The following is a 144,179-nucleotide window of genomic DNA, read 5'->3' as shown; positions in this document are numbered from 1 at the left end:
TTAGCACAGCCTAGGGTAAGTAACATTCTGTATCAATTAATGAAATTCCTATGGAATTTATGGTTCCTCCCATTGCTTCTTTCACCTGTCAGTATCTAGCTTTATCTACCAGCAGGCCCACAATGTGTTTGTAAAGACATTTCCCTCTTGTTCCTTTCAGTCTGTTTCTCTGCTCTTTTTGCAACTCTATCCTTCCACCTTCTCCCTCTTCTTTTTCTCACCAGAAGTACCTACTCTCTGACTGTAAAAAAGTATGACTGTATGAAAGAAAGTCCATCGAAAGTCCATTAAGACCATGACTGCCTTTATCCTTCCTCTTATTTTATCTCCTTTATTCTTAGAAGATCAGTTCTTATCAGCACAGTAAGGCCAACGTGGGATCTCCATAACTGCTCACAAAACTAATTTCTTATTTCAGTTTAAATTCCCCTTTAAAACCCTCCTTTGCATTGATGCCTACATCTCCACTCATTTGTCAGTGCTGATCTCACATCTTTATTCTTCTGTTTATGGGCATTGCCTTCAGAAGTTGCCAGTATTTTTTCTGTATTTATACAGAATTTAAACAGTCAGTACAGCTCTGTCAGTAGTGTTCATCAGCCACATGCTATTAAAGTAATCAGCATTAACTTTGTTAGTTTAGTTCCAGAGGTTTGGAGACAGGATTTGAGGAGATAAATGGTGTCCAGCTGAACATGATATTCTATAATATCTAATGAAAGGAATGGCAAACATGGCTGAAGAAGTTGGCGACAATCAGAAATTGCTACAAGAATGCTATTTCATTCTAGACTTTTATCTCTGTAATTTTTGAGTCTGATTACCTAAGGTAGTAAGGGTCAAACCCTATCAAGATTTATACCCTAAAGTCAAGTTGCATTAGTCCCATCAACATCAAATATCTTAGTTACTTATAGTTCAAATGTACCAAAAAAGGAAAGCAAATATGTTCATGTGATCAAAATATCCCTTTCCTATGCACTTAGAAATGTTTTATTCCTCAATTATTAGAAAACAAAAGTAAATAGAAAGAAATGACAGCAACTTATTTACAGATTAATTTATGATCTAATGATTGCCGGGAACATTGTCATGTTTTGCTTCAGATGGGTTTTGTCTTAAGTCAGGGCTCAGAAGTTAAACACAGATAAATACACTTAACACAAAAAGTATTTAGCTGTGGCTCCATATATGACCCACAGCATTTGCCATTTCAGGTAGTGAAATGTCATGGATCAGATCCTCATAGAACTTTTGACTGTACCTTGTTCTCTGGTTATAAGAATCAGTTTATTCTTTCAAATACAAATTCTTGATATAAGAATTTAAAACGTGGCTTTAATAAAATACTGATTTTTTTTTTCTCACCACAGCTTAAATTAGCTTGGACAGAACCCACACTGATGTGTCCAAGTTTTGAACTTCATCTCACTGCTGTGGAACATCTGTTTGCACTTGACCACACCAGGTTGCCAGAATTATGATCGAATTAACTGTGGAACCAGGGCCAGACCCTCTAAGATGCTGTAAGCAGCTATTTTTTTCTAATTGCTAAGAAATGTAGAATACTTATGGTAGTAATAACCAAGCTTACACCTTTTGCTGAGGTTCATATTTATTTGAAAAGCTGAAAACAAGCACAGTTTAATACCATCTTCATTTGACTTTTCTTTTGGGCTCAGCAATTTTACATATCTTCCAAATGTTATTTGACTGTGGTCAGGTTAACCCAGCACTAAAAGAGGGGGTTTTTTCCTAACTAATTCCTTTCCTATTGAAAAAAGTCCTTCCTCTAGGCTTGAAATCACTAGCACAGGTGATACCTGTGGGAAGGTGGTTGGGCACTGGAACAGCTCCCCAGAGAAGTGGTCACAGCACCAAGCCTGGCAGAGTTCAAGAAGCACTTGAACAATAGCCTCAGGCACATGATGTGAATCCTGGGGTGTCCTGTGCAAGGCCAGGAGCTGGGCTTTGATGATCTTTGTGGGTCTCTTCCTACTCAGGATATTCTATGATTCTGTGATATATTGCCCACTTCTGTCCCAGACAGAACATGAACACATCCTGACAGATGAACAATTTTAGGCAAGGAAAAAGAAACAGCAAAACTGTTCTTCCTAGGAGAAGGAGATACTCAAATAGCAAATTGACTATTTGTCATTTAACTTTTTACCATTTTTCTGAAAATTATTCCTTTTCATTTGTCAAATAATGCAGATATAATTAAGTTCAACAATCCAAATCTATCTATGTTTTTGTATAAAAACTTTCTACATGACTAGCAAGTAATGAGGTTATGTTCAAAACTAGAAACAACTGTTTAAACTCTGTCTCTCAGTACAACAATTACTTTTGCTGTATTATAAAAATTTTCTGGCCAGAATATCTAAGCTGACAACTAACAGTAACTAAGCAATTAGAGACATCTGTTCTGTGCTCCTGAAATCTGTTATATAAATAGATTTCCAATAAGTTCTCTTTCTTTCAATAGAGTAGGGGTGCTGTAAATCTTATTTCATATCTAATTTTTAAGAATCGAATCCTGACAATATAAAACATGAGTTTAACCCTTTCAATGTATTCTCGCTTTGATAGGGAAGTTTCAAGTTTTAAAATGTTGTCTTTACATATAAATACAGATCTATTTTATTGAATAGCTCCCATTAGTTGAACCCTGCATTGACATATTCTTTCTTTTTACAAAAAAGAAGTAAGGATTATCTTTTTGCATTTATAATTTTGAGTACAGGGTAAAAATGAAAATGTGAACCTAAGAGGGAGACTCTACTGAGCAGCTCACTAGGGTAATTTACAGTTACATACACATGATATTTTACCAGAAAAACAGACATTATTCCTTAGTTTCTGAGAAATACAACCCCACTTTGGGAAGATGACTGTTTTCATGTCTTAAAAATCTAGACCTTTACTGGGAGCATGGGATTTACAATTCAGTTTTTTGTGACCACTCTTGTTAATCTCCTTCTCCAAACACAACTGCTTCCCTAAATAAATACAAAAATGTGTATCTAATTTGTGACTACTTGTAGACTTGGAACTCATTGAATTTATAGCCTGGAAGAGTAAAGCCTGTTGTCATCTCAGTGGATCAAAGCATTTCTTTGTTAGTAGGATGAACACAGAGAGTGCTGCTGATGACAAAATTGCACCTTCAGAGCAAGCCCTCTGAAAATGTAAAGCTGAAACACTATTTAGAGGGAGAGGAAAAGGACACGACAGAATCAACACTAGTAAGATGTTTTAACTTTCCATATGTAGACTACAATGAAGTGGAAGAAAATGTGTTTTCTTTCATAATGTTTTTACACTAATGGCTGTACTTTCTTTTCTTGTTTCCTAAATATACAGCCCATGCTGCCAAGAGTTCCTATATTTTCAAAATGACAGGGTGAATTCAGGGTTCTACTTTTCAGAGGTATTACTAGTATTAGTAGTATTAATACAGCATTATTCCTTATTTCCAGAGAAATAACTGACAATCGCAAGTATATCAAGAAAAGTGTTCAGGCTTTTTCTCTTCATGAAATTGTTACTACAGTATTTCCCCCATATGTCTAACCACACAGATGACTACATTTTATAACACAGAGACATTTTCAGTCAATACATCATTGCTGACTTACAGCACAAGGTAGTTTGACACAGACTTGCATGGAGATTTACGAAATCTCACACCCAAATCAGAAGTGTTAATATTTACTTTCACAATCTCATTTGCTTTCAGGGCTTTGCAGGTTCTACAGCTAAAATGTAGGATATCAAAAAATGGCATATGTAAGCAAACAAATTAAAAAGCCATTTGTGAAATTGTTTATTGGAGGATATGGTTAAGTACTGCAAGACAGAACTACAAGAGACAACTACATGAAGATATCTAAGTTAACTCTAAAAATACATTGTCACTAAGAGAAAGTGGCATAGTCATTCTAATGCGTTATTCTGCCTTGGCTGCAGTGTGTCATTTCTCAGGCAAAATCATTTCCTTAGATGTGATTCCATAGAGATATGAGCAACTCTCTAGCACTGACTGAATGGGACTGCTTTGAACTAGCCTGGACATCTCTGTGATATTCCACTTTGCTGTGCAGATTGACACAAAGGGTGAATTTTGGAAGTTTAGTCCGCTGTTAGATGCTTCATGGAATATGGTAACTCACAGCTCTTACATAGACTGGTAAAGTCTCTAATCATGCAACTCTGAAAATGCAGAACTTGACAGCCCGAAGGTCACAAAGATGAGGAAAAATGCCAGATGGATTTTATGACAACACACTCCTGAATATATGATGAATATTAAATTTATACATGAGAAACTAAACAGAAATGTGCAGATGATTTTGAGAGCCTCTAACATGGGATTAAGAGAGAATTAATCCAGCAAGGTGAAAAGCTGAGCAAAAGGTTTATTTCCATTAATTGATCTAGCTGCATTTTAACAGAGAAATTAGATGCTTACACAGTTTCAAGGCGGATAACAAATACTAATCTTTCCCAAATGGTTGTTCTATCATAAATTTGTTTTACATAAAGGATCTCCACCCTCTAAGAGCTGCTTACTGAACTTCTCAGATATCTAGAAAGGGTGAAAATTATCTTAGAATGGCTACTAGAGTCAATTTTTATATAAGACTTGTAGTATGCTTTGAGAATCACTGCCGTTTTCTTTCTTAACTAATATTATAGGAATGTAAAACCAGATAAAAGAAATAATTTACAACAGCTTTTAAACCCCAAGTTTGCAGAGAGATATCATTTAGATACACTACCTCTTGGCAGTGACTCAAAAGACTTTAAACCACACAAGGTGTGTAGAAGTCCTAAAGAACTGCAAAGACTGAGGTGTGGAGAAAGACAATCCCCCAAGAAAATCTAGGACTAGGGACGAGTTAATTTATCCTATCAAACCAAGCGGCTAAAAGAGAAAATGTGTTTTGAACTGGGATTGTGCTGTGGGGGTGAAAGGGGAAGAGATTATGTTTTGGGAAATAGTTTTGTCCAGTAGGTAACTTGAAAATGTAAAACTCTACTTTCTGTGATCTCCAAAGGGAGAGTTTGGGGTGGCAAAGAAAGGAAAAGTGTCCTCTTTTCAGTTCACTTTCTCTAATATCCTGGTTGCAATGAGATCTTTTCAGCTGGCACATGTTAGATCTCCCTTTATCTCTTGTGGTGTTTGACCTTGGCTGACCACCAAGTGCCCACCAAATTGTTTTATCACCTCCCACCTCAGCAGCATGGAGGGGGGGAGGAGAAATAAGAGGAAAAAAGAACTTGTGGCTCAAGGTTAAAGCAGTTCAATAAAGAAACTGCAAGGTCATGCATGGAAGCAAAGGTAAACAAAATTGTTTTATTCACTACTTCCCATCAGCAGGCCATGACCAGCCACTTCCTGGGAAGTAGAGCTTCCGCACTCCAGAAGACAAATGCAGCTTTTATAGCTGAACAGATGCCATGTGGTATGAAATATCCCTTTGCTCAGCTTGGATCAGCTGTTTTGGCTGTGCTGCTTCCCAAAATCTTGCCCACACCCGGGCCAAATATCCTTTGGAAGGGGGAGAATGTTGGAGAGACAGCCTTGGTGCTGTGCCAGCGCTGCTCAGCAGCAGCCGAACACTGGTGTGTTATCAACACCTTTTTAGCACCAACACACAGCATGACACCATGAGGGCTACCATAGAGAAAAGTAACTCTACCCCATCCTGAATCAGTACAGCCCTGCAGAATTTGAAGAGAATTCAAAATTTATTTCCAGAAAGCTGTTTCACTCAGAAATCTTTAAAACTGAACGAAGCAACATGTCACTGGCTCCTATTGGAGGAGGCAGGGTGATCCTAGCTCTGAGAAATATTGATCTGAATGTTGCTTGTCTGAATGTAAACACAACTCTGACATGGTTCAACTTTACTGGTTTTTGCAACAGATCTCTGATTTATTTAAAGGACAGTGAAACTGCTTTTCATACATGAGAACAAACATGTGTCTGCAACCATGTTCAAATGTACAGAATGAAAAATGCAGCACAGTATCACCTTAAGCAAAACACTAGTACCTTCTTCCCCAGATTAGGCAAATTTGTAATTTCAGCTACTCTGTCAGCAGAAATTATTTAAGGCTTAGAGACATCAAAATTTCCTCAGATACAAAATGGTTCGGCTGATGAATGTATGACAACTTCTATTGACAAATTAACACCCAGCCCTCAGGAGGATGTTGTACTCCCCAAAATAAAAGCATTTCCTCTAGTCCTGACATCTGAAATCAGGATCTGAAATGTTCATCCTATTGGAGGACGAGAGAACAGGGAATTAATCTCTTCCATAATTCTGAAAAGGGCTGAGGAAAAAGATGAATCCTTCCTTGGTGGCAATCCCAGTAAAATAGATTCACAAGCTTTTCAAACTGTAGAGCCTATTATAATAAAAAATTACTATGTATTTTTATAATATAACACATTACATTATATTATATTATATTACAATATATTATTTATAAAATAAATTATCTAAAATATGTAATAGAAACAAATATGTTTATATAATAAATATAAGTATTTTATAATTAATGATTTGTATTATTATATAAATTATATCATTTCATGCATGCTATGTCTATGGTGTTTAACTGCACACAGACAAGCTTTTGAACAAGCATGGGTATGTCCATCAAAACTGATCATCCCAAAGTTGGACAAGTTACACAGGCAACAGCATAACTAATATTACTTTTGCTAGTATGGTTTTAGGAAAGATTCATCTGAACAAAAACAAAAGGCAGATTTGTGATTAATTTCTTAGGAGTTTGGTCAGATTTCAAGCTTCTGGAAGAGTCACATAACCTGTCATAGAAAACAAATGAAAATGTTGATGAACACACAGCATCTCTTGAAAAAGCAATGTGCACCTAAACAAATAAATATATATGTATACATATAAACCAAAAGATACTTACATTGCATTACTTAAACTGTCTAAACTACTAAATATTTGCATTGTACTGCAAAAGTACTCCAGAATAGCATGCCAGGTAATGGTAAATGCAAGTCAAGGAAATGTCGTGCTGCAAACCTTACTGCATTTTTCATAACAATTGCACAGGCTGGTAAAATGTGTGCTACCATATCCATCAGTCATCATCAAACCACAGCTACCACATGTTCCCTAACCTCTGCCATATTAGATATTATTCCCTGCACATCTTCACTTCAAAATCTGCCCCATCTGACTCAAGCTCTGTGCCCCATTACAAGTTCTGAAACTTAAGTTTTCTTTGTCTGCTCTGATTTAGTTTGTCTTATCTCTTGTTATGGTAAGTGTGGGCAATTTTCTTCTCATTAGTCCTACCTAATACATGGATAACATGTAGTAGATTTTCACAATATTTCAGTGTGAAAATGATGGCTTCTTACCACCTTTTCTTCAATATGTAAATTTCAAAAGCAAACATTTCACATCAAACTAAAACAGATTCAATTTCTTACAATATTCAAAAGTCTAACTGACTATTCCTAAGGGTTTTTTTTTTGCTAAGATTGCTAGATTAAATTATTCTTATATTTAATATATTACTAACTGATTTGAATTCTCAGCTGTCTTTCAAGCTGGGACAGAAATGGCAAGAAAATGCTCCAGTCTTTTAGATGTCAGAAAAAACTTCTGCCACTGCATGGCTTTAGATGTAACTTGTTTGTTTTATGTGCTGTTCTTCAAATTCTCCACGTCTTGTTGCAATAACCCAAAGCATTCTTTACCTCAAGGTGTATATATACTACTTCTTGTGGGGTTTATAGATTACAAATAAAAAGGATTTGGTCTTACTATGTGATTCCATCTAAGCCCTGTCTTCAGGTGAAACCAGTTAATCTTATTTTAGCCTTATATAATTTTGAGTAGTTCTTATATAATGCATGAATAATAAATACTTGGTTTTATAAACTTTTCTGGATCTAAATGCTGCTTCATGAGCCAGAGGTTTTCTGTCTTGGATGCAAGCTTCAGAAGTCTATCCATAAAAGTGTTTTGCAAGGGGGTCAATAATGTGTTTATGCAGTAATTTTTACAGAGAACGAAACAACCAACAGGGAATATAAACATGTATCCTGATTTTGGTTTTTTTTCCCAGGCTTCCTAGTCACATAAGAAACTTGTGAAATATCTGGATGAGTGCCCTTTCATTTTATTTCATTTGTATGTTATTTATTTATACTTACTACTTAATATATCTTAACTTCATCTTCAGCTAGATCTCTTATGATTTCTTTACTAAAAAAAAAAATTGCAATTACTAAGAGATTTCACCTTTCTTTATGGATAGCTGGAAGGTGCTGTGCTTACTTGGATAGAATAAAAAGAGCAAGTTTTCACAGATGTTTCCACAGGCTAAATTCTCAGGCTAAATGAATTGACAAAAATAAGGAGGGACTAGCAATGCTGATCTTTGCCGCAAGAAACATTTGTACTTGGATCACATACAATAGTTGTCCTTTAATTATACATATTCCAAAATGCTGTATTTCAGAATATGGGAAAGTCTTCAAGTTTCTGTTTTTGTGTTTCAGTCTGGCTGCATAATGATTTAGAGAAGTTTTATTCAATAGTTCTGCAAAATATTCTGTATTTGACATTGTCTATCCATATTGTTAAGTGGGAAAGAAATGTTTGATTGAATGGCATAACAAATCTCTATCTCAGATAAAAATTCCTCATTTTGTTCTGTGACAGCTCTCAAGAAGGAGAGATGTCCTTCAGCTGAAGCATTTTTCACTGGGCTGCTCTGTTATTATATCAGTAAGGCATAATACAGTATTTTCATCAGACAGAGGCTTAAAGGTCTGCTGCAGGCCTTTTTCTAGTGACAGAAGATCCCAGCAGGAGGGAGGCCATAGTCAAATGTTTTACTTGCTTATAAATAAAGGATTGAAAAAGCAGTCCTCCATTCTTGACAGATCCATTGATTTCTTGAATTTTTGGCAGGTTTGTTATGGCAGATGTGCTCAGTAGAACTGAGCTTATAGCTACTTACAGATTTTTGGAAACTGCTGTTTCTGCTAAGTTATTCAGTTTAGAAGTGGAAACCCACATTTTATAATAAAACTTGATGACATCTGTCACAGTTTGATTACTTATGTTGAGGTAGTAACTTAAGTCCTTTCGTATGAATAAATAACGGTGTGATAGTTTATATGTAATGCTGCCATCTATCCAAAGTCTAAAATTAGTTCTCTATCAAGTCTTAAAGAAAAAAAAGGCTCCAAATAGGTATAAGGAAAAACCTTTTCACCATGAGGACAGTTAAGTATTTGAACAAATTTCCCAGAGAAGCTTGTGTAGTCTCATTATTTGAGCTTTTCAACCCAGACTGGTTAAAGCCCTCAACAGTGTGGTCTCACCATGTTTTAAGAATGACCTCTTGAGGTCTCTTCCAACCTGATCTTACCTATGATTTTGTAAAAATCTATTTTTTTCCTGGTTTAGGAACATCAGCGTATTATATTATATTATTATTATTATTATTATTATTATTTTTATTATTTTTATTATTGCTCCACAGAAGTTCCAAGTCAACTGCACATCATCTTAATCAGATATTACTTAATATGTCACATCCAATTAGCTACTCTGTAACTTTAACGATCAAAGTTCCAGTTTTTAGATTTATTATCAGAAGAAACTTTAAAAATCATATAAAATCTTGGGATGACTTTCCCCCTAATCTGTAATTCTTAAACTCTGGCAATAGAAATGAAATTGCTTGAGATATGATAAGGAAGTATTCTGAAATACCAGATTTCTATTGATAATCTAGTTTTGGTCTACAATTTTATACTTTTCAATGCTAATCCAAAGAAACAAATGCTTACTGTTCTTTTTCTCATAGTTAGTAATTCAATACTCTAAGAACTGGAATTAATCAGAGAAAGACAAGATCAGAGTGCAAGAGCAGCCATGACTACAAAAAAATTCACATGACTTGAGATATCTCCAGAAACAAGACTGAATTCAGACACAGCAGAGTAATAGTGAAGAGAGAGGAAAATTTGTTTTTCTTGAAGAACATTTTTAGTAGCAACAGTGGTAGAAAGGCACTACTGAAATTCAAAAATGTATTGCATTACTGTGTACTCTAACGGGAAGGGGATAAAAATATTTTATAGCAGTTCTTCAGAAATAGAAACTTCAGACCACAACATATACTATGATTTGTAACAGTTCTGCTTTCATTTACCAGCTCTACCTGCAAATTGCCCAAAGCTGTCATCTATGTGAGAATTAACTATAATATTTTAGAGAACTGGCATTGAAATTGGAATTTTGGGTGGATTCTAGGAGTTCAAATGAGTTTATAGTGTCAAGGAATCAAACACTAATTTAGTATTAATCATGTGACCAAAACCTCCCTCCAGAGACTGAATTTCTCAAACAACAATGGAGTCCATTAAAATGTACTGAAACATGAAAAGACTGGACTAGGGCTTTAGGAGAAAATTACTTCAGTTCATGCAAAAAGTAAATTGGACTTAACCAAGATTTTTACTTCTCATAAAGACATAACAAAGGGGAAATATATACCTAGAATTCACTATGTTAATCTCTTTAATTTTTTGTAGTTTTATTATAAAATAAAGAGGAATAAGGCAGTCATCATTATACTTTACTACCTTGAGGCAAATTCTCTTTTCAATCCTAAAACTTGTAACTTCTGAGCATTCATGTAGAAGTAAACTTGTTATGCTGAGTTAAAAAATATATATTTTCAATGCCAGTAGTAATTTAGAATTTATTTTGTGGAAATATTTTCATGTGTCCAATGCAGATAACAATTTAACAGATTTTATAGGGGTCCTCAGACACACAATATTCATTAAAAACTCCATCTGTGGGTACCTTTTGTTGTACTTAGCTGCCAACAGATGCATCTAACATTAGCATCTAATATTAGCATCTAACTGTAGCTTTCAGAAGTTCCTCCACACACCAAAAAAAGAAGAAAAAAGAAAAAAAAGGAAGAAAATGTCCAGTTTATATCAAATTGACCTCATTACCATGAGTCTGGCAAGTGAAATAATTTTTCTGGGCATGCCCCACAGATAGTCTACACACAAGCACACTGGCCTTCAGGGTTTAAGTATAACACAACTAAATAAAAAGACTAATTCTTGTCCTGAAAAGCAGTTAGATGAGATGGAGCTGGGAACAAGCACTAAATCTTTCAGCAGCCAAAGTCCCTACAAACTGCTTCATGCAACAGATGTATTCTATAAGTGTAGGTGTGAAAAGTGTATTTCTAGTATCCTTTAAAGGAAAGCAGACAGCTTAACACAAACACCCCATATAGGAATGATTCAGATCAGAAGTTTTGCTTCTCTCAGAGCCCATACTGATCTTTGGGGGGCAATAGCCTTTAAGGTAAAGGTTGCTATGAACATAATTACTTACAATCACTGCACATCTCTATAAACTTGCCCTGAGTTCTGCTGGTACCAAAGCATAAGGAAACGTGTTGGTCTGCAGCAAGAGCACCAGAATAAAATCACCTGTGAGGGCATGTCTGGTTAGAAAACAAACTAGCTTTTCAATGAGGTGGGCCTGAATTTATGAGTTTCTAGGAAAAGTGATGCCTGTCCCATGGTTCTTCTCCTCACTATCCCCAACAAGCTGGTTTTCTCTTCCTGGCGCTTTCTCTTTCTGGCCTCGGTTGTACTCAAGCAATCCAGAATGCTGAAGCTGCCTCACCTGGGGCAGCACCCACAGCCATGGGCCCAGAAGATCTCTTTAAGCTCAGACTGGGTCTGAGTTAGAGGATGCTGGTGGGTAGTTTGGCCAGGTTATGGCTGGTGGGAACTGTGTTGATCCAGCTTGCTGATTCCCTGGTTTTACTGAGCCTTGCCTCATGACTACGTGCCCAACAGCTGTTTGTTGGACCTGATCCTGACCCACAGATTGAATTCCAGACTTGACTTTGGACGTGCTTCTTCACTGTGCTAGTGATCCAGACTGGTGGTCTCTCCTGGCTGCCATTCATTAGTCAGATCTGCTTCCTGGCTACTCCATGTGAACCCCTGCTCTTCCCGCCCATCACCCCAGAGGGAGCAGCTGGCCTGATGGCCCAGGCATATTTTATTTGCCTGTGTGAATTTAGATCTCCAGTACCTGTGCTGACAGGCTGTTAGCCCTGTCAGGCTGTTAGCTCCAGTGCTGGTGCTCAGAGCTGCCCCTCAAGGAAGCATTCTCCAAGGAGGGACCCTTGGGCAGTTCCTCTGTCAGCACCATCAAACCAGATAGGGACACCAGTGTTTCCAGCTTCTGTGCTAGCAGTAATTTGGGAAAAGTTTCAAAACCAGTTTCAGTGTCTTGGGTTTCATATGGGTTTGGGGTTTTTTTGACACAGAGGTTTTGTGAGGACTTTTGTCAATCTGTTCTGATTTAAAAAAGAAGCTCCTGACATTTCTGATGGATCTGGCCAATGTCAAGGCTTGACATCCAATCTTCCCCTGGCAGGCTGGTTTTGATTCCAAGTGCTGCACGGGGCTGGTACACCTGCTGTATTCCTGCAGTCACATTTAAGAAAATACTTCTAGGGCATAAGCACAAGGAGGAGAGTGGGAAGAAACATTCTAGTATAGAGGCATCATCCAGAGCTTGCCATGCATATGCACATATGTTCTCAGCCACTGCCACTATGTTTGACTAAAACTTTTAGCAGGTGATTTTTATGCTCGATGTTTCTGTTACAGGTCTGTAAGTAGCATAAGTTTGTTTGCCTGAGAGCTGGGTAAAAAATAAACATAAAATCCAAGTGTTGGGACAAACAAGCAGTACTAACGTATCTCTGTTGTATAACCCTATCATATATAATTTCCAGATCTGCCCAGACAAAGTTTTTCTTTGTATAATAGGCATCTGCTTCAAGAGTGGTCCATGACAAACCCTGCGAGAACTCTTGGTAATTGCACTACAGGCTGCAGTATTAAACACATTCTAAAATACCAAGCAAGATTTTGTATCACTTAAGGCACTTTCTTCTAGTAACTACTTTCACAATCCAGATGTGAATTGCTTCTTTGATAATTCATCTGTAAGTCTTTTGTGTAATCACCTATTTGCAAAGCCATGGATTTTACAGGAGATTGTAATTTTTGGATTTAAGCTGGCCAATGTTGTGTAATGAGTTATGAAAATTCTGATCCTAATATCTGGTGCCTGTAAGATAAACAATTGTCTTTACAGGAAACTGGAGAATAAGAAAAAAAACACTGTTTATTACAACGTAAATACTAGCTGTAATATTTCAGTGCACAACTACCATTGCACTGAGAGTTAAGTTTCTGGTACCAAAAAAAAGTGAAAACCACTTAGCTTTAAATCTCATCCATGTGCCTCTTCCTCATCTTTGTTCCTCTCCCTTCTCTTTGTGCCTCTCCCTGACATTCCCATGCACACCTGCACGTTCTTGCATCCTGTTTCCTCACTGTTGTGGCTGCCTAAGTCATTATTTCCACATGCAGCTCACTGAGGAAGGTGCTAGCAGCCACTGTTCCCTCAGTGAGTCAGCAGGAGGCAGCTCCCGAGAGAGATCTGGTTCCTGAGGAAAAGAGACCATGTTTCACCACCATTATGCTATGTGTTACATGACTCCACAGCTGAATCCTAAGAAATTTAACGTGGCAGTCACCTGAACACAACACTGTTTTGGGAAGATTACAGCTTGAGTACAGTGGAAATGCTGATACTCCCTATGGCAAATACTCTTGAAAAATTGAGAGACTGAAAACAGTCCTTGAAAGCATTTAACAGCTGCAGACTGGCTCAGAGCATAATAGCTCTTTGATCTTGTGTATGATGGGAAAGAGCACCACTGGGAGCTTAATGCCATCATTTTATGCGAATGTCACGGAAGGAGACTCCATGTAGCTAAATTGTTCCATCTCAAATGCAACATTTATGAAAGCCATCACTTCTTCATTATCCCTCAGGTAGATACAATAGATCGTTATATAACAGAAATTAAATCTAAATGTTATCTTTGAGTTTGGAGAACTGGAAGATGCTTTAATTAGAAATAGAACTGCCTGTGATATGTGTAAGCCTGTTTGCAGAAACCTACTGTTGAGAAAAGCTGAATGTAACAAATAGTACAAACCCTATAATATCATAAGCAAAACCCCATATAAAGTAGTAACTGAAAATGTAGAAAGACAAACCAGTCATTGTAAGAAAAAGAAAAATCTGGGATACAATTTCCATTTACTTTGTGCAATCTCACTGTGGCTGAGATCAGCAGAGATTTTTTACAAAATGGGCTCTGCAAGTAAATTATTTTGAAAATATTGTTATCAATGTTTGCAGAAAACACCTTTAAATTAAAGAATAGAATTTCTCCTACCTGATCTTGAAAAGAAGAAAAAAACAGTGCTGACTTCTCATCCTGCTATACATTCAGTTTGGGCTTTTTTCAGACTTCAAGGCTATTTTACTTTTATTTAACTAAATAAGGAGGTGTTTGCTTGGTTATAACTTTCTGGTCTTTCAAGAGGTGAGTTAGTTTTTAAATTCTGTGGAAACAACAATGATCATCTGAGAAAAATTAGTCTTTTAACTTGCAGTAAATATTTTTAGAGTACAGATAGAAAGTCTTTTTACTACACAAGAAAAAAATCAGGATCAATATGTAGAACCTATAATGAAAATAATGCATCAAAAATCACAGAACTGAGTGGTGCATCTTTGTATAAACTATTTACAAAAACAAATTCCAAGTCAGAAATAAAAATGAGAGAGAGAAATATGCATATGCTATGAAACACATAATGAGAAATTCTAAGAGGAGAAATTTACTCAAAATTGCTCTCTAGTAAAAATAAATAAATATTTTAAATCAGGTTTTGCATAAGACCCCTTGGTTAAAAACAACTGAGATCATAACATTTTTGGTTCATATCTATGCAGCCAAAACAACAGCCAATTAAAATATAAAAGTTAAGGGTCAATTCTTATCCTGGACTCAAGATTACTAGATTTTTTTCTCTTAGTGTCAGTGTTAAAAGTTACTGATTTTGACTTAGATTTTAAAAAGTGAAGTGGCTATCATTGATATGTAAGATTTCTACTTTAAACACAAGGATTTGATAGTTATAGCTGATAACTAACAGTTAGTTCTGATATGGATTGATCCTGCACTTTTAATGACAAGCAGCATATTGTGAATGCAGCAATTCAATGAGTAGAATCCACTTGTTACAGCAATAGCAAAATTTTAGATCATATTGCAGTTAACTAGTATTACCACTCAGAAATAAAGTGTTGATAGATTGGTTATATTGCTTTCAGTGCAAAGTCCATGGCTTTCATTTATTTACTCACTTATTTTTGCAGTCGCAGTAGTAGCAGTGCACTAAATATTGTACATTAATATAGAAATGAGGGACGGAAGTAGGAGACAAGGATTTGTAAGCTGAACCCTGCTCCACTGGGTCTATTAATGACCTACAAAGCCTTATGCCTCCATCACTTATGACATATATGTCAGTGTTCCCCCCACCAGTAGAAGTAATGAGCTCTGCACGTGAACCATTCTGCAGGACCCCCAGCTCCTCCACTGTGTTCCCCTCCTAGCTTTGGATTCTGGGATGTGACAACTGGCCACACACATCCCATTAGACTGTTGCTGTAAGAACGCTGGTGTGCTGCACTGATTTCTTTTTGCCTTGTGTGCCAGAGCACATCAGAGCACAGTAAAACCCTTCCTTGGCTCTCCCTCAGAAACATTTCCTAAAAAGGAAAGAAAAATAAATCTCTCCTCTACCCAACTTCAATTTTTTTTTCAAAGCTTGTAGGAATCTGGTATAATTTTGATAACTTTACTGCTCTGATAAATTTGGTTGCAAGTAGACAGTAAGTTCATAAGCTATTGAGAAAGTATTAGCGAGAGATAAATATGTCATCTCCATTATATGACCAAATTAATTTATATCTGCCAAATCAAATGCATATATTAGGAAAAAAAATTAAATCGGTTTTTTAAAAATTTTAACAGAAAACGCAATTGATTAATCAATATCAGCAAGATTTTAAAAGAGAAATGAAAGATTAAATAGACTTCTCAGGGAATAAGTAACAGGCAGCACACCTTTTTCTATTTACTACCCACTATTAAAAATGTTTCTAAAAAGCATATGGTTGCTTTTGCAACAATATTCACCTAGGAATTTTTTTTTTTTTTAATTTTCCGCAAGCCAAAGGATTGATTTATTTCAGAAAGACCTGAGATGATTCCATTTTTACATAATGCTGACAAGCACAATATGTTTGCTAAGGTAATGCCTAATAAAAATTCAGTTGGAGAGCCAATCCTGGTAATGCTGGCACACTGTTACAGCAGATGTTTCTTACTTTAACATAGCTGAAATGGCTCTTAACTATATCCTAGAAATAAAGAGCACAAGGGGCAAAACTTGACAAGAACATGGTATTGTGATTCCTAAAAACTGGACATTATAGAAAGGGTCCTGAGAAAAGGGAATTGTCTGCTTAGCTCAGAGAAGTCTATTGTCATGGACTTTTTTCTCATGATCTCTTATGAAAAAACCTTTTAGTATTGTTTATAGTAGTTTTCCTTGCATCTTCTTTTAAATACTTAAAGTTATTTCATGAACCAAGATTGTCTACTATATGTTCTGCTCTCAAAACCATACAACTTGGTACCATTTTTTGCCCTGAGCCCTGCTTCAACAATGGGTTGAAATATTTAATGAGAGATAGATTGAGATTCAGATTTTTCCCATGGGTAATCCTGCTAACTATAGATTCACTGTCACTTCTGGGACTTGAGCTAGTAGTTCTGCCTACTGCCTCTCTTTATTAGCAGGACACACCCTACAGCTTTGAGCAACTCTTAGGTCTGACCAGGAATTCCTGGCATCCTTGTCTGGGCACATGATGTCAGCTACTGCATTTCTATACTGCTCAGCACAATGCAGCTCTGTTCTTGGATGTCCCCGGGATGTCACCCTGATAGAAATGATAGTATCCTTTTCTGCTCTCTGACTAGCTGGATTCCTCTGAGAAATTCTGAATACTGATGGCATTACAGATGGAAAAGTCAAAACTTTCTTTGAGTTCTATTTCTTGACATGCTTCTCAAAATTAAATTGCTACCTTAAATGTCATGGGCCATGTCTACAAGTCGTGCATTATACTGATTTTCACAGCGTGTTTTTGCAGATCCACCAAGAAAGAAAGTACAGAGAAGATTAATTATAGCTTGCACTTTGCTTTCAGTCTTTCAGTAAAGGGAGGAGCAGTCATGCGAGTAACTGCTGGCAAATATTATCTTACCTTTCTCACATTAAGATACCTTTCAGCTACAACCTGAACAAGGTGTATCAAATTACTGCATTGTAAACAATCACTTTCCACTCAGCACTCAAAGTGCTGCTTCCTCTATTAGTTATTTTCTTTCCTCATAAAATGTATATTTAACTACCCAAGATGAAATACAGAGGCTATTCCAAGTTCTGAACAATTCCAAGTTCTGAGTTTTATGTGAACTTAGTGTGTCCTCAAAACTCAATAGGATTTTATCTGTTTTTCTTCTTAATTTTCCTAAACTGAAATGCAAAAAGTTATAATATTGAATAGTCAATGAAAATGGGTTTATTTTTGGTTTGCAGAAGCCATATGTCAATCCCTTGAAATCACTAGGTTTTTACATGAGTTGCTGTCCCTAAGACATATTAGATATATATTTTACATACTTAATCTATAGTGTGTTGAATTTCCCTTTTGCATTTTGCCAGGAATCTTGCAAATGAAATATTCAACATTTTCTGCCATGGGACTCCCCTGATTTATTGAAAAGCACTAGAATTTCTAGCTGAAGATCTAACTAGTCTTCAAAATTTTAAGCAAAATAAAGGACTAGTAGCACTTATTTAGTACTGATGTGTTTTCCTGCCAGAAACAAATGTTTATAACTTTCAGATTTGTTAGTTTAATTCCAAAACAATTTTGGAAGGCAGTAAACTCCTTTTGTAAACTAGAATTAGTATGGGAAAGCTCATTACTGGTAATGTTTTTTAAACCTTACAGTATTAATATCCTTTGATACCACTCTGAAATTACATCTTTTACAAGAATTCACCCAGGTACCAGTCAGACAATCTCGACTGACTGAAAACTGTGCTGTCAATACAACCTTTATCCTTACATAATCCGTCAACAAGTGCTTGTTTACCCAACAAAAATTACAAATATTTCTAAGAAATCCAAACAAATTCAAAGGGAATACCAAACCATAAATTTAAAGTAGTAGCAAAGAAATATTTCAATGATCATGATTATTTCCTCTGTCTTTGGAATATTTTTTTCTATTAACTACTTAAAAATGTTTGTTGCAAATCTTGCTAAGTAAATTTCAGCATCTGTTGCTTCAAAGCAGCTACTTGGTCATATTGGTGATTCCAGGTTCCCAGTCTACAATTTATCCCTAAGATCTCACAAAGCAGAAGAAAAGCTCATATGGACAGAAGACGTTATTCTGGGATTTCGAAATAGTTAGTTTGACTAAAAGGTAAGCCAAAGTGAGCAGTCACTCTGACAGATGATCCCTGAGGGTATACAGTGAAAGAAAAGTATTATGCAGTAAGAAATATGCTCTGGAGTGTCGTATACATGCATATCTTGCTGTTAGGGCTGACTTTTCTGAAGTAAAATAAACCTCTCTTATTGAAGACTTCCTCTATCCATTGTTTCCTGAGATGAATGCAGCAGGAGTCTCTTCCTGCTTCTCTGTAAGTGAAGAGATCAGAGAAGCAACATCATACCAAAACCAGTTTGAATGAACATCTATAAAATCATTCCTCTTTACTCTCCTTTGAAAAATAACATAATTACAGTCTTTTTTTCTATAAGGACTTTTTCCCCTACAAATTAATGAGTAACAAATTCAGGTGATCTTGTAACAGTGTGGGGTGGGGGGAACACACACCACATTTCTAATGTGTAAGGTCTAGTGATATGAAATTGTTTTCTTATCCTCTGACATACCTTATTCTGTCTTTTGGAATTGAAAGACTTCTTTCTTCTAAGTATTACTGAGAGACAGAAAAAGTAATTTCTTATAACAGTGCCATGTCCTCCTATTTATGTGTCGTAAATTTTTGTTTCTTTCCAGGAAAAAGTGCAGAATGAGTATTCTTTATCCTGCCAAACAGAACACAGGAAACGTCAATAACTCCTTTCCATTATGCGTCTAACTAGGATGGATGTATAACACAACCCTTAATGTTTCAGTCTCTGGCAATCATTGACTCCTACCATCTCTACCACAGGCACTTTTCTTCTGAAACACAAAATTATATAAGTAATTTTGAAGTCTTATCTGTCCATTCCATTTTTTTTTAATTCCCAGTTCTTCTTGAGTATTATGTCAGTGGCTAATAGCATGTTAATCTGTGCTATTCCATAGCAACTATGCTAAATATGGATCAGTGTCTGACTGCATTCTTTTTCAATACGCATTTTATTAGTCTGAATATTTTTTTCTATCAGCATATGACACCAGGTTAAAAGAACTAACAGTTACATATCCAAATCCATGTTTCACAGCAAAATGCCTAAATCGTGCCCACATCTCTTGACGAAGAGACCCCTCTGAATATGGCATGGCTGAAAAAACCCCCAAAAACTGAAATACATTGTTGACTGTTTACCTACATAGGAGTATAATAATATAAAATAAATGAACAATTTATCTAGTGAATTGAAACCCGCTTAGACATATTTGCTTTATTTACTCACAGTGTGGTGTTTAAATAAAGGACAGAGTTTCCTCAACATTTCTGGTTTCAGGGAATAATACAGTAATGGGAGATGGGATAAAAAAGGAACATGGCATGCAGAGAGACTATACATGCTTGCAACCTCTCTTCACCACCAACCAAGAATGCTTAGTGCTGTGTGGTATTAACTGGGGTGCAGGGAAGGCCAGATTTTCTACAAATAACTAAGGAGTTGGTATCTTAAAGCCTTCAAGCAAACCACTCCAGTGAACTTTTGCGTTCTTATTGCCTGCACAGGGGTCTGTTCTGATGGCTCCTCTGGAAAACTGCCCTGTAGAGAAGAGGATTCCAGAAAAGCTAGGTGATTTTTGGGGATCACCTCCTACAAGATTGATCATTTCAAGAAAGATTGATCCTGATGAGTAAGAAATCAGGAAAGGGTGGCAGGAGGCTTTCAGAGATAAAAAAGGAGCCTTTAAAAATCCAAACTTAAAAAGTAGACATACAAGAAATGGAAGCAGGATCAAAGCACAGTAATAAATATCTTAGGATGAGCTATACTTTCAATTTTCCTTAGTGCTCACAATCCCTAAATCTCTAAATTTGCACTTGCTTCTTTAAAAGATAACTATATGGCTCCATGGAAGTACCTGTGGAGAAATAAATTTTGTACTTCTGTCTGACTGGGAGTTTTAACCTTTGTAAGTTTTATTTTCTCAGTCTTTAGCTTCACTGTATGTCTGTGGAGAATCATTGCTCAACAGCATTTGCAAGATACTGGGTTAAGTAGCAAAACTGAATAAAGATTTCCAAGAATAATCTGTCCCATGGACACTCTCCTTACCAGTTAGGTAGTTATCTCAGCTGTGCTGTGAGCTACATATACACGTCCTGTGTGAATTTCTTCCAGATCCCTTTTGTCTTTATCAAGGGCTTCTCTGTTCTCTGGGAGACATTTAAAACTACTTAATTGTCCTGGACCTCTGAACCCTCAGTGAGGATATCCTTCTGACAATAGCACAAACTTTGGTGCATGGCCAGTCCAGTAACAGCAGCTCTTTTCCTTAGCACTACAATATATTTCTTTAAATTTGTTACTCATCAAGGTATATATTTCACATGCTGCTTTAGGAGGATTGTGCATATTTCAGCTTCTATTGTTTTAATCTTTGAATATACCAATAACTCAAGCTGCTGTCTGTCCTGTATTCAGACTTTAATTATGATTTTTGTGGTTTGAAAACATTTAAAATTTTATTTTAGGATTAATTCCAAGTTGCAGCAATCCTCCCTGCTCATCTTGCCAGATGTCAAGAAAAACAAAAACAGGGGAAATGGCCTCTCTGGGAGAGAATGTCTATATAAAGGTGTGGTGGATGCATATTTACTCCTCAGTGGACCTGCATAGGCTGCAGGGCCACAGCTGTCTCACCATGCTCTGCACCAGGGGCTGCGTGGGAATCTCTGCTCCATCCCCAGCGACCTTGGTGTCTGCAGAGTTGTTTCTCTCAAATATTTTCACTTCTTTCTCTCATCTCCTGTTGTACAGCATGTTTTTACCCCATCTTTGAAACGCTATCACAAAGATGCTCCCAACATCACTGACTGGCTCAGCTCTGGACAGCTGTCTGCATCTGGCTCTTGTCCAATACAGGGGCAGTTTCTGACATCTTTTCACAGATGCCACATTTGCAGCTTCCCCACAACCAAAACCTTGTCCCAAACCCAATACATTTTAGCATAATCCAGCACCTGAATGTCTAGCCACTTCAGACCTCTGCTAGCATGTGCCCTGTTAATTCACAGAGGGTTCTACCTTGAAAGTATTTGTACTTGGTCAGATCCAAATCATGATTTGTCTCCCATAAGCCCTGGGGAGTACTCCTTGGTTTTGCCAAACTTAGCATACTGAAATAATTAGCATTTTCTAGTGAGTTAACTGAAATTTTGTGGACTCAGTCAGTGTTAAGTGAGAGTCAAAAATAAAGCTGTCTCTTTCAGCTGGCCAGCCACGATCTCTTGGACAGCTCTTAAAACTTCCAATAAAATCAGTGTTGATATTTAAGTTTTAGTATGCCATGATTCATATTAATTACTCCCTTCTTAGTTCTTTAAAAAAGTTTCTGTATCTATTTTCACAGTTCACAAACACTCATACACACACGAAAATATATACACATGTATATTTTTATATAACTAGATTATGCTTTACTAGGAGAAAAACTTTTGCTCAAGAGAATCACATATATAATATATATTATATATATATATATTATATATATTATATATTATGTATATATATATATATATGTCCACTAAAGTTTTCTTTCCTGAATTAGTTCTTAGCCTTAAGCTCTTTAGAAATTAAACATGTTTTAAAAGAATAGTTAAGTATATGGTTAAAGTATGAAATAAGTGTGTGGGTTAATTCAAACATCCCAGACAAATTCTAACTCAATTACCTTCTATTACACCTTCTGTTTCAGCTCCATCTTTTTATGTCTGAGTGACATAAATGATTACGGAGAATGTAAAGAATTATTTGCAAACTTAATTGTAAGCACATCTTTGACTTAAAAGCTAAACATATAATTAAAACTGAAAGGTCCAAAAGGGGGCTGACATTTGCAAAGGCAAATTTATTTCTGGTGTTTCCTAAATTTTAAGAGCATCCCTTTGCAACCTAATAATGATATATGAACATAGCTGCTAATAGGTGGACAAAATATAAGGTAGAGATCATCTTTGATGGAGTTAGACATGAAAGACCTCTTTGTCTGAGAATTAAAACTGTTTTAATTCTCAGACCAGCTAAAATTGAAATTGGAAGTGACAATAGGGACGTGTTTTGTGTTTAAAGAACAAAGGCAATGTCAACTTTTAGAACAGAGAACAAGGTACTGACTACACTAACTGCGTCTTTAAAGATGCCAGACACAATTCTAGGAAGTTTATCAAAAGTGTCCATTTTTAAAGAACAATTATATATAGAACATCAAAGAAAAAAATCTTGCCAAGATTTTAATTAACTTCTGCAAATAATGAAACCTGCACTTCATATAGATATTTTTAATTTGCGTGTTGCTCTGCTATTACACCTAACAAGTATGTTCACACATATACACTTGTCTGTATAATTGCTTCTGCATAAGTAGTGTAGCCATGGCATATCTGCATGTATTTACAAAATATAAGTCTTACCATCTCAATTATTTGGATTAATTCTCACACAAGAGCTATACTTGCATCTCAGTAGTCCCATAAGTAGAAATTTGTTCTTTAAGGGGGAAACAAAATGTTTCAATTTCTGCAATTACTCTATTCTCCATTCTGTAAAAAGATGTCCTTTTATGTTGGCAGTAATGGGATCACACTAACACAGCTTCTAGACAACTTCATGAAAAAAAAATTGTGTTATATTTGACATAATCAAAGAATGGTAGAAACATAAAATGGTCTGTGTTGGAAGGGACTTTAATGACTTAACAGGTTACAAGCATGGCAGTTGCACCTATGGATGTATGTTCTTTCTTCACACAGAAGGCTGAGGGAAAAAATCCTTTTCTTGAAGTGAAGTTTAGACAATGGTTGGCTCTAAAACTCAGAGTCGATAATGTTTTGCCACCAAATTTTTCTTCATTCTGGTGAACTGCAGGTTTAGATCACTTCTCAGATGACACCTGTCTGATAGACTAGAAGATTTAATTGCTTTGACGTATCTCACCAGCACAGTGCTTCTCATGTTCAAAACATATCAGATCTACCACCCACTTCTCATACCAGCCTCCCATGTAAAAAAAATATAAATCCAGTAACATGCAGATGTTCATAGAAACCTATAATGGGTTGAAAAACCATAAATATCATCGAGTTCCACCCCCTCTGCCACAGGCAGGGACACCTTCCACTAGACCAGGTTACTCAAAGCCCCATCCAGCCTGGCTCTGAACACTGACAGGGATGGGGCATTATAGCTTCTCCAGACTGAAGAACCCCAACTCTCTCAGCCTGTCTCCATAGGAGAGGTGTCCCAGCCCTCTGATCATCTTTGTGATGATTTAGTGACCTACTCATCACTGATGTTAGCTCTGCTATTACTATTAATACTATACTAAAAACATGGCTGTCATATTAAATTTTGTTTGGTTTGTGGGTTCATTTGTTGGGTTTGTTTTTTTCTGAGTGAAACAGAGCCTTAATTTCATTTAAAGGCTGACCCAATAACCAAATTATAAACCAGTACAACAAACAACTACTGGTTAATGTAAGTATTAAATTGCCATCTATTTAATTAAATATTAATTCAATTTAATTAAGGTTTTATAAGAGGAGGCTCAAATTGTAATTCTTAGGCAAAGGTCATTTAAAAATCAAATATTTTGAAGGAGAAAAGATAAAGCTTTCATTAGCAGGGCTAATGCACTCTGACTCAGGTGTAGCTATGTATCTTCATCCTTCTAATTCTCTGTAATATCTTTCACAGTAACATCTACCTGAAAAACAATGATGAATCTTTGAGTTTACAAATTCTTCATTTCATAAAATCATATTGCTTTTAGTCTTCAATAATTCTTACGTGTTGGGGTTTTTTTAAAAAAAAAAAAAGTATTCATGGAAAACATATAAACAAAAGAACTGTAATGTGTCTTCATGCAGAAAGATTTATAAAGGACAGTGAATGTTTTGTTAAAAAGCTTAATAAAAACCTCTGTGTGCAAGAGATAAGAATTTAGCCATGTCAAGAACAGCAATTAATGTCCTTCCTTACAAAATTAACCAATAATAAGTAAAGTGGATATGGGCTTTTAAAGGATTTTTAAATTATTTTGTTTTGGTAATAATTAGTGAAAAACCTGAAAAGAATTTTTTCTCACATATCTTGTATCTTATTTCCATTTATTTTGTTCTCATGATATTCATTAAGCCAGCATTTGAATGTGAAAAGATAATTTAAAGTCTTGTGCTTCCTTTCATCTGCACTGCTATGATTTTTTGGTGTCAACAAATGATTATGCTTTTCTGAAATATTTCATATATCTGCTCTGTGTTCAAGAGAATGGAGTCTATGAGATAAGCAGTCCTAGCATCTTAAATTAATTTAAAATACTGTTCAGAAAAACATATATTCTGTTTTTTAAAAGTATTATTAATTTACAGCATGGGATTTTTTTAATGAGATCATCAGATACAATTCTGATTAAATCCATTCTTTTTCTCCTGATTACCTGGTTTTCCAACATGTCCAGGCATTAATTTTTACAGCGAGGAGCATCAGGTAAGAATAAGTTAAAATGCATCACAAATAAAGGAAAAATAAAATCCTGGGACCCCAAAATAAGAAATTTTTAGCTGTATTTAATAAAGTACAGTGTTTAATACCAGAAATATAAATCCCATTTTTATTTCAAAGCATGGAAAAGCAAAATTTATCTTTCATTTTCTAAAAATAAGAAACAACCATCAACTGCATAATTAGTACGTAATGCAAACCAGTCTCCTCTCTGTTGTCAATCTGCTCATCCCTTGGAGGCTGTTGTGTGCAAGCTCACTACAGTCTGCTGTAAGAATTTAGTCTCAACATACTGGAAGTACTGAAGTCTTTCACATTTTCTTAGTGAACAAAATTATAAATCTGAAGTATTGTTTGTTACACAGTCACCTTTGGCCAGCCTTTGGCCCAGCTTATGCTTTGTTAGTGGGAGTTTTAATATACCTTCTGATATTGTGGCTCTCCTCAGAATTATATAGCAGATCACTATTTTTTTTATTGCAGGTCCAATTAATCATTCATTAAAATGAGCATTCTTCAATGACCTTTCTAAGAATCAGAAAAATTTCTGATCCCTTTTGAATATAAAATTCAGAGAAATTGGGTCATTCTGTAATACTGATTTACTTTAAAATTTTCTAGAAACTAACTTATCCTAACAGTCTTATCACAATTTGGTAACAATGCACTGCATTATTGGACTCCTTATTGATAGATGATTGTGGAATGTGATTTCTAATCCCTGTTCCACTGGTTGCTCACTGTGAAATACTGAACATTTCTTAGAAGCAAACATTGGTCTGGCTCATGGCAAGGGAATGCACTGAGCAGCTGAAACACCACGATTAAACTAACACTTTCATGCTGGACAAGTAATGCAAGAAAGACAGATATTTTTTCCTCTCCCCTCTGTTCCCTTGGTTTGCAGGTCCTAATATTTTAAATCTTCCAGGGCTGAAATTGAAGTTTGTTGGTGAAAGGGGAAAAGGCCATGACAGGTTAAAATCTAGCTTGAGTGAGGATGTCCACATGCTGGCCATGGCACTAGAGCAGAGCAAGCCATCAAAAGAGTCTGGTGTTGTATGGGCTCTGAGACTGGAGGAGATTAGATATTTGCTCCTATGTACTCCTTGTACACAGACAAAATCCTTGGAACATGACCTCAAAGTGAGGATCATGAACTAGTATCTGCACAATATTTCATATTGTTTGGTATGGACTGAGAATTTTTGTTTGTATCCTTCATACCAGATGCCTGTGGAAAACTGAATCCATCAACTTATTTCAACTTTTTTTTATTTTGAACATTATCTTCTGATATCAGAAAATTATGCCTGCTGGACTCACATCATTAATTTGGATTTTACAAAGAATGTATTTTGTTTCCTTAAAAAAAATCTTGTAAAAAATATTTGTCAATGTTAAAAGCACAATGAAATGTTTCCAGAAAAATTCAGGCAATTTGGATTTCTAACAAGACTAGGTGTACAGTGCATGGCATAGAGAAATTTGTCTAAACTTTATCTGAACTCTTTAGATCAGCAAGACAGATTTGACAAATGTAGAGACCACAAAAATGTAAGTGGACGAAATGCATAATTACTGCATTGCTATTAACTTAAGTGTTTTCAGTTAGAACTTCTGATCAATATTTCAGTCAGAGCACAGACTTTGTTAGCAGAACATTAGGAAATGCTTAATAATAAATGTAAATACTATATTCTGCTTCCGTTTAACATCAATATCAATTATATTATTTGATTTAATGGCCTGTGTGGGAAAGTCACCTTATCTCAAGAGTCTATCAAAATCACTGTCTGTTTAAAGTAGAAATTATTAGCTTGAGTCAATAATAATCAATAGGCCTTAGACGTGAAGCAAAAGTTTTAAACTGTACAGAATACAGAGAACAGAGTAGAAATCCAGATAGATAATTTCTCATATTTGATATAATTTGTTTAATTTTCAGTGCCCAACAACCAAATACATAAAAATTAATAAAAGTTCAAAGATATTGAAAAGTACTTCTGGAAATAAAATTAGACCAGAATATATAAGACAGAAACAGAATTAAATTAATTATACCACATGCAGAATTTGTAGAAAAGCAAGATCTGAAAACAAAATCATGTATTTGCTCAGCTAAGACATAGGATTCATTCACAAAAAATGTATTAAATTATAGTTAGTTAAAAGAAAGGTTCTCTATCCAGAAGCTGAGATAGGATAAGAACAGCCAAAGAAATGGACATTTTTTCAAATTCATACCACAAAATCTTTTGAAGAATGAAACTGAAGTTCTATAGTTTCTGAATTTCCACCCCAAGAGGGTAGAAATACATGGCCTAAAGCAACTCAAAACAAAAATATTTATCAAAAAAGAGCCTCATCTGCAGAATTTGGAATTTCACATCTGTTGGAAGATGAATCAAAACAAATCCTGCCACGCAATGAGTGTTTCCTGTAAAAGTGCAGTGTGAGCTGGGTTCTCTCTTACAAATACCATCTATATGTACTATGTATGGCTACAGCTTCCTCTCAGGTCTGCTGCCACTCATCAGAAAGTGGCATAGAAAGTAGCATTTTGCTCTTAAACACCAGGCAATTTTGTCCACCAAGTTAGTGCTAGTACATAGACTAGAGAAAAAGAGGCAGGCCATTTAAGAAAAACCAACAAAAAACGGACCAGCTGGTCTGCTAAAAATATTTCCTGAAAATAGTTTGAGAGTTAGAACTACTGGGAGCAGGTCAGAGAGTTTTCACTCCTCACCTACACAGCTTTAAGAGATGCAGCACAAAGACAAGTAAGCTACACACACCTCTTAAAAATAGCTACCTTACTAATAAAAATAAATAAAATAAGGAAACAATGTAAATAAATGCAATAAAATTGGAACATAGGAAAAAACCTCCCAAAGTCTTAGTTCTCACTTCTGTATTTTTAGATTCTCCAGTTCCCAGAGATCTTCCAACAGACATTACAGTCAGGATGTTATAAAAATAATTAATCTGATCTCCTACAAAAGAGATAAGACAAAAGTTTATTTGTCCATAACCTATAGCAGGTGTTGCCTAAGTGCAACAATTAATAGGTTAGAGCTTTAAAAGCTAACAACAGTCTTGTTTAACAATTATTGATAGAAAAATTAAAGTTAGTACCCCCTTAAAAGCACTAAGTTGAACTCTGTATCACTAATAAGTAAGACTCAGTAAATTAAGTATGTTACAGATGCTCCATTAAACTAAATGTTGATTTTTGGGACTGTACCATAGTGTCTTTCTTCCTTTCTGTTGTTTTGTTACTGCTTATAGCTTGCTAATAAAGACTGATCTCAGTGCTGAAAGTGCTGAGTCAAAATTGGAAGTACAGAAAACTGGAAACCAGAAAACAATTATTCATTATTGTTTATTCAAGATTCATTATTCATCCTTCTCCAAGATCTCACCAAAGATGGAAGAGGTTTCTCAACTAAGTTGTACACAGGTAATAAAATTCAATGCTTTTCAGTTTTCAAGACTGTAATCACAATAAGCTTCGGTGCATTCTTAACTTCATTTTTCTCAACACAAAATCCTCCACTTTGGAAAACATTGCTTTTCTTTTTTTGCTTTGTTTTGCAGTGGGATTTAATAAATTATACTTAATGTTCTAGCTATTTTTGTTTCATTGGTGTTGTAATTCTGTTGGGAGGTTATACTAATTAAAATTTTCTCTGGACCAAAAAAAATTTTTAATGTAAAAATATGAAAAAGTCTTTCTTTGTGTATCTTTTTCTTAGTGGTAATTAATTAGAGTACCTTAGTATCTTCCTATATTTGCACACTAACTACTAATTTTTACATAAAATAGGTATCAGGCTTGTATTACACGAAGTTTTACATTTAAATAATTGTAAATAAACATAGTGACCTTGACTTGAAGAGAGGAATAATCAAATCCTGGTATATACCACTCTTTCTCTCTGACTAAGTACTTAGTATTGCAGGATTTATTTCAGAAGAAACTCAGCCATGATTACTTGTGACTACTAAAATCAAAACATCATACACAGAACAAGAGAAGTGATGCATCAGTTTGTCACCTGTATTCACAGACTGGAACTTGTTAGTCCATTTAACCCTAGTTGCTGAAATTAAAATATTTCCCAAACATTTCTTAACCCTTACTGGCTACACAACTGATGCTTTTTTTTCTTCTTTTTTACAATTTTTTTTCAGATTTGGCTCACAATGAATCACTCTGTCTGTGTGTGTATGCAATATGAATATATATTATAATTAACATTGATTTGTAAGTAAATCTTGCAAATGGCCCAATTCAGTGCAACTTCAAAACTCCAGCTTTCTGCTTTTGGGTTTTTTCAGGATAACAGGCTTTAGAAGAAGATTGTAGAATGTAACCAAAACTAATGAACCTATTACAAAGACAATAAGGGTTTTCATCTGCAAGCAGAAGGTTGGATATTATCAAGATATCATGTGAAATACTGCAATCAGAAATGTTTTACTGAGTAGCACTGAGAACCTGTAAGTACCTGTGAGAACCTGTGTGCACTGAAAGCCATGTGTGCCTTCAAACTACACTCCTGTTAAAGTACCTTTAGAATTCAGATTTATAACTAAAGCTTATCTTTCAGTGAGGGCAAAAAAATATTCACACATGGTATTATTCAACACTCCTGAAAACTACAATTCTGCTTTGAAAGAATTTGTTTACTTTTGGAAAGTACTTTCCAGTAAATTGGAAGATTTTGTCCCTGACTCTCCTCCTGTGTTCTTGGCTACTTCACTGCTAAGAGAATTAGCAAATCTCCTAAGAAGGATAAGAAGATCTGCTTTACACAGTCATTTACAAGATTATTTACAAGGTCAATTACCAGGTCATTACAAGATTGGTGGCTACACTGCTTCCAGCAATGCAGCTTTTCTCAACCTGCTGCTCATCCACCAAACATCCTGGCAGATTTTCCCTATCCCAAAGAGACTGCTGGCGTTGACATTGTCCAGAATTAAGTGAGCCTTCAAAAGTTCATTTGAGCAACACACAATAAAACTCTATAAATTGGCTTTTTAAACAATGCTTTACTCAAGAATATTTATTATCCATTCCACTATCAAATCATTCAAATATGACTCTTAGGAATAGCATAAATTATATTCCTACAACCCTTGATGTAATTAACTCTAATCATAAATTTTCTGAAATATGGGAGGAATTTTTAAACTATCTATTAATTAATATTTATTTTAAATGGGGATATTTGTTACAATTGAGATGATTTATTTTTATTCACTGATTTTCCTAAATTATTTTTTCCTAAGATTATCTGCCACTTTTTGTATGGTGGCAGTGGTCTAGTAACAATGTTGGTGTCTTGGGCTGGAAACAGAGTAATTTACAACCTGCCTTTGAATACATGCATAGTGTTTGTTCTCTGAGATATGAACATACATCACTACCATCAAGAAAGAAAAAACAGTGGTTGGTTACACCAATAGAGACAAAAGAGAAATTTCTTTGGAATTTCATTATTTGATCCTTAGGCCCATTGTGAATAGAAAAATTCTCTTTCTGAAAATTCATTGAAGCAAAAGTCACAGCTTCATTTTTCGTGTAAGTTTTAAAGTGTTCAGTGCAAGTTATATACACAATATGTATGTGGGATTCAGTTCTGCTCAGATTATAAAGATAACTTTGACTTCATTTGGTTCACTGGCCAGCATTTCAAGTATAGGTCTGCAGGTAAAGGTACCACCAGAATTTTCATGGTGGGCAGCATTTCATACTATTTTTTTTAATATATTTGACCTTTAAAGGTAAGAATTTTTATTTTAGTAATGTAAAATGCAAAAAGAAAGAAAACCAAAGGTCACATCCTCAGTGTTTTCTTCAGATAATTCAAAAAAAGCCTAGAGTTTGCTCTAATAACTTGAGATTTTATAGATCTACTCAAAAAATGGTCTGTTATGCAATCAGAAGTGCTGACCTCTACAAATGCAAAATAAAAGCTGAATCTCCAGTAAGGTCAAATAAACATAGAAATTATTAAAATACTCTGAAGAGTTGAACATTTTGCATATTGTTAAATGCCTAATATTAGCAGTAATAATTATTAACAATAATAATTGTTAATAATAACAATTAACTATAACAATTAACAATTAATAAAAAGAATTAATAATACAATTAATAATTATTTGTTGCTAACTGCAACAAATTACAAACCAGAAGATTTTCAGGATTCATCTTTCAAGTTGCTTTGGAAACTATTCCTCAGATTCTCCCTCTATTAGGTTTGATTTCTGATATGTACCTTCGCATACACAGAAAACTATATATAATATTATTAAAGGATTTACAAATATTGTCCTTATAAAATATTGCTGGCATCAAAGATCCCACATCCTGAAGCACAGGTCTACAGAATTTGTGATTAGTACTATCAAAATTATATTCCCTTCACCACGTCACCTATATTTCTAAAACCTCATGAAAAATTCAATCTTTAAGTAGGAATTTATTTCAAAGTTAAAAGAATTCATTTCCGACTCTAACTCTCAGGTACCTGAATAGTCAGAGTGTAATAAAACCACATGAATTTCTTTGGAGTTAATGTGTTTTTTTCATTGTGTATAATTCATTAAAGATTAAAGAATCCAAACAAACACAACGTTTTAACAGCAGAACAGTTTAGATGCATATGAGAGTTATAAAAGAGGAGATTTAACCCCAGGACCTCCTTTCCTTTCAAGTCCTCTTGCTCTAGATTCCACACAATTTTCTTCCTCATCTGATTCCACTTATCTCTCTGTGTGATATACTTACACACGTTATCCGAAAATATATGTAAGAATTTCTGTTCTTAAAGGAGGTCTTCTACTTGGATAGCATTATTTCCAACTGTAATTTCTCAAGAGGAATAAAAGAGCAACTAAAGTTTAAGTAGGAGCACAATTTCCATTTTGAACGTTTTCAGTTTGTTTACAGAGTAAAAAAAATCTGTGAGAATAGCTGTGATCATGACTTCAGAAATCTTTTTGGAAACATTATTTGAATAGAGAATACAATGAAAACTCATATTCATTCCACTTAACCAAATTCCACTTAACCAAATCACATCTTGCACAATGCTTATCTACTGAAATATTAGGACAACATTTTTCATAGTTTATTTACTTACAAATTTGAGTGACATGGCATGATGGGAATACTGCAATCAATACTGTTACATGGCTCTCATTCCCTTATTGTAAGAAAAAGGCAGGCTGTGAATCTGTAATGCATTAGTTGATTAGAAACTGCCACCTTCAGCCTGGTGTTACATTCCCTTCATTTACTGTGGAATGAAAACATGGGCACAATCAATTAGAATGTGCTGAGTACATGGCAAAAAAAATTCTTATCTTCTGTCACACTTGATTTCCTACTTCAGTCATACAATAGCTTATCCATGTGGCTGATACAAATCTTTCTGAAAATTTCAACACCCCCCACCCCCCAGGATCTGATCAAATGTGCTTTTTGCCTTAAAAGAAAAGGATACAGAAAAGGAAGAAAAAGATAAATGAATAGAGCTATGAAAAATAATATGCAGGCACAGATTCTCCTAAGAAACTCATTAAAATGTGTGAATAACAATGTGGCAAAACAGCCAGAAAACTGCAACATACATATACATTATATATGATGTTATATAATCGCTAGTAGACAATATTATGTAATAATATGTAATCACATATGTAGGTGCATATAAATATTGCATATACATATATAATATATATGTATATATGTATAATTTCCCCTCTTCCGTAACCCCCATGGGCTTTTACATCATATTCCTTTTGAATTACACTCCAATGATATTTTGAAAGTGAAAATGACTAAACAGATTCATGAGAGTTGCTTTTGCCTGTACTTATTTGCCCTATTGTCATTATTCTTGTATTACCTTTAACATTTCACATGGTTGCTAACCTTAATAAAATGCTTTCAATGACTATGGCTGCCCACAGCCAATCCACCTCTCTACCTCATATGTTTTCCTATAATTACAGAAGAATGCAAGATCTTTTTCACTAATCTGATCAAATTTTTCCTGGATTAATTGAGTATGTATTCTACGTTATGAGATAACTTACAAATGTTTATTTAAACAGATATTTTTTCCCTAAAAGAAAATTAAAGCAAAACAGTTTTCTTCACCAGATTCACAGCACAAAACAAAGAAACAAAAAAACCTACTCTGGAATGCTGGTAACAAGAGGAGGAGGAAGCATATTTTCCACATCTAGCCTCACTTATTCCACATTTGGGAAAAATCTAATCAAGATTCTTTTCATGTATGAGACATATCTGGGGGTCTGAGTTCAAAAGAGAATAATCAAGCACTTTGTTGTTGTAGGCCAGAACTCAGATATTTAAAAAGCAAAATCATTATAATTTTCTGTTAGATTGTTTAAAAATTACATATTTTTTCTTTACTAAATACATCATTCCAGCCAGAAAAAAAATCCACACAAACAAGCTCTTCTCTGTGAATACAGGAGAGAATTAAATAAAAACAACCAAACTGTCATTTTCAATGCAGATGAGATAAAACAGTATGAAAGATGATGCAAATTCTCAGCTGTAATGTGAATAGGTCTAGTGTCAGGGGAATTCCTGACTCTGAGCAGCTTGTGTCCTAATGAAGAATTAAACTAAATCCCTGTTGCTCTCGATGGAACATTCTCAGGCAGAGAGTATGAGAAATTGCCTCAGAATGCAGCCCCTGTGCAGACTGAGGGCAGTCTCAAATCAAGAGGCTACCTTTACACCCCAAACTTCTGCATACAAAGCAAACCTGTACTAACAGTTGCTAGACACAAAAACACAAACAACACACATCCCCCAAAAACGCCATACATCTTCTAGGAAATAAAAGTTTTGAAGGCAGCTAAGACTTTCTGGAAAGACTGCAGGTAAAAGAAGAACATGATCCCTAAGGCAGGAAAAAAGCGGGAAAAGCTACAATATCATAGTAAATATAAAAAAGATCTCTTTTGATTGTTAAATTAACTGTCTAGTAAACTGGTGTTGTGTCCTTCAAATTCACCTGAAGTGTAGATATATATTTACTTTTAAGACTGTTGAATAGGGATGGATGACAAACTGCCTGTATCCTTTTTTTTGACTAGAGACACACAAGGATTTGGCTTCAGCACAGCAGGTAGGGATACAAAATGTCTACCTGTGCCCAGAGGGAAATAAACTCTGGAAAAGAGGCTTTTATGCATTGAGAAGGCACTGAGGGATGAATTCTGGGACATGTTCCTAGGTTTTGGAGTAAACCTCTGCTGCTCAGGAAGACTGTTTTAATTTAGGCACAACATTTTATTTTTAAGGATACATTCTCTGTGTTCTTTGGAATTGTCATTTCTTACTTCTGAACTTAGACTTGTTTTCACTGCTTTTTTTATTCTTCTGTCTTTTTTGTTTTCAAAATTTAACAAATTACGTCAGCAACCATTTTTTTCCGTATTTCCTGAAAACCAGAATACAGCAAGTTCTACTATTGCTTTGCAATTCCTTATTACCTTAACTAGTTAAAATGTCTCTGGGAAACAATTCTGTGCCTATAATCTACTTTTCATATACATATAAAGTCAGAATTATATACTGTATTAAAAACCAAGAATATAATCCTGTACTAATAAAACATTTCCAGTTTCTCTTTTTTTAATTTACAACTAGTTTCCCATTTTTATTATCATTATCATTATTATTATTTAGAATAAATACCTTTCATTATATAAATGTTTGTAGCAAACAGGCCTACCAGGTAGAGGGCATGGAAGCAAAAATAGAAAGGGAGAGAACTGCATATTCTTCTCTACCTTTGCAATACTGATTCTCTCCAATGTTTTGTGAGGCTTCCACTACCATCTCCAATACATATACAAAGGAAATTACTTGCATCTTCAGAAAACCTGGATCCTACTGCCAATTTTCAGTTAACTTCATGTACTTACCCATGAATTGCACCAGCAACTTGGCACACACAACTGTGGGACTTGTACATCAAGGGGCTTGTCTTAACATCGAGTTGGCTCTTTGAAAGGTCATTTAGTTAACCTACAGTGGGAGCTTCTCAGTACAGAGGAGCAAGATGGCAAAATAACTCAGGAAGACAATAAACATGCCAGTTTAGAAAACTTTTCACTGCCACAGTCAGATTTCAGTTAAATTATAACCACTGAAAGCAGGACATTTTAATGTGATCTATTTTCATATTGTTCTGTGCAGAATGATTTCATATGACAAATACATCAGTTTGCAATATGCATTGTTGCTTTCACAAGAATACCTCCAATTTAAACATATGTTCTAAAATAAACAGAGGATAGGATGTAAATTCCTATAATTTCTTAGCTTAGAGTGCTGTAAGGAAGCACAAAATTAATATAAACTTCCTGGATCACAAAATTTAGCTCTTTTTTTATTACAGGTAGCATTTAATGCATTCACTTTCAAAACTGCTCATAGCCTTATCTTAAAATAACTTGTTTTCTCCCCTCCCCCTATCCTTCAAAGATAGTCCCAAAATATATTGTTCCAGTAGACCGTGCCTTTTGCCTCATTTCCAGCCTGAGTGTATTTATAATTGTTTTCTCCTTTTTTGTTCTTGTACAAACATTGGCTTTTAGCCTAAATGGCAATATTTCTTCCAGTTTTAACCCTCCTACTGAATATCTTAACAAAGACATGCCCTTTTGACGTGTTTAGCCTCGGATAACAAGCTCTGGCTTTTTGCAGAAGACACTCCTCCTGCTTTACTTATTAATCCAGCAGAGATTTTGTATAATTGTTTTGGTTTGAATTTATTGATCTTGGAAATATGCAATCAAAACTAAGCAAGTATTCCAGATAAGCATCACCAGTGACTTTAGTTCTACTGGAGTTGCCTTTTCAAGACAGTCATATAATTTTCTGGCTTAATGAATTCACTAATTTGTAATCCTGCTGTTATGTAGGACAGCCAAGTGCATTTCCATTTTATTTCTTTGCTAAATTCTAGCTTTCAACAGAAGTGTGATACGACAGTAGCAGGGTTGTGATGACCCACCCTTTAGGGGAAGGGTGCATCACGTTATATTATTTATTATTGAATTTAATCCTATTTCTACTAATCCAGTTGAAAGGAGTGATTTTATACAATATCCTACCCTGTGTTGACACATTTATGTATTGTACATATTTATATTGTCAACAAATACAATCAGTATTTTCGCTGTATTTCTACCACAGCCATGACTGACATTATTAAAGAAGTTCAGTGCCAACTCATTTTGGGAACATCACTAGTAACTTCTGTGCTACCAGATATTGCACAACTCTCTGTTGCTCTTTCCCTGTTGGAAAGCTTTTATCAATCCTCCAATAATTCCATTAATTCTTGTCATTTGTAGTTTAACTATTAGTTTCTCCAGACCTAAATTTCAGAAAATTTAATTATGTATTCTCTGAAGAGATTATATTTTCCCAACAAAATTTTCATCCATTTAAGTCATTCAGCCTGGTGTTGAGACAAATAAAGAAATGTCACTTCCCATTCACCTTTACTGTAAGTTGCATGATTCTCACCAGGGTGTGACTGCTGACGAGCCTGAAGCAGGCAATGTTGCAAAGGGGTGATGCACCTCTGAACAGCAGGATCACCTGCAAGTGGGAATGCTGAGAACAACTCTTTTCTTGCATTTATTTAGAACTTCCCTTGCTGCAGCTTGTGTCCATTTCCTTTCACATTATTTGCTTCTGTGCAAATACCTTCACAGAGTTGAAGAGGGCAGTAAGAAGTCCCTATAGTCACTTCAGGCAAAAATGAATCAGCTGCTTCAGCCTCTCTTCACACATCATGGGCTGCAGCCTGTGGCTCCCTTGGGTAAACTGCAGAATTCCTTCTCATCTTGGCCACACCAAATGAAACCACAGCCTATGTAACCCACTTGGGGTAACTGAAAGTGAAGGCTTAGAAAAAGTGTAAAGCAAGTCGGAAGTGATATTGATCTAGTGTACACTCAAGCATCCAGTAATCTGTGGAGTAAACATGACTCATTAATGGTACCTTTTGCTCAAAAATCTTATTTATTTTTTATTACTCCTCTTAACCCTTTCCAGTCATGTTATACCTACAGTATTCCAAACATGGTCTTCACAGCACTTTCACTATCTGGTGAAATTATATGATCAGGTGCTTCAGGATCTATATATAATCACCTTGAATTAAAATTTAAAAATTTTGATATGGGATTTGACAGTAACTTTAAAAGCAAATTAGTATTTTTTCTTTAGTTATGCAGTTGCAGAAAAGCAATTAATTCTTAAGAAGAAAATCTCAGGCTTGTAGGAATTTTAACAAAAAATATCATGAAGACTGTCATATTTCAGCAGAATTAAGAAGTTTGCAAGCTTTTTTACTAGTTTCAAATATATAATGAAAATGCCATTTTTATTTATTTTCTAGTTTAGATCATCACATTCTTCCATGATGATAAGCTTCTCAGGTCAGAGGCCTCATCTCCCAGTGGTATTATTTAGAGCACTGCAATTTATCCTGTCACATAGAGAACATGGACTGGATTGTTGCTGAAGATTTATAGTTACTGGCCTATGGTGTACCAAAATTGCTACCAGGGCTATGAGAAAGACATTCTGTAAACAGCTGAATGCAGGACAGAAATACAGAACAATTCTGGCTAATTTTGTCCTCATCTAGAGATTGATACAATCATGATCTTCTGGAAATCTTGCTCTAGTTTAGCCTGTTGAATGAACCCTGTGCTTCACATTGCAATGAGATACTCACCAAGAGGTCAAGTACAAAGGTAAGAGCCTTCACCTCTAAAGAGGTCATGAACAGTTGCTACCCCTGGAAGCAGAAACTCCCACCTTCTCAACACCCTGCCAGATCACACACTAAAGAAATCCAACTGCAATACACAACAGCAAAAATCAGCCACATGGTGTTATGCTCTACATATTATACAATTATACTGATTTATTTATGTAAGTCTCTACTCTTAGCTGATCATTTGTGTGATTTATGCAGCTGTTTCACAATGGGAAATAACCTGAAGCAGTAACTTGGTCATCAGTCCATGTAGGTATTTTTCTGCATTGCTATTCCAAATAAAAAGAGTTTTCAATAACAAAGCAAAATGAGCAATTTTCATAATGAATGTTGAAATAATTGTGTTCCAGTTTTTTAGCAAAGACTTACATATGCAATTTATATGCATATATGCCTTATTCATATGTATTTAAACAAAATTCAAGAGTGGAACACTGAAGATGCTTATTACTTACATATATAAAGACTTTAATCCTTCAGTTAGCTCCCCTTTTCAGCCTTCTGTCCTGGAACAAAGGCAGAGTGAGAAAGTATCAACTGCCACAGAAACAAAAAAAGAGACAAGAGAACAAAGGAAAGAGAACCTAAAGATATTAAAAACAAGACAGAAACACTGCCACTGAAATTCAGTCTCACTCCCAATCCCTTAATGTAAATTCATCCAGAGCTGAAGAAAGAACAGCATAGTAATAAAAACAATGATATAACACTGCTTTTAGTCTCTGAAGTTGAGATTATCAGTAATTGAGTTAAAAGTTTGCTTTATTTTTTCATCAGTCAGAAGGACACCCAGACACAAAACAGCGTAAGATAACAGTGTTTGTTATTTTGTTATTAATTTTTAAAATAAACTTCCCTACTTGCTTTCATTTCAGTTGCTTTGTGTTATGTGGTTTCCTCTTTTTCTACAGTCACAGTATGTCTTGTGTTTGTAAGCTGAAAGATCATCAGTCAATTTTATATCAGGATTTTTAAAAAGTTGTTATTTAGAGGAAAAGGTCTTACAGTCAGTAAAATAATCAAAATATAAAGAAAGTCAATGGAAAGACTTTTTAGCACAAGATAAATCTCTGCAGATAATTGGAAAATATTTGAAAAATCCTTATGCATCCTTTTAATTCCAGTGGTGCTTTTATCTTTATGAAATACATATATTTTTTGTCACATACATAATTTTTCATGTCTATTGATCAGAAGGGAAAAATTCCCAAAACTTAATTATGCTTATTTTTTCTTTTAGTGAATATGTAAATTAGCTTATTTACAATATATGTTAAAATGTCTGAAGGATTATCCTTGAAAAGGTAAATTTAAACCTAAACATTTGTACTAAAACTTTGATTATATTCACCCAAGTAAGGGGCAAAAATACAGTGTGACTTATACAAATAATAGCATTACAGATCATACTTTAACTTCATGAAAACCCTCTCATTTAATACAGCTAAAGAAGTAGTACACAATTCAGCTTCTTTTATGTTTTTGCCTGGTATTTGAATTTCATGAGATTTAAGCTTTCAAATACTTTCCATTGTTTTTATTTATTTGTTTGCAGCTATTTATACTGGAAAAAAGGATAAATGTGTATGCATAGATGAAAACCCAGCATCCCAGACCTGTTTAAACTTAAGGGATAGAAAGGGTGTTCAGAAGCTCCTTTTAAACTTCTTTTATCAACCGAGAAATTACTGTATCTTGCAAACTGAGATAATCATCCATAACGCCTGATATTCCTGTAGATGAAACGAGCAGTGCACCCAAACAAACAAGCAAACCTTGATTATTCAGCCTGAGGCTGAGGAGCGATAACAACTACTCCCCCATTCTGTCAGCTCCCGTTGTCACGATCTCCTCTGAGCTCTCAGTGCTGGGGAGTCGGTGCTCCAGATCGTGCTCAAAGGATGCTCACGTACAACTGAAGTGTAGGGCTGGGTTAACTACTGCAAATGAAGTCAAGGTGAGTGCATGCTCTAGATGGTATTTTAAAAATCAAGATTTATGACTTCTACTTTTGGTAAGACATCCTGTAATTGTTGTATTTTCCTCCTCCACCTACTCTCATTGTGCGTAGATGAATACTCATATAATTAAAAATACCTTGCCATGCCTATTTAAAAAGACAATACCCTGATAATTACATGTAAGGAACAAAAATATATGCTAAATAGGCCTAGAATAAAGAGAGCTTTATTCCAATGCTCTCTTCTACTATATGTGGAATCCTTCAAGGCTTCACATTCACTCCAGTTACAGTGTTTACAGACACAGAATTCATAGCTTCATATAAATCTTGTAAGTTGTATCACCCTCCAAAACTGTATCAAGTACACCAGCTTGTCTGCTACAGTCAGCTACCAGCAACTAAAATTTTGGCAAGTATATATACATTTTTCCACAACGCCAAGGTGGAAATGCATGCAAAGCCCCACCAAGCTAAGGTTTTAAGTTGTTTTTGTCCATAACCACAAAAAGACTGAGCTCACCCATGCAAGTAAGTAACACCTTAACTTGCTGTAAAGTTAGTGACTCTGCATGGATACTTAGCAAAAGACATTTACAGTTGTGTAAGCACTGGTGAAGACACAAGTTGAACGAGGATTTTTTACTCCCCTTTTTTGATAGTGTCTTTCTTATACTGGTAAATATGTAGCAGTTAACAGTTGTTTCCATTATGCTGTAGAAATAACATTGTATTAATATTTTATTCTAAACAGAATTCCTTAGTTCACAGTAGATGGTATCCATAAAATCCAATTCTCTTTCCAGCAATCTTTTAAATTATGACTGTGCTAGAGGTTAAATGTGTTTATTGGATGACTTCCTAGCCCTGGAAAATTTGTATAATTTATTATGTTGTTCCCAAACCCAGATAATGATGCATAAATTTCTCTAAATTTTTTGTTTGTGTTTTTTTTCTTTTCCTGTTTTGGTTTGGTTTTGTCCTTGTTACTTTTTGTTAGTTGATGTGTGCATGTGATTCTTTCTGCCTGGGACATATATCCCACATACAGAATCACTGTAGACAGGCACTAGACTGTAGAAACCAGTTTAAAGTTTTTCTAAGAATATTAGCTGCACTACCATTCACTCAGTGCTACAAAAATTACATCATATCTATCTAGGATTATTAAAAAAAAAAGTAGCATTGTAATGTATGTAACATACTAAGCTGCTATTTTGATTTCAAGCAGGAGCATCTTACCTTTTCATAAGCTATGTTGGAGGTTTGGGAGACAGGTTCTTCTTGCTGTAGTTCAAACACTACAGTGATGTATTTTTGCACGGAGAGAAAGTGATGTGAAGGAGGGCAGAAGGTGTCTCACAGCCTTTCCATTCTCAAGCTTTCTGTCTAAGCAAAGCAGGATTGCTAGGGTCAAAGTTGAAGCCTAGTTTTGGTTACATGGCAGCAGATGAAGCACGACTTCCTGGAGCAGCAGGTTCTGCTGCAGTTCCAGACATTGTGCCAGGCAGAAGGGAATTCCAGAATTTGCAAGGAAAAGCCCAGCCATGTACACTCACCCAAACTGAGACCCTTCCTGGAGCTTTTGTGCAATGCAAAGTTTGCAAGAGACTGGGTTGGGCTGAAAACTTCCCAGAATTGTTTTGATCTTCGAGTTTTTCCATAAGAAAATTCAGGAAGGGAGAGATGCCTGCATTTTCAGCCCAAATGCCCATATCCTGGAAGAAGGTATGTGAGCTACAAGGCACAGCTGGGCTTTGCAAAAACCTCTTCTGACAACAAAGGGGCAGCTGACTGGGGAGTTGTGCTCAGTGCCCCTTGGGCTTGGACTGTCCAACGGCTGAGAAAGGGAAAACTGCTGGGATGTTGCGCTGGACAACCTACACACACAGTGCCAAAATGTTTCAGGAGTGGATTTTTGAGTGCTTACTCCTCTTTCAGAATACTGACATTTCTCAGAGGACAGTGCTTTGCTCTGAAGTGCCATTAAACATGAGGTTGCCTATCCCCAGGCCCTCCCTTCACAGCAATCTTCCTGGATGTTTACTCTAGCTTGACTTTATCTCTTTCAGTATTGCCTAATCAAGGTACAAACTGCACAGCGCCTTGAAAGGCATTTCTGTCCCACTTAATCCTTTCCACTCCAATCTCCAGCACTTTGTATATGCCTGTTTGTAGGAAAATATTTCCTTATCTTCCTAATATTAGACTACTTCCCTGACAGCTGACAAGAAATGACAAAAGAGACTGATCATGTTTTTAACTGGCTGTAATGCAAAAAATATTTTGAAAATAAAGAATACTTGCAATTAAATCCTAGGTTTCATGTACAAAACAGACAAAAAGATTCTATGCTCAAAGGTTAGTCTACAATTGCACATGTCCCTCTGCAACTCCACTACCTCTAAGAATCCAAGTGTCCCAACGATATGCATGCATACCCAATTAATTCATGTATTTATGAGTCTCCCTCTATGCGTATACTCACCTGCAAAAGATCAAAAACATAATCTAACAAATGCATGAGTCTGTACTGAGGTTACATGCACAAATACGTGTAATACTTAAAATGCTTACTCTGCAGTTGTATGAATAAGTTGGAAAGATTTTGTGTATGGATGCAAAGATGATACAACTACCTGTTCCATTTTTTCAGCAACCACAGCAATTGCACTGTATGATTAGAGGTCTACAAATTATTTCAGCATGCCCATCCCACTCTTAGAAATTCCTAATTCTTGCTTGCTAATAAAATATGGGATTCTGAAAAATGATTATATTTATGGTGTTTTGCACATGAAAATGGCAGAGAGAGGAGAAAAGAAAGGTTGAAGTGAAGGGAAAAAACACCTGTCGATTTTTCTGTTCCACCTGCAAGCGGACAAAACCGAAATTATTTTCTTTTTGATAGTTTTCCTATGCGTAAATGCTAGTTTGATCATTTTTCACAAGTTATGTCACTTCAATTTACTGAACCATTTTTCTCATGAAAGCTTACTTTTAAAATGGCTGACACATCCTAACAGGATAAAGACAACTCAGCACACTGATGTTAGTCAAAATACCTGTTTTTACTAAAATTTCCTTCAGAGAGACAAAGAGGGAATAGAACCTGAGAGCGAACTGAAAGATATCTAGCAATCCTCAGTTTACATTTGTCTGATGATTTTAGTTAAAGCTGATGGCACTTCTTAGCATCAACAAATCTACACAGTTCTTGCTAGTCCCTAAAGAGCTACTTGAAGGTCAAGATGAGACATGACAGAGGCTCAGAAGCAGAGATCAAGAATGTGCCTTTACTACCCTCTTCAATTTACAGACCAAATAAAAATGGTGTGGCAATGGCAATAAAAGGAGCTGTTAACATAGTGGGGAGCAGAATCCTGACCTTCTCTATCAGAAAGCACCTTTTCATACTACTTAGTTCCTGCCATTTTCAAATTAATGTTCCTTCATCTTGCCCAGAACAATGGCTAATCCTTTTGTAAAACAAAGGTTTGGAGGAAGACTTAATATGCAAGTTAAAGTTTCTATAAAGGTCAACATACCAGCTATTTTAGGTACAAGTATCTGAGTTATTCACAGACAAGTGATTTTCAAGGTGTGGTCAGCAGATTCCCGTGAGCACTTCTCTACAAGTAGCACTTCAGTATTTTTTTTGTACGAAGGACAGCTGCACACCACATACTTGCTCCTGTCAGCTGCTTGTAAATAATGTTTTTAAAGCACACTTTTTACCCCTGTTATTACCATGCAAGCAATTGTTGTGCTAGCATTAAGAATGATACATAATAAAGAAAAGTCTGTGCAAGGAAGTCCTTTACCCATTTAAGATCTCTCCCACAGAGATAATTATTACATCTTACAGTTGGATTACTGTCTGAGGCAGAAAGTTGAGCAGGTACAGAAAGGATTAAGTTTGAATGGTAGAGTTATTAAGGAATCCATGTCATGAAATAAGACAAAACATGAAGAGTAAGAGTTAGATTTAATGATCAATGAAAATTATTACTGAACCCAGCTCTTACACTTCTTTACTTTCTCAGAATAAAGGAAAACATCAAGTTTAGGTAATGGGTAGCATATTTAAACAAAAATATATGCATTGCACGAGGATAAAAGCAATACTGAAATTGCAAAGATTTTTGTTTCATGTAAGAAATTAAAATAATGCACAGTGAAAAAGTGTAAATGGGAATATTTTAGTAGTCAAAATAAATATTTAATAAAAACCACACACCCAAGACAAAGTATCAAAACAACAGAACTTAGTATATGAAAGGATACTACCTACATTGCCTTGTGTTAAACATGACTAAATTCAGTGGCTTAATTATTATCTCACTGCCTTGAGCAAACATTGCTTATATTAGTGTTGTAAAAAGTCATGAGAATAGAAATACTGTTTCAATGACAGAAATAGTAAAACCAGATTGCTAGAAACAAGGAAAAATTTACTACACCAAGGAGTCAATCCACAGCCATTGATACAAAGTTGACAAGGACTACTGCATAGCATACTGGTTACTGTACCAAAGTGCATTTATCAGCATTCAATGAACTGAGGAAGAAGTGACAAAACCACCCTTTTTAATATAATTAAAAACCAAAAAATCAGATGATTGACAGTTGAAGAAACCCCACACATTCCCTTTAAAATAAAAAGCAGAGTCTAAAGATCTTAAGAGCACCGTAAGATTCTTTACCAAATAAAAGAGTACAAACCATTAGCACTGTAAGTAAAGAACATCCCAAAGTTATTATAACACTCCATATTTAGAATGCAACTGAAAACTTTAGTGTATTGTTGCATCCTCCTGTACTACATCCAATGGCATTTTGATGACTTTGTTAAGTCCTGGAAACAAATAATGCGAAGAAAAACTGTTTTTCTTGTATAGCAGAGGTCTAGAAAAATTTCAGCTGATGTGTAAACTGAAATGTAGATAATGACAATACAAACAGATTTGTCAGGGGAAAGAAGCAGTGTCTGGCTTATCTCAGTAATTTGCCATTCAGTTCTTCCACTGACTGTGAAAGTAGCATTACTTAACATCCCTGACTACCAACGATTTTTATGAGTGCTATTTTCTCACTATTAAGGATTATGCATGAAAGATTTTTCTCAACCCTTCATCCTTCAATTCCCACCCATCCCTCCATCATATTTAAAAGTTGTGGTTTTCTCACATAGAGCATTGTAATGCCTTTTGCTGCTTGATAAGTGATATGCAGTCAACATTATTTCTATTTTCAAAGCACTGAGAACACTTTCCAGTTGGCTCACAAATTAAACAATAATTAAAAATAGTATTCTCCCCTTATTCTTTTGTGACATGCTAAAGATTATTCACCATTTAATATACGTTCAATTTCTTCTAGTCTTTTCAAAGCAGCGACTCTCTTTTTTTCAATGTCTTTTATTTCTTTTGTAGATTTTTTGGGAGTCTCTTTGTCCACACTGCTTTTCTCTGTTGCTTTCTTATTTTTTGAGTGCTCTTTATTGCTCTCAGCTGTTGATTGGGTGGTCGTCTTCTCATTTTTTGCTTCTTTCAAATTCTGAAATGAATTTTTTTTTGCTTCTGCAGCTGCAGTCCCATCTGATGGAAGTGATGACTGTTCCACAGCACCAAGTGATGCTATTTTACTTCTAACTATGTTTAGATGACGCTGAATATACTCTTCATGAGGTGCCAGTGCCAATGTTTCAACCAGACATTTTTCTGCCTTTATTAAATCTTTCTCTTCAAAATAAACCACACAAAGATTATGTTTTCCTTGAACATTTTTGGGATCCAGTTCTAAAATTTTTTCAAAACACATTTTTGCTCCAACAATATCCTTCTTTTGGTTCATAAGGATATCTCCTTTCAAAATCAGTCCTTTGGTATGATCAGGGTAGTATCTCAGCAGGTCTTCTAAGACAGGCAAAGCCATCAATTCTTTTCCTGTCTGAGAATAAAGCAGGGCCAAATTGAACAAAGCACTCCGGAAGTTTGGCTGTAACCTTATGGCTTTCTTCATCCATGCCTCTGCTTCCATGTCTTTTTTGTCATCCATTGCTAGCATACCCAAATTGAAGTATCCATTTGCATCCTGTGGTTCTTCTTTCACATAATGCAGCAGTCTTTGTTTAGCTTCAGGTCTAAGCCGAGCATCACCTAAATGACAGAAAATGCGTTTAATTCTCAAGATTTTTTTCTGCAGCATTTATTCTGAAGGATTTTTAGACTGTAAAATGCTAATCTTTATACAAATTAAAATGCAGCTATAAAAGGGAAAAGGTTTAGAATGCTACTTTTTATCATAGCTGTGTAACAGCAAAAGTAAATTATATATACCTTTTTTATAGGATTAAACTACATACAGTTGACTTGTAGCCAAAGTCAGCATTATTACTCTGTTAGCTGTTGAATGATATTTAGGTTTGGTGTAACCGACAAAAGGTGTCTCTACAAGCATAAGAGAAGTTATTTTCAAGCATGGTTGAGCAAATGGAATGCAGAGCAGATGTCAGTTCTGACAAACCTGCTCTTACAGAGGCAAGCTTTGAGTGGAAGATCTCATTTTATTAAAGACAGATTTAAAAAGTTTAGGCAGAGATCATATGGGGTGACTTCTAATGTTGCCAGGCTAAGATGTCTTCTAACACCAGAACACTAAAATCTGTAATTCCCATACTTTAATTAACATCAAAGTTTAAAAAAGATTTAGTAAAACAATCTTATCTGACAATACCAGGATTAGCTAGGTGAGCTTGTAGTCTGTGCTATTTTACTGAATAATCCAGTGAACATATTTTAGTAACAAATTCCAGACACAGAATTACTGAAGGATAAGGGAGCTGCTTTCATCTGCCCTCTTTCACCTCCTGAAACACCGCTGCACCTTCCAGTATGAATAACTGAATACTAAATAGCTAATGTTTCTGCTTGTTTGAAGCTCCTTGTACTTCTACAGACAAGGAACAAGGCATGTCTTGAACTACCTAACTTAAAATGCGAGAAGGGATGAAAAATTATCAAGTATCTTCCGCTTCAATCAACTGTTTTATCTTTTTTAGGGGCAGTTTACCATCTCAACAAAAGGGAAACAAATCTTACCGGTTCACTTGCCAAATACTTTTTGCAACTGCCTTAATTCACTAAGGGCTTACCCTTACCTACAGAGGTATACAAATGAAAAAACAAACTCATGAAAATCCTACGGAATTCATCCTAATTAGAAGTATCACAAAGGAACCTATAAAAACATTCATATTTCTAGAGCTAGATTTAAGCCCAGACACTTAAAGCTAGATTTTTGAGTCAATAATTAAATCACTATAAATGCAAATCAGATATAACACAGATTTTATTAAATATTATTTTTAAAGATTATATAGGCATAATTTTGAAGATATTTGTGTAAACACTATTCTTTATACATCTATGATACCATATTGTAAAATAGCACCTGTATTAAAGATGCTGATCAGCTCAGGTATATGTACACTTTGCACAAATTCCATACACCTCAGATTACAAAGCTGTAAGAAATAAACAGGTTTTTTTCTGATGATGCTATGTACTTCTCCTTTCCAAAAATAAAAGCGTTAATAAAAAACCCTAAATTGTATGGATCCTATAAATGCAAATACACAGTATGTATAAAAGGGACAATTAACATACCAGACTCCTGCATTAGCAGCGCTGAGTTGAATAACGCCAGTTTATGCATTGGGTTGAGTTCCAGTGCTCGGTTGAAATTCTTCAGGGCTTCTGTTGGATCTTTCAGTTCGATGTAAACAATTGCCAAGTTGTACCACAGGTCTGCATTGGTTCTGTCTAGCTCTAGAGCTCTAAGGTAAGCTTCCTTAGCTTTCAGAGGTTTGTTCATTTTTAAAAGTAATTCTCCCCTGTTGAGGAAACAGATTTAACCTTCAACTTTTATTGTTACCCATTTGAAAACAATTTACAGGATTTTTTAATTTTTGCCTTCCTACAGAGAGTAGATGTCAGATAACAGTTTTTTTCTTATTTTGTTAGTTTTAAGCAGAAAACAATATAAAACCCTCTTCTACACACCATTCCCAAAGCTTTCAGGTCTCAAAAATCTGTATACAACAAATGCATAAGCAAGACAAGAACAAAAAATGAAGTGATCAAGGGTTCCAGATTTGGCTCTGTAATCACACAGCAACAGCTATAGTCCAGGCATCTTGGAACTTCCCTAAGTCTCAGTGGGAATCACAACACACGAAATAGTGGACAGAAGCCTCAATACCCACATCCACATTACTCCTAACTAAAAGGCAATTAATGTCAACTAAATAGTTAAGACTTAAGTTTTCTGGACCATCTAACAAAAAAGTATAAAGAAAGCTCCATAATTCAGACTAACCAAGAGCTTTTTAGTTCAAAAGGAAACTAGGAGATTAGAAACATGAATTAGAGATTCATTAAGAAATTGAATGGAAGTGTCTTTCTAATGTTTGAATACAAGACCTACATGGAAATGTGCCATTTGAAGCAGGAATTTAAAAGAACAGGACCTGCAGGACTTGCAATGGATAATTGATTATTTTCCCAAATCTTCATCTTCTCACTTGGAAATGAAACAATTTCAGCAGCTAATTGAACTGCATGAACTAAATACTGTTCACAGCACTACAAATACAAGGAAGTTTATTCAAGAATACATATCTCTAAAACTAGAAAATATACCTGCTGATGTAAGCCTGCTTGAAATCCGGCCTCATGCTAATTGCTTGTCGATATAACTGATCTGCTTCTTCAAGGCGAGATTCGTTTGCTCGAATTAAGTTTGCGAGATTGATATAAACGTTTAGGTGGTTAGGAGCAACTCTTGCTGCATACTTTTTCCCTGGAATAATCTGTCAAAGAAAATATATGAACCAAACACAGGTGAGCAAAAATATCAAAGATGATCATACAGAACTCCTTTTCACTCTGCCACATTTGTTTAAAGGTTCTAATGGACATTAGTATGCAGGCTCTTGATAGTGAAAAATAGCACTAACTCTTCCCCAGAAAAATCATATCCAAAAATAAATAGAATATTATTTATTCTTTAATTCTAGGAAAACATATATAACTTATACAATATATAAGATATCAATTAATTAACTTCTGCTACTACTTAACTGGGCTTGTGTAGATAGCCATTGGAAACCAACCAGACCTTGCAAAACTTTCCCCATTCAGACAAAAAATATTCTTAAAGCCTAAACTGACATTCTGTCAGACATTTTCATTGCTTTTTATAACACTTCAGCCTAAGATAAGTGTAAATAAGATTTTACAGCCACTGATTTGCCAACTAATGTAGCAAATGAAAAGTAGTCAGGAAAGGTGAAAATGCTATGACACTGCAACTGTTGTACTGTTCATTCTTTATCCATTTAGAGTCTTTGTACTGTTTTATCATACAAACTTTTAAATGCCATGCTTCTACTCAAAGGGCTGCTCATTTCTGTTGCCAGTCTCATTTTAACCACAACTTTTATTACCTTCATACATTCTCTAAAATACTACTCTCTTTTTCTCTAAAGAGCTTGAACAAATAAAATTTCCTAGGTATAAATATAACTTAACAAATGGTAAAGGTAACAAAACACGTTCATAAAAGCATGCTCAGGCAAAGATTTTTTTTGCTGCTGCTGTGGCTACCTTCTCCAACCCGCAACACTGTACTTAAGCCTTCTCTGGAGGGCTCAGAAACTCAGTCACCATGAACGTATTAGCTCTAAGTGAAAATAAAGCAATTGTGACAAGAAACTGTAGGTTTTTGCTGCTGCTTTCTTTTATACCCTCAATTCCAGAGAAAAAACCCCAAACACACACAACACAGCAGTAGAAAAAGTAAATTAAAACAGTTGTAACAGAGTTTCAAGTAAGCATTTTTTGACAGCCACGATTGTATACAGCCTATTTTTTTCATAAATAGGTTTTAAAAGAACACTGACAAAATTTAAAGTATACAGTCACACGGAGCTAAAGGAAAAACACAAAAATGTACCATGAATATATGTTCTGTCCTGTGGTGGTAGATAAAATAAAGTTACTAATTACCTGTGGCATCAATGATTTAGCAATCATATATGATTCTTCAGCTTCTTTAGTTTTGTTCAGGTTCTTGTAAGTTCTTCCTACATTCATGTGGGCACCAATATCATCTTAATAAAGAAAAGAATGAAATTTAAAATATTTCCATGCACTGACTATCACGAAATTAAACACCTCTGCCTTCAGAGTAGCATGAAGTACAGGTACTTTGACAGAACATCCCCATCACCACAAGAACAAAGCAATTCTACTATTCTTCATCTTAATGATGAAGCTTATTATTTAACCATGAATTAAAGAGCGGTTATAAAGTTACTTGGGAAACTGTAAAAACGTTGAGGTCCTATCATACTTCCATGTATCTATCTTTAATTTCTTGCTACAACAGAGGCACATAAATTGAAAGTTATTTATTAATCTTCTAAAAGGAAAAAGGAAAGATTGTCCAGTACTGCTTAAAACTTCTTTTGCAACAATACGTAAAATAGATTAAATGTGCATTTTGATACTATCTACATCTACTGACTTTCTCATACACCTCCTTAGTTTTAAATTAAAAAATGAAGTAGTATTTATACTCCGTAAGAAATCACAGTTTAATTCATAAAGAATGTCATACAAGGAATAGTTTCTAAAGTATTTATACCTTTTTGTAGCTAGAAACCTTCCCTGGAGGATTTCTTTAGTTTATTTCCAAAAACCATGGATCAATTAACTTACTACATGACCTTGTCTGGTGTTCAGTTGAAGCAAAACAGTCCATTGAGAAGCTGCTAAGCTAAGTATACTGAAATACCAGGAGTGCAGGAATGGCAATTAGTCAAAGCTTTACCTGGTTGCACTTGTGTGGCCTGTATGAAAAACTGCAGAGCTCTTTCAAAATTTTTTTCATTTTCTAACGCATGCCCCACATTGTTCCACAGTTTTGCATTGTTCTTATTTACCTAAAACCAGAAAAAGATACCAAAACATTAGGTATTAAGCTGAAATTACATGACAATTGACTTTGTCTTAACAATATCTTAAGACATAAAAATGTACAGCAAATGACAGATTTAATTAAGCTTCTATATGGAAAGAATAAACAAAGCACTACATGCAGAATGATTACATTGACCTTGTTGTGCAATATCAATTTATTTTAGTTATTTGCCCCTAGATAGACCAAACATTTTAAAATTCATTGTAACTCTTACAGGATAGTTTGCAAACTGTTTTATCATGCCATATGAACTCAGAAGAAATAATTCTATGCATCAAATCTTTTGTAGATTTTTATACTGAAATGTATCCTGGTTTTATCCAGACAAGAGAATAAATTCAACTGCTTTGACACAAGAAAAATTATCATCTGTTTTCTGCACATGAATTTCCATGTGTGCATCACACTGCTTTTAAAGCATTCCCAAAAGCAACTAATTAGATTCCAATACTGTCAATATAGAAATTAATGTGCTGAAAAAAGCACCATTTTTGTCCATTTTTATCATTTTCCACTGCAGCTTCTTAAGAACATCAATAGAAACTTCCCATTTCCCTTTCCCAACAGAATACAGTACCTTTAAAGCGGACATAAACAAAGTGTACTCCGACTCCCAATCCCAGTTTCTGTGCAGTGTCTTTAAGGCATGAGTGAATAGCACCGCAGCCAAACAAACCCAAGAAATTTTTCTTAGCACACTATTAAAAAAAACAAAGAAAGACTTGTAAGCACACCAACAATTCTAGTTTTTATTAGTATTTCATTGCTAAAAGGCAGACAAAGGATCACATTTGTGACTAGCACACTCCAAAGTTTGAAAGACAATAATGTCCAATTTCAAATTAATTTTGTTTTTTACCTGATTTTGTTGTAATGACTATGCAACTCCCTTAATAAGAACATGCCCAAATCATGTAACAGAATGGAATTTATATAGAATGTGTACACAAATTATACTTGTCGTAAAATTTATCTGTAATTTGAGATGATAAATATTATGTCAATATTTCTAAAGCAAGGAGCCTTCTCTTTCTCATTTTAGAATGCTGATTTCCAATATTTTTGTAGTAAATGACAGCAACTGCCTAATTTTTCTCCCCACCCATCCTCTTCTGGTTGCTTGCTTTCTTTCACATCACTTCTATTTTTACTGCCTGGTAGTAGAATTTGTGAGAATATTTTCTCCTCACTCCCATAAGGTATCACTAACTTCTCATTATCCAGGTGCTGTCAGCTTCAGCAGCACCAGTTAGCGTAAGTTTTACTGCAATGCCTCATCTCTAACAGCAGCAGACAAAACAGACTGCAAATTGCTGCCTTTCTATTTGTCTGAACTAGCATTAGGATGCCTCTAGGCTCAGAAGGGTAAAGCATCCATGTCAGTGGGAGGTATGTCCAGATTGATCTAGATATCAGAAAACACAAAGTGTGTGCAAAACATGCATTTAGAGCACAATTTCAAGGAGAAATTATTAACCAAAGAATTCTTTAGTTTCACAAATACTGAATGGCTCTGATATTCATTTCTACCATGGCATTTCTGAAAATTTAATCAGTAAAAGATGCTTTAATTTGCTAACACGAATGCACTGTATAAGCTTCAGTCAGTAATCAACTTTGAATGGACTGTTAATCAAAACTGGTCTAAATCATCTCTTACTTTCATAGAAGATAACCATATTTATGATTATGCAAGCTTTCCCATTAGGGCTTTTATCAATATGAATTTATTTACCTTTTATTTGATAATTTCTTCCATCCATGTGCTACTAAAATACAGAATCCCATGCTAGGAACATACAGCACTCGTTCTGCTACTACAAATCCAACAGGAAAAAACAGGTTTGACGCAGGAATGAATGGTAGCACTATTAAGCAGAGTGCCTAGAAAAGAAATACAAATAACATTAGTAATCAAGATTAGGCCCTGACAAATTGTACCCAAGAAACAAGTTACAAATTACAAAAATAATCCCATAAAACCAGACATACATAGTAGCTACCTGGTCCTTTTTTTAAAAATTCAGATCTGTTTTACATTGAGACCACTCTGATTATGGCAAGTACTAAACTGCAAATAATTCTATTCCTTATTTAAGGGTTTGCATGTCTACTTGCTTTTCTATACTACATAAAAAGGATAAATCAGTAGCATCAAAAGATTAATTAAATTTAGAACAATGTTTTAAAAAGAGTTCCAGATACAGAAACAAGACAGTGTAAGAACCCTGGACATTATCTAACAATTAAAAATTTGTATCAGCTTATTTGAGGCATAAAGAAACTATCTTTACAGTACAACAGAGTTTGTTTTAAGTTTCTGTAAGAAATGTGAGTAACAAAAATCAGAATTAGTCATTGAATAAACATCAGTGTTTGGACAGTGTGCTAAGAGCACCCCAAAGGATCTGAAATGACGATGAACTTAAGAACTGCACAATTGCAGCTCTTAGGTTGCGGACAGACTTCTTATCAAAAACTGTGTTTATTAGAAGGCAGAGAAACCCATCTGCTGCAAAGGAAGTGGCCACAACCATTTGCTTTAAGTCCTGGGTGACTGTAAAATAGTGGCTTTCCAATCTCTGGTTCCAGAAAAGACATGAATAATTATTTCAAAATATTTGGCCGCCAAGTTACAAAAAAACCCAAAAAACCCCAAACACAAGAACAAACCTACAGAATTGGAATGTTTCTTTGAAGAAAGAGGAATTTTCTAGAACCTTTCAGTACAAGTGGCTGTCTAGATTTGAGCATAACAGTAACTGCCTCTTCCATGCTAAAACAGTTAAATAATCCAGTCTGAAAATCAACCTAGGATTACATATATAAAAATACAACACTGATTTAAAACTTCAAGTAAGATTTTATCTCATATTTCAAGGGGCCAAGAATATGCAAATGGATCCTTAACACAGTTCAGCTGCTGATCCACAGCACTTCAGTAAGCTCTGTGAAAACAAAACCACAACTGAGCCTCACAATATAAAGAATACATTGATTAATTTGGGATATTAATGGCTTACTGGAATGCAGCAATAGGCTTTAGCCTACTGTATTGTTTCATTGTGTAGTACATAACAATTAATATTTAATGGAAAATATTGCATTCCCATTTCCTACAAAATTAGCTTCTAGGCACTTCAACATTGAAAGCTATATATACAACATAGGTATAGATTAAAAAAAAACAACTTGCATTAACTAGGATTATACTGTGGTAGGTGACTGAGGCTTGCATGCTGGAGTGAATCTCAGAAAATCCTTCCTATAAAAGGCACTTGGAATAATAAAAACACATGTAAAAATACCAGCCTCAGACAAAAACTACCTGACTTATACCAACATATTCTAACAAACCCATTAACCCTTTCCTCCTCTGAGCTTCACCAGGTAAAGAATAAACAAAAACGCAGGGAAACAAACAGCCTTAAAATTCAAGAGCTGTCTTATAAAAAAAGGGAACCACTCCCCACACACTTTCTCCTGCTAACAGTGTACTGGAGAAAAACTTATGCCTCAGCTCATATAAGTAGGAAAGTGAAACTATTCCTCTGTGTATCTGAAGTGCTGTAACACTTATTTTCCTAGCATATCACCTTGCAAATTTATGATATAAATAAGCTATCTAAATTTCTTCTCTTCATAGACAATTTCCAAATTCAGGACAAGAGATTTCATCCGCAATACCAGGTATCATTTTCACACATTTTCTAGTGCAATATATTGCCTTGTTCCTCTGACAAGACAAGAAAAACCATATGAGTCACAACTATAATGCTAGGTCTTTTAGATGTGAATCAAAATTTGTCAGCTGCTTAGCAAAGAACTACTTAAATCTTAGGTTATGCATAAATATTCCCACCCATCTGAAACTTTTGTTGGCTGATTAACATACTAAAAAAACACATTATTTCTGAAGCAGACTAAGATAAATGCATGCAGGTTAGTTGGACATGTAACTGCACCACTGCACTAATAAAAAGTATGATATCAGGTTATCATTCACCTTGTAATAATTTGCAATGGAATCAATAATTGATGACTGTTTTTTCAAAAATACCAGCTCCTTTGATCCCTTCCATTTCTTCCAAAATACTCTTTCTTGTTAATCCATCTCAGTTTTAAGACCATATATAATAGTGAATAAACAGGAGCTGATCTTACAGCTTGACAAAATTAGTTTTTCATTATAATAGGAAAATGACTTACAGAAGAAAAACAAAACAACAATAACAAAAGAGGAAACCTTACACCTAAACAAAAAAGATATCCTTTCTTTTATACCTATGATAAAGAAAATCAAGTCTCTTACTAAATACATATCATGACTACTGACATTTAAATAAGGTAGACAGCTTGCAGGATGAAAATGCATTCTGGTCCTTGAAACACATTTAAATTCTACTGAAAGTCCCAATTTGCCAGTTGAGCTCTGAAAATCTGAGAAAGGCTGCAGTTTGCAAATACATAACAAGAGGCATATTTATTCTCATCTCTGACAGTCACATAATTGCAATTTAGTAGCTTTGTTGCTAGACAATTTTTTCTTAGGTGTTCATTTTAGCCTTAAAGGAGATGCACATAATATCTCTGGGTCACAGAAGATTACATACATGAGCATAGAACCTGAGCCACTTACTCTTAACAAAAGGACAAAAAAAATGCATCATGCATACCATCAATACTGTCTTGGAGGAATCCCCAGGATATCGGAGACTGAAGACCATCAGAGATCCCAGAAAGCAAAAGAAGGTAAGGGTGGCAACATTTCTAACATCTAACAAAGACTCCACAAGAGGAATAGTTCCCATTGTCCAGTCACAGCATAATTCTGATGGATTGAGAAGAAGCCAAGCATTTACAGGGAGGAGGTAGTTGAAAGTCAGCTGTCTTGCTGGGGATGGACTAACAGCAGCTGGGTTATCAAACCTAAAGCAGAAGAAAGGAGAAAAAGGAGCTTTTAATGGTAAAAATATGATCTCGATCCAGTTTGTGGCAAACTTTAGATTCATAGCTAGAACTACCCATTACAAACATGTACAATAGCCTAACCTTCCTGCATTTTTTAGGTGTGGAACCATGCACACTGATTCACTGCAGAGGGACAGAGCTTCCTCCATGTTTATGAAACTATTTTGGAATATAATCAACATGAGTTTGAAGAAACAGAATGATTTACACCTGAAGTTGAGTTCAGTGGTCCTTGTTCATGTTTTTAATATTTAATAGCTTGTCTCATTTTTTCAGGGACAGTATCAGGTTCTTGTATTTCTACATTGCTCAAACTTCAGATAAATTAGTTTTTCAGTTCTAATGTCATTCATATACACTTGTGTTCAGCTAGTCTATCTGAAGACAACCATGTTTTCCGCATAGTACATACCTAAAATCAAAAAAATATTTTGTATGTAGAAGAGTAAAAACCCTAAGAGGTTTGGATTATTCAGTAAAGGCTCAAATACAGAAACAATAACAAAAACATAAACAGTAAGACATTTAATTTCTGTGTTACTAAGATGAACTATCAACTGTAAATTTTTAAAAATGGATGCCTGCTCAGATACCTCAATATTTTGAACATTTTAGTCAACAGTTGCTGAAATATATCGATTAGCAATTTTACAAAAAATGCAATAGTGTACAGACACCAGTATTAAAATAAGTCAGTAATATTTATGTATCTTTGGCCATTTCATTCAGACTCATTAAGTCACATCATATTTATCAGCAACAGCATGTACAAGACACTTTACTATTACCTTGTAAACACTGGAAGTTGAGACTGGATAACCTGGACTCTGACAACTACAAGCAGCAGGGTACTGAACATTAGGACTATGAGCTTCAACAGTGTTTGGAGCATAGAGAAAGGAATACTGCCCTTCCCTCGAAGAATCTGTACAGCTGTGTCCCACAATGCTGGCAAGGTGTACTGAAAATCAAAAAATTGTTTATAATCAGACAAGGTACTCATGACTCCCTTAGATAAATATGAGCTATCTAATACCCTTTGTACTTGGTTTTCGATAAATGTCTGCTCCCAATAGTTACTTAATTCAGCTTCTTAGTGCTTTTGTGACAAGTCCCCAAAATAAGTCCAAAATAATTCTAATAAACTATTCAAGTATTCATGCTAACAATACCACAGTTGAACCTGTGTGCCTGTAGTTCTCTATTTTGCGCTGACATATCAAAAAATTGTACCGTCTTCAGAGACTTGAACAAATGAATCATAACCATGAAATAAACTTCCAAAAAGAAAAATCACTATTTTCAGAATTATCAGCCCCTCTGAAAACTTGCCCAATAAACAAAACTCCTCACATATGATAGAGACTTGCTTCCTAATTAGCCCTGGCTTTCTATTTTCTGCCTCTACTGCAGTAAGTCATCACTCCTTGCCTCATGAACATCATGATCTTGCACAGTTTCCCATTACCTAATTTCTTCACTGTGTACCTCTTTCCCTTTTTCTTCATGACTTCTGCTGGTGATTATTTATTGCTTCACAAATACTGGTTGGCTAAACCACAGAAACTGAAAGGTTTTTGAGGACTGGTCAAATTTAAGTTCATGTGACACCCGTGCTTTTGGAAGAAGCCTCAGTTTGACTTTTATCTTTCCTAATCAATTAACACAATCTTGTTAAACTTTACTGAAATTGAAGATCAGATCAAAAGTTATTAAAAGAAAGGAAGAGCAGGCTGAAAACCAGTCACATACTGCTGATCTCCTTGAAAATTCAGTTTGAAAATTGTATATTTATTCACTAAACCTGCAAAGGCAATAGCTACAAAGACATCTATGTGATTTTGGTATTTTGGCCTTGAATATGTATCCCCAGGACAGACAATCTTACGGCTTCTATTGGTGCATTTTTTTCAAAATATTCCTTCAATTAATTAAGGAATAGGAAACTAGAAAATTTTCTTAGAATATGCAATCATACATATTTCATTGCATTTATCTGATTATTAAAAAGCTAAGAATTATTTAGTTGCAGGAACATCTTGTTTATTTAAGGATGTGCTACTATTAATTTAAAAGCTTATCAATGCCTAAAATGAAATTGATCAGATAATGGTATTCTTAAAACAACAAATTTCTTAAGAATATTACTTACTCAAATAGGGCTACTCCAAAACATCTGGTTACTCAATAGAAAATGATGAAAAGTATTTGTATGTACGATGTTCTCTATTTTTATTACAGGGATTAAAAACAAATAATCCCCCACCTTTATGCACCTCAGACTTTAATCAAGACTCTTACATATAAGTATTAGCAATTCTCACTAAATCTCAGTCAGCTAAAACCTTAGGCTTCCATTAAGACCTGTCAAGTCTTCACTAAGTATATTTGCTAACATCTCCGTACAGCATGTAAAGGACAACTTGGAAGTCATTTGATTCCCTCATCATGAACATTTATGTTAAACATGAACCGACTCAAAAAATCTGAAAAATGTAACAGAACTATTGAGTTAACCTGAACTGAGAAAGATGAGAGCTGAAATACGCTTCGAAGTACTTAATGTCTGATAACAGAAATCCACTTTACTTTTCAACAGCTTACCCCCTGAGCAATAAATACTTCATATACACAGCATATCCCCACCACTGTTATTCCTTGTTCTTTACAGAGTGTTGCAACTGCTACTAGAAACACAGTCACCACGATTGGAGTCCACACTGCAAATAAAGAAGACATTATTGAAAATGTTCCATGTTATAAAACCCACGAACATTTAATAAAGTAAATTAACCTAAAAATGAAGACTTTGACTCTTCATGTTTGAATATGCCATGTTCTATAAACTTCTTCAGTATGTAATTTCTTATGAAAAGATGACCAGTTTTACTCTACAGAAAATGATATTTCTGCATCAATTTTTAAAATAAAAAATGTCTCCCTTAAATTGAAAGCACTAAATGGAGGGTAAAAGAGTAATTTATAATAAGGAAAACAACTCAGTATTTCCTAAATCACCAGAGCACTGTTTCAAATGCAATACTTTATTAGGAGTCATGACTTTTCACAATGTCAATCTGACTCTGGCAAAGAGGTAAGCCTCAATCTGCAGTGAAACTTTGCTGCTTACTTGTGACTGACCATCCAAGAAGCACACTTCCACTTAAATTGCAGTAAGAAAAGTCACGGCAAGAATCCCCTACGGTAGGTGTTACAAAACTATTTAAAAATTGCCTAAATCTTAGGGAGAAAAAAAGAGCAATTTATAATGTAAAGTACTATTACATGGATATCTTGGGGCTGAAGGGGTTTCGGTACACACTTGCTGAATAACCAGTACACCTTTACTATGGTTTTAAGAGTGTTTTTATCAGTGATAAAGAAATTAAATTATATCTCTCTTTGTCAGTCATTTACCTATGGTATTATCCGGCCCTTTAGACTTTGTGTACGACAAAAAAGCAGCTAGGAAAAAAATAGATGATAAAAGCTCTGCTCTGCCCACAACTCCAGTTACCTGAAAAGTAAAAGAAGAAAAACCTTAATTATTATTAAGTATTTATTATTATTTGATGTTTTAACATAATTTTTGTTGAGCTATTATTAGTATCTAAGTATGCTATTTATATGCTACTACATATTATTATTTACAGCTAGCAGATCTTTAAGGAAGTATTCCACAGAGCACAGGAGTTTGCAATTCCCAGGAGCAAAAAATTGGACAAGGAAAGCAAGGGGTCTGTGCTGAGATGAGAACTGCTGGTCAAACCAAACTGAAAGAAGCAAATGCACAGGCAGTGGAAACACGGACAGGTAACCTGGGAAGAATACAGGGACAAAGTTAATTTGTGCAGAGATGAGGTGAGGAATGCCAAGGCAAAGCTGGAACTAAGTTGGCATGGGACACGAAGAATAACAAGAAAGGCTTCTACAGATATGTTAACCAGAAAAAGAAGTTGAAAGGTGTACCCTCCCCCACCAAACAATGCTGAAAAACTGGTAACAATGGACAAGGAGAAAGCTGTGGTACTCAACAACATTGCTGCCCCAGTGTACAATGGCAACCTCCTTCCCACACCTCTTAAGTGGATGGACAGCAGGACTGGCACTGGGAGAGCAAAATGCTTCCCTACTGTAAGCGAAGGTAGTGCCCCCTTGATAACGAGACAGAGAGGAATGGATTTTATGAAATTCAGAGAAGTTTTAAAAGGCATAGTGCAGAAGGCTGCTTCAGAATCCCCAATGAAATACAGATTCATTCCCATTCAAGAACTGTTGTTTCCAAAAAATGCTAAGGTGAAACCAACAACCAGACACGGAAGACAGGTCATTATGGTAATGCTTAGTGCAGTAGCCACTGTGTTGACTACAGTACCTTCTAGGACTACCATTCTTCCTCAATTGTCCTTTTCTGTAATACCTCTAATTGATTCCAAATTTTTTCAAGTAATATAGCTGAAAAATGGCATGCTATCCTGAGGTAGATGGTCATATCTAGCGAAGGAAACCACAGAGCTCATGATTTAAGTGTGATGATGCTGAAAACTGACTTCCTACCATCTGGATCCAGCTAGAAAATTTTATTGCTAAGTACATTCTTGGTCAAGCATGATTGATCCAGCACAACATAAAATGAAAAAGTAACTCATTATCCAAGGTCACGGTGTAAAGAAAAGAACTCAAATCTGAATCTGAAATCATACTCTAGTTCTTCTGTTAAGACTATTGCATGTTTACCAAAGGACTCACTGAATCACACACAGACAAAGCATGTTTCACAACTGGTAAGACACCACAGTTTGTGTTAATATTTTGAAGAGTATATAAGTGTTTGTTTCCAAAACAACTTAAGATGTTTCAAGGATTCCTGGTTTGGATTGCAAAATTGTCTAGCATTAAGACATTAAAGAGAACTTTATCTGTAGATCAGTTGAAAGAGGCGATTAATAAAGCATATTGCCTCCACAGTTGACTGCCAACAAGAGAGGCTCTATTTCAGGATACAGACGTGACTTATGAGAGAAAATTCCAGCATTCACAAGGTTAGCTGACATCCTGTAGTTATAAAGGTGGTTTACATATTTCTGGCCAGAATAGTAGCAAAGGAGCTATGAAGACTGAACTGGAATTTTAAGAACAAGGACAAATGAAACTATGATGCCATTATTCAACACATTTCCTAAAAACTTCTTCCTCAGAAAAACAGGTATTACCACTGCAAGGCAACATCTTCTCTCTAAACTGAAGCAGAAAATTATCTTCTATTTATCCTGCTCTGATAACTTTTCCAGTAAAAATCTGTATCCTAAGATAGGTAAAGGGCTCAAATATTCATGTATTGCATCTGCTGTTTCAAACTCTTGTGCAGGTGACTCATAATTAGGAGATTAATTTGCAGGAATTAGAATCAGATACCTTTCAATTATAAAAGATACAAAAATCCCCACTCCTAACACACATCTCATTATTACCTTTTTTCTCTGTATGGAAACTACCAGTTGTTCTGCTTTTTATACACTGAAAAGGGTGGGGGTAGGAAGAAAAAAAGCCCTTATGTGCTTCCTCACTGAGTACCTAAGGACAACAGCAGGGGGATTAAACTAGCACTGCATTTTCTCAGTGTTTCCAGCCAGCACCAAGCTGTTCCCATCCTTGTGTTCCAGTGCCCTCCTGTGGCTCATACCAGGGATTACACACCCTTTGCCAGATCGTTCCCGAACTACCTAACATTCACTGCCTTACACAATTAGCTATCCTTACACAACGTGCTGTAGGATTTGTACACTACTTTTTGCTAACTCTGATGCACAGTACTAAAAGCAACTGTGTTACTTGCTATTTCAGGCAGAATCTGAAAGTTCGGGCATGATAAAGAATCACCAAAATTTGGAATGAAAGTGATGATATTACACTGGCTGATCTAACCTGTGAGACACCAATGTAAGTCACTAGCAACTTGCTAATGCTCGTGCAAAAATAATATCACGTTTATTACGAAGATGCAAAGCCAAATTTGGCAATTTAAAGCATGTTTTCTCAAAGAAGTAGAAAACCAAATGAAATTAAAAAAAAATTTACGCGTATTTCATCCAAATTTTTATGTGGGTTTGTGCTTTGGAGTAAGCATAAATTTTTAAGTGCTTAACTTCTGCTTTTTAAACATTCCATTAACTGCTAGCAAGGACATATTAGTAGCTCAGACAGCAGCCAACTTTAGCAACTCAATTCCTGTAATGATTTGCTCAAAATACATGGATGCAGGCTTCTTAATTATTGCTTAAAGGGATTTGTACTATTAGTGAATGAGATGCAAACTCAACCTAAAAAAATCAGGATCAAAAAAATTACAACATCAAGTAAGAGAAAACCCCTCTCATTTTATTAAAATCAAAAGATTCTACTCCCTCCCTCCCCCTGCCAAAAAAACCTTCCACCACAATAAAATGGTACCACCTTCAAAGCAGCAAAAGATTAAAACATTTTCAATTTTCTGAAAATAACCTAATACTATAAAAAAAAGAGACTGAGAAAGGGCTTTGCAACACCTGTGTACTAAAATCCTGGAAAGCCACTTAAAGGGGTGCAGAACTAACAGCAGAAAATGACAAATGTGCTTTATCAGTTTTTCAAGCAGAAAAAAACCCTAATGAATGGTGATCACAAGACTTCGTTTCCTCCACAACATGGTAAGCCTGGTTGGCCATTAAAAAGTATATAGTCAGAAAACTTGTACAAATGAGGCTTTTTTTTTTTTAATAGCAGTGAAGAGCTCTTTCAGAATCAAAGAAAAGGTAAATGCAACAAGAGAGAAATGCATTTCTTCTTCTTTATATGCTATGCTAAAAAAGTGGAAGGTTCAAACAGAATGGGCCTAAACTGGCTATAGCACAGCAACAAGAATCCTAGAGAAAGTCCCACTGAGACAGACATACTGACTTAAAAGAAAGTAGACAGAATAGACAAGGTGATTGGCCACAGGGGATTCTGAAAATGAATTAAGAGGCATTCTTAGTATTTGCAAAATAGGATACTGCCAGAATCATCATCACAGAACACACAATGTCTACACAAGCTGAAGTCATAAAAGCCAAGGTGCATAGCAGAGGCCTAAGTTATTTAGTAATTAAATTAATGTTTCTTTAATTATTTTCTAGTAGTTGCATGTAATGTAAAACAACTCTGAGCATGAAAGTTTGCTGCTTCCACTACTCACTGCAAAGGGACGAGTAAGTATGAGTAAAACCACACTTTCTGGAGTTTTACATATATATAAGCAGATATAAACACCATGAAATTTAAGTTTAATTAACACAGCTTGAACAAATTAAGCACATCACAGCTGTACGTACCGCTTCAGTATGTATTGGGTGCACTGCAAAGAGCAAGGATGCAACTACGCTGCTCCTGTTGTCCAGGAAGAGCTTACAGACCTTGAGGAAGACTATGCAAACCACCACATGAAAGACCAGATTTAGGAAGTGGTAAGAAACTGCATTTAACTCGCTGAACAAGTAGTTCAAACGAAACGTTAGAACTGTGAGGGGACGGTAAGATTTATGACTCCTCTCCTGAAAGAAAATAAATAAATCAATCAGTCACCACCAACTTACAAAGTGACTTTCACTCCAAAATACCTTTCTAAACACCCATGCCTACATGACTCCCCCTCAACTGTCAGGCTCTCAACTGTACCTTCAAAATACAGATATGAAAATCAGTAGCAAAAAAAAAAGCTTTTTTCCTCTAGACATGGTTAAGGATTTTTTTTGAGTAAAAACATATTAAAAATACTTCTTGAAACTTTACTGGGGGAGTTTAGGAACCTACTTAACCCTCAATAAATACAAGACTAAATGGCATCTGGAAGCTTTGGTTACAGAGTTATATGAAAATTATGTATCAGAGTCTATTTGCAGAGCTAACAAATAGTATTTCACAAGGAACTAAGCCTGTATGTGATGAACATAAGGAAAGATTATAAAGTAGAATGCCTCAATAGGCAGAAAATGTATGAACGGGAGAGAATTTTCATTCACTTGCTCAGCAATAACACCACGCGTGACTTTCAAAACTGTATCTAAATCCTTTAGCCGTTGCCATTTAACAATGTTTATCAACAACTTCCATGGCAATGCAACTTTTCAGATAAAACAGTCACTCTACATGGGCTACAAACATGAAACTCTGATTTCGTATATAGATATTTGCATATATATACATGTATTTTTCATATATATATATATACAAAATATATACCTACTCAAACAAACTTAAAGGATTCAATGTATTAATTCCAAGCTTCGTTCTTAAAGTATTATCTTTCCTTCCAGACTGCATTTAGAAATAAATACCCTTGTATGTCAATATCTAACTTTCACAGTAGAAAAGAAATTGGTCAGAGTTGTTTGATTTCGATATTGGGATTACACAGCAAATAGCATCTTGCAGCTGTGTGCTGTCTGTACAACTTCATTTTTTTACCAGCTCTTTTATTGAACAAAGGGAAAGAATATAAGCTACATTTGTTCCTGGTATTATAGTACAAAACACTAACACCACCAAATTCCATCAAATCCAAGCTATTCTGTTAAAACCACATTAGGGAACAGAAGTGTAAAAACATTCTGCAAGATTTTTTTCAATTTCCTAAACATTTCAAAGTGTTTCAAAACCATTTACCTCTGACATTGGAGTGCCCCAGAAGTCATTCTGAAAGAGATTTTTTAATGGAGTAGAAGGATGCAAATCTTTATTGTCCAAAATCGCTGAAACATCATCAAAAACAAACCCACAAAAGAGACTGTTCCAGTAGCAGGCTGCCACCACACCAACTATTAGTGCTGCTTCCTTCAGGCTTACGCCAGCCATCTTCTCTAGGAGTTTTCATGGACAAAAGCTGAAATATATGTGGAGAAACTTGAGTAGTTTTACTTACTAAACACTAAACTTGATAAAGAACATTAAAGGTAAATTAAGACACCAAACATTTCCGAAGTTAATGACACTCCATACTTAAAAATCAGGATGATAGAAAAGTTTCCTCAAGTCTCATGCATGTAACACAGTTTAGTGTTTAAAATAAATACTGTCATTGAAAACTCTCACCCTTAAAAAGCCTTCCACAAGATGAACACACTGGGTACTTTTCATGTTTTACTTCAGGGAAAAAAAAGCATTGATAATAAATTGTGATGTAGTTTGTGGCAGATAGCTATGCAGTTCAAGTAAAGCTGCAAACTGAAAAACTATGAAAAATAAGTTCTCTAGAATCCTAAGTAATAATTTAACATACACAAAATTCTAAGTTATCAAAGAGGGAGCTAGTGTACTAATTATTTATGGGGTTTAGGTTTAAAGGTGTTTCTCAAAATATTTCAAAAGCAATTAAAACAAAAACAAACTTCAAACATTGTGATGAACAAACAGGGAACTTGAACTTCATAAATATGCGTGTTCAAGAACAGGTATAGGACATCAATAATAATAAGAATAATGATAATAATAATAATAAAGTTAAACTTACCATTGAAGGTCACACTAGGCGCATTTGCATTCTTTGTAGAAGTTCATGAAGAGGTCATTTTTTTTCCTTAACTCTGCCAATTGCTCTGATGTCACTGACAGTTCATAGGAGTACTGTCTAAAAAATCACATGCAAAAAAGACAAAATGAACATTATTTTCTTATCTTGCATAAACTTCCTATGCCCTAGAAATTATTAATCAGCATTTTTATGATTATTTACAAAATATTACATAGGTGAACTGATCAAAAGGTGAAATTACTGTGTATTGGGTTGTTTGAAAACACTGTTCTGCCTTGGAAGAATAGGAAGGTAACTAAGGTCAAAGGCATTCATTTTGACCACTGGTTGACACAGCATAGACCATTGAGAACTGTCGGGAACAGATACTGAAAAGCTACAGGCAGTTGAACACTGACTTCATTATGAGAAAAAGGATATGACTGAACAAAAGTACTTCCCCCAAACTACAGAGAAGTAACATCTGTAAGGACATAGAGCAGCTAATATTAGCCAGATAATGTGGATCCATGAATATGCAAAGACTGCAGCCTTGTGTTTATCACAGTTCAGACATCAAAGCTGATGAGCTATTTGAAAGTCATTGTCTGGTTTATTGTCTTAAACCCTGAAATCCTGGTGATTTTTTTTTCCTTTGGTCTGCTAGGCTTTTCAAAATCGTGTTTAGATTTATCATAAAACATGCTGAGCTGGAAAGCACTCCCAAGGATCACTGAGTGCAGCTTCTGGCCCTGCACAGGACAACCCCAAGAATCACACCATTTGCCTGAGAGCATTGTCCAAATGCTTCCTGAACTCCAAAAACAGGCCACAGAGACCTAGCTAAGTGATCTTGGTTGTGGTTTGTAGCCTGGACCTGAGAGCATGACAATCACCCACCACAACTAGTAGCAACGGAGCAGTGGGGTACAGGAAGGAATACTGCGCAACAAGATGCAGGTGCAGCTAAACTAAAAACCAGGACACAAATAATTTCAAAGGAATCAAATCAAACCACTCCGTATTGCTCACAAAATGGCAGTCAAGGGCTTTTTTTACTTTTGTAGTACTTGAAGCACTGGCTGTTGATGTTACTTCAACCAAGAAAGACTCTTTTTCAACGCTGCCACCATCTTTGTAATTAACAAAAATAGGTAAAACAACCCACCACAATGTTAAGGATGCTGCTATATCTTTTTCATAGAATCATACAATGATTTGGGCTGGAAGGGACCTTAAAGGTCATATAGTTTCAATCTCTCGGCCATGGACTCCATCAGGGTACTTTAAAACACTAATCCAAGTTTATAACTGAACATATCTATAGTCTTCTTTGCACCCAGAGAAATCTTATTAAAAAAGGAAAACAAAGCATGCTGCAGGAATACATGAAAAGACTTTTGAACTTCAACTCACTTCTGTTTTAGTTCCCCCTTCAAAGAAGGTGAATATGAAACACATGCTTCTACACTGCCAGAATTTGAAATTTCTTTTTTTTGCAAGTTTCTGAACAGTGCAGAAGTTCACTCATTCTACTGAAGTTCCTAATTTTACCGAAAAGTAGTGACATCTGAAAAGGACCTACAATGAACGTCACGATTCTCCAGCATACAAGCCTTTATTATTTTCAATACTGTGACAAGGTAATACTGCCACTGTAAGATTTATTTAACCAACCACAGGATTTATTTAAATTTGACCTTTAAGAAAAGACATTTTAAGGTCAGTAGGGTTTTGGTGACTTGTAATTCTTTATCAACAGTACTTCAGAAACAGCTACTGTTACCCAACTAGCAAAAAAACAAGACTGATTCCTAAGTATTGCTTCTTAGCAAAATTAAAAGCTAAACCAACCTTATTTATTACGTCTTTCAACTTTTCACTTTTCCACACACGAAAAGGTATGTCAAGACATCTGCTTTACTTATCCCTTAATCCTACGTGATTCTAATACTTTCACAAGCCTTTCTTTTTGCTCTCAATTTCTAGTATTCCTTCCACTCAGAACTCTACACTCTACATCACTATTGACCATGCTGCTCCCTGACAGAGCTCCACTTACCTACATGCCAACTGTAGGGAAAGTATTGTTTTCACTTGAATCAAAGGGATCTCTTAAGCATAAATAAATTCAGATTTTTAGATCATTCCAAAGTTCATGTTTTAGTGGCAAGCTCATTATCAGAGAAACCTGTTAGAGAACTCCAGAAAATATTCACCTTTAATATCTAAATTTTTTAATTTGCAATTTATCTCCTCCTTTACAAGCACATTTGAATCACAGATACAACTACATGCAAACACATGGCTATACTTTGGTCTTTCATTCAAGTCACAGACACTCCAGGCAATCCTTGACAGTTTTACTGAATTTACTGTAAGCAACGAATATATGAAACAAAATGCACTGTTCTGGCTTTAGCAGCAAGTCACACAACATACTGCTTGAATGCTGTGAAACTTGGTAACCTCTAAAGCATCACAACGTATCTCTCAAATTTTTGTGTGTGCTAAAGCCTCTCTGAAAACAGAGGCATAATGGAAATCTGGTAAAGCCCCCATATCCAAGTAATCTGCTTCTAGGCTAAGCATAAAGAGAAAAATGGGAAATGTAAGGCCATGTACAACCTGTAGATTGTACAAAACTGTAGCACAAGTACTTTACTATTTCTGACTTGCATTCTCAAGTGTTATTTTCCTGAAATGTACTGTAAAGATAGAGTTAGGAAAATCACTTCTTTCCACCTGGTCTGATTACAGGGTACGTTTAATGTTCTTGCTGTATTAAAGCATAAATATGGAAATTATGTTGTTGCATTTCTTTATGTTAGCAGAACAATACAGATTTTGAGGAAGTCTCACCACGGGAAATACTACTTCCTATCTGCTACGGTAGTTGGGTCCACCCTCACACTCCAAGCTCCAAACCTGCATCATCAACATGTTGAGAATGCAAAACCAAACCAGAGGTTTATAAAAAAATCATCTGTACTTAGTGAGCCAGGCAAAAAAGTATGCCTGCGATTAATCTCAGTGGAAAACAGCAATTGCTTCTTGGCAACCAAAACTACTTTCACGCCAACTAATTTGTTACCAGTGCTGGAAAGTAAGAAGCCATGTAGGGAGTATATAAGACTGAGAACCTCATAAATCACAAGTGTGCGGGAGGCTGCTGAAGCCTTGGTATGACTAGGCTCCTCATGTGAGTGGATATATTCCCCTTCTTACCCAACTGACATGTTGATCAATTTAAGTATAATCTTGCAAGTGCCAGTACTTCACTCCCAGTGATGGATTTGATAAACACCTGCAAAATGCTGCCTAACAACTTCTGTTAACATAGACTTGCTGCAAGGGAGAACCACATTACTGTCTTGTCCTATACATGCAAACAGACTGACCATGCTTTGTTATTTTTTCATCTCCCCTACCTGCTACTTTCACAGCTTTTAAGACCTTAACCACCCCTTGGGCTGTATGACTGCCAGTTCACGGTCTAGTGCACAGCCACAAAGCAACCACTTGACTGGATGAAATCAGGACAGACATGTACTTCACATACTTTATTACAAAGACTTCTGTTGGATGCTTTAATTTGCAACGATACATGACCATGCCATGAAGAATATACAGCTGAAAACAATAAACAGCAAGGTAAGCAAGGTAAGCCTTGAGAATCAGAAACTGCACAGCAGTCATGAGAGCCAACTGCAAAAAAAAGAACACCTAGTGCAAAACATGCTACCATTGGACTAAATTTCTCAAGCTGTTTGACACAGAAATCTGCACTTTGCACTGCACCATTTTCACATTTATACAGACATTAAGTGGAAAGGACAGAAGAGAACCAGAACTCTCAACTAGAACTCTCAACCAGAACTTCTGAGCGCACTGGGCTCATGAGGCACAAAATTTTCCTCTTCCAACTTCTTACAATCCCTCTAATAGTTCATCCAGCCTTCAAGAATTACAGACAAGAGTAGAACACAGGAAAATCCCAAAAATCTGAAAAAATGTACTGACAAAAAACCAAGCAACAACCAGCAAAAGCAAGTTTTAGAAAGTAAGAAAACAAAATATTTCTCAACCATCACTACTAAATCCATGACACTACAGATGGTTTAGCACCACAGGCTGCAAAATGCAGTAGTCTGCATAAAAAACCTCTGTCCCAAATAAAAAATACATAACGATGTTTTAAGAGTATCCTCAGTTAGGAAATTTGTGAGTGTGGAAGCCATTTTCTGCCCATTAAAATTTAGAAAAAAATTGGCAAGTGTATCTTGGCAAGAATACAGCTGCAATCCCAAAACATGCAAAAGCTATTTAGCACTCTACAATTAGCTATCTGTCACCTTACATTAAAAGACCCCTGCAGGAACAAATATGTATTTGTCCATTAGACACATTTTACTATTGAACTTTAGAAACTTAAACATACATTTAAACTTTTTTCTTCTACTGAGTAATGGCACTTTTACAGATTGAAAGACATTACTAACAACACCTTTTATGCCTATTTGCTAAACAATAATCAGGCATTTCTGGAGATTTATTTATTCTAGAGACATAAACTTTATTAACCACTGAAGGTCCTGAACTGTTTAGAAAGTATTTACAGTTCACACAGAAAACCTTCAAATTATCAAAGGTGGAAGAAAACAAAGGACTGTTAAAACCACTCCTAGGATTATTTCTATTTTTAAATAGGTGAGCAACTAGTTGATCTAAGAGCTGGTAGCTGAACTTATGAATATCAACAGAGATTTATACATACCAGTAGCAGAGCCACCAAAAAGAGCATTTTAATTCAGCTTCTGAGGTTCTGCTAATGTCCTAATTTGTATTGCCTATTTGCTAACCTTTGTTTATTTTTATTTTTGGCTAAACTGAACATTCTTTCTGCTCATTTATTACAAGTGTTTAATGACAGGGAAAGATCATAAGTTTTTGTTGTGCCTTTCCAATAAAGCCATTAACTTTATCTTCTCTTTTAAATGCCACTCCAAGGTACAACTCCAATATGAAACAACTTAAATGTACAGCTGAGATTTAAATAATTGGGCTGGAATCTGATCTAGAAGGCAAGCAGTATTGGAAAGATGAGAGGAGAAATAACACAAAACATGCCTGGATTACCCTTTCATCTTGCTGGGATCCTAGAACACAATAAATATAACAAGGAAAATTTTATTGTGAAAACCTTCCTCTGCAAATACTACCAGGTCAAGAGAGACAGGACTACTATGAAGTACTCTTCACTATCCAGGAGGGCAATGGCCTCCAGCCTTCTCTTCACGTGGTTCTTGCACATTAACTACAAGAGAACCAGCAGCTCTGATACAAAGTCAGAACACAAGTTGCAGGTTAGATGAAAGATTTCCAAAGCGGAAAGACTGAAGAACTTGCTGGCAACTAAGCAGGTAAACTAACACTCAGGACATTTTAGGTTACTCTGGTACAAACAAGGATCAAAACGTAACACAATTTAAAATGGGTGAGATGAAAATACGGGTTTAGCTGGTGGTTTAGCTTCAATTTGTTCAATGCAACTGGTACAAGTCAGTTGAAATACAAACCACACAGGTCAAGTTTGTACTTTAAAACTTAAATCAGTAACAGAATCTCACACTTCAATGTCAAACCTTTAGGGGTTTTAGGTTTGGTTGGGTTGGTTGGTTTGGGTTTTTTTGCTACATTCAAACAGTAACAAAATAATACCTGTTCTATTCAGCATAATTAAATAAAACATGTTTTGTTGCCTCAGAGGATTCTGATGCAAAAATAGCGTCTCTAAAATAACACTGACCACAACTCCCAGTGTTCTAGAAATGCAACAGCAGAAACTGCATGCTTGTTTACTCCAAAGAATAAATGAACAAAAGCTACATGTGAGGTATAAACTGAAAACACAGCCTTCAGACTCTGCTACTCTGTCCTTTCTTAGTATGCTGGGTCTGTATACAATTTCCTGTGGTATTTTAAATAACATTCCACTATGTTTTTCATAGTGCAGTTTCTCTATTAGGTCTTTGCAATGGCACACTGTTGTCAAAGCTGCAGCTTAATGCATATGCCTAGCTCTTCCATCAGAGTAGGTCAAACCATGCACTATGGAGCTAAAATCATTTTTTGGCTTCAGAACGGTAAGAATCTATTCCCACTAAGAGAAGACCCACTTACACAAAGTTCATCAGGTGAGCTGATGGCGAGAAAAAGAAAAACTAACTTATTTGATCCAAGCCATACTGTATTTTAAATATTTCCTCATTTTGTGTGGGGTTAATATTTCAATTCTTTTTACTATTTTTTCACTTTTGGAGTTTCCGTGCCCACCTCAAATCCAAATACCTTTTACTTCTGCACCAATCATCTTTACTAGGTGCACTTCAAAATTACAACCCAGATGTGGTTTCACTATCAGTAAATGTAATACTGTGTTTTCTGTTGGTTCTGTAGCAGAATACTCTAAAATGCTGACGCATATTAACTAGAGTATATTAACACCTTGTTAATCTGATGGGGGGGGGGGGAAAAAAAAGCTCCTATACAGAAGCATGTTAACATCAATGGATTATTTTGTCTACCACAAGAGGATCCATTTCCTGAAGGCTTACTTTGTGGTTAAGGTGTTAATTTTCCGTGTCAATTCTTACACCTATAAAAGTTCCTGCAACTAAGAAATCGTTGTTTTATGCTTAGCCATAATTATTTTATTTTTACCAACATTACCCATTCATTAAATGTAATCCCCTCTCTTTCCCTTCCCTAACTACACAGTTTGCTTTTTGCACCCAATACGAAACCGTAATTTACCAATCCCTAGCTGAGATATAGAAGTCTTTGGAGTTGTGCTGTGATTGGAACAAGCTGCATAACTATAAGGAGTGCACGGCATCTTGCATATCGTCAGTCTTCCTTAAATATCAACACTGATTCAGAGCTAAAAACGGCAAAAGTACAGAGATTAACATTACGATCACCCTTCTCTTACCATTAAAGAAAAAACAAAAACAAACCAAAACAAATCCACTTCAGCTCTCCACAGCTGTTGAATAAACAAATACAAACAGATAAGCACGCCTGGAATAGTTACTACTATTTTTTTTTTATTTGAAAAGATGTCTTCACGCCCATTTAACTGAAACACGGGATCCTACACTTTCTGGGCTATCAGACCACTACCAGAACTCACACCTGCTGGCCAGCAGTACCCAGTGGATCCCAGCAGCTTATAGGTATGATCTTTCCCGTGCACTGCACCACTCCCCAAGCTGCCTCCTGTCCCCTAGCACTCTCTGCCTGCCCCCGAAGCACACGCGTACCCGGGCAGGAAGCAGCACGTTGCCGGCAGCCGTGGGGCGAGGCAGGCAGGGCAAGGGCAGGCTGGGCGGCGGAGGCAGCCGAGCCAGGGCGGCTCCCGTACAGCGCTCAAGCGGCGCGCTCAGGGGTCGAGGCCGCTCCGCAGCCCGGCAGGCGCAGAGAGCTCACCGACGCGGCACGGCAGACACGGCCAGCGGACCGAAACTACCACGGGCAGCAGCTACGCTGGCCCCACGCCCCCCTTCCCCCCACGCCCAGCAGGCCCGTCCCGGGGGCGCGGCCGAGGCGCCGTGCCCGCCCTACCTGAGGCCGGGGCGAACAGCGGGGCCAACAGCGGGGCCAACAGCGGCCGCACACCGCACCGCCACCCACCGCGCGCTCCGCCGCCGCCGCACACGCGCACGCGCCCCGCCCCGCAGGCCGTCGGGAAGGAGGTGGGCAGCGCGGCCGGCCCCGAGCCTGCCGGGAGCTGTAGTCCCGGGAGCGCGCCCGGCGGCGGCGGTGCTGCTCGGGGCCGTTGTCCCGGCGAAGCGGCGAGCCCGGGCGGGATCGCGCCCTGCCCGCCCGGCTGCCCCTCGGGAGCGGGAGAGCCCTGCTGGCACCGCGGAGCTTGTCTGTGGTTGCCGTGGGAGCGCTGACTGTCCCTGCGCCCACGAGTATCCGGGTCCGCGGCAGAGTCTGATGGCGTCGCCTGGCAGCGGCCACCGCCGTACTCCGGTAGCGGTGAGGCCGCGGGGCGGGGGATGTTCCGGGCAAGGAGACCGAAAGCTGCCCCGGGAGCAGCCGGGCCGGGCCGGGGGCGGCGGGGCTGCCCCGCTCCTGCGGGTCCCGGGCAGGCGCGTCCGGGCGCGGCGGCGCAGGCTGAGCCCGGGGAGGAGCGTCCCGCGGTGGCTGCGCTCGGCCGCTGCCCCCCTGCGCCTCGGTGGGAAGGCGGCCGCAAAATGAGACAGTTTGTTAATTCAGCAAAGTCGGAGTGAAACCAGAGCAAAATGGTCGCAGCAGCAGGATCCTCTGCTCCTGGGGGGATCGCGGGCTGCCACTGTATCATTCCCGGGGCTGGGCTGTGCCAGTTAGGAGAGCATGGTAACCCTGCGAAGATGCTCTCTTGGCTAGGGCTCTGTGATTAAGATCTAGTGCTTCGCAGAGCTAGTCCGGGTGAATGCAATTTGAAATTGACACACAGTAAACAGATACGGGGTTGGCATCTCCCGCGTGACTGTGGCGCTTCTCGATATGTAGTCCCTGTCGAGTGTACATGACTGCTGCCCATTGTGCACACCGTGGTGGTTGAAGAACAGCTGTTCTACTGGTGTTGGATTGCGGTGTGATGATAAGGTGTCACCCTGTGAGCTCAGCTGCCTCTGCGTGCTTTTCGTGTAGTCAGACCAGGGCATTGTTGTTCTGGTAGTACTTCAACGTACCCTCTAGGCTGCCTTTTCTGTCTGCCTTTGCTAAGTTTACCACATCTGGCCGTTTTATGTGTGTTTGATTCCCTGAGTAAGTCCAGAAAACCTTGAGGTATCTAATATCAAATCCCCATCTATGTCACACGTTTGTAGACACATGATTTCAGTGTCTCACAGACCATCTGTTCACTGAAACCACAGGTTTTAGTTGAGGGCAACAGACGAGCTAAAGGATGAAAAACTCTACAATTGAATAAATTCTCTCACAGTGTGTATATACTGTGGAACATACTATGTGCATAGCTTGTGCCCCCTTACCTTACTATAGCTGTTCTCCCAACAAGTTGGATTCTGTTGTTTATGTACAGATATATGTCCTTTTGTATAAAATTTTAGGACTGGTATTTTCTTAGGTCATTATTTTGTCGGTTAAGTGAAAAAGATACATGAGATTGAAGGTAGGACAGGATTGACAGTAGTAAGGTCGTGTATTTGCTTCCAGAATAATTTTGATGGTTGAGCATTTCAAACTTAAGTTCTGCATGTCATTGTTTAAGTAAAAATGAATGTGTTTAAAAACTCTGATCCTTAGATAAATATGTTATTGAAATCAAGTAGCATTTAATTAAATGAATAAGTAGAAGTGCCAGTATGCTCCTTGTACTATCCTTTGCCATCTACAACCAAACAGGAAAACAAAAATGTATCTAAGGTGTCATCCTTATGAAGTCATGGATTGAATGTAATGCACGTTTTATGTTTAGCAAACATTGAAGAAATTTAGTAAATATAAGGGAGCTTTCAAGTAGTTCCCATATTCAGAAAAGATGAAGAAATGGTCGTTTTTATCCTCCCTTAAGCATACAGCTGGATTTCTGAGTCTTGCAGCTCTTCTTTCAGAATGTTTAGGCATATTTGTTTTGGAAAGTAATGTCAGTTTCAGCCTTTTATTAAGGAAGGAGGTTTCAGTTGTTGAGTCTTTAAACTGCTGAATGAGGAGCAGCATGCATGATGAATCAGATCTCAAAATATTGTGCTCTATGTACAACACTGTTGAAGTTACTGATTGAGCTTGATTTTTTTTCTATAAAATACATACCTCTGTGTATTGTTAGTTTTTAAAATAATGCTGCATTTACTATTCTAGTTAGCTTTATTTCTTTCTTAATTTTTCTTAATAATTTATGCTATATTAATAATTTAGGGCAATAAGTAGATTAAAAGTGTTTTAGTTTAAACTTGGCAGAGTTTAATATTTCTTTTTGAAATATTGATCAGAAAGTCTAGAGACTTCTCCAGAGAATAGAATAATTCAAGATTTCCAATCCCTTCTGCCTTTTTTCAGGTACTGCATTGACTTTCAGGAATGTGAGAAATCAGTGTGGCCCACAGCTACCAGTAGGTAAGCAGTAGAAGAAAACTTTCCAGCACTGATGAGATTTTTCTCAGTTTCTACGTTGATTCATGTGCTTTGTCAATTCAAGTATTCCAATCAAAGAAAAGATATGCCAAGAAATGATATGTAACACAATATCGAGAAGTGGGTATTCACAGTATCAAACTAAAGAAAGTGTTGGTTGTGTTTTGAATATTAGAAGTAATTATTTATGTGTTTCTTCATTAGCATAAAAATACCACATTAAGAGATGGGGAAGAAACCAAGGATATTGAAATTAAAATACAGGTTTCGTGTGTGTCCTAATCTTCACTGATAGTTTTAAAAATTCATTGCGTATGAATGGTGTAATTTTTAACTTAAAGAAAAAATTGTTTTATTTTTGCCTTCTAATTTTCAATAGATCAAAATGTGAATAGAATGTTAATCAGTGTTTCAAATGGATACATTTATTAGAATAATCTGGTGTGGTTCAGTGGCTAGCCTCCATTAAATTATTTAACTTAAAATTTATTTGCACTGATAATACCTGATAACTGTTACTTTAATTTTTATTCCAGGGGGAAAAAAATTGTAACTTCAATATGGCACCCATTTTGGATTGGAAGAAACTCATGAAAGTTGATCCAGATTCTCTGCCTCGTCAGGAGGAACTAGCAGACAGAATGCTGGATATCATGTTCAAGGTGCTTGAGAAGAAGGGAACATGAGGGTTTTGTTATACCTTCTTCCCTAAACTGTCTCTGGTCCTTCACATACGTGAAAAATTTATTTTCTGGATTTCACTGATATTTGTGCAAAACCATTTTTGTCTCTTTCTTTAGGCTGATGGGAAAGACTTAAAAACTGAAGCTCCAGAAAAACTGATACACCTCTTTAAAATTACTCAGTCTCTACTGAAGGTTTGTAATGATGCTCACTTTCTACAGTTCTCCAGATGCGCTTTTTTTTTTTTTGTTTGTTTAAATGGATGCATCATTGTTCTTTTTTCCCCCATTCCTGAAAACACTGGTTACTCCTGAGGTAATTTATTTGTTAAATATGTGCTTGCAACAGAGTTCCTGCTTGTAGCTGTTGGAATCTAGTCGTGGGAAGTGAAGTGAATTGGGCTAACACAGTTATATAGATGGAAAATGCAAACAAATTTCTCAGAATAAATATTTTCATTGTTTTAAACATGAGGTCTATGGAACAATCTTTTAATTTATGTTAGTAGCAAATATATCTTCTTTTATTACTATGCTTCTTTTCTCAGATGAAAGCTCAAGAGGTAGAACTGGCACTAGAAGAAGTTGAAAAAGCTGGGGAAGAGCAAGCCAAATGTGGTAAGCAAGCTTTTTAATGCTGTTCCTAAATGATTTGTTGAATGTGTTCTTCAGGTTGTTGTTCTTGTTGTTTTGTGGTTTTTTTTAGGTTTAAGGAACTGGACAAAATACCAACTGCTCTGAAGTCAATTGCTTCAATGAAGCTAAATATTTAAAGACTAAGGTTAACCATTGTTGTTTTATGTGCTTTTTAGGTTGCTGGGTAATTTACTGTATCTGTTCTATTTTAACAGAAAATAATTTTAAAACAGAGCTGATGAAACTTCAAAATGAATTAGAGGTATGTTTTAAAATTGTCTTAGTTTACAGAATGCTCTGGTGGGTTTTTTTAATTATTTGATTTTAGAGCAGTATTTTAATCTTGTGAAGAGATGAAGTAGCCCTGCATTTAAACAAATGCTTTTTATTGTTTTTTGCACCAGTCTTGGGTAAATAATTACTTGACTTTCCTTATGCTTGAAAAATCCCATGTATTTTAGTCTTAGCATTTGATTTCATTTTTGTCGTTCTTTCTACTTTGAATATCTACTGTATTTCTAACGTTATTTTAATGCTCCTAAGATGGCACAGAGATCTGCTGGTGGTCGTAATACTCGTTTTTTGCGTGATGAGATCCGCCAGCTGGAAAAACAACTGGAACAAAAAGAGAGACGGTTAACAGATATAGAAAAAGAATTGGAAAATGAGAAGAAAATGAATGAACGGGTAAGAAGGACTTGAGCTTGACATCTCTAGAAGCTGTTCTGTCAAGTATTTTGAAAAGAGTATTTTGATCCTCTGAAAAGAGCCCTTTGAAAAAAAACAACCAAACCACTGATGAAATAGGACTACTGTACCTCTGACTTCTTTGTTTTTGGAGTTCTCTGTGATGTTAGTGATGAATATAATGGTTTTCTGTTTTCTTCTAGCTTACTCTTCAAGTTGAAGATGCTGAAAATGAAAACATCAGATTCAGGAGAGAGGTTAGCAAAATTATTGATGATTTAGTGTATTTTCTAACTTTGTTTATAAATATATTACTGTCTTTGTGTATTTATAATTTTTGGTGTGGGATAATGTTTAATTTTGGAACATTTCCTGTTTACTAGTGCAAAGTAAATATGTAGTACATCTTCAATAATGAAAATTAATTGAGGTCAGGAAGTCTCTACATTTCAATTTGCATAGTCCTACCGTGCATTAGTTTGGCCTGGATTTTGTGTTTTGAATTTTTAGTGTTTTTCTTAAATATTATTGCCAAGTAGATTTGTTTAATTATTGTCCTGGGATAAAACTTTGAGAATCATTTGTCAAAACACCCCTCTACATATGTTTGTGTGTGTGTATGTATGTTTATACATGCACATGTATAAAGAAAGCTATTTTATTTTGTCTCTACATTGATTAATATTTAGTCTTCCTAAAGCAAATCTAATTTCTAATATTTTTCATACTTTGTTCTCTTGGTCTTTTTTGCTCCTTTTTAATATGAAGAAAAAGCGTATAAAGAAAAAGGTGAGGCTTCTAAGACTTTTAAAAGCAGACTGTAGGAATTTGGATGGGTTTTGAGTTGTCTTAGCTCTTTCTGTTAGCTTGCTAGAAATGCAATGACTGTCTTCAACTCTTAGAAATGGATTTAAGTTTGGGTTGCTTTATGTGCAGAATGAACAACTGCGTCAGGATGTAGTTGACTATCAGAGGCAAATAGATTCTCAAAAAGAAGCAATTCCATTACGAAGAGGAGAGGTTTCTGATTACACTTCACAGTCATCCAAAAGAAGCTCTGAGCTTGTCCAGTATTTGGATGAAATTCAGGTAAAAATCTATGCATTCTGTTGAGTGTCTATTGGAGTTTTACTGACCATAGTGCCTTTCACAACACTTTGTCATTTTACAGATAAAGTCACATGGAGTAAGAGAATTCATAATATAGTAGGGTTGTGCCATGCACGTAGTCTGCATGTATGAATCTGGCAGAGGTAATGAAGTTACTGCGAAGGGGAGATATGCCTTTTATTTGTTATTTGGATTTGTTAAAATTGGTAACCTAGAGGTGAAATACTCTATTCTGTGCTAATTTTGTGTAAGACTTGCAAGTTCTTATTCAGGTATTAAGATGGGGACTTTCTAAAAGCAATTTTCATCTAATTTTTACAGAATTTGACTGAAGCGAATGAGAAGTTAGAAATTCAAAACCAAGAAATGAGGAAAAATCTTGAGGAATCAGTGCAAGAAATGGAGAAGATGACTGATGAATATAGCAAAATGAAACTAATTGTGCAGCAATCTGATATTATTATGGATGAGTTAAGAAAAGAGAAAGATCGGTACAAATTTCAAGTAAGAACTAACTCATTATTAAATAAATTTTTTTTTAGGTTTCTACTCTGTTTTCATATTTTAGCTTAAGTTAAAACATTCTATCTATGCAGTTAAAAACACTCACTCCTCTGAAGTAACACTCTTTAAAAGTAGTGTGTTCTTTGAATGTGGTACAGATTTTAAAATCTGACTGCAGATCACAAAAATTTTTTGTACAACATGCTTGTCATGCACTGTTCTCAAAAGTCATTCCCTTGCTGCTGTAATGCTAATCTGTTAAAGTTATGTGCTTGATGTAGTGTGTTTGTGCATATACACAAAACCTTTTTATAATGTGATGTTCATCCAAATGGCATGTCTAGGTTCAGGATCTTTCAGACCAGCTGAAAGCAAAGAATGAGGAAGATGATCCACTCATGGCAGCTGTAAATGCAAAAGTTGAAGAATGGAAGGTATTTTTTAATACTTGAAAAATAATTTTTAGGAATTACTTCAAGTGTTCTGATGGTATTTTATCTTCTTTTCAGAAAATCTTAGCTTCAAAAGATGATGAACTCCTACATTATCAGCAAATGTTGTTTAACTTGGAAGAGAAAATGAAAATGGTCCAACTTGATGTAGACAGAAACAGTATACTGTCCCTTCAGCAGGTACAATCCATGTGAGAAATTGCACACATAGAAATCATCATTCACTGAATATGCTAATCGCCAAATATATATTTAGTCTCTCACAGTTTGCAAATACCAAATACTTATGTTTGAGAATTATGAGACAAGTTGATTCATTCCGCTGTAAAGTTAGCTTAACAGACAATGAATGTACAAAGGAGATTTCTCTGTATGTATGTATTACCTGAACTCTTGGTAGTTGGTTCTTTTACTTTCACATTTATCTGTTATGTAGTGTTTCTAAAACATAGCTTAATTTCTGTCCATTACATTTGTTAGTTAAGGAGCAGTCTTACCTAATGCTTAATTTTCTGTGTTCATTTGTCTCATCTGATTAAGTCTGTGATTCATCATATGATAGAGCTAGATGAATTTATGTATCTCTCATATTCATGCAAAATTACATAGTTCTTTATGATTTTGAATGTCTCCACTTCGTTAAAAAAAATAGCCTTCTCCCCCTCCCTACCAAAATAATGTGATCCATTAGGAATCCTGAAATAGTCTTTATGGAAACCGTACTCTGTGCTTCCAGGATGATTTCCTGCCTTGTTTCAAGTTTTTTAAGTAAATTGGTTACATTTCGGGTTCTTGTAGACTGAGCAGCATGGTGAGATATATTTATGCAGTCTTCCAAACCTAGTGACAGATGGCTTCTCGAGAGAAAAAAACCCTAAAGTACAAATCATCCTTAGGTATCAGAAGAGGAAGGCAGCTGAAAGTAACTTTGATAGGCAGTTATTTGGTTTTAGCTGACTAGATGGCTGGAGAGGTTGCTTTCTTGAGGGGTGGGGGGGAAGAGGCATTATTAGCATGGCATTTTGAAATGTTTTGTGGAAATAAGCATATATTTTAAGAAGACACTTAAAAATTAAATCAAGTTACTGCTTGTTTTTTGCCCAAAATGGACTGAGCTTGCTACTGTTCAATGTATGTTTGTATTTTGAAGGGTTACATTTAGCTCTTTACAACTTTGCTAAGCCTTTAGATTTTAAGTGTTGGCATATTTGTAAGAAAGCCTGAGAGTTTGTTTTTCAGAACATTGGCATAAAGACCACAATCTTGAGATTTTTACATTTTCATTATTATTATAAAAAGTCTCTTTTTTATATTTTTCCACTTCTTTTCTTCGTCGCAGAAAAAATACCGTTAAGCTTCCTCTGTTGTTTCTCAAGTTTACATACAAGTACAGAAATAGCATAGTATAAATAGAAGTCGTTTTCACAGTCTCTGTGTACTTATGAATGTGTATGCATGCAAAACAAGGTGTGATACGAATTTTTAAAAGTTGATTTGTTGAAAGGCTGTCTGCAATTCAGATGTTATGTATGATGGATTGTTAGTCTTTGCAATCTTGAACTTCTATCTCTCAGTTCCTAGTGTCAATTGTTTATGAGGAAGCTGCAAGAAACCTGTATCATATGAAACTTTTCATCTAACATTGGCAAACTCTGAGAGTACTATTTCCCATTTGAAATTGTTATGCTAAAATGCTGCTTTTTTCCCATGTTGGAGTGCTATATTTTTACTTTTTTTTTTATTTTTCCTGCTTTGCATTTATATACCAAACTTCTAGATAATATCTGAACTCTCTGTTGTAAGTATAGTATATTTGATGTTCTATAAATTGTTTTGCATTAGCTACATGTAATTTACCATGTATTGTTCCGTGTTGGTAGTTTGCTTGTCTGTAAAGGAGGATTCTTTAATGGAGTTTCTTTTTTTGCATGTGTAGGGTGTGCAAGAGAGAGACGCTCAGATAAGGTTGCTTACTGAGCAAGTTGAACAGTATACCAAAGAAATGGAGAAAAATGCATTTGTTATTGAGAAATTAAAAGATGAACTCCAAAAAGGTAAAGGTAACGTCACTTCTTTGTATTAATGTCAAAATCAGGAAAGTCTGGTGCATTCTTTACCTTTTAGAAATACAGGAAAAAAATGATTGCAGTATTTGAGTAATTTTAGTCTCTAATTTTTTCCCTTAATTTCCTTTTATTAAACATTCATGAAGACTTTAAATTTATCCAGGTTACCTCAGTGGGTTTTATGGGTAGTAAAACTACACATGATCTGTAAAAATTACGGCATAACATATAAGGTCTCAGCTCCATCAAGAACTGGAAAGGAGTAATAGCATGCAATTCCAAATAAATTCTGATGTCCTTTCTGTGCACTCATTTATGATAAATACTGTTTGAAGGAACTATTGGGGGGAAGAAGACCCAACCTCTTACATGTAGTCTCTTGTAATTTCCTAATTAAAAAGAGCAAGAAATTAAGATCTCCTTTATAATGTTTTCTGAAATGTTTGTGTCTTGATTAATGGCAGATAGCAAGAATTCCTAGTTGAATTGTAAACCTCAAGGTTTTTGTTTCCAGGTCACTCATCGCTTTCTCAGCAGAATCAAATCGGGGATATGCAAGAAAAGTTAAAAATGCTAGAAGAGAGAACTACGGAGGCTGAGAAATCAGCAGAATTGGCAGAATCACATGCTAGAGAAAAGGACAAAGAGCTTGTTGAGACTTTGAAAAGAATGAGAGACTATGAACAGGTAAACAGGTTGTCAGAATGGATGGGATACTCATTTTTTTAGGAGAGTGTTTTGTCCTTCCATATTTATTGTTGACTGTGTTCTAAGTAAAAATTAAATAAATTACTTTTATGCCCTTCCTCTTCCCTTCCCTATTGAACAGTAATTGAAAACTCAAGATACGATTCTTGAAAAGATCGTGTAGTTGGAGGACTCACTTTTGAAGTATTCAGACTCCTCTGTAGTCAAGGACTGATTTACAGGATCTGCTTTTTATTCAGTAACTTTTTTCACTAAGCATAGTGCCGAAGAGTGATAAAGGATGAAAAACATATTTTCTTGTCTGTATAATGATGGAAGAAAGATTGATAATCTATTTTAATAAGTCTTCTATTGGTTGTTTTATTTTTACTCCCCATGTGACAGGGAATATATGGTTTGGAAGAAGCTGTTGCTGAAATCAGAGATTTAAGGAAGCAAGTCAAAATACGAGAACGTGAGATTGAATCATTAATTAAGGAAGTCAATAAACTTGAACTTAAAATAAATGACTTTCTGGATGAAAATGAAGAACTCAGAGAGCGCTTAGGTATGCTGTATCCAGTACATATTCAATTATTGTGTGAAAATTGAAATAGGGTTTTATAATGGAAATTTTTTACTGTACCAAGTCACTGGACATAACTTGGTATATTCTGCTTATATTTCCAAGTAGTCTTAATTAGTTTGGACCAACTTCATGAATGAACTTGGCTTACAGAGTCCTTTGACTGAAGAAAGTAGGAGAACAGGTTCTCTTCTCTTTTTTGCTTTTGATTCCTCTTTACTGCACACTGCATAATAAACTTTGTGATATGATATTTGTAAACCATAGCATCCTGAAGCTGTAATGCTAGATGAGAAACACAGAGAAAACTTTAGACAGGCTTATTTTGAAGTAGACAAGTTTAAATGTAAATAAAGCTAATATTAGGTGCCACTTTATTGCATTTTGGGTTTTGAGTAACTGAGGTAAGATTAAGCTTTATTCTGGTCTTAATACATGGAGTATAAGACTTGTATATATGACATACAGGTAGTTATATATTTTTATGGATAGTTGAAATATATTCAACTATCAACAAGTTATTTTTTTAATGGTACTTTGCTAGTTATTTTCTTAGATACATTAACTGCATTAACTGACATTAATGTTCCTCCTTAGTGAATAACTGTCATATACTTTGTTTAAGGTCTTGAGCCAAAGACAATGATTGATTTAAATGAATTCAGAAACAGCAAAGCACTGAAGCAGCAGCAATACAGAGCTGAAAACCAGATTCTTTTGCAAGAGGTAAGTGGTAAATCCTATTTTTATGGAGGAGCTACATAAAAAAAATGTATTTGAACAAAATGGAATACTGATCTGTGAATAATAATACCCAGATTGAAAGACTAGAAGAGGAAAGAATTGAACTAAAAAAACACATCCGTAAGTTGGCTCAGGAGAAAGGAAGAAGAGTTGCAGCAATAGGTAGGATGATTTTGTTATAAAATGTCCTTTCAAAAACGTTCTGTTTATTCTTACTAATGGAGCTATGTTATATTTACTCATTTGTTTAAATTAAAAGGCTAAATACATTGCATTGAATCAGTAGGAAGACGTGAGTGGTTTTGGATTTTCTAGTCTTACAGCCCAGTATCTTTTTGAGTTGTGATGACTTGTAATGCATCATTGTGACTTCTGTCCTTGCCTTGCAACGGGTGCAGGATGATCTTCCCAAAATTTCCAGTAAATGTTCTTAATTCATGTGTTTCAAAAATCTTAAAATTTCAATGCCATGCCACCCAGGGTAGCATAATGTGCTCAGATGGAAAGGTAGAAAACTGGAACTCAGATATAATCAATGGAGAATATTCTTCTGCTTGGAGACCCATTAAAATTTCATAATAATTTATTACTTGTACATGTACTTGCACTTAGGACTGGACACTGATAATATGCAGGTGACTGACAGCTTTACTGAAGAGAAGGGAGAGAATGTGAGGAAGTTGGATTTCTTGAGCAGACATGATATTGCTGAAGTAAAAGCAAAGGTAGGTTCATAAAGCAAGTTTATAAACATTTCTTTTATTTTTCTTTCAAAAATTAGAAACCCCTATTTTGTAAATACTTATTAAAATATTTATCTAGGGACTTTTATTAACTGCTTTTAAAAAGTCCCAAATTAATAATTTGTAATATTTTTTAGAAGACTGGTGAATATTCTATATTTTTTGTAAATACAGCCTAGCATCTCATGTAATGTGGAATGGAGAAACACACTTGCAGATAGAGTAGCACCAGTTGAAATTCTGAAGTCAGAGAAAAATATAGCTGAAAATAGAAATGCTGTGGGAAAGCTACCTAGAAAAATTTCTGGCATACATGAAAATTCAGATCACTTGGAAAAAACAAAAATACTTTTTCAGTTAATTGAGGTTCTAAACACTTTTTCAGTTCATTGAATTTCTAAACATGTGATGGAGTGGCACCTTGTGTTAAACACAAGTGTAATTCTGAAGCTCTTAGTGTTTTCGTATCACCAGAGTTACAACTCACACAGTCTCACAGACACGGTACCAGACCACTATTCCAACTGCTGCATGACCTGAGAATATGTATTTCACTATGGACAGTGCTATGGGATACACCTTGTGTAATTATTCCAGTGAATCCATTTCTGTTCCTGTTTTAGGCAAGAAATCAGTATGTGGACTGTGAAATTTTCATAAATGCATACTTCAAATTTGAAAAAGTCCTGGACTAAAATAGTAAATGCTAAAATTAGATTCTGCATATCTTTTCATCTAGGAGAAACTTTGTGTTTTTTTCTTTAGAATGAATATCTTGCAACTGAATTACGTGAGAGAGAGAGAGATTTGGAAAAGAACAGGACTGTAATGGCCAAATTTCAATCTAAATGTAAGTTGCAGTCTGTGTTAAAACTGGAGAATGTTATCAGGTACCTGTGCATAGTTTGCTTATTTATTTATTTAGTTTCTATAATGTGATCATAACTATGAGACTTAGAAAAAAAGTTTTGTGTTTATATTAGTGTATATCTTTGTATGTGTGTGTAAATATACACAAATAGCAGTACTAAATAAGTGATAGTACATGAAACATAGTTTATTCACACTTAATACAGTAAAATATTATCTCTAATGTTTTCCCTTCTCGATTCAGATTAACTAAGGGCTTTAAGTGTGTGAGTAATCCCAGTTGTAATTGTTATACAACTTGAGTAATTGTAGAGCTTCTCTGGCTCAAAGGAAGTGTTAGGGAATTAGAGCCACTTGCTACTTACTTGTGTATGTATGTTAGCTGAAATGCAATGCTTGAAAACTCTGAACTAAAAATAATTTGAATTTCTCTGGACAAGAAGCGTAATTTTTTCCCCCAGAGAATGTGAATTCTTAAAATTCTTTCTGACTTTTCCAAATAGACTTGGTGAAACTGCTCAAGGTTTTGCAGTTCACTCCTGGGTGTTCAGGATGGTTGGCCATATTGTTTGAATGTAGAGAATGTCCTGACACATTTTTTGGTTTTTTTAGTTTTCAGACTTCTTGCTTTGTGCTGGAAATTGGAATTTCATTGAGAAACCACTGGTGGTAGGAGTCGTGAGAGTCTTTGGCAGCCACATAATTTAAATGTTCTTTTTTTTTTCTCAGTCTACAGAAGAAATTCAGGCAATTCCTAGGTACTTCATTGTTACCTCCAGACATTTCCAGGATAGCCATATTTCTGGACAGGCTACTAAAGTTTAAAGTAGAAGCAAACATTGAAGACTGGAAGATTCAGTGAACTTTATTTGTTCCCATGAAGCATTTAATTATTTTTTTTGTGTTACTTCATGAATAAGATACACCTCCCAGATATTCTTAGCAGCTCTGCTTTTAATTTCCTAATTCGCTATACCTGTGCATATATGATATGAACATTCTTTTAATTTATCAAATCAATAACATGAAATGTCCTAGGAAATCTTAACTCATTTTTTTCAGTGCTTTTTAACACATTTGCAACTTTTATTACAGTAAAAGAGTTATCAGAAGAGAATAAACAACTTGAACAAGGAATGAAAGAAATACTGCAAGCCATCAAGGAAATGCAGAAGGATTCAAGTATGAAGGGAGGAGAAACAGCCTTAATAATCCCTAGTCTGGATCGTTTAGTTCATGTAAGCTTGCTTTCTGAAGTATTGTTTAGCTTTATAGGATTTGCAGTGTATTCTCCTCCTCCTCAGTTATTGGGTTATTGTATAATTTAATTGTAGTTTCTTTGTGCATATGCTTTCCTAGTGTGATTCCTCTTTAACAAGGTAAATTGAAATATACAGGAGAAGGGATTGCCAAAATTTAAAAAGCCCTTACCATCAGCTGGATATTACACAAGTGTCCTTGGCAAATTTGTTGTCCCATTCACAAAGCTTTGGTAAAAGTTCATTTGCCTGTCTTTTATCTCTATGGGACCTGCCAGAAATGTTTTAAAAAAAATTCTTTATTCATGCATCTTACAAAAAATAAGGGATTTTCCAGGAAAGTGTAACTATGTAAGTCATAGTCTGTGGCAAGTATACCCTTAGGAAACTGATAAATAGATTTTGCAATGTTAAAATTTCATGATTTTTACTAATTCTGTGTAGTCTAAACTTGAGGGTTCAGTTTACTATGAAAAAATTAAAGCTTTTCTGCACTTTTTCTCTGGTTTGTTAATTAACTGTTTACTGCCTTAGGCAATGGAGTCAAAGAATTCAGAGGGGGTCTTTGATGCCAGTGTGCACCTGAAAGCTCAGGTTGACCAGCTTACAGGACGAAATGAAGAACTAAGACAGGAGCTAAAAGAGACTCAGAAGGAGGCAACAAGTTTGTCTAATCAGCTGGCAAGTGCCAATGAAAAGGTATATAATATATTTTGTAGTTCAAAAGGGCCTGTTCTGATAATTTAGAACAATCCACACAATCCATAAAACACTGAATTTAGCTTATGTGAACAGTGTATAAATATAATACATAAATCATACTGAAATTTATGTAGTGGACCTAGTAATTCATCCATTTTAACTTCAGATCTTGCTCTTCTTGATGTTACTTTATCCTTGGAATATTCTATCCTGTTAAATACCAAGCATTCCTGTCTTCTGGGGAGAGCTGTGCCCAAAAAAGCTCACAGATCTATTTCTTCAATGAAGCCAGGAGTCTTGCATTTGCTACTTAAAAATAAGTTACAGAAATTAGGTGTTTGAAATGATGAATCATTCTCTAAAGTCCTATATCTTGTTTTAAGTTGTACAGTTCATTCTGTGGAATGCTTCTTCCAGGGAAGCAATGAGGAATGGAATACTGTCTTACAAGAAGCCAAATTTAAATTTGTCTTTTATGACAGCTTTGGTCATACAAAAAGATTTGCTAGAAACTAACCTTCTAAAATAGTGTTTTATGTACTGTTAGAGAACCAGAGAGCTTTTAAATTAAATGAAAAGGCAAAGATTTGTTTAGAAAAAACTGTCAAATAACCACTGCAATAATTCTTTCCAAAACTTAATCTTACTAAAGGAGTAGGAATGCACTGTGTTTTAAAGAATTGGGAATAAAACTTCTGTGATATGTGTAGTTGCCCTGATTGCTGGGGTAATTTGAAAATTTGGATTAATTTATTATGCATTTAATGATTTATGAAATCATAATATTTTTAAAAGGCTATTTTAAGGAGTATTAGAATATTTTAGAATGTAAGTGAAAATTAAGTTGTTAGTAACAACTGATGCAGCAATATATTTTCCATCATTTTTTAATCTAACAGCAAGAGCTATTTCTTTATGGTTTTGTATCCTTTCTTTAGATTGCACAAATGAAAAATGAAATTTCCTTACTACATCAGTCAGAAGGAGCCAATATTGTCTTCCAAACAGTGAATCTTCCAGAAGGAATGGCTCCTTCAAGTGTTAATACAATTAATTCTCTGAACGAATATTTAATACATCTTACACAGGTAACTCATATATTCCTTGAAATAAAGAGTATGTGTACCATGTATCTAATTCCTCTGAAATTCAGTATTATGCCATGTATGGACACAAGAGATCTCTCAAAAACTATTTTGGTGTTCTAATATCTACTAAACTCTTTGGGATATTTTTTTAATTTAAAGCTGTAAGTATTTTGCTGTGCTGTAAGCCTGAAAGGTAATAGTTAACTAAATTTTGGACAGAAATTCAGATTTTTTTTTTGTTTGAAATCTGAATTTTGATCTAAACATTTGCCCGCTCTTCCTTCTACTTTCACAGTTGCACTCTTTCTATGAGAAATTCTCTCTTACTGCTGTCTGGATTCCACATCTGAGTCTGCATGTGCAAATCCTACTTGAACAGTTTTTCCCTATAGAGCCAAGGTCTCTATTAATTTACTACATGAATTTTCATTCCATTATTTGTCAAAAATACATCAGCAATTATAAATAGAGGCATAAATACATTGAAACAGATGCCAGTGATTCCCCTGGGAAGCATAGCAAACAGGCATATAGTAATGAAGAATTGACTCCTCCAGAATTGCAGTTAAAAAAAAAAGTTACCTTTTTATTATTATTAAATTTATCTTTTTCTGTCTATGATAAATTTTTTAAATTTTTTCATTAGAGAATATTTTTTCAACTCAATATGCTTAAAAAGCGGAAACATATTTGGGAACATGAGAAGAAAATGACACTTCCCAGTTAGACATTCAGTCAGTATTCTTTGTGGGCTAGTTACAGGTCATGGTGTTTTGAACTTTGTGCACTATTTCACACCTATTAACGTGAATGCCAAAGCTCATTGGACTTTTTCCATCCATTGCTTCTAAAGAAAATACATAATTCATATCCGTAGTTCACACCGTTCATGACAGAAGCATTTATCATGAAAACACAAAGGACTGACATTTTGATTAAACTGATAGTTTAATGTTTAAAACCTATATTAATAATTTCTATATTTTTATTTGGAAAATACTAATTAGGAACTGGAAAACAAAGAAAAGTTACTTAAACAATTGGAGGATGCAGTAGAGGACTACAAGCGAAAATTTGCAGTGATTCGTCATCAACAAGGCTTGCTATATAAAGAATATCAAAGGTATTGCTCTCTTGACTGAATTATGAAAGTTCAATTATCTAAATATTTAACAATCTTGAAACAAGATTTGCTGCTGTCTTGAAGTAGTTCTTTGGTTAATGTCGTAAGTGCTGCCATGTTTGGATATGGACTCCATACATTTTCCTTAGCCCTGTAAAAATTCAGAAAACTCCTAAAAAAACATTTTCTGCTGGACTCTTTTCATGTTGCATATTTTATAATGAGGATTCCATTGTTCTGTCTGCGTCTGATACCTTGCATTTTATTAGAACCTGATATGATGGACTCTTCAGCCTCATTTTCTTTTGCTTTCAAGTATGGGTTCTAATAGGTTTTTGGGAGTGGAAAGGAGGGGAGGAAGAAAAGCGAATCCAAATACAGTCAGAGTTCTCTAAAAATTTCAGGTTGTCAGGATTTTGTGGTTGGTTTTCCTTCAGACTCCTAGTTCTTTTATATGCTTCAGTGAACCTAAATTCTATAAAATTATTCTTACGGTCAAAAAAATTAAGTGTTTTCATCTGTTAGGAGAATAGGTATGAACATGATGATTTGGATTTTTTCAAGTAACAAACTGTTAGCTGAGTACTCTCTCTCTTTGGATTGGAGTGAACAGTCACCTGGACGGCTTCTGGAATAAGGGTTCAGCATTTCAGAAACCTTTGTTCTTTGTATCACTTAAGACTTCCAGACAATGTCTTTTTAAGGCATTAAAGATACAGCTGTTTTGTTGATGGCTATTATATACTGCCTCATTTACAACTAGATGAGGGAGTCCAACGACAGGGATAAGATGATGATTCAAGGCTCCTTCTTCTAAACCTGGTACAGACTGAAGTTACAGGAGGAAAATCTTTGACTTGACATCCCATAAAAAGTCTCTTTCAGAGAATTTTCTTTCCTTCTCCTCCATTTTACTCCATTATGTAAGAAACTAAGATGCCTTCTTTGAAAAGAAAATACTATTTCTGAAATACCTTTGGTTACCCATTGCTTAAACAAGCCTTAAGTATGCCATACAGTCTATAGAACTTCTTTATTAGGCATGTATGAAAATTCATAGTCTTTTTTTCCCCAAATAAATATAAATGGATAGAGGAGAGTAGTTTGGGCCAAAGTGAAGCTGAATAAGCTGAATCTTTTTATGTTTGCATGTGTTTTTCACTGAAATAAAACAAGGGTGGGAAATTATGTCCTCTATCCTAAGGATCTGAGATAAAATAAATGTAATAGAAGGAAAGATTTGCAGGCAAAAAAGTAGAAAAGTAAGGAATATATATCTCTGCATTATGATATATATTTGAGGAAGAAATAAGATACTGAAGAATTCTTTTCATCATCAGCTGTAGCCTAAAAAGAGGATATTGTTTTTCGGCAATCCATCTACAATTTGTCATGTATTTTTCAAATTATATTACTGCTAAAAGTAAGTTCCTTCATTTGCATTATTTCACAGTTGCTGTTGAAGTTAGATTTCTAAAAATCTTCAGGTCTTTCATCATAATAAATGAAAATTCCTTTCTGTTTTAGTCAAAAGGAAAGCTGGCAAAAAGAATCAGAAAATATTAAAGAGGAAATGAAAAAACTAGAAGAGCAAAAAGAACAGGATGCTACAAAAATAAAGGCATATTCTGTAAGTAATTTTGTTGCTTTCATTTTTCAAAAAAGATTTTAGGACATAGAACAGAGGTTTTAATATACTCCTCTCATTTGTTTGATGGGGAAAATGTACACACTCACTTCTTCAGTGTGCTGTGGGGTGCTGTGTACATGTAGGGGTGCCCTAGGGTTGTGTGTGCCTGTTGGCCTTCCTGCAGAGTGCTAATCCATGCACTGCAGAGAAGCCACCCCAGAAGTCACAGCACACACCTGAGGTGTGGGTCCCTACCTCCAGACTGTTATCTGGAGTGCTGAGGTGTGCAGCAAGGAAGGGTCACTCGCATGCACATAGAAGATTCAGGGACAGCGGAGAAGCTTCTGAAGCTGAACTAAGTTGTGAGTGTTGTATTAGGACCTTTTCTTCCTCTGCTGGTAGAAGTTTTAATGCATTTTTTACACTAATTTTCAAGCTGACAACTTCTTCACTTCAAGTCTCTGATTTTATTGTTATTATTCAGTCTGGTTAAAAGTTTTCCTCTTTAAGATTATCAGTTTTGAGCAAATGTCTTCTCAGGCAGTCTTGGGTATTCTATTCACACACACTCTTTACACTCACACTGCTCTCTTAACAGCAGTTATTACCCAGGCTGTTTTGAGTGGGAGGAGGAGCATGCAAAAACCCCTTGGTAAACACATTAGTTTATAAGGTTATTACCTTTAATTGCATCTTATTATATATAACTGTTATTGTCAATAAATCATTGTTTCAGAAAAGCAGTAAACAGAATTTATCTATTTTGATTTACTTCCACCAAGTCTGAATTCAATATTACATTGAGAAAACTGAAAAGTATTGGTGGTATTTAAATGTTCCTGGAATTGATGGGGGTGTCTAATCACAGGCATAGTGCAATTTTAGATGACTACGGGTGTCTTTGGGCACCAAGCTTTGCAAAATTTAACTGAAGACATAAGCCACATGTGTTGTTTTAGAGAAGCAGGCAACAGAGCAAGGATATCACAGGGTGTTGAAAGTAATTGTGGATGTTTAGACAGCTGAGTTCTAACATGTCCAATTTCTACTACCTGTCTCCTTGGCAAGCTGATGTGTGTGACAGCAAAGCTTGACTTCTGTGACCTGAGTTGCCATAATTTGCCCTCCCCAGTGCTGCCCCTCCTGCAATTTATACATGCATGCAAACACATGTGCACACATAGACACAAATGTTTCTGTAGGGGGGATCCTGTGGTTACTTTACAAATAGGGGCTTGGTCTTCAAGGCAGGACATCACTGAAGTTTATTTGGGACCACAGGACTTCTATTTTGTTTAGATAAATGTTCCAATGCTTTTTTTTATTCTAATGTAAAAGGGAATACTGATTCACTCTGACAGTGAATGCAGAGAACCGTTCTTGTTCTAAATTTTAAAAATGTCAGCATTGATTAAAATTCTAGTTAGTCAGTCAAACGTACTTAGCTTCTGAAGATTCATCTTTTTCTTGGAATATTGTATGCTTGATGTATTGAGTGTGTGTATATATTTTATAAGCAAAAAATTTCAGACAGATTAATGGACTTTTCTGAACTAGATGAAAAAATATACAAGAGAGCTTGTGTATGTAATTGTGCTTTACCATATTTCTATACAAGGTTCTTGTCAAAAAAATGTTTTACAGAATTTACTCGATGCACTTCAGATGGATCCTGATGAAACAAAGAAAGTACTTGCAGAAAATAATAGAAAAATAACTGTTTTACGAATTAATGAAAAATCGCTAACAAGGCAGTGTAGCACTTTACTTGAAATGGAACGGCACCTTAGAAAAGAAAATGAGAAACTAAAGGGTGAAATAACACTTATGGAGACTGCAGTTACAGGGAAGATTGGAAACTTGCAACGATTCAAGGTATAGTTAATAGCAGTAATCGCACATATTTTTATTTTTACAGTTTGAAAATAAATACCCTTTGTTTTTAAATTGCGTTAGTATTAGTTTTTTGAATGCATTACCCAAAAGCTTGTTAATTGCTGTTATAAATCTTGTAGAAATACTTGTATTTAAATAAGCACTGTGACTAGGACAAGCTCGAGAAGTGGGTGCATGGGAATCTCGTGCGGTTTAACAAGGCCAACTGCAAGATGCTGCAGCTGAATCAGGGCAGCCCCTGGTATCAATCCAGGCTGGGAGATGAACAGATTGAGAGCAAATGAGATTTGATATTAGGAATAAATTCTCTACTGCAAGGCTGGTGAGGCACTGGAACAGGTTGCCCAGAGAAGTGGATGCCCCATTCCTGGAAATGTTCAGGGCCAGGTTGGTTGGGACTCTGAACAACCTGGTCTAGTGGAAGGTGTCCCTACCCATGGCAGAGTGGTTTGAACTAGATGATCTTCAAGGTGCCATTCTTACCCAACCATTCTAAGATTCCATGATCATCATATGAAACCACATCTTACCTTTTGGCCTTGTAGGTTGCTAGAGCCTGTATTGATTTTATAAAATATGTTTTGACAGTGCCTTGAGAGGCAGCTATTGATAAAATTACCCAGAGCTGGAATATCAGAGAAATTTTGTCAGTGTTTATTGCAGGCAATTTTTAAAGATGAATGGTAGTTTAGGAAAATGAATGTCTAAAGCACTATATTAAGTTGTATTCTTTTACGTTGAGTAATTTTAAATTTAAATTGGTAGCTGACCTTAGAAACCTATTGTGTTGATTATTTTCCTAGGAAATGGCTTGCTTTAAGATTGCAGCTCTGCAAAAAGTGCTGGATGGTAGTGTGCCATTGTCTGAGCTAGAAGTGGCCAATAGGCAGTACAATGCATTAACTGCTAAATACAGAGAGATGTTACAAAAAGATAATTTGCTCGTCCAACGGACAACAAACATGGAACACCTGGAGGTAATGTTTGTGTTACGTCTTAACCCTAAGGGAAAAAAATTATTATATATTCATTCTGCTTTGCTTTTTTTCCTCACTTAATAGAACGATAGAACAGAAGTCCCAGCACTGAAATTGCTGGTTTGAACAGTTTCATAGGGGGTATGAGATGTTTGAGCCCGTGTGACTTGCTATTGAATTCTAATTTGCTTTTGTGGTATTCTTCAGTGGATTAAGACAATACACAGAGTTCCAGATTTTATTTCAATGGGCAGACATAAAAGCATTTTGTTTTGGTTCTTTGGTTTTTTGTCTGTGTGCTCTTTAAATTAAGCTTTGGATATGTTCCCTCAGAAATTATTTTTAGTTCTTTGATTACTAAAACAAGGCTGGCAGGAGGATTGTTTGCTATCATCTTCACTATTGGAGGCCATAAGGAAAGTAAAACGAGTGTAAACACTTTGTAAGCTTTCTCTCAAAGTATGTGCTCTTATTAATTCCCAGCTTTTACAGGAATGAAATGTTTAGTTCCAAAAAGAGTAAAACTTTAGATTTTTGCTTCCATGAAAGAACCCAAAACCCCCAAAGATTGTTCATAATGTGTTTGCAAAATATTGTAGGGGCTGCAAATACTTAACTCTTCCCGATAATTTTTATTCTGAAGTAGAAGGGAGTTTCTTCTCAAGAACTCTGTGAAGTTGGCTTCTAAGATACATTACTACCTCCCACTTTGCATGGGTGGTAAAGAAGGGGTGACTCCTATGTCTGTTTTATGGAATTTTGTGTGTATGAAGAGTTGCACTGTCTTTTTCAGCAACTTCATAGAGCTAGAGAACCATTTATCAGCTAAAAACGTGTCCAGAAAACTAAAAATGGAAAATTAATATGAAGTATTCAATTTGTTTTATTGGTTAATGAAGAAACTTGAGTTTCTATTTGAAGGGAAGGAACATTTACAAAAGTAATGTATGGCATCATATTAGATACCTAAAAGAACTAAAAGAGATGTATGATCTGTCTCAAACAGGTATTTATGTGCAAGATGAAGCACCCAGTGTGGGGTGAAATATCTTCCAGAAGCAATTCTTTCCCACTGTTAATGAGGTGCTTAGTATGACAGACAAAGATTTTTTTCATCTAATTCTAGACACTGTAGATCACTGGTAATAAATATTCACACTATTTCTAGCTCTTACAGTAAGATACAGAGAGAAAAAACATACATTTTTACACTTAAGAGGTAACTTATACTCTTCTGTTGCCATATATGTAGGTTATGGGTCGCACACAGGTTAAGTCTGTTAATCTGAAAAATTTCATAGACACTGACAAGAAACCTGCTACAATTAAATAGTTTGCTATTGTGTTGCAATTTTTCTGTCATGCAGCGTGAGAATGAATCCTTGAAAGCACAGATAAATTCATTGAATAAGGAACTGGAGATCACGAAAGAGAAACTTCACACTGTAGAACAGGCTTGGGAACAGATGGCTAAACTGGGCAAGTATGAAAGTTATGTTACAGTATGAAAAATGAAATGGTATATCCTGTCCAAAAGAAATATTCGAAAATATTTTAAAATTGATGTATCTTAACCAAAATAAAAAAATGCAACCTGTTTTACATCTTTCAGTAATGGTCTTGGTTTTCTTGATGAATTATTTTGTTTGTATATTTCATTTGACTAAAACAAATTTTGGTATTTTTCTCTGGAAGCTCTTCACTTTGACTTTTCTTGGGTTACTGACTCAAGGGTTTAAAAGCTTTTAAAGCAACATCACCTGAATTTATTTTTCTTAATATGTTCTAACTTGTTTATCAGTCATAGTGCTTCAGAGGTTGTTGAGAAAATTATTTCTTTTTGCTGGTTTCATGCTTTATCACAAAGTATTCTTTCTTGATAGCTGGGGTTTCTTTGTATAGTTTACATTCCCATTATTCAAGAAGAACTCATTCACCCCTGTTTCTTTTACAGATTTTAAATTAACTTTCCTGAAGATTTACCAGTTATATTAAGGATAAAGTGAAAGGCTACATTGAAAATAGTTATCCGTCTCAAAACCTGTGGTTGCAGATACATGCATTTATAATTGATAGTGTTATTTTTTTCAAATTACTTACTTTTCAAACATATAATAAGGCAAGATAACCATGCCTCCCATTAAAAAAAAACCCCACAGATGTTCTGATAAAGTTTATCTAACACAGATAAAGCAAAACTCATGTTCAGTTTCATGGTGGAAATAATTTTCATAGTTGAATCAGCTTGTGTATTCCCTAATTTAAATATTTTTTCTTGTAGGGGATGACAGTGCCATGGACAAAGCCACAAAAGCAATAACCAACAGTGAGATTTTGTCCATTTCTAAGAAAATCACAATGTTGGAAATGAAGGAATTAAATGAAAGACAGAGAGCAGAACATTCACAACGAATGTATGAGCATTTAAGGAGTACTGTAAAGCAAGTAGAAGAACGTAATTTTGAATTGGAAACAAAATTTGCTGAGGTAAACCTGCTGAGATTTAACAACCTAATTTGATAGATCTTAAAAGCATATTTTTGAGCTTTTTCAAAAAATATTTGTATCAATAATACCACTGTATGTCAATAAGTAATTATATAAATAAGCTTATGATGCAACTTGTGTATTTGTTCCTATGTGTAAGTAACCCTGCAAACAAAAAGATGTTCAAGCAGAGAGTAAAGGAAGTCAGTTTTTGAACACAACTTCAACACAGATGAACTGTGTATTGTAATGACTGAAAAAGAAGAAATACTTTTGGCATTGCTATTTCATCGCAGAGTTCGAGCAGTTATGGGTGTAGGATACCATTTTGTTTCTTTCTGGTTTTGATTTTTTTAAGCTCACCAAAATCAATCTTGAGGCACAGAAAGTGGAACAGGAATTAAGAGATGAACTGTCAAAGAGTGTAAGTAAGGCAGTAAGTGATGCAGATAGACGACAAATCATGGACCTAGAGAAGCGTGAGATGGAGCTCAAGATTGAAGTATCAAAGTAAGTGTTGAAGTGACACATTTTGAATGCAATATGTTTGGAAATATGTGAAAATTTAGGCATATTAGTCATATGTAATACACTACTTATGTATCACTGACATCCAATTTTCAATGCCTGTTTTTTTGAGCATTCATATATGTCAAATTTGGCATTGGAAATGAAGCATTCCTGACTATAAAGAATGCAATTGTTTCATTTTAATTTGATGAAGGAATTAAGTGCTGGCCTGGATAGATAGGGTAAGCATGCAATTGATACTTACAATAGTATTTTTAAACTAATAAAAGTTGATTGTGTTTCTGTGCCACAACCCTCCTTACATGTATGAAAATCTCATAGAACTAATTGGAAAGCAGTCTTATGTTGAAAGACTCATATCTCAAAGATTAAGATACAGTGGGAGGGAGGTTTGCCTTTACTTAAAAGAGATTAACTTCGCCTAAGTTTAAAAACTGAGCTTTTTAGATACGTTGTTATGGACATTTGTCTTTGAATAATTAATATAATCCTGTTACATTCCTAAACTAACAAAGTCTATAGGGTTACTTGCAGTGATTTTTGGCACTGCAAATAAGTGATTAGCCTTGGGGAAGCAGAGAAAGGAATTGAGAAAGAAATTTTTTGAGCATTTAAAAAATGTAGAGTATTTATATCCTGAAGTAGGATAGAAATAGAGAACAGAGATGTTTAGTTCAGGTAAAAATACCATGGCATTGTTTTCCTGGAGTAGGTTACTGTATAGCTTAATGTATAGTAAAATGTTCTTTAAAACATTGAGAGGCAATACAGAAGAAGAATTTTCTTAAGCAGAACTGTGAGTAACAGAGACAAGTATGCTCAAAAGAATGAAATCCAAATGTTTTGGTATGAGGAAACATACTAAGTATCTTTTCGTAGCATCTCCTATGCAGAAAAATGTGATAGGTTATTCAATGGTTTCAAGTGACACAATATTCTTGTTTTCACTGGAAGGTTAAGAGAACTGTCTGATGTAGCAAAATCACAAGTTGAAGCTCTGGAGGCACGCCAGCAATACAGAGATAAAGAAGTGGAATGTCTTAGAATGCAAATTTTAGATTATCAGGTAAAATTCAGCCTTTAATAAAGCTGCAGTTTGGATTTTTTTTTCTTGGAGTGAGAAGAAATGAAGTATTTTTGCAGTGAATTAGAAAACTGCAAAAGTATTTCAGAAGGATCTTAGCAAGATAGTCCTTGTAGTGCCCACACCCTTTCAAACGTTCTATTTCACATTAATTATTCCCTTCTCCATTAATTCCATTTCTAGCTGTGCAGCTACTACAGATCCTGACCTTTTTCCATGTTGTTTTGTTCCTGTGTCATTAATAGCTCACAGTCAAGGAAAAACTCATGGTCAGGAAAGTTTGATAATTTTTACAAGACAAGAAATCACTTGTAAATATTGAAGATTTGCAATAGACTTACTATTTTGTTTTGTTACTAGCTAAAGCAATTTATTTTGATTTGGTTTCATGTTGTAGAAGGCTTTGAGTCCTTAAATCCAACACTTGTGTCAGCTTTTACATTACTATATTTTCTAATTTTAGGTATATATTTTTTCCTCAATTTCTGGTATTTTGGAAAGAGACTGTTTTTAAGATCAGTTTATGAAAAGGTGTACTTCTAAAATGTGGCTGTCGAGACAATAGTGAAAAAACTAAAAGCCTGTTAGACGCTAATTCTTGCTCTTCTCTGTGGAATAAAATACATATGTAGTATATAAAATAAAAAATTGCTTGTTTATATTCACAAATAAACTGCATTAATATATTCAAAAGAAAAATAAATCTGTTCTATCAATTTTGTTCTTAGGCACAGTCAGATGAAAAAGCAATTATTGCAAAACTGCATCAAGATATCATAGCCCTTCAAGGTAGGGAATCTGCTGCTGTAGGCAAATTGGAGATGTTTAAAGTGAAACTACAGAAGATGGAAATCCATAATCTACGTTTAGAGCAGAAGCTTGATGAGAGAGATCAAGCCTTATATTTTGCCCGACTTGAAGGAAGAAATAGAGCCAAACATCTCCAACAGACAGTTCAGTCTTTGCGGCGACAGTTTAGTGGTGCCCTGCCTTTAGCACAGCAAGAAAAGTTCTCTAAAACAATGATTCAGCTACAGAATGACAAACTGAAGATCCTGGAAGAAGTTCAGCAGGCCCAGCAGGAGCGTCGAAATGCAGAAAACAGAGCATTAGAGCTGGAGTTAAAACTGAGAAGTTTAGAGGAATTAGTAAGTGCTTTGAAGGATACAAGAGGAGCTCAAAAGGTTTGTGATTTTACAGGTTTGAATAGCTTTGCTTATCTGATCTGCATTTAAGTTACATTTCTGTAATGTTTCAGTTTGTTCTCTAAATGTGTTTTGATGTAAAACTTTCTGATTTCAAAATACATAGAATATGACAGCGATCATATTTTGGTTTTTGTAAAAGTCAGTGCAGTTATATTTACTATTTAAATTTTTTGTGAAATTAAGTCATGTAGGAACCAGAGGCTTACTACAAATGCAGTTATATTAAATTGAATTAATTATGAATTTAATTTAATAATAAATTAAATACAGAGTAGCATTTTGAAGTTCTGCTCTGTGAGCTTGCAGTGAAATCTTCACTCCAGATCTATGTCTCTTAAAATATATCCAGGGGTAGTAATTTAAGCAGCATTATCAAAAATGTTACTGTCCTCGTGTAATTCTGCTTTAGCATATATTACAACTGTGAGCAATGTTGCTCTGAAATCTTAAGGCTTTCTCACTTCTCTTCAAGATCACTGTATATTATATAATATGATTGGATCTGTTATGGCTGAAGTTGTCTGCATGTAAGCAATCAATGGGTGTAATGCTCTGGGCACATTTTAGTTTTAGTCAGTTTTATAATATTTTTCTGGGGCATTTTGAATTATGTCTGTTATTCTTAGCACATGTGCAATTTTTTTTAAATACATACAGGTTTTAATGGTTTTGAATACTTTTGCTCTTTTAGGAAAGACAAACCAAACTTGCATACTTTTTTTGTTCTGTGTGGACAGATACACAGAGTGTAACTTGGGTCATTTGAAAATCGTTTGCAATGCTCTTTTATCAGTGTAAGGGAAACCTGTTGCCTCTCCAGTTGTCTGCTGCACTTACCAGTCATTCCCCTTGCTGTTTCATATTCTTGTCGTGCTTCCTCACTCAAGAAAAGTGAAGAGGGTTAAAAAGGCAGAATATCTATCTTCCAGTTAGTTTGAGAAGTTTCATCCTGCCTCAAAGAGTGAAGCTGTGTCTAGCTGGCCTGTGGTAAATTATAATATACTGTGTGTTGTTCATTGCAAGGTAATTGAATGGCATATGAAAATGGAGGAACTCCATCTGCAGGAACTTAAACTCAGTCGAGAACTAGTCAAGCAAAAGGAAGAGGTGAAGTATTTGCATAATGTAATTTCAGAATATGAATGTACAATCAATAACCTGGAAGAGGAAATCGTACAGCAGAACAAGGTATGTATTTCTGCATGGTATTAAACAAATATTCTATTCCTTATTTTACCAAGTGATTTTCTAATAGGTTTCAATGTAGGTGTTTGTATCTTGATTTCATAATTCTTTTTAATAGCTCCTTTGAAAATTTTACATTTTGATAACTATTTGTTCTGTTGAAGTTGGCTGTAAAATTTCCATTGCCTTCAATAAATAAACTACTTTTATCAAACATTTGTTACAGTTCCACGAAGAAAGGCAAATGGCTTGGGACCAGAGAGAAGTAGAACTGCAGCGCCAGTTAGACCAGTATGATCATCAACAAAATGAAATACTTAGCACAGCTTTAAAGGTACATGCACTAAAAATAGACTCATAAGCATGTTTTTCAGAGCTGTCAGATCACATGAATATGAATATTTCTGTACAGTTAGAAGACGCTACAGGCTCAGTTCCAGACCCTGGTTTGCCAATCCCACAGCAACTTGAGTTGGCTTTGAGAAAGATTCAGGAGCAGATTCGAACAATCCTGGAAACTAGGGCAACCTGCAGATCACTGGAGGAGGTAATTAAATGTATGAATTGTAATTTAAAGTGAAAAAGTTTCTATTTCCATGCCCTTCTTTTTCTAGAAAAAATACCTTTTTTTAAATGTCATTTAAACATATTTAACTCAGAGAAAATGTAAGTAATGTAATCACACCATGAATAAAAAAGAATATTTTTTCCATTGGAACAAATCATAGGAGAATTTTCTAGTGTTTTTATTCATCCATTTAGTAGCATACGATGCTCTTGCTGTACAAAATTCAGTTGACTATACGTGGTTAAATTTAGCGAGTGTTACAAAATATCTTGGGTTGTTTAATTGCTACTCTGTTACAGAAGATACTTCATGGTTTTAAAATAATTTGTAAAACACCGTATCTTCATTTGGTAGCACAAAATGAATTGTTAAAGTATCTTGTGCCAAGCAAATAATAAATAAAGACACAGTAATGATATTCTGGGACATTCTCATGTAACAGTAATCCCATACAGCTAGAACCCAATGCAAAGCATTTTGTATTTATAAGTCCATTTATACAAATCTTTCTGGTACATTTTTTGAAAAGTAAGATCTTGCAGTATTTGAATTCTGAAAATGCAGAAATTGTGTTTTGTTGTAGAAATTAAAAGAAAAGGAAACCGCTCTGTGGAAAGCTGAACAAAATGTTGTATCAAGAGACAAAGTTATAAATGAATTAAGACTTCGATTACCTTCAACATCAGGAGAGAAAATAATGGCTGAATTAAGCAAAGAAGATGATTCAGAGCACCATCACGCCATTAAAATTGCTCATCAAACCATTGCAAATATGCAAGCAAGATTAAATCAAAAGGAGGAAGTGTTAAAAAGATACCAACAGATGCTTGCTAAAGCAAGAGAGGTAGTTAAGCTTTTTGTCTAAAATTTCTTCCATTTTCAAGTTGTTTTAGTTGATTCTATGTTTTTTCGTTGCTAGTGAAATCTAAGAAAAGTTTCTGAACTCACGGAACAGAGACAATTCTTTTGGATGTGGAAAGTTTGTGTAGAATTTTTTAGCTTTTTTGAATAGGAGGTTTGCTTAGTCAAGAGGTTATGTATGTAATGTCTGTCTAGGAATTAAAGTAGTGTGACAAGAAGAAAATTAACATTCTGCTGAAGTGGTCTCAGTATACTTTGTGTATTTCTTTGAGATTTTTCAGTATTTGGAACAGAGGTCTCTGGACTGTGTCTGGTAGTGAATTTGGAAGATAGAAGAAAGACATGAATTTATGGATAACATTCTTCTTAAAGCATATATTAAACTAAGGCGTTTTTTAAAGCATAAACAGTGTATCTAAACATACTTTGTATTATTTAAGCATAATTCATTTTCTTTTTATCCATAAAGTGTATTTTCAAGCATAAACCTTTTATCAGAGAGGTACTTCAAGACTAAAACATGCATTAGTTTTAGTGTGTTTGGATCAGAAGCACACGTCCAAAGCAGACTTTCTATCATCTTCACCTAGTGTGCTTTGGTTAACAGGTGTAGCTATTTCTTTTGGGAGAAATCAAGTTTTTTTTGTTTGGAAAAAACCCCAGAAGATGCAGTCTGAAAATGAGCCTGTTGTGCTCTGTGTGCTAGTATTCGATCCATGGGATCCCACCATAGTCCAAAGTAAATAAACTTGAAATGTACCTCGGATGGATATCACTGTCCATACTGATAGTCAGAGTTGGTGAGGACTAACAGCTGCTGTTTTGTTCTCCAGCTTCTGTGCTGTTACACCATACTACCAGCTACATAGCTTAAAACTGCGACAGTTAATTTTTTTTCCCAATAGTGTTAAAAAGGGGGGGAAAAAATCATTGATCATAGCAAGAAGAAAGAAATTTCTTAAAACTTACAGAATTAGAGGAAAATCTGGGGAGTACTATTGAGCAATAATTGAATAAACACCTTGAAGGCACTGTAGTTTCATGACTTTCTGTGATAGTGTACATTACTAGAGTTTTATTTTGAACTAACAGGAACAAGAGGAAATAGCAAAGAAACATGCGGAAGACATAAGAGTTCTACACCAGAAGTTAGATTTGCACACTGACAATTCCCTTAAAAAACTCAAAGAGACTGCTTTGGTGAGTCATATATATTTCTGGAATTATTGAAGTTGTTCATATATTTTTTTCACTTTGTTGCTGAAAAGAACAGTTTTGCAGTCAAAAGTAAGTAATAACTGATGTCGGGAAAAACAAATGGGTGATTGATACACAGTTGTTATATTGTTCTTGAGAGAAATCACATGAGATGGGTTAGAAGTTAGGTGTAAAAAGCCAAAGTTACCACTTCAGTATATAGGGGAATTTTGCATATCATCCTAGCTTTTGGGGACTTCTAGAGGAGAGAGTTATATATTGTTTTCTGTTCTTCTTATTTAGTGTATGGTTACATTAAGCTAACCCATTTCAATACAAAATTTCTCACTGCACTTTATGATAAGGTGAAACCTGTAATTAACTGTTTTCTGTTGATCATTAGACGTACAAAGCTCTTTTTAAACCAGCCTGACTGGTTTCTCTGTGAACTAAGAATCACATCTCAGTAAGTAAATGGTAGCTATTAATGCTTGATTGTATTTCGGGTTGAGATAAAAATGCTTATCTTTTACTTAAAGCTTAAAATGTTTATCACATGCATTTGTTCTGTTTTACAGGCATTAGGGAAAAAGACTTCTACATCCCTGTCCAACAGCAAATATTTTCACCACTTAGAGCAAATTGTAGCAGAACAGGATAATTCTCTTGCTTCGCTTGTTGGAAAATTAAAGAAAACATCATCTGATTTGGAAAAACAAAAACAAATTACTGCAACGAAAATCAATGAGTTTGAGACTATCAGAGCCCAGTAAGTTTTTAGACTATTAACATAAGTCACAATTGGAGTGGTTCAAGTCAATGATATATTGCTGCTGCAGGACTGATCTATCAAATTGAACATGTTTTTGCTGAATTTAAGATTTTAGCTCAACAAAAAAAATCTCAAAAGCCCTAATATAGTTAGCAATTATGTTATTTTCAATTGGTAGCCCTTTCCTGGGCTAATAGGGAAAAACTGTGGCTTGGAAAAATGCCTTTTAGTTGTTAGCCTTGTGCCATTTAGTGAAAAAGAAAGTTGTTTTTAAGTTACTGTATATACTTGCTGGCTTGTGTTTTGTCATTTTTCTCCCCACAATACATCCATTTGGGTTTGCTGCTGAACAAGTTTAAACTAATGAAAGTTTAAGCCGTGTTTAAGAGGACAAAAGTATGATGCTTTCTTTACATGTAAGGGCCAAGAATGAAAATGAACAGTGCTCTAATCTTATTTTGCTGACCTTCATGAGTAGCTCTCTTATTAAATAGAGGCTGCCTTTGTTGATTCAGTCTTTCTGTGCTGTTTCCAAATCTAAGTGTCATTTTCTTTAATAATAATAAAAAATAAAACATTGTGTCTTCTGTGATTTATTTGGAGTTTGCTAACTTAATTATTACACTATACACTATTAATACTTATTTTTTATTAGGCTTCAAGAAAAGCACACAGTTGATGTGGAACAAATAAAAGAAGAAGCAAATGAATTGAGGAAAAAATTATCTCAGAAGGAGAAGGAATTAGCAAATGTAAAAGCTGAACTAGAGGTCCAAAAAGAAGCAAATAATAGAGCACCCACAGCAACACTGAAAAACCTGGTGGAACAGCTGAAGAGCCAGTTAGCCATAAAAGAGAACCAGCAAAAAGTTAGTCAACAAAAATTAATTTCTGTGTCACTTAAATGTTTCTTAATGCTTAACAATTCTTTGTATATCTGAGCAGGAGGTACAATATAATTGCATAATATGCCACAGTAAAATACAATTGCCTGTGTTGTTTTGTAGCATCATCGTCACTTACAAAAAAAATTGAATTAATTATTTTCAGGCTTTGAGTAAAGCACTTCTAGAACTCCGAGCAGAAATGACTGCTAATGCTGAACAGCAAATTATTGCTGCTGCATCACAAAAAGAGGCATATATGAATGTCCAGGAGATTGTTGACAGACAAACAAAGGGGCTGACGGTGAGTACTAGGTAATAAAATGATATTACCTTTTTTTGTATTGCTTTGTTGTATTTTTGATCAACCTGATGTGGGGGCTTTGCTGGCTTTTTTGTTTTCTTCTAGACACAGATAGAGGAATTGAATAATCAGATTGCAAAACTTACAGATAACCTTAAAATAAGTAAAAACAAGGAGACTTCTTTGTCTGACGAAAGGGATGAGTTAAACCAAGAACTTCAGAAAAAAGAAAAAGCATTTGCTAAAATATCGAGGGAAAAAAATGAAATGGAAAAAGAAAATGAAGAGCTGAAGAACCGGATTAGGAGGCTAAGCAGTAGCATTCAGGTAGAAGTGACTTTTCAAACTACGTTTGATCTTGCTCAGATTTCTGTATGGATGTGCTGGTTTGGGGGGTTGAAAGATTTAAGTATCTTACACTTGGTTTAAAAAATTCTTTTTCCCTTGTCAGCTGGGTTACATGCAAGCTATTAGCTTTTTTCTTGCTTCAACTAAAAAAAATTTACTTGCTTCTTGAAGTATGTTTTGAAGAGTCTGAGGAGTTGAATTACCACTTTCATAGCTTATTGGAAAAGTGGTATTTTGTCTTGTTCCTGGCTGTCGCTTATTTCCCCTATCAGAAGAAAAGTCAAGGATTTACAGAAGAATATCTGTTTTTTAAAATTCAGCTATATGCTGATGATTATTCAGTTCTGAGTGAAAAGATACATTCCAATATATTCTACAACAATTTAAAGATAATTTTTAAAAGATCATTTAGGTTCTAAACTAATTTGGAATTAAACCCCTTTTTTTTTTACTGGAGAAAAGAATTTTAGTAGTCACTAAACTTGAAGTCTGTAAAAATTTATAATTTTTCAGAGCAAAGCTGATGAACAAAATCTGATAGATGTGCTTCAGAAAAAAATTAAAAAGTTGGAAAGTGAACTTGAGAAAAAGTCTGAAGAAACAGAAAAAAAAGGTGTAAGAGAAGACAAGGTATGCGATGTTTATATCATGGGTTTGAAAGACCTCATCAGCCTTACCCAAGGCAGTTCACCTCTCCCTATTTCTTCTAAAACCTTCCAGCCAAACTTGATCTGAAAAAAGGAGTTTCATGGCTGCAACTGCTTATGTTTCTCATGCTCTTTGTTACTGCTCTGGTTACTTAGTACTGATACCTTAACGTTTACCTGCCTTTTTCTAATGGATTTTTAATTATACAAAATCTTAGAAAACTAAGATTTTTTAGGCAGCAATGAAATTGATTATGTAAGTTCTGACAAATGTGCCTTTGTGAAATCAATGCAATAATAAAAACACAAAGTACTGAGGAGCAAAAGAGTGAATCCTAAAAGTGATGATGTCTGTATAAGTGATTATTCTTTACAACTGTGATCTCCACATATAACAGGTTTGAGCGATTGGAGTTGTGTTAATTTATGAGATGCTTGCTGGTTTCTTGCTTGTTACTACATCAGTAACTAATTAGTGGCTTCTCATATTAATTGTAAAGCATACTGGAATATTATAACATTCTTCTGTAATGACATTTAGACTATTTATATATGATATTAAATGTTATTCTAGGACTGCACTTATGTTTTCAGTTAATTTGAGATGTTTTAAATACCTCTTGCTTTGTGTCTAGAGATATTTTTCTCACACTTGGCATGCATTTTTCCTGTTTTTCAAGATTTTAATTTCATTCAGTCTCTTAGTAGTAACTATTTAGAACAAAGACAAAAAATGAAGTACAGGGAATAACCAGAGAAGGAAAAATTCCAACTAAAAATAAACAAAGAAAACCCCAAACCAAACCAAAAATTTCCTACAGGAATATTGACTATGACTTTTTAGTAGCCATTTGTGATCCTATAGGTACAAGTTTTAACAAATTTATACTTTATAATTACTGAATTAACTCTAAGTAGAGACTCCATTTCTTGTAAAAAAAAAGAAGTTCTGCAGCAGGGGCATGTGAGCCCCTTGTGAGTTGCAGAAGACAGAGCTGTTGTAAATTGCCATACAAAATACCTACTTTTTCTTAAATCTGTCTAATGTGTAATCGAAGTAAAAGGACACATTGCACTAGCACCTCTATTTTCATAAAATGCTTCACTCCTTTTTTTGTAAAATGAATATTAACAGCTAGGGAAGAATTTGGTAGGAGCATTAAACTGCATTAGTTTTATACACTAGTCACAGCAGTGTATTCAGCTGAACCTGCTACTTAGCTTTGGCAAAAAAATACGTGCCTGCTATGGCTTCCTGGTTTAAATTCATAAATGAAGAATATATCATTCTTAGTTTTCGAATGTATTTGATTGTTTTGCTTTAAGAAAAGAAATCAAAAGGAAATACGTAATCTGTTTATGTTCTTCACAGAGCTCCAAGGAGGAAATAATCAGATGGGATGAAGGTAAAAAATGGCAAATCAGAGTGGAAGGTCTGCGGAACAAACTAAGAGAAAAAGAAAAAGAGGCAGATAATTTATCCAAACAGTTGAATACATTGAAGGAAATTTTTACAAAGTGAGTTGGTTCTAAATGATTCAGCTACAAAATGATGACTTAAGGGAAACCTAGACATGTTTGACATATAATAATTACTGCAGTTTGTTATATTTATAAGATTGATGGTGAGAATTTGACATTGCTGTTGATACTAAAAGTATTATCTAATTTTCAAGCATCAGGCTACTAACTCCTCTAGTATCCTTTCCCTTGTAGAAGCCAACAACCTTTATTGGAAGAAAGTGCCTCAAAATAAAATTAATTTAATTTCTTTATTATGCTTCCTGGTTTAGCATTCTGGCATTCTCATAAAGCAAATAACAGCTTTATGAAGACAGGCTGTTTCTCACAGGGGTGTTACTTGATCAGGTTGCTAGGACTGGATACTTGGCTAATGTTACATGTAGTGTTACTGCAGTAATGACAGTTCTAGGATTATGAGGTGGAAGCCTTTTCAACAAACAATCCTATGTCCACACCCTCTGTAGATGTTACGTTTACTTCAGAAAAGTAATGGCAGGATTTTATTGATAAAACATGTAATGGTGATTGTAGCTGTTGTTAAACTGTGATTTGACGTTGCTTCAAAACAGCATTTCTTCTTAGCAAGCCTTGCCTTAATTTCACATAGAACACAGGCAAGACCAACAAGTGATTTATGATGTGCATGATACTAATTTAATGTCCATTGTTTTTTTGGGGTTTGTATTGGGTTTGTGGTAAAGCTTTACTGTCTCTACAGCAACCTAATTAAACAGAAAAGGGGGTGTGGTTCAGTGAGCAAATAAAATGCAAATGTGGATTCTTTAAGACGGAAAATATTTTCTCCTCAAGAAAGCAAGTTAGCAAATAAGCTTTAAAACGTAAATTTACTGGATGTTGCAGGACTGAAAAAGAGAAAATTGCTCTGCAGAAGAAACTGAAAACTACTGGTGTCACTGTTGACCGTGTTGTTGGAGTAAGAGCCACAGAAACTGAAAAAGAAGTAGAAGAACTAAGAAAACGGAATCTAGAGTTAGAAAATGAAGTTGCACACATGAGGTGAGAGACTTTATAAAAGAATCTACAAAAAGTGAAAAGTCCAGATGCGTAAAAATCTGGTGGAATGAGATAATCTCTAATGGGCAAACTGTAATTCAAGAAGGAAAGAAAAGAGACAGGAATTTTAAAATTTCTTCTTCTTTGAGTCCGTGATGAACAAGGAAAACTATTTGGGAACAGTTGTGCATGTTTAGAGAATATGCAGCATTGGTTCATTATTCAAAAAAGCTAAATAATTTGAAAAACATACAGCTCCTGTTCTGGATCATTTTAACTACAGTTTAGAGTTTGTAAAAGTTACTGGAACTGCTAAGTGCAGTTAGGAAGTATATTCTCAATCAGTATATCCACTATCACAGTGGATGATGTACCTGAGTAATAGAAGCTGTACACATCTGAAAATTCCTTTTTGCCAAAGCAAGTATCTTCCATTCATGGAGATTAGTTGAAATATGGCTAATGTTGATTTAGAATAACTAGCTTAGAAACACTGGAAAATCTAGAAGTTCACAGTGTTTTGACCTTAAAGGATGTTTTTCTGCATTAATAGCCATTTGTTTGTTTTGGCTTGATTCATTTTTTGATGTAGAACACTGCAAGCAATCCCACGAGACTCTGTTGTAGAAGATCTACATTTTAAAAATCAATACCTTCAGGAAAAGCTTCATGCATTGCAGAGACAATGTTCAAGAGAGACATTTTTGAGACCCTTGGTAAGTTAAATAAAGCAACTGTATTAAGTAGAATACTACTTATGAAAAGTTTTTGTTTTCTATTGGGTATTCTTTGTCACTTAGCTGGTTCAATTCAAATTACTGTATTCTACAGCAGGGTATGAAATACTCAGCTTTTAGTGGTTTTATAAAAACCCAACAAAACAAACAAAAAACCCACCAGATCTCCAGAACTTAAAATGTCTGTGTCCTACAGGTAGAAGCTGAGATATTCAGCATCCTAGCATCTGTGGAGAAATAAGGAAAAAATATTTTTAAACATATGAGTCTGCAACTGAGACACTACTTTTATATTATATGTTGATTCAAAATTTAACATGCACAGAGATTGGGGAAATACTGAGCTGTATTTCAGTTACATTAGGTGTTTTTGTTGTGCTTTGATTTTTACAAGGTTGATTATATTGCAAATTCTGCATTATTAAGTTATCTTACCTTTCAAGAGTAGACTTAACAGTACATTTTAGTTTTATTTCCTGTTTTCTTTTACTGTGTTCTTCTTTTCTTTCATGCCTCACTCTATCAACTTGAATCAGAGCACTTGTGACCAAAGTGAACTGACCAAGTCTGTTCCAATCACTGTCAGTAAACAAAAGTATCTGAATTTCCTTCACAAGCAATCTATTTCAAATAGGGATGAAATCAAACATCAGACTAATAATAGTATTACTGATGGCAATGAAGTAGATGAGGACACAGACATGCAAACATGCATTCTGCATAATGAAGGCCAGGAGCCTGCTGCCAATGCTAGCAGAGAAATGTCTCCTGAACAGCATCCTGAAGACAGTGAGAAATGCAAGGACACAGATATTTCTAGGGAAGGTCTGAAAACCAAAATTATAGCTGAAGCTGGTGAAGAGAACTGCAGTGAGAAAGAAGAAAATATAACCCAGTCTGAAAATGGAAAAGTTAGTGAGAAATGTGAAGAAGAGGAGAGGAAGCAAGAAATCTTCAAGCAGTCAAATGTAGATGAAGACGAATGTGTAGAAGAGCCTGATGCTGACAGAATGAGCTGCAATCAGTCTGATTCAGGGGAACCTCCTAATCAAGCTAATGACTGTGAAGCAGACAAAATAAATATGAATAATGAAATTAATCAACCCAATGCGGAGAATAAACAGGAAAATGACAAAAGCTGTACAGAAGGGGTTGAAACTGCCCCAGAATTTTGTGAAATGCCTGAGGTTTGATACTGTAGTGGCCCTCTAGCATTTCTTCAGTACAAATGATGTAGAAATAGAATAGTTTGATCTTGACAATGCAGTGCTTTCCTATGCATGGTCTGCAGGGATACTGACATACCAAGTGTTCCATAAAGCAGACCTTATATTTTCATAATAGACATGCATGTCAGCTCTCAAGTTAGCTGTCAATTTTAAAATCTTGATCCAGAGAGTTTACAAATAACCCCAAAGATACATGGAGTTTGATGTCCTTCATTCTTTAAGAGACTTACTTTATTATTTACACTAAGAAAAAATGCTTTAATGAAGCAAATATGTGATTCCTCTTACTAGTGATGAAGTAATAAATCATACAGTTAATTCCCAAATTACATAAGTAAAAACCACTGATTATTATATTTTTAAAAGGTTTTACTTTTTACTAGTCAGGAATAATAATTTACCATGTTACTTTTATTTGAATTGGCAATATAAAGTATGCAAGGCACTCTTTGTGTAGTAGAAATTGTGTAGCCTCCATGGATAAAGATTTAAGATTGTGGGAACTAACAGATTAAAAGAGAGTTCTATACTACTTTTCCTGACTTGCTCTCTAATCCATTTGACATAAATTAAATTTCTTATGATGTATGTACTACTTAAATAACCTATCAGAGTATGTCCTTAAAATTAGATGCTGTTCCCAGGTACAGTGTCACAGCTTACTACATTCAGTACCTGTTTTTGCCTTTTAGTCATTGAGATTTATTTCTACAGAGTACTTTGAGAGTTAGTTTTGGCTTAATGGAATTTTTACTGGTTTATACTGATTTGTAAACTTCCCTTAAAGGGTAAGCAAGTCTAAGAGATATAAGAGAAGGAGTTAAAGCAGATTCAATCAAAACTGGTAATAATACTGTCTTGTTTAATTTCTGTGAGAAATACTAATTCTTTGTTGCTCTTAATCAGCTACAATTGGTAGTTGTGTTGAATTAGTACATTAGCGTTTAATAATATTTTTTTCCCCTCTGTTTTCTCAAGACATCAGGAATAGGATCAAGTAATCAGTATAGAAGAGAACAAGAAGTTTTAAAGGAAAATTTAAGATTGTCATCTGAAAACATTGAGCTAAGATTCCAACTAGAACAGGCCAATAAAGATTTGCCAAGACTAAAGGTAACACCTTTTTACTTTAGTCCCCTTTACCCTCACACAGGTCAGGGAATTGCTTAAAAAGAAATGGATGTTTTTTCTGTACATACTGTATGTTTTTCATGCTTTTACTGAAGATGAGAAGTTAAATAGCTGGTAGAAATGACGGAAAATGTCATTGAACTAGGAAATTGCTTTGTCTTTAATTTTTCAAAGTAGAACAACTGTAATTTTGTTCACCAGATGTTCACCTCAATTTGAGATCTAAGTTGCTTGTTACTTTGTTTTTTTACTTGTAGGACCAGGTAGATGACTTAAAAGAAATGTGTGAACTTCTCAAAAAAGAAAAAGCAGATGCTGAACGAAAGCTGGGCAGCCTTAGAGGGGTGAGTATTCTAACAGCATTTTTCATCATAATTAGACGAAAATGAAATACAAAAACAAGCAAAGTATTATTGAAGGTAAATTATTTGGAATCAGCCAAAAGCAAACATGAATTGTTCTTGTTTATTTGACTGACAAAATGCCGTAATACATTAATGACATTAGGTTAACAGGACCATTAGGACTAGAGCTACGCTATTAAATATTTGCGATATCATGGCCTTATTTTGTCATTTGGATTAGTTACCTTCAGAAGCATATTTGTCCAGTAAAGAGCACTTACAGCCATAATAATGAAACTTGTATTCATGTATTTATGTAAATGATTTGATGCAGATGCAGATGTAGAAAGGGTAAGTTACTGGTAGTGAAGGTTTTTGTTTGTTGGACTCTGCAAGGTGACACAGCTAAATTTTATCCTAGTTACTGTCAACTACCTTAATAGAACAATAGTTCAGAAGTTACAGGGAAAAAAGTACTCAGCAGTGCCCAGTATGTCTCTTGCCGCTAACTTACCAAACTCTTTGTGTGACCTTCTAAAGAAAGCAGAATTAATAAAAGCTCCTAAGTGCCTTCATACCTCTTTGTAGCTCAGTGCACAAAGAGAATGAGTTCTGCTTCTGGGTACATGGAAAAGATCATGTATTTTTCATTCTTTTACTCATGCCTTGCATGGATTGCTTGTATATCTGTCTCTGTCTTCTGCAGTGGTATTTTTGGACAAGGAAATTCAGTTTATAAAACTGTTTGATGCAAAGGTTCTGAGGAGACAGCAAATTCTGCATCTTTCTCCATTCAGAGGCAGCAAGATGTGACAGGTTTTTATTTAACTCTGCTGTGTACCAACAAAAACCTCCTAATCCCTGCAGTTATTTTAGAGAAGAAGAATAAATAATTTTTACTTCTGAAATGTGGTTGCTATATACATTTATGTAGAACTCCAGGGAGTACGATCCTCCCCATTTTCCACTTACTTTGCTCCTTACTTCTGGAGAAAGAAAAGGAAGTACCTTATGGCCCCAGAACTAGAATCAGCAGCATCTTTAAATTATGATTGCTGAAGAAATTGCTTCAAAGATGATGAGAAAATAAATGGATTTGAAGACTCTCCCAGTAGATTTTCTAACTCATTAATTAATGTAGTGAAAGAAGAAAAATAGAGATATAACCATGTTTCCCTCCACATTTATTTATTCATCATTCTGCAAGAAGAATTTATGCCTTTGAAAAGGGAGATCTACTTGTGCTTTAAAGTGTAGTTCTTCAGTCACTTGAATTCAGCAGAAGAAGTGTTGCTAAAAAAGGACTCTCTTTTCTTCCCTCAAGCTCCCAGCCATTTTTCACCCATGCCCCCAGCAGAATTAGCATTTAAGCAATTGCATGGTCTGTTATACTGGGGACTTTTTCTGTGAGAAAAGCTAAAGAAATTAAGTAGTTTTTTGGTTTATTTTCCTGATGTTTCAGTTTATTTCATAAAGTACAGCAGATTTTGAGACTTAACTGCAGTTCTTCTGGGTAACAGAAAATGAAGGTGTTGATTTGCTGACTTAGGGGGTGAATACATCATTAGATGTTTTTGAGAGCTAAGTATGCAAGAAATTCTAGAGTTCAAGTCATATCAAAATAAAGCATCTTTTTTTATAAATATGATTTGCAATGGGAAAATAAGCAATAAAATAAGATTTGGAGACTCTCAGAATATTAAGCTGAACTATTTGCTTACTTTTCTTTTTCCATTTCCGTCTCTCCGTAGGCTGGTAGAAGTGGAAAGACAGTCCCAGAATTGGAAAAAACAATTGGCTTGATGAAAAAGGTTGTAGAGAGAGTCCAAAGAGAAAATGAAGAACTGAAAAAAGCTCCAGCTATGGTTTCTAATGAGAAATTTCTTGGTCTTGAGCAGGAAAATGAGAGGCTAAAGGTACAGATTTATCTCCAGCAGCTATATTTAGATAACAATTTATGTGCAAGTTATTAACAAAATGGAGCAGCAAGCCTATTGATACTGATTGGCACAAAACTGTTTTGAAAATGCCAGATATGAAACATATAGAATAGAAAGGCAAAACTTCATTTTAGCATAACATACTGCATGATTTAAGGTATTTTGTACCTTAAAGATATATTTAACTGTGTGATGAAATATTATGTTCACTGTGCTAAGTGGCTGAAATCTGAAATCTTCTACTAAGCAATGTAAATGTGTTTTAACAAATTGTTTGCTCTTTAGTCTGAAATGGAAAAAATGAAACTTGATCTGAAAGGCCAGCTGAGTATGCATTATGAATCTAAAACCAAAGGAATGGAAAAACTCATTACTGAAAATGAGAGACTGCGTAAAGAACTGAGAAAGGTATGATCATTGTAATGCATCTCTTTATTTTCATTAGCTACTGGTTATATTAAGTATATGGTTTTTATTTTTTTTAATCATTGATATAGCACTGATAGTACTGTGACAGATATTTTTCAGTATATGTGGAGATATCCAAGGACTAGCCCAAGAGCGAATTTGGAAGTTGCTAGTAATACTGGATGCATTTTCCTCTAAATCAGCATTGACCCTATCTCACCATCATTTGAGATAATACTGTGCTTCATGTGAGGTTAAGTATTGCATAAACCTTTGCTTTTATTGAACAATAGGAAGCTGACAATGGAGAGAAGCTACGAATAGAGAAGAATAACTTGGAGATACTAAATGAGAAATTAAATGTGCAGCTGGAGGAAACCATTAAGAAGCTAAATTTGGCTGAGAGCCAACTTGATGGAGCTGACAGCAGAAGCTGGAAGTCCATTGTAACAAGGTAGGAATTGAGAATGTAATAAAAGGACAGAAAAATGAAACAATGCTTATGCTATAAGAGAAATAAACAACCTGTGTTCTGTGTAAGGATGGGAGAGAGCAAATTTTTGGTAAGAAGTACTTACTCCTAGACTCGTGGGTGACTTCAGGGTGAAATAAGATTGTGTTGCAAAAATACCCTTTAATAGTGGTAAACAGAGATGGAATATATCTATAAAATCAGAACCTCTGACAGTAAACTTATTAGGGCAGAAAATCAGGAGAGAGACTTGTCTGATTTCATCCTAGATCAGATCACTGTTGATGTCCAAGATTTTACCTCCTTCTCAGTCTTGCATTCCCACAGGATTCCTCGAGGAGGGTCTAGTGTTTCTCTGATATACTGCTGAGCCATTTCACTTCACTGAGACTTCAAAAAGCCATGTTTTTTTTTAGTCTTCCCCTGAAGTGAGGTAAGATGTCTCTATGCAAGGCCAGATGACAACCATAATTTGTATAAGGAAGGAGGGCAAAACTGACTGCAGGACAAAAGTGGCTGATGGCCACAGGAGAAAGATATGAGCATGCAGTGAAGATGGTAGGCCCTGAACAACTGGTATATTGGCTCAGCAGTTTTCTTGTATTTATTCTTTTAGTTCTTCACTTCTTTTGAAAAACATTTCTACTTGGTTCTATTTAGTTGATAGAAATATATAGTTGTATAGATAGATACAAAATACACGGTCATGTTTCATTGTACGTGCTATTTCAACTCACGTGAATAAAGCCTCCTATTTGCATTTACTTTAACATGAATTTAAAGCAAGTTAAAAACATAAAGGCCTTACCAAGCTAGAGGAGCTGCTTGGGGAACTTTACCATGCAATCCGCCTCACCAGCACATCTACCAAAGCATGTACATGATAACAGGAAGTGTTTCATAGGGCAGACAAAGGGGTGCAATCCCAGTGACCCTTCAGAAGACTCTTTGGCAGGTAGCAAGATGTCAGACATTGTATTGCTATCTGAAAATCCAGATGGATTCAGATGGGAAAGTGGGCTACATGATCTCTAGAGGTTATATTCCAACATTTCAGACTCTACACAAACCTTTTTTGTAGCCTTCTACAGCTCAAAGCCGAATGGAATCTTCCTCAGATTCCCTGTTCCTCCAGGGTAAACAATTTATTGCAAAACAGTTTTGGCCTTGGAGTCTTCATCTTCTTCATCTGTATCAGGCCTTTTCTCAGTACATTATTTTCTATAAAATATTTAATCATTAGAAAAATACTTCCAAAGGTATAGCATTGAAGAAAGATCCAAGTAGTGTACATACTCCATTAGTAAAACGCATTGTTTTAGCAGCAGGTTGAGTTTATGTGCAATAGTATAAAAACATTCCTCTCCCTCTTTAATAAAGCATAGACAAAAAAAAGATCCACAGAAGTGTAGTATCCAGAAAAGCCTTTATTCTAAGATTAAAAATGTACTTCTCATAATGCTTCTTTCAGCAAACTGTATTTATAAGGCCAATTATTATTTAAAAGCTGATGCCCCAAACATATTTTAGGGTATATTTTACAGCATTTATTCTCCTAAAGGTATTTTAATCTCTATTTCTGCAAAAGTATTAACTTTTGCTTTTATCTTTCTCTAAATAAAAATACTGTCAGAATGCAGGAAGCTAAATTGAAGGAGATGGAAATGGATATTACTAAAAAAACCCAAAGCATTGCTAACCTTAAACGGCTGCTTCAGGAAGCAACAGAACGTGAACACAACACTGATAAAAATTTACAAGATCTGAAAGAACAAGTGAGTAAAATTTAGCCTGATAGTTCTGAAAATAGAATGCTTAATTTATGTCTTTGTAATGTCTGTAGCAGCAGAGTATGTTTTTCTTTTTTCTAATCCCTTCCTTAATAGGTTTCTTTCAGTCACAGTTGCTGTATTTATATATTTTAGCCAATTAATGAGGTTGACCCAGACTAGGTCACCCCTACTGTACCCTCATTTGTGTTGTCACTGCAAAATCACAGGTTTTTCATACTATCTTTCAAAATCAACTGGGACACCCGGGTATGCAAATAAGCACATCAGCAATATATTTAAAACATTTAAATTATTTAGGCATATTTAGTTCCTTAAGCAGATGTATACATTATGCTGATGTAGCTATGTATCCAACTTTCTTTGTAAATCTGACTTCTAAATACTTTTTTCTTCACCCTTCATGGAATATGTAGCAATGACTTTTACTAACTTTGGAAAGGATGTCAAGAATTAGCTTTGTGTGTGGAAACTGTACATGAACACTTTTTTCTGATAGCCTAGTATTTTGTTACATCCTTAGATTATTTTCATTTGTTTTTAATCTTGTATCCAAAAGAACTCTGTCTGAACTGCATTGCCATGGATACTGTTTTCAAGAATAAAATTTTCTTAATTTTTCTTTTAAGATTGAGCTTCTCAAACATCTTCCTGAAGGTGCAGGGACAGAGCAAAACCTCATCAAGGAGCTTCAGTTTTTAAGGTAGTGTACTTCTAAATAACTAAATAAATACCTCACCCAATATACATGAAATAAGAATGATCAGGAAATGGCCACTGCAATTTTTAGTTAAATAATTTAGTATTTTTTTAAATTATTCTAAAATTGTTTTATATTCCAGATTAAGGAATAATCGATTAGAGAAAGAAAAAGCAGAACTAGTGCACCAGATGGGGGATTATAAGCACCAAAGACACAGCTATGCAAGTGAAGGTCCTGCAGCTGGTAACCATTTTCAATTCCTGAAATAAAGATCTTCGTGTATTTAGGGTCTAAAACTATTTTTACTTGATATGTGTGTGCCAAGTGATAATAGACCTGGAGAATTATTTTAGTTAGATTAATGCCAAAGTAGCGTAAGCTGAAGCAGTTTAAAGTCTTGGATTTTTGAATATATATACAAACTTTTTGTAGAGAATTTTCAGTAAAAATCTCCATAATCAGTTATTTTGAGCAAGAGACTGTAAACTTTGTATGATTTTTCCCTCACGAGAAGGTGTGTAGTTTCTGCCCCCACTTGCTTTATTAACCTCAAAAGACTTTGTAAGATGTCAGTCATTCACTGAAATTCTTTCCTACACCTTTTGCTTTGGGTTCTGAGCTGCTAGAGAATGAGTGTCTATTTCCAGCTCTGTGAATGATTTAAGACCTAGCAGGCATCAGTCCCATGGGAAAAGCAGAACACTGCAGAACAGCACACTGCCATGGCTGGAAAAACAAAACCAAAACAAACCCTCTTGAAATTAGGAATACTTGCAACAAGATCCTTATGACATTCCCAAACTTCCTGCATGTAATTCAGAGGTCGGGTACATGTCATATTTCTCAAAGGTGTGCTAACAGACTGGCCACTGGGCTACTGCATTCAATCACAGGAACTAGACAGCAGTGCTTAATTTGTACAAGAACTACAGAAAAGCCCAGGTGACTTGAATGTTTGGTGATCCCAATTGGATTCATACACTTTAACTCAGCTTTCAGGAGCTGCAGAATTATTGAAACAAGATCACTTGTGCTATGGGTTTTCACTACTTAAAACTTAATTAAAAAATCATGATTTTTGCAGGACATAATGAAATTGTAGAGAAAGATAAAATTGACAAGCTAATGACAGAAATGGCTGACCTCCAGTCACAGCTGGAAGCTTCAGAGCTCGAAAAACAGCAATTAAAGGTGAGCTGCAATTATCATCCTTGCAGGATGATCAAAATTAGCAAAATTACAGTTAGCTAGAAAGAGCTGTTTAATGTCTAAATTAATATTTAATCACAAAGTCAATTTCTAAACATTGTTTACAAAGCCTGTTTTTTTAGGTGTATTATTTATGGATAGTTTTTTGTCTCTAGACAGTATCCTTATTCTCTTACCATATAACCTCTCAAGAAAAAGGCAAAAAAAAAGCTGTTGTGTAGTATTAACAAAGTTCTGGATAAAGGTGGTACTCCTTCATTCTTTTCAATAGGAGGAGACAAAAGAGCTGAGAAGAGAACTAGAAACCTACAACCCTTCCTTTTTTGAAGAACTTGAGGATCTCAAATACAACTATAATGAAGAAGTGAAAAAAAATATTGTCTTAGAAGAGAGACTGAAGCAGCTTTATGAAGAGTTTGGCATTCAGGAGGAGAGTCCAGGCAACGTTCCTGTTGATTAGACTAGTGTTCAGTATCCTCATCGATACATAAAAATAAAATTGTCTGTGTTTATCTTGCAATTATACAAGTTTCTTAAGGTTGTTAGTTTGCAACACACCTAAGAGTGCAGAATAGGGATTATTGAACAGTTCATGGTCAGTATTTATATGCAACATTTAAAAGTGAGTTTTACCTCTCCCAGCTCCTGAGCAATAGTATATTTTAATTCTGAACAGGTTATTTGGGCAATAAGGTGGCAGGTGAAGTTGGAACCTTGGGCTTATCCTTTCAGCATACTAAGTATGCTAATGCACAGATCAGTAAGAATATGTAATTTGCTCTTCTTGTCTTGTGTGACCATAATGTTTAACTCTGAACTCAAGGTCAGTGTGCTGGATGTCTGTTCTCACATCCCTGGTTATTTTTACCTCAGTGTTAGAAAATCCAAGAAAAAAAAAAACAAAAATGAAGCTATAGTATTTCAGCCAAAACCACTGATATTTTTGTACATAACTGATTTTTCATTTTGTTTATTTTATATAGCTAGATGTATACTTTTATAGCAGAGATGAAATAAAGCCAACTCAAACAATCATTCAGTTTCAACTTTATTATTTATATACCTTATCTTATTTAGTTACCCTTGATGAAGTTTCCTAATTCAGATGCAGTTGTAAATGGGACTTATTAAGCCAAGTCATGTCTCTCTCCACTTACTAGGCTCTCCAAAATAAAACTAGTATATTTTCTATTATTTACTCTTTTTGCCCCAAAATAGTGCAAGTGCCTGTAGGATATAGGTTAATTAGGTTTTTAAATAATAGCATAATGCTGCAGATGAACAGTTGAATAATACAAGAAGTCTTCCCCCATAAAAAAACTGTTACAACTTAAAAAAAAAAAAAGTGACATTTTAAGACTAATTCTGGTCCCACCTGAAATATGTCCTTTTACTGTTAAGAAACTTGATGCTAAACCTCAAACCTACATATAATAGTGTCATAATAATTATACAGCTGTAGAAACTCAAACTATGTAACTTTTCCAGTTGACTGCATTAATTAGTAAACCTTTGAGGACCAGCCAGTGTTAGACAATACACTTCCTGCACTAAATGTTAACAGTTTCCAGGAATGGGTTCAAAAGTTAATGATTTCTCAGAAAATACACATGCTGGAAGCTAGATCTCTGTTCTGGCTGTCAGATCTCTGTTATTTAAAATTAGTCATTTAGGATAAACTTAAAATGATACAGTACTTGGGCTGTTGCCCAAGTGATTATTCATAAGGAAGAATGCTGTAGTAGACACAAGTAAGAGGAATGCAGCACATAAAACAATTAACTTAAAGTCATTTCAAGCATCAAACTTGATATCTTTGAGTCTGTCAAATCTTTGTCCATCCAACTCTGAAAAATGGTGAAACAAACTCTTTGGTTCAAAGTCACAGTCATATTTAGTTCTATTAAAAGAAATTACAACAGGCTGAGAATTCAGGTACGTCTCTGCAAGTGGCCAAGGTAAACCAAGATGATGGCGATGGAGCTAAAATAAAAGGGAAGAAGATCAATTCAGCCATTTTGACAGTAACACAACAATTCCCAACTTGGGAGGTGTGGGGGTGTTTGTGGATTCCAGGATGCTCTGCATCAGTGCACTTAAAAGCATTAATCAGTTAACTATATAACATGAACAATTAGAAAGCACAAAAGGCAAACCAGAACCAAGGTGTCCTCCACAGTTTCAGAAATAATACTAACTTGCTAATTAATCAAATATCACATCCTTATTAATAATACTTGTTCTATTATTTAACATTAAAAGAACTTAATTTTTAAATAAAAGAATTAAGCTTTAAAGAGAATGATTCCTGTATAGACAGGCAAGAAAATATGTTCTCAATTACTTTATTAGCATGATGGGAATGCAAAAGTTCAGTATATTGTCATTGTAGTGATTCAGTGGCTTTACTAATTCTACTGTTATTTCATATGTTGGAGAACATTCACTATTAAAGAACTTGGGAAAAAAGTTCCTTAATAAATACAATACTTCATATTTTGTGAAATATTATAGTGCTTTCCACATGTCCATTCATACACTTACCTTAATTAAACACCCATCATGGCAGTGCCACACAATTCCTTCAACTTTACCCTCAGTGCAGTTTTCAAACCAAGACAATATGTCATTTTGCTTCAGAGCAGGTGGATTTTTTATTTCAAATGCTCCATGTGGTACCAGAAGATGTACAGGGTGCTTCTTGCTTCCTAGTCCTATGTTTAAAGAAACAAATACCTTCCTGCTAGTTAATGTGTTTCCTCACTTTTGTTATTGCAGATACCTTAAAAGCACTCTGTAAAGGTAAACTTCTAATAGATACTACAACATTGTCCTGTCTTTAACAGAAGAGCTAGTTCTATTTTTAACTACCACATTCAGCTGTCTTTCCTCACATTTTAGTTTAAAAATATTCATTAAAATCTCCTCCTCCTTTGTATAAAATAAACATGACACAGAGATTTTTACTTTTATATCATAAAAGTTGTCTGCTTTTTCCCTGTGGTCACCTTCTCACTCACCATGAAGCTACCAGCTAAATCCTTCATGCTTCAGATCATGATCAATGGCCCAAACCTTAGTTCCTGAAAATTTGGCATGTCTTCTCAAGAATACTTGAAACTGGGCTGTTAACAACTGCATTGCCTTTTCACGTTAACATTAATCTTCATTTAAGAATACAGCTATTAGAACTTTTTGTTGTAATTCTTTTTACATACGGAGGAAATGGTTAGACAAGGTAGGATTATTTTTCCTATCCATCCTTCCAAGTTATCCTAACAGCAAAGCGCAGAAGTCAGAACTCACTTGTGCTCATACCTAACTGGTTTCTTGTTATAAGGCCTTTAAAGGAAGAAGCCACAACCAAAATTTAGGCTAAATTACATTTCCCTAAAAAAATTCTTATTTCATAATTTAAAAGTTGCAACTTGTGACTAACTTTAAAGGCCCCAAAAGAAAGGTTGAATAAAATTTTCTACTTCAATTGATCAAAAGAGCAAGTAAAAAAAGTGAAGGTCCCAGGAAACAATCTTAAAGGTTTTTGATGGTATTTTAATACTTAAAATAATATTTAAAACAGCTTTTCCATTCAAAATATTTTTTAAAGACTAAAACAATGCATTTTTATAGTAACTGAGGTTTAATAGACGTAACTAGTCCCATGACAACTCAGCTTTCTAAGGTGAGTATTTGTGGGTGAGAGTTCCTTCAGCCAGCCCTGCCTCTCGTTTCTAAGAAGGTTGCTACTGGAAAACTTTAAAAAAAAACTTACACAAAGAAAATGCATATTTAACTCAAAAATACCACTAAATAAAAAAGTATTTAAGAACAGACCATATAAACTTACCATATGGATTTGCATTAATATTAGTCCCAATAAGCTCCAATGTTTGTTCTAAAATTTCTGACAATGGCACAGGACTGATTTCCAGAAGCCCTGGGTCAGCATGGTGTTTCAATACCAGCGCTATTCCAGCCTCATAATTTACAACAGATGAGTGCCAGCAATACTGCTTACTATTTTTCTCCACAGGCACCCAACCTATGAGAAAACACTGCATTTTACCAACGTAAATATCTGAAGTTATTAAATACCTACTAGAACCTGTTACATCATTATAAAAACCCTACAGTTAACTACACACAGAAAGAGTGAAAAGAAAAACTGATGTATCTCAGAAGAATGTAAATGTCACAATTATACCTTCAGCTGAAGGTCTGTAAGTTTGTACAGCAAACTGCAATTATTTCTATGTGTCAGAAGAACAAAGCCTTTCTGACAGTGAATGAATGGCATTCCAATTTTGTTTTTTTCTGAATATGTTAATGATTATTTTTAACTCTGGAACTTATTCTAATTCACTTCTAAAATTCACACACACCTTTCCCCAGTTTTACCTGTGCTGCATCATAGGTACCTGGCATATGTCCATTTTCATCGGGCAAAGGATTGCCATTAGAGAAGTCTATGTCCTTTGCTGGAATCCAGGTATCTGGAACAGGCTTGAAATCCTCTTCAATATTCCAAACAAATTCTAGACATATAAATGCAACATTTAGTTTTTGGCAAACTTTTAAACAACTTTGCTTTAGTTGTCTTTCAATGCAATTATCAAAATACCATTGATCTAAATGTTGTTTTACAGACAGTAGTCCCAGCTACTTGGTACAAGCACCAACATCTGTCAAACTCAAGTGGTCTACAATTAGGATGGTTTAAAGAAGCATTTAACTTTTAAGTAGATTAAAAGTTCAAAAATTAAGATTTTAAAAAAATAGCTACCTATTGCAGTTTAAAGCTCTTCACTGTAAAGAGCAAAATTTAAAAAACTGGAGCAAGATCACTGATATTTCCCATATTAGACTAGTTGTTCTTCCAACTGAATAACTTCAGATTGCCAAAAAGAAGGAAAGAAATCTTTACTAACCTTTGCAATCTTCCAATGAATACAAGAATCGTTTAAACCTTTTTTCACCTTGTTTGGTGGGTTTTCGATCCAACCTGGCCCATAGGTAAGGTTGTCCTAAGATTTTGCAGAGATAAAACCAGCACTTTACTGGGGTAAGCACATCCTTCAGAGTACTGTAATCAACTACATAGCAGCAAGATACGGATTCTCATTTGCCACTTGAGAAATTTTATAAGCAAAGCCACTATTTAAATTCAAATTACACTACATGAATTTCCAAATCTATTTTATATTCTATATACAGTCTTGCTTAGTGTAATACAGAGTTTCCTTACAATTTCAGGTGAAGGCATGAACCCCAGTGAGTCAATGCACAGTCTTCTCATTTCCTCCCAACCTCTGTACTTCTATTAATCTTCCCCAAGGAAATGAGGCACGCTATTATACGTGACCCAGTTTGCAAGACTTATTAATAGGAAATTTAAAAACTGGAATAGCTCCTGGATGTTCATGTTCACTTAAGCCATACTTCATGTCTTATAGAGAGCAAATTCTAGAACAGCTTTAGAAACACCACCTAAAGTCTATATAACTATTACTTCGTGGTCAAGTTGCCAGTTGAATTCACAGTAGCTGTAAATAAATCTTACAATAAAAGTGAAAACTATGTAAAATGACTTCTAGTCAGCATGAGAAATCTGCAAATCTTACCTTTATACGTAGTTACATAACAGCAGGTTCCATCCACCTTTTCAGTAGGAACTGCATTGTGTACATCTGCCTCTAATGCCTTTTCAGTTATAGTGTCAGTTGCCAAAACTTTGAATGGCTGAAAAGAAGACAAGTGGCTCTATTACTGCCTTGCTCTCATACAGGTTCTTGCTCCTCAGAGCTGGCATCTATAAATGCAGCTCTGTAAGTATTACACATTATAGAGCTGATTTCTAATATCATTGCAATGCACCCTTGTTTCTTCAAAACTTCATAGTTTGCAAAGTACTCTAAGACAGAAGAACCAGGATAATCTGTTTGTAAATTCTCTCCCTCTTTCCCATTCTTGATTACTGTTTAGAGATTACTTTGCTTTCCACTTTAAACAGAGCACATAAGCTAGCATGGTTCCAGTCCAACACTGCAGCACTTTGAGATACGTCCTCCTGCATTAGGGTGGCAACAGAAATTCCTCCTGACTAGCTTTCAGTTTGGAGCTGAAAGTCCACCTTAGTGCAATACAGAGACGAGGGGTGCTTTTGCGAAGTGGCAAAAGCATCTTGATATTAAATACTTAGTGATATCAGCTAACAGTTCTGTGCTTCAAAAGAGCAAAGAAATACATAATCTGTGGATCTGCAACAAATAGACAACTAGTACAAATTTCTAGGACTTTTATACAGCTTCTCTAACAGTTTCACTGCAAACATGCAATCAGGTGTGTTTGGATTCAAACCTTTTTCTCTATAATCATCGTAACTCCCTCTTCCCAGCCAAGTTCGTCTTTTAATCTGGACTGTCTCTTTCTGCCAGCAAAATATAAAGCAAGTCCTTGTCTTGCAGAAGTCTTTAAACAAAATGTGGAATTCATAAAATAAGAACCTTTGTTACATTACATGACTGTTTCATACTATAGTTATAGGATCTGTAACCACAAAATCAACAAATACGAAGATGTGACGAAAACGAAAAAAATCAGGGTAGTGAGAAAACATTCTCATCGATTTTACCATCACTACCCCCCCTTTCTTCCCTACCAGTCAGAATCATGTTTTATCCTTGTTGGAACTTTAAAAAAAAAAACAAAGACCAAACTAAAGCACCACCAACAAAAAAAAGCGAAAAAGACCCCCAAACAAACAACAACAAAAAAAAATCCCAAACCAAAACCAAATTTAAAAAAATAGCATGTGACAGTTCCAGATCTAATATGCTGTTAGCTTCTTCTGTACAAAGAATCAACAGTGTAGGGATGTACCCTTACATGATCATTATTGACATGGGTTAACTCTGAGTGGAACAATCACATTAATGTCGTTTTGGCAACCATTTCAGCTCTTTCATCCAGAAGCCAATCACCAACGGGAGAAAGTCACCCAGAGCTGGATTCAAGTTCACTATGCAGCTGCTACTAAAATCGCGAAACACAACCTGGAGATCGGTTTGCAGCCAGACAGGTGAGTGCCGCCCAAATCTGTCCACATCTCACAACCTCAAAGGAATTCTTCTGCCACAAGCCTGATATTCCAAAAAGAAAACAACAAGAAGGAAGGAAAGAAATGCCCAAAAGGGAGACAAGCTCTATTTTTGTTCCTACGAGGCTCACAGGTGGGAATGGCAGGAGGTTTTCCACCGGCTCCCCGGGCGGTCATGCTGGAGTGGCCTTCACTTGCAAAAAGCAAACACAGCACGGGGTGAACACCTGCATGCACCTGCCAGAACAGCGTGGGGCTGAGCTGGCACGGCGCTCAGACGGCCCTTCCTCCCCGCACTTCAGGGGGACAATCCTGTGCAAACCTCCCCCGTGAGTTTCTCTTAAAACCCTCGATTAAGTTCTTTTACTCTTCAGGCGAACTTCTCGCCAGACGGCTGCGGCCGGGGGCTCCGACACAGTCCATGCTGTTACTGCCGCGGCCCAGCGCCTTCCCTTGGACTCGGGCAGGGCCCCAGCCCCACCTGCCTGCCCCCCGCCCGGTGCCGCCCGGTGCCGCCCCGGTCACCTGTCGCTCCCGCTTGGCCGACGGCTCGTCCTTCACCTCGGTGACGAACAGACACGGCACCTTGCGCTGCACGGCTCCCCGCCGCCTCATGGCCCCGGCCGCCCGCGCCCGCCGCCCCTCCGCGCCTGCGCCGCCTCGCCGCGCTGCGCCACGGGAAATGGAGTCCGCCGCGGGGCGCTCTGCTGCGCCGCCTCCTTGCCGCCATCGGGCCCCGCGACGCGGGGGCTCCGCTCGGTCCTGCCCCACCGCGGCCCGGGGGCAGCTGCGCCTTTGCCAGCGCCGGCTCCTGCGAGAGCGGGCTCCTACAGACTCCTGGGTCTCTAGATCCTGCCAGGAACCTGCTCCAGCGCGGGCTTCTCATGGGGTCACGGCGTCCTCTGGGTGCATCCTCTTGCTCGGGCGTGGGGCCTCCGCAGGCTGCTGGTGCAGCGCTGCCGCAGCGTGGATCTTCCTGGGCTGCAGGGCACAGCTGCCTCACCATGGCCTTCCCCGCGGGCTGCAGGACACACTCTCTGCCCCGGCAGCTGGGGCACCTTCTCCCCTCCTCCTTCCCTGACCTCAGTGGCCGAGGGTTCTTGCATGCACATTCTCATTCCCCCTTCTGACAGTTGTTGCCCAGCAGACTGTGGTATCTTTGTGGTATCAGAGATTTGTTTTTAAGACCACACTTCCATCAGCAAGAAGTTGGGTATTATTTAAGCTTCGCTAAATGGGTTTGTTCCATTTCACATTAAAAAAGCACCAGAATGGGCAACTCTTTGAAACAGTCTGATATTGTATATTTCACTTGGATGCAATAGAGAGAAAGGAAGATGTTCAGCCTGGATAGGACATGGAGCAGCATCATGCTGATGTCCCAAGCTGGAGGAGCAGTTGGCAACTGTTAAAGTGTAACATTCCATCCTGGCTAACAACTGCTCTCAGTTCAGTTCAACAGTTCAACCACATGGAGAAGGTACCACATGCTCCACTCATCTATCTTTTGTTTTAGCTACACTATCCATTGGTGTTTTGTTTCATCTGAAGGTCCAGCATTTGGAAGAAAGCTGCTTTCAGAATAAGATTATGCTTTGCCTGACTGCTGATAGCTTTAATTCAGAGAAGTACTTACATTCCACCTGGTGAAAATCCAGGGACAGGTTTAGGGCTCTTGGTTATTTCATCCATTTTTAAGGGTTGGGGATTTAGGTGTTAATGCCTGGGAGATGAGCTCTGTGTCTCAGGGGTGGCCCAGTTGTACTAACTGCAATCCAAAAGTTTTTGGAGATGCTGTTCCTAGACATAGGTGTTAATGCCTGGAACTGGGAGAAATCTGCCTCCAAATATTCCAGTATTTTCACATATGGCCTTGTTTTCATTTAAAAAAGATAGAAACTCATTCAGAAATAACCCCCAACCTGGGATTTACAGTTCTCAGGTGGGATGCCATTCACATCCAGCATATAAAACTGAGTTTACATATTCAGGGTAAAGCTTGTGAGCACTTTCCTCTTTGGAATTACAAGTTTACCATACGTTTGAGGAAGATACCTCAGGTTATAAGGATAAGTGAATTGCATCATCAGACATGATGCTAAAAACTGTGATCTCTGATAAGACAGAGATGCAGAACAATAATTTTATGTATGACTAACAGAAGTGACTCCTGTTGTGAAAATACAATCTCTGCAATATTGTGCAGTCTTTACCTAGTGCCTCATTGATCATAGAGGGCGAGCAGCAGTATGAGTACATGTATGAGTAAAGAAACAATAATTAAACAAATCCATGTAGACAGTCTATTATTTCCATTAGGTTTTTGTTTATCATCTTTAAAAACATTTGAAAGATGGTGTGAACAGTGTAATAGCAGCTGTCTCAAGATAAAGTCCCAAATTTTTTTCAGTTTCTTTAGGAATATTTCTGGGTTTTGTTTCTTACCCCATGTTTTCTCATAGATCCTTGTATTTTAATAGTTAGGCAGTACTAGGGTAAGATTTTTACTTGTACAGCACATTTCATTGGAGATTGATCTGATTTTCCCATTGTACAGAAAAGGAAGCTCAGCCACATGTCAGTTAAGTGACTTAGGAGTTTTTTTTTTCTTCCCAGCATCTCACCAAAAGTCTGCAGTAAACTAAGTAGACTGTCTTACCCCTTTTCTAATACAGAAACAATTTTATATCACCAAACGCCATTGACCTAACTTGATAATTTAGAGCTATCTAGAGCCTATGATAAAGTTCAAGATAATTTGAAACATTGTAAACTGTAAGAATGTGGTGCCACAAAATCTTGGTTATATGTTTACAGCAGTGTGAACTGTCATATATTCAATCCTATGTTCCCACAGCATGTACTAATCCATTTATTCGATTTTGATTTTTACATTTACAACACCTGAAAACTGTTTTCTCCTGCAGCAAAACTACAGCAAGTTCTCCTGTTTCTGGGAGACAGAGCCCGTAGGCTGTAGGAGGATAAGCTGTGACTTCTTTCACAGAAAACCTCGTAATATAAATGGACTTTATTTGCCACCTAGTAACAGTGAGTAAAAATATGTTCTCAACACATTAGAGTAATGAAATAGATAAAAATGTCCTTCTAGTGCTTATGCAATATATATAATTAGGTCAAGAAATGGACCATGGTGAATCAATCAGGTATGATCTGCTATCCCAGCAAGTTCAAGGGAAAGGAGTTTGATAGGAAATGGATCCCATCATGAATTGTTTTAGCTGTCATGTTATAGAACTTCATACCTATTAGTGGTATAAAAGAGGAAGTCACATTTAGGTTACTGAGATCCATGGAATAAAAATATTGCTTAACTTGAATTTTTGATAGATTAAATCTCTCTAGTAATTAAAATGGTTGGTATGCAGGTAATCATTTAAGAGAAATCAAAATTGTGTGTGTGTGGTGGGAGGAGTAGGTTGGTAGGGACACCAGTAGAAATATCTGTTGATGGAGGACAACATGTTGTATGGATGAGATGCCTCTTGTGTAGATAACATCAGATTACAGAGGTGTGCACAGATATTTTCTCAGTTCATTGTTTTGAATAAAATTTTCAGGCTTGAACATTGGTTCCATGTAACTGAAGTACAGTAATAACATGTCAGGCAGTGCTGTGTTTTTCACACTTTCTGGAGTTACAAGGCGTTCTCTCTCCAATCTCTGCACAAGATAATGCCCAATCCTGATAACGATTTCAGAAGTATGCCTGCTGGTATGAATTTCATACTCTAGTTTCCTCCTAGTGAAGTAAATCTAATGTTCCTGTCTGCAGATGTCCCATTGAAACAGGATGTCCAAGGAGGCATTCTGCATCCAGCTCATCGTCAAGACTCACTCAGAAATCAAGAGAATGTTTTAGTACCAATTCACCCTCCACTGATTATAAACCTCAGTGATGAAGAGGATGATGAAGAGGATGATGAAGAGGATGATGAAGAGGAAGAGAACTGTAAACAGTTTTTTGCTTTCTTTTAAGGAAGTTAAATGGGTTTTGTCAGGTCTTGCAATGTACTTCACAACTGATACATTACAATAACCACTGCATTTCTAGAAAAGAGTTGTGACAAGTTTTTTGAAATAGTTTTCAGCTAATCTTTAAAATGTTGGAACTGGTAGTCACCAGATGTGAGCAAGGCAATATTTTCTAATTCCTGTGATCCACAATTCAGATGGCCATCAAAAACTCTTCAGAATTTTGGGATAAAATTACAAGTTTGGGAGGTACTTCTTTTCTCAGAAACAAATTTTTGAACAAGGGCTGTATGCACTCGTGAAGTCACAGTCTTTTTACAAAAGATAGTTGTGTGACTTCAACTTAGGTAATTTTTTCAGCTGATTTACCAAACTCCGTAGGCAGTATTTTTTGGAGAAAGATATTCTTAAATCTAGCAAAGAGAATTGACGCAAAACTCTCCAGTTGACCTGAATGTTTAAATATACATACACACACACACATATGTTAATACAGTTAAACCATTGACTGTATCTCACTTAGAGATAAGAGATTCATAGGGATGGAACAAACTGCCCATTCCTGGGGAGTGAAAAGTGAGAGAATGATCTACATTCAGGCATGCACTCAGCAAATTACTGTGCTGCCCCAAGCCCCTATTCCCTTTCCCTCTGCCCATCAGGTTGGCTGGTAGAGAAGCCTGTTAGTTTTTTCTGAGTTGGTTTCAGTCTGAGTATGCCACTTAAACAATGTGGAAAGCAGGGCTTTGCTAATCTTCATAGCCTTAACTGAGACAGATAAGGAGCACTCACTTCACCAGCTCTTCCAGCAGACATTATAGAATAGTAACTTTGGGCAGAGGTTTTGTGACAAGCACTCCCTGGTGATATTTTGTATCAGATTTCCGTGTGGGTGTAAATGAAGGATTATTTTGAAAACGAATATTGGAGATGTTTTTGAATCATTTTGAATCAACAAACATTTGCTTCTTAAAATGTGTTTTCACTGCAATGCCATTGCACTTGAAAATACCTAATATTAAGGAATCATTTTTTAGTCCAGAAGCACAGATTGCAGTCAGAAACAAAAATAACCAATGACAGAAATGGAAGTCCTTATCATATTTGATTATTAAGAATTATTGAAGGTCTTTGTATAGTTATCTTGTAATCTTTTTCAAATATTTCCTACAGATGTTTCAAACTGGATGGGTAAGACTGTTACAGATATTGAAGAGGAAAGAGCAATAAGGGATATATGCTATAAATCTGGTAAATATGAAATTAGTCACTCTTTCCTAAACAGCAGTACTTCCAACATGGTAAACTTTAGGACTCTTTTTTTCCCTTTTGGGGCATGTGTAGGAGAATATTATGGGATTCAGAACCCTTACAAACACCAATCAACAAAAACTGTGTCTTCACCATGGCAAGATGAATTCTTACCCTTGGAAGCTACTGAACAAAACTTGCAGAAAGGCAAGTATTTTGATATCTTTGGACTGTATTTATCACTTTTAAAATTGCTGTAACAGGGAGAAAATATTACATAGTTTGCTCTTCCTCCCCACTTTTTAAATTTAGTGAAAATAAAATATTACAAAAAACATATTTGTAAGCATATTACAAAACCAGTTAATTCTTTTTTGCCATATTTATAGTCACACTTGAGGTGACAACCTTCATCAGTAATGGATGAAAAAGGTAGAAATGGGCTATTAAACCAGTGTGTACTTTCCTGACATACACAACATAGATATTTAATACAATTTCATGATAAAGATTTATGTAGTCTAATTTTAACCATCCTAAGGTTAGGAATGTAGTTTAAATTTCTCATTTAGACTTTCTGTTTCAAATGGAGAGAGACAGGAACTCTTATGTATCTTCTATTTATTGAATTATAAGACAATGGCAAAGAAAGCTGAGATGAGCCAGTTTCCCAGAGGTGCTTGGTGATCTCTGCTGGCTGTCTTGTGTGTCCTGATGTCAAAATGTAGAGATACTTCAAACTTTTCTGTAGTGTCTTATAAAAGAAAGGAACAAAAGAGTTTCATTTTGTTTTTAATTCTGGGCTTTATGCAATATAATTAAGGTCAACGGAACACAAATTTATAAAGATTTACCCCAGTTCTTATGATTCTTCATTCATTATTCTCTACTAATTTCTAAATTTAAAATGTTTGTTATTAAAATATTTTTAATAACTCTTTCTAATAAATACATAGACGTATTTAGTCTATAGATGAGGGAATCAGTAACAAATGTATGAACATACTTTTTAAGAGGTGTCTTTATTTATCACTAGATACATTAAGAGAAAAGGATAGATCTGTTTCCCCCAAACAGTTTTTCAATTGAGTTCTCTGAGGCTTTAGGTACTATGAAAATGCCATAAATTCAATCAGATAGGTTTCATAAATGTAATTCATGGATAGTGAGAAGCTCATGAATAAGCAGGTAATTTATAGCTGGGTCTTTGGAGCCACAGTCTTCTTTAGTCTATGAATTACGATATTTCTAAGAGAGCATGGTAGTTATATATCAGTAACACTAGACAAGATCCAAATAACTAATAAAAGAGAAAGGAGGTTATGAAATGAGAGGTTAAGAGAAACGGCACAGTGGCTCATAGGGGTGGGAGAAAGAGAATGTCAGTGCCATCACCTGTGCTTACAAACAGCTAAACATTCTTTCTGTTGCCTTTCCAGGTGATGGTAATACAATTCCTACAAGATTTAATAATACAAGAAAAGAAAAAGAGAGTTCAGAAAGGAGGGTATCAATAGAGAGTATTCCCAGAACAGATCATAAATCCTTTGACAATGGAGGTAATATACTGTAGCATCAGCTTCTCATTGCTGAATATTATGTGGTAAATAAAGTAACTGAATATGCATGCATTGCACTTCATCATTTTGCATTTGAGTTATTCTATGTTCTTTATGTTCTAGACATCTTTGTCATGCTGAACCATTAGTTATAACAGTCAAACTCAGTGTTTATGATTATATATTATGCTAATTTTAGGATTGTACTGCAATCCTTTATCCAGATTACAGTTGATTTTGGGAAAGAAAGGATTCTGTGGAGTTACGAAAAAGCAAGTGTAGAGATGCAGACAAGTTGTTTAGAGCTTTGTGCTAGTAACACCAATATTTGATTCATGTGTGGGCTATTAATTTAAGAGCTGGTCTTGATAATCCTTGTGAGTCCCTGCCAGCTCAGGATAATCTGTGACTGTCTGACTGAATCACCAAATTCTGCAACACTCTGAAATTAAAATGCTTTAAAAAACTGTTAGCTTTGTGGGACTATTCATAGTTAAGATGAATAAGCTTTGTATTTTTCATTTATCCTGCAGATATATAACAGATATATAGTTATCCTACAGAAATATAACAAAGCAGCAGTCATGCAACTTGTGTAACAGGATCTGATCCCTCTGCATAAACTTGGTTCACCTTAATGAAGACACAGTCTTTTGACTATTTCAGTTCAGTATTGAATCATGTCATTAAAGTTGCAGAATGCACAATTCTTCTTGAATTTACTTAATACTTGGTGGTATTCAATCCTTTTTTTCCATAAATATTTATTAGTGATAAAAAGAGTAATAATTGTAGTATTCTTTCCCCCCCTTAGTTTGTCAATGCAAAATAGTGCAGTACCATGCTAGGGCTGCTTGCTCTAGCTTGGAGCAAACTGGTGTGGGTCTTCTAGCTCCAGAACTGTATTACACAGTAGAATTGTGTCTTACATTGGACATCTTTTCCTGCAACCTTTATGTACAAAAGTATTTTTGTTTTTAAATATCCTTTATGTCTGTATAAACAGTTAGCTACCAGTGAGACACAATTCAATAATTACATCTCTGTTCACAATTATATGTATTTAAAGCTTTTTAAACAAGTTGTTTTCTCTAATTTTTGTGGGCCTTACTGAGTCAGCTATCTGGTTTCATTGTGTTCATTGTACTTTTTTACCCACTTAAGCTAAAAACAGGCCATATAAAAAGTAGACTCTTTGCATGGTTCGCCTTTCTCAGGGTACTCTCAAGTACAGATAACTTTGTGAGACTCCTTTCCTACAGGAGGTGGTGTTTCTGTGATGCAGAGGAACCTGTTTGTTAATGGGAACAGATTTGAGGCACTACCTCTGGAAAAAGAACCAATTACATCAAAGTATTCCAATGTGAAAGGTACTTCATTATTATAGATTTTCAAATTTTTACATCAGATTACTTTTCTTCCTCTGCAAGTGTGGTGAACGGTATATACTTTGTCTAAAAGCATTCTGAAGTGAAATTTCCATTAACAGTGTGATTTCTTCCACTGCAAGATGATGGCAGCAGTTGTATGTTATAGTTTCATTCTGCTTCTTTCAGCCAGTTTGCATCCTCTGACAGATTCAATATGGGCAATATGAGCCCCTGAGTTACTAAAGCCTTTGATGGTCGCATGTTAGATCATGTGGAGTGCTGTGCACCTTCCACTTCTGTCAGGTAAAACAGATTTGATTGTAGATGGTATCTCAGAACATGGAACTTAATAAAACCAGTATAAATACTGGTTACTAAAAGACCATAACACTTGTGATAAAGCGTGTTTATTAAAAACTAGTCACATACAGCAAATTAAAATACCTACACAGAAGTACCTTGGTGACGTTTCATTCTTTTGACAAGAGAATTCCAGAATATATTTGTCAATGTAGAAAATGTTATTGTGACTACATTGTTATCCAGTTATTTCTTTGCAGTTTTAGAGTAAAAAGGAAAAAAAGAACAGATTTTTGTCTTTAAACTACCTCATAAACTGAAGCAGAAGTAGAGAATTTCTGACACATTTTGGCCTGAAATGAGATGAACTGAGAGTGCTTATTTACATTAGCAGGAGAAAAGGAAGAACAAAGCCACATCTTCTTGAAGAGTATCAGGGGCCAGGAGAAGAGCACTGTGGTTACTTTACAATGCAACTTTCCCAGTGAAGTTCTGTTTGTAGTTTGAAGTGGGCTTACCTATATAACCAGTGCTGTTGCAAATTTATTTTCATCATTTGTAGTATTTTGTTATGTTCATGCACTCTCCATGTCCACAATGTATCCAGAAGGCAGAAGTCATTCACAGTTCAGCCAGGTATCCTTTGGAGGGCATGGACTGGTCTCCATGGGCACAACCACGGGTGTTCCAGAAGTCCACAACTATGCAATGTAGAGAAAGGATGATCTGATTTTTGCATTTAGAGTTAATTTTTGAGTTGGCTTTCATGATTTCTTCTGCTAGAGGAAATATAGACACTTTTGCTTTCCTTCTGAGTAATGACACTTTTAGAATAATTATGTGAAATGAAATTCCATCCAAAGTGACCTAGTATGAAGTGGGAGCATTTTTGGATAAGAACCTACTTTGTGCTTTCTAAAGAAGTGAATATTTGTCATTTTAATCCCTCAGAAACAAACCACACTGAATTGGTAAAGAACCACCAGAGCAAGGAAGTAAAGGAAAATAAAAGGATTTCGGAGGAGCGACGAAATTCAGCTAATGCAGTAACTGGCAAAGGTATTTTGAAAAAAACTTTTGCTTATTCTATTTACTAAATTGTGAGATGATTTACCGCTATCTAGTTAATTTCTGTTCTTAGTGTCAAATATGGACAGCCTGTACTTGGATTGGACTATCTACAGAGAACATTTTTTAGTCTTGTTATTCAGCCTCCAGTCACCTGCAGTATGTGAAATTTTGAATGATACGAATTGTATTTTCACTTTTAGGAATTCACACTTTGGACCCCAAAGTAAAACCAAGTTACCAACAAAGGGGTCAAAGTGAGGATGATGATATTTCTTCTTCCAGTCCTTATGGGAGAGAAACTGGAAGATACAGTAATTTAAATTCTCCAGAACCTCGACGATCAGCATATGTCGTGTACCGGACTGTCACTCAAAAACCAAAATTCAATGGCTCTACAGGTGGGTTCCTGCTTACACAGAATTCTTAAAATGCGTATCTGTATAGTGCTGCCTTCACTTGTGTTCCCCGCAGGTGCATAATAACTTATTTATGCCAAAATGCAGGCATGAGTAAATTTCATCGAACATAATTTTCACAAGTAGATTTCAGCTGTATCCTTAGACAGAAATGTAAAGATTTATAAAGCTCTTCAATTTGTCAGACAGAATATTCATGAACAAGAATTGAGCTATCTTGACAGCAGGAATTCATGGATGCAATGAAGTGCTGATGTGCACAAAAATAGTGGTCCTCACTTTTTACAGCATGTGAGTTATTCTTTCTGAATATTTAATAAATCTTGAAAGCTCCACCTTTAATCTCTCATTTTATTCTGACTACTTATAGTAGAAGTACTTTTTGTAGTAGAATTTCAATTGAGGCTCAGGAAATGTTTCTTGTTCAACCTTATTTTTCCCAGTAGGGAATGAAACAATGGCCTTGCTTTGCAGGATATATTTCCATAACTGGGATTTCACTGGAGTTTTCGTTGTTATGGATTTGTATTTATTTTCATTATTTAGGATTATTTTTTGTCTTGAATAAACAAGAGTTTGGGTCTAATTCACACTTCTGTTATCAATTTAAATGCAGTATAAATCTTTGTGGATTACATTAGTATTATTTTTTTCACATTAATTGTGTTGGACAGAGGATTGAATCTATTCTTTCTGCTGTTCATAAAGGGCGATACTTCCCTTCATCTCACTCTACTGTCTTCTTGATGGTACATGCTATGTCATTAATTTGACAAGAAACCTGCAGGTGGGATTCTGAGTCTTGCATCTTTCTTTATGGCATCTGCTTCAGATTCATTACATCTTTTGCTTTATTTTTATCTTGCTGGTATAGCCTCACCCAGTCTGGTACATCATTTGGGCTTTATTTGAAGTTCCACTTTCTGTGTCCATGGTTTCTCCGGATAATTGTATTTTTTCCTTTGTCACTTTATCAACAGATTTAGTGATAAATAATTTAAATAATCAGAAGTTAGGAAATTATTCCATCTTGCCAGTTTCAGTGATCTCTCTTCAGCTGGGTTTATTCTCCATTTTGAGGTGCCTTCATGTCTTTATTTCTAATAACAGGAACCTCCTTCAGACAGAGTAATGCCTACTTTAGCATGAATAAAGTTAAGTGAAACGAATTCCAACACTGGTGGTTTGTCTTGAGGACAAATAGCTGTGACTTTTTTCTTTAAATATTTGCTTTCATTAAATGTGAACAGGCTGGTATAGAGATTATAGAGAGAACATTTTTTATGTGAAGAGTTTTGTGAAGCATTTTATTAGATTTCCAGGTTAAAAAAGGATAGAACATTTTTTAAAAAGTGGTAATCAGCATTTTTGTCATAAGAACAATGATTAACATTGTTGCTGCCTTTCTTCCCAGCAACACCTGAGTCCTATGGTCAAAAAGGCTCCAAACAAAAGAATCAGACTGACACCAATAGGAGATTTTGGACACAAACAGAAAACTATGGTAATATTTACACACTGTGTATAAACTGCAAGTTTTATTATTATTATGAAAATAATAATTTGAATTAATAACTTTAATATGGAATTTACAGTATAATATTAATAATATTCATTTCTAATCAACTTTTTAGAAAATGGTTTGTGATTATGCAGCATATTCTGAAGCACAATCAACTGTCTAGCACAAAACCATAATATAGTCTTGCATATAATGCTTTCACAAGCAGGAATAAAACAGAAACTATTGATGCCTTAGGGAAGGCCTTAAGCAGAGGAACATTCCCTTTGTTAAAACCAAAGATGTCCACAGCAGAATCTCCTCATTTGGAAGATCCCATGAGCCTCATGGAAATGCTACAATATTACAAATTGTCTTTACAGTTCTAGAGATACTCTGCCTTTAATACTAGCTTGTGTTTCAGAGGTGATGTCTGATTCATCTGATGCAGTCATTGAAACTTCAGCTAATGTAATATTTAATTCACATATCAGACTAGGGGAGTATTTCCTGAAATTGTGGCTGGAATTAGGAAACAATGTGTATGTTCTTCCTATAGGCAAATATACTTCAGGATCTTCTCATTCACCAACTTGGAGGAAAAGAAATCCACAAGCAAAACAATTCTCTAAATTTAAAACAACCACTCAGGTAACTGATAGAAATGGTTACAATTCAACGTTTTTAGGAGAATTGGCATGTCTCTGCCCACCTGGAAAATGTAAAAGCACTTGTAAAACTTCCTCAGTCAAAACCTGCAAGATTCTAGTCAATGCTGAGTACTCTGAAAGAGCAGTTAATACTTTTATCTGTTTGCAGGTATATACCTTTGCCTGCATAACAAACCTGTGATTTCTAATTTTGTTACAATAATACTTAAACGAAAGCAAAATGTGTACTTGCCTCTACAGTAAGGTGCTACAAAAAGCAGATTTTGGATTCTAGCACCAGAAAAACACAGTAGAGATGAGTTTGATCTATCTGTTTCTCTGCTGGATTGTTCATGAAGCATCAGCAATGGCTGAACAATAACCAGCCGAGGTCGGAATTCATGAGGGACCCAGGCTACAAAATATTTGCAAGATACCCTAAAGACCATTCATATATTTTACCGTAGTCTTGAAAGCTGGGATTAAAACCTCTATCTTGTGTTTCATGTTGAAATTTTACTTCTTAAAATGCTTCTGAAAGAGCAGGTAGTTTTACTCTAAGAAATTATGCACAGGATTTTGTGTATATCTATTTTGACAGCAGAGTAAAGAAGACATGGAAGTGAATAGAAAAGGAGACAAAGAAACATCTAAAGGCAAATAAGGAAATTATCAACTGGAATATCCAAAGATGAAGAAACTGCAAATTCCAAAAAGAAGTTGCAGGAAGAAAGCACACTATAGTGTTTCAAAACTGGCTAAAAATTCTTAAAAATATGCTCTGCATGGTCACATATAAAGATCTATATTCACCAAGTTTAATCTATTATAAAAATTTGGCAGTTGAAATTATTTTTACAGACTACGGCTCTACACTACAAGACTGATAGGAATAGTCCATAGAGATGAAAAAAATCCCTAAGCAGAGTCTTCCCTTACTTTATTTGATAGATGTTTTAAGGCATAATTCCTAATATGAATAAATGCTATTAGTTATACGTAGCAGTTTCAGAGGACTTTTAATCTAAACAGCAATAGTGTAATGCATTCTAATGTGGTTTTTGGTACAAAAGCCAGATTCCTAGATGGTTTTACTGTTTTGCCTGAAGTTTGGGGACTCAGTCTGAATTTGATCTTGATTTAGCAGAGCAGCAGAACTGTGTTATGAACTAAATGAACTCCACAGGAAAACTCTCAGAATTAACTGAGATATGTATTTACAAGCATTTTAAACTAAAATATGAAGAGGTGTACAGAGACTGAGAGGAAGACTGATAAGAAGGATGCTTTAATATTGCTCTCTGGAGAAACAAACCTCATATTGAAGTGTTACATATACATGAGTTCATATCTTTGTCTCAGATGTTTCTACAGTTGTTTTGCACTTACCTGACCTTTGGTCATTCTTAGAACATAATCAGTTTTTGAAGCAAGCCCTTCAAATTTCTTTCTGTAACAGTAGAGTCAGTAATTATCTCAGTGGCACCTGTAACTGTGAGAATGAAAGCATTTTGCCGCCTTGGAGACTTTTCTTCTGTGACTGCTTAGAAGATGAGGCTGAATCAGGTACCTTCCAGGGCACTTCTAACTGAAATGATTCTATTGTTCTATGATAAACATAGTCATACATTTCTCGGCCCTACTTTGTTGAGATTACCTCGATAGTGGTGTAATTTTTATTTTCTTTTGAAATTTAATTTTAATCACGTAACTTAAAAAATGTACTGATTAGACATGTATGCAGTTACACATCACTTTTCTTAACTAAGAAAAGAATAGAAAAACCTCAAGGATCTGGTTTAGCTAAGTAAAAATGTACAAAACATACAAGAAGCATCTTTCTAAAATCAAAGATTAGGTGTGTTGGAAAAGTTCCCCCACCTTTAACTAGACATTGGTGTTTCAAATTGTAGCAAAGGATGCCTTGCAGCAACATTTCACATGTTTTCTGCCTAAAGCAATTTAAAATATCAATTTAGAGGGCTGTTGTATCAATTTATTTTTTAGTATCTTGATAAAAGCTTTTAATTCACTTTTTTTCTACATAAAAGAAATCGAGTTTTTACATTTGGTATTTGTCCAATGTCTCCACAATTTAGAGTATTAAATTTGATAAGACCATAAATGGGCATGAGCAAATGTTGTTATGCTAGTTATGATGGGCAGATAAGCCAGTTCCTTGGAATAGTGGCAGCTCCTGCTTTATACAGGTGATTGCACTCCCTGCCTGGCCTCACCTTTCTTTAGCAGTGCAGCAAGTTCTCAGGTGGACATCCTTTCTGTTTGACAGTAGAAATGGGGAATATAGCTGGCTTCTTTGGGAAAACCCTGTAAGAGTTCTAGTGACCAAAATGTGGTAACTTTTCCATGGATGGGATCTGCAGGCTGTGTTGTGCTGTGGTCACAGCTTGATGCTCTGCAGCTTGGGGCTCCTAGCATCCATAGGGTCATATGATTATCTATACTATCTTCATTTTCTTTTTAGTATGTTCTCAAAAAAACAGGATCTTAAGAGGTTCTTTATAGAATCTGAGCACCTTTATGACTGGGATCATAAAGAACAAAGCACCTCCTGATACAATTTAACTAACCCACGTCCCCACCCTGAAAAGGCAACCCAACAAACTAAAGCCAAAAGAAAATAATTTTCTAGCATCTTAACATGCAAATATACCAGCAGATGATTGGACTAAGTGTCAGGCCCAGCTCCAGGGAAAGACAAGGAAATGCAGGAGGAGAAGGATGTGGCCATGAGAGTAATACTGGGCTGATCCTTGATTGTTGTGGAATTACAGCTTCAGTATATTATCTCTTTTCACTGGAGCTTCCTGTAGAGAAATTACAAATACTGTCCTCTTAGTCATCACTTGCTCAACCCAGGAATTCACAGATACTAAAAAGTACCTCAGCATTGCATGTTAAATATATGGCTCAACAAGGTATTTGATGTTCCTGTCAGGTGTTAACTGCTTTTGACAGAAATCAGGGGAACCAAAAGGGATCTAGTGCTTTGTGTGATCAAATCCTTAATTAAGATTTCCCTTTCATGGCTTCAAAGACACTAAGATCCTCTAAAATAATAAAAATACCTGTTTATTTTCCTGATTACAGATACTTTCCCTGTTATACATTTTAATCTTGCCTGGTTGTCTCTGTCATTTCAAGCCCCAGAGAGGAGCCAAAGGAAACTGAGAATATTCAGTATTTCATGCAGTGAGGCTCTAAAGACTGCATTTCTGTACTTTCACATAATCACTTCATATGTCAGACCCACCCCCCCACTGATTTACACTTATAGTACTTGAAAATAAGCCCTGAGATAATGAGCCAAAAATCCGAGGCAGAGGGTCACTGAAGCAGAGTTGAACTTGCCCTCGTTTTAAGTATGTGTGGCCATAATCTGCTGAATTGGAAACCCCAGGGGAAATAACTGATTTGTTGCTTTCACCCTATACATGTTAAAATATGCTAATGTTTTTCCAGATGGTACTTCTAAAAGCACATCTGACATCTAATCTAGGTGAATCACATTCCTTAGCAAACAGAATAACAGTGCTACCACCTGTATTTTGACAAAACTTTGCAAAGCTTCCAGTCTGAGATCCTGCATCTCAGCAGCACTGGTATTTTAAATAACCTGTTTATTAAGTAAGGTAGGAAAGTCCATCTCAAATTAACAGCTGGATGAGAAAAACGCTGGTTGTTGTAAAAAAAAATGGAACAAAATGTCCCATGGAATTGTAGGCATTGTTTGAAAAAAGAAGGATTTTGACAGTTTTCCACTAATGAAGATATTTTCTGACAAAAGCTCCCTTGTACAGCAATATATTATGTAAATATATAAATTTATTTTTAAAAAATCGAGTCTGTCAATCATTTAACTGTGTCTCACGCCACCAGGGGGCGGTGCAGTCCCAGGAATGGGTTTGAACAACACCCAGCAGGACTCTCCCTTGGCGTGCGCTCGGTTCCTGCTCTGCGCGGTGCTCTGCAAAGGTTTTACAGCCGGAGAAAAGGCCACTATAGTCTTGTTATGGCCAGCTCGGGGGGAGAAGTACAACAACCTATATCCAAAACTGCTAAACAGCTTTTTTTTTTTTTTTCCTCTCAGAAAACAGAGTGGTAATATAGCCCCACTTCTTTCTCATTCTACATGCTTTCCAAAAGGCATTTTCTGTTATCTCCTCTTTCTGGACAGTTGTCACCCCAGCTGCTTCTCAGGGAAACTGAGAGGTCTTTGAAAAGAGATATTCCCAGACTGAGAGGCTCCTTTAATCTTTACACTCTGGAAACATTTTGGATGTTTTGAAATGCCTTTGCTTTTCTTATTCTGGGGGTTTTTTACAGGTGGAAATAATGATAAAACATGCTACTGGGATATGTAATATTTGAGGCACCTGAGACTACAACTATTATGATTAAAATCTTGCTCCCTCTTTCCTTTTTTTCTTCCTAAGGAAAAGATTGCTAGGAAAGACTAAATATTAGATTGACAATGCCATTTGAGACGGTAAGGTGAACATCCAAGACTCCTTGCACAAAAGACACTTTTGGGGTTTTCATGGCACACTTTGCTTGCTCTGGACAAAAGTAATGTCTTCAAAGATTGGTATCCTTGTTGTTGCTGTTCATGCATGATCATAGAATCCTAAATGTTGAAAAAGACCACCAAGATCATCAAGTCCAAGGTTTATTAATGAATTTCCAGTCTTAGGATAAAATATGCTTCTTATGTCTTCACAACTCATTCTGCCTCTCAGGATGATCTCCAGGGCAGCTTTTGAAGATTATAGTGCCTCACTGAATGTGCACCAAGCACAACATACTCTAACATGACGCACAGTAATTCTTATGACTTCAACACAATTACTGATGTTCTTAAATTCAAATGTATCTTGACTGATCACTACAGAGTGACTTCCAAGCTTTTCATTGCAATATGTGTTGCAGCCTGCCAAATTGATATTGCTCTTGGAGATGTATGAGGACTTGAAATGCTGCAAGTCTTTAACTTTGGAAGCAAGATTTGCAAACTGGGCAAATACAGCAGAGAATTGCAGGAGGAACAATAAATTATGGAGATGCAACAATCAGTTGCAAGTTATACAAAACATGATTTGCACCAGCTCTTTCCATGCTAACCAAAACCTCTGTTCTGTTTGGTGTTGGGAGTATCTGATGATGAAGGGAAGACAGAAGTCTTAAATAGTTTGTGCTCATAAGTACCAGACCATTAACATTCAAAAATTAAATATTTTTTTGAGGGATTATTAGTTTTATTGCATTACGTTTACATTTGTAGGTCTTTCTCATAGGCCAAAGCACATCAGCAAAAATAGTGCCAGTACAGTTTGGATGAATGGATTGCTGAACTATGCACTGAAACTGCCAGCTGTCAACAGAAGTCTTGAGTCTGTTAAAAAGTAAAACTGAATCGTGTGTGGCTGTATTTTTGTGTCCAATATAAGGAATTGAAAAATATGATTATGAAAATATTTTGCAAATTACTTAAAACTTTGTCCTTGGGAGAGGGTGTTGTTTAACATTTTGTGAAATGACAATGATGTATTTCATAGTGAAAATGCTACACTAACAGTAAAATATCCTTCAGGTAATTCACCTGCAATGTTTCAAGTCTGGAAACTGGCAGATGTTTAACATTTCTTAACTTCGAGCCACAGATACCTGCTGTTTGATTTAACATTAGAAAAACTACCAGCATGGCTTGAACTGAAATTGCTGTAGAATAAATAGCCACAATGGATGAACTCTTTTGATTTACTATTGTTTTATTTGCCCTAGAGTGCACTGCACTATTTTAAAGTGACACACCTCAGGGTTTCACAGCAGACTCTCCTCCCTTTATTCTAGCATGACTGATCCAATATTTGGTTAGCTGGAAAAAGCTGTTTTAAAGCCATTATTTAAAAATCCCTAGGATGGTACACACTATTTAAAAGCAAATGAATAGCAGTGCATAAGATTTATTTTAATAAGCTAGCAACCACTTTTTCTTAGATTTCATAATGGAAATAGGTTTTTGCTTACCAGTTCATATCATTCTTCTCTGAAGAATTTGAGACATGCCTCTCAACAGAACTGGTCTTGAGAAAACCCCACCTTTCCGATGTAAACTCCAGGCGAGTGGTAGCAAAGAGCTGATGTCCAGAAAAGACTGCTTCCTGATTGTGTATTGCTTCCTGATTGTGCATGTATATATATGTGTGTGTGTATGTATATATTTTTTTAGTGTACACAGGAGCTACTGGGGTGTGTTGATAGAGCTTTAAACTGTCTTGGAAGGGAGAAAGAGGAAACCAGGCTTTCCAGTGTTGAGCCAACATCT

At 35.6% G+C, this 144,179-nt stretch overlaps 5 protein-coding genes and 1 long non-coding RNA gene across 14 annotated transcripts; 2 read left to right on the top strand and 4 right to left on the bottom strand.

Moving 5' to 3' along the window:
* Positions 1–31,400: 31,400 nt before the first annotated feature.
* Positions 31,401–37,954, bottom strand: LOC146443515 (uncharacterized). The gene is made up of 3 exons (XR_014848084.1): positions 35,073–37,954; positions 34,485–34,585; positions 31,401–32,398 (listed from the first exon to the last, which is right to left on the bottom strand). It is a non-coding gene; the product is annotated as an uncharacterized LOC146443515 (long non-coding RNA).
* A 5,928-nt stretch (positions 37,955–43,882) lies between these two features.
* On the bottom strand, positions 43,883–65,567 carry TMTC3 (transmembrane O-mannosyltransferase targeting cadherins 3). Its single transcript, XM_085046155.1, has 14 exons — positions 65,455–65,567; positions 64,611–64,827; positions 63,281–63,499; positions 59,349–59,448; positions 58,536–58,651; positions 56,720–56,892; positions 55,637–55,889; positions 52,696–52,844; positions 51,538–51,658; positions 50,811–50,922; positions 49,985–50,088; positions 48,617–48,786; positions 47,582–47,808; positions 43,883–46,072 (listed from the first exon to the last, which is right to left on the bottom strand). Exons 2-14 carry the CDS (start codon positions 64,797–64,799, stop codon positions 45,258–45,260), a joined length of 2,748 nt encoding a protein of 915 aa, XP_084902281.1. The 5' UTR covers positions 64,800–64,827; positions 65,455–65,567; the 3' UTR covers positions 43,883–45,257.
* A 3,378-nt stretch (positions 65,568–68,945) lies between these two features.
* Positions 68,946–74,107, bottom strand: LOC146443513 (uncharacterized). The gene is made up of 2 exons (XM_085046200.1): positions 73,081–74,107; positions 68,946–69,087 (listed from the first exon to the last, which is right to left on the bottom strand). Exons 1-2 carry the CDS (start codon positions 73,823–73,825, stop codon positions 68,951–68,953), a joined length of 882 nt encoding a protein of 293 aa, XP_084902326.1. The 5' UTR covers positions 73,826–74,107; the 3' UTR covers positions 68,946–68,950.
* Positions 73,308–119,658, top strand: CEP290 (centrosomal protein 290). 6 transcript variants are annotated; one of them, XM_085046113.1, is made up of 55 exons: positions 73,308–73,441; positions 75,529–75,585; positions 76,140–76,265; positions 76,404–76,481; positions 76,835–76,904; positions 77,138–77,184; positions 77,466–77,609; positions 77,813–77,866; positions 78,546–78,698; positions 79,041–79,223; positions 79,568–79,657; positions 79,733–79,855; positions 81,612–81,735; positions 82,256–82,428; positions 82,834–82,996; positions 83,640–83,740; positions 83,833–83,920; positions 84,371–84,483; positions 85,267–85,351; positions 86,467–86,609; positions 87,165–87,329; positions 88,271–88,420; positions 89,428–89,543; positions 91,071–91,173; positions 92,818–93,048; positions 93,873–94,046; positions 95,414–95,525; positions 96,328–96,533; positions 96,892–97,043; positions 98,019–98,130; positions 98,877–99,332; positions 100,380–100,544; positions 100,768–100,875; positions 100,954–101,088; positions 101,693–101,953; positions 103,063–103,170; positions 103,746–103,936; positions 104,595–104,808; positions 104,990–105,127; positions 105,233–105,454; positions 105,989–106,105; positions 107,495–107,640; positions 108,508–108,663; positions 109,253–109,376; positions 109,934–110,584; positions 111,605–111,739; positions 112,015–112,101; positions 113,853–114,017; positions 114,327–114,449; positions 114,743–114,903; positions 116,555–116,696; positions 117,341–117,414; positions 117,554–117,657; positions 118,499–118,605; positions 118,895–119,658. In XM_085046113.1, the coding sequence occupies exons 3-55, from the start codon at positions 76,164–76,166 to the stop codon at positions 119,081–119,083; spliced, it is 8,034 nt and encodes a 2,677-aa protein (XP_084902239.1). In that variant the 5' UTR covers positions 73,308–73,441; positions 75,529–75,585; positions 76,140–76,163; the 3' UTR covers positions 119,084–119,658. The 6 variants fall into 6 exon arrangements, with proteins under 6 accessions (XP_084902239.1, XP_084902229.1, XP_084902249.1 ...); XM_085046103.1 differs by having other exon boundaries at positions 73,361–73,494; XM_085046123.1 differs by having other exon boundaries at positions 73,365–73,500; positions 81,612–81,729.
* RLIG1 (RNA 5'-phosphate and 3'-OH ligase 1) lies at positions 119,659–126,387 on the bottom strand. Its single transcript, XM_085046189.1, has 7 exons — positions 126,245–126,387; positions 124,245–124,362; positions 123,552–123,647; positions 123,042–123,158; positions 122,471–122,665; positions 121,168–121,337; positions 119,659–120,606 (listed from the first exon to the last, which is right to left on the bottom strand). The coding sequence occupies exons 1-7, from the start codon at positions 126,332–126,334 to the stop codon at positions 120,418–120,420; spliced, it is 975 nt and encodes a 324-aa protein (XP_084902315.1). The 5' UTR covers positions 126,335–126,387; the 3' UTR covers positions 119,659–120,417.
* Positions 126,388–126,863: 476 nt separating this feature from the next.
* On the top strand, positions 126,864–138,831 carry ZC3H11D (zinc finger CCCH-type containing 11D). Of its 4 annotated transcripts, none has more exons than XM_085046171.1 (13): positions 126,864–127,199; positions 128,647–128,770; positions 129,516–129,692; positions 130,889–130,966; positions 131,060–131,173; positions 132,406–132,525; positions 133,788–133,895; positions 134,587–134,679; positions 135,147–135,254; positions 135,467–135,664; positions 137,097–137,186; positions 137,743–137,834; positions 138,438–138,831. In XM_085046171.1, exons 1-13 carry the CDS (start codon positions 127,077–127,079, stop codon positions 138,495–138,497), a joined length of 1,485 nt encoding a protein of 494 aa, XP_084902297.1. In that variant the 5' UTR covers positions 126,864–127,076; the 3' UTR covers positions 138,498–138,831. The 4 variants fall into 4 exon arrangements, with proteins under 4 accessions (XP_084902297.1, XP_084902292.1, XP_084902287.1 ...); XM_085046166.1 differs by having other exon boundaries at positions 126,865–127,199; positions 134,590–134,679; positions 138,435–138,831; XM_085046161.1 differs by having other exon boundaries at positions 126,865–127,199; positions 138,435–138,831.
* Positions 138,832–144,179: the final 5,348 nt, after the last annotated feature.

The sequence above is a fragment of the Lichenostomus cassidix genome, chromosome 1Aa (genome assembly GCF_008360975.1).
Source record: "Lichenostomus cassidix isolate B80296 chromosome 1Aa, HeHo_3.0, whole genome shotgun sequence".
Lineage (NCBI taxonomy): Eukaryota > Metazoa > Chordata > Aves > Passeriformes > Meliphagidae > Lichenostomus > Lichenostomus cassidix.
The sequence above is the reverse complement of the archived record's forward strand: the minus strand, read 5'-3'. Positions and strand labels throughout refer to the sequence as shown.

Coding starts and splice junctions, on each gene's coding strand:
- TMTC3 (XM_085046155.1), bottom strand. CDS start 64,799: ATGGCTGGCGTAAGCCTGAAGGAAGCAGCACTAATAGTTGGTGTGGTG. Junction 56,893..58,535: donor AAGTATTTATTGCTCAGGGG/GTAAGCTGTTGA, acceptor TTTGATTTTCAG/TACACCTTGCCAGCATTGTG. Junction 48,787..49,984: donor CTAAATCATTGATGCCACAG/GTAATTAGTAAC, acceptor TTTCTTTGACAG/ATTATTCCAGGGAAAAAGTA.
- LOC146443513 (XM_085046200.1), bottom strand. CDS start 73,825: ATGATACAGTGGCAGCCCGCGATCCCCCCAGGAGCAGAGGATCCTGCT. Junction 69,088..73,080: donor GCTGTTCGCCCCGGCCTCAG/GTAGGGCGGGCA, acceptor TATTGTTTTCAG/CTGTATATTCTTCATGGCAT.
- CEP290 (XM_085046113.1), top strand. CDS start 76,164: ATGGCACCCATTTTGGATTGGAAGAAACTCATGAAAGTTGATCCAGAT. Junction 110,585..111,604: donor AATTTTGTGAAATGCCTGAG/GTTTGATACTGT, acceptor TGTTTTCTCAAG/ACATCAGGAATAGGATCAAG. Junction 114,450..114,742: donor TGCGTAAAGAACTGAGAAAG/GTATGATCATTG, acceptor ATTGAACAATAG/GAAGCTGACAATGGAGAGAA.
- RLIG1 (XM_085046189.1), bottom strand. CDS start 126,334: ATGAGGCGGCGGGGAGCCGTGCAGCGCAAGGTGCCGTGTCTGTTCGTC. Junction 124,363..126,244: donor CGGCCAAGCGGGAGCGACAG/GTGACCGGGGCG, acceptor TCTTCTTTTCAG/CCATTCAAAGTTTTGGCAAC. Junction 121,338..122,470: donor TATTAATGCAAATCCATATG/GTAAGTTTATAT, acceptor CTTTAAACATAG/GACTAGGAAGCAAGAAGCAC.
- ZC3H11D (XM_085046161.1), top strand. CDS start 127,077: ATGGAGCAGCATCATGCTGATGTCCCAAGCTGGAGGAGCAGTTGGCAA. Junction 128,771..129,515: donor TTATTTGCCACCTAGTAACA/GTGAGTAAAAAT, acceptor TCCTGTCTGCAG/ATGTCCCATTGAAACAGGAT. Junction 133,896..134,586: donor AAAGTATTCCAATGTGAAAG/GTACTTCATTAT, acceptor TATTTACATTAG/CAGGAGAAAAGGAAGAACAA.